Here is a 144,179-nt window from a genome sequence, read left to right on the forward strand (position 1 = left end):
CTCTTCAGCAGTGCGCATCCTCGATCCCGCTATCGGGATTCGAACCCAGGACCTTGACTGTAATAATTTATCATCATAAACAATGTTTCATGGACTACAGTCAGTAAGTTATTATATCATAACTATAAGGTCAATAACAGTTGATCATTGTTAAATTTATTATTTCGAATAATTCATATTCATTAAATCATTCATTTTATAGCTGATAAATCACCGGTAGTGTATTGTATCAATCAAATTTTAAAAACAAAATGAAACCAAGGAGAGAACACTTTCTGAGAATGTTCTTCTATTTAAAAATATTATTTGGAATTATAATTATTCAAATAAAATCTAAGCATATTAAATGATTAAATAAATAACCCTTAAGTAAGTGTAAATTACTAGAAACTTTAAACTAAACTTTAATCAAAGCCTGTAAGACATTCACTGATTGAATTTAATAAGTAGCAACCAGAGCTACGTTTATCTAGTATCAAGTGTTGATTCAATTCTATCGTTCAGGTTGAGTATATATTTACTGTTCTAAGGAACTTGACTTGTTGGAGTAAAATTCGATTGTTAAGAAAGTCTAGGTAAACTACAATACGATATCAGTATCTCATTCTTAAAAAGGGTCAGAAGTACCCTGAGTAACTCAATGATAATGTTTGTGATTGTGAAACTAGATGATGAGATTCGAACCCCAAAAGAGATTTCGGGTCAATCAATATTCTAGATATATCTTGTTGATGAGTGCTAGCTAACAGACAACCAATCCCGAACAGGGCTTCCTAGAGATTATCTAATATTACAAAATAGTCATGAAGATATATTTGTTTTTTGAACATAAATTGGTTGAATAATACACATTTCATCTTTATGAACACTGGTAAATAATCAGTCAATGATTCATTTACACATAAATTATTTTGATGAATCTCTTTGAACCCATTTGGCAAAATTTTATTGATTATTTTGCATGGATATTTCAGAGTGATCAAATACCCACGGGCAATGTTACATGATCAAATTACTCATAGCTCTTTTAGATCGGTTCACGATTTTAATTACATTTAAGGTATATCTAGAACAATTTATATCTATTATTATACTCGTCCAAACTTAATAATTCCTTCACGTGTAGTCGAATATGAATTCTGACGAGGTTTCTGAAGTCATACAAAACATAAAAATTCCTCTATCCACTATTTGATTCAGTGCGAAGGAAACATTGAACATTTACTAATATGTCCGCCAAGTTTTAATGATAATTTTTTTTCTCTGAAGCTTACTGATATTTTGAATTATCGAGATCAATAAGGAACCCGCTATCAATTCAGACGAGATGGTACAGTTGAGTACATATAAAAGTCGGATAAACCAATTATGACCATGGTGTATAATATTTACGCTAAGAAGTTGTGATGAATAATCACATATCCTCAGCTAGATTAGTTCACTAAAATACCTATATAACAAAGGTTTACTTACTTTTAAAAATCATTTTTGCTAAACTATTAAACAAACTGATTACAGTCTGCATAGCGGTCAATCAAAAAACTCCTACCATTTGTAATTTTAATCCTTAGAAGGTTTTCACATTACACAAACGTTCAGTAAATGGATTGTCTTGTTCTTTTAGCCACAGTTACTAACAATAAGAAAGTAGATGATGAGAATATAAGCTTCCATCATTTTTTGTTGTTGTGTTTCTTTTATTCAACAATATTTAAAACGCGATGTTTTTTTTCTCTCCTTTCTTATCTGTTTTTGAGATGTGTTTTTTTTCCAAATCTATACAAACTAAATTGTGTCAAGTTTCATTTTCTTTATATAATGTAAACAATCCGTCGCTATGACATTATGTACCTATATGATTATACACACTTAGTAAATAAACCAAATTTCATCTCCAATGTATAGAAAATAAAATTAGTGAAATATTTTTTTGATAATTAAAGAGAGATTTTGTTGAAACTTCGAAACATGCATAAAATTCTGGTAATTTTATGTGTATTTTAGGCATATACATCTCTCTATGTGTGTGTGTTTATTTTATTTGATACATTATTAGTAGTAGTAATAGTGATAATGAATTAAGTCAATCTAGTTTGTAATCAAGTAATGCCACCCTATTATACCACAGCATAACCAACAATCACTTCACTTAAGATACATAGAATACATCTGTTATCCATTTTATATGTGATCCATTAGAAATGGTAACCAATATTTTTTCCCAATTTTCTATAATTTTAATATAAACCATGTTAACAGTAATATGAATATATGTATGTATGTTTGCATGTATGTACGTCTGTATGTATGTGTATATGTATGTATGTGTGTATGTATGTATGACAACTCTTGATACCTGAAAACACTACAAAATACAAATGAACATACAACAAAAAACAAACAAACAAACAACCATTAAAGTAACAAGCTAAATACAAATAATTATTTAATAAAAGAAATTTATGATAAATTTTTCAGAGAATTTACTACTATTCATATAATTAAATCTATATAACGAGTATTTTATTTTATTTCATTGTTTTGTTCATAGAATAGATTTTAAATGTATTGATAGGAGGGTAGAAGAGTTAAAAGATTTAGATATTAAACAGTGACCAAAATTGTACCCATATCCACCTACTCACCCCCCACACACACATACAATAAATATGTACACTTTTTTTGTTTTACTATTTACATCTGTAGACATTTTTTTTTTCCTGTTTTCAAATTTATCTCACATTATTTTAAATAAGAATGATTCATCAATACAGATTATTAGGCTTTTAAGATAGAAATGCTTTATTTTATTATTTGCATTAGAATAATGAAATGAAATTGTTCATTTTTTATTTCTTCTTCTACTTCTTCTTCTTCTAGTTCGACAGATTCAAGTCATATTTACTGTGATATGGAAGACAAAAACACACAACTAGTTTAGAAAAAGAAAGAAAAGGAAAGAATGTTCCAATCTGAATAATTTTCTTTGCTTATATTGGGTATATATTGTAGAAATGTATAAATATTGATATATATATGTTAGTGTACATCTATGTTCTTTTAATCTCTATGTCAGTAATTATAATTATCTGTTCTAAATTTGTACATACTTAATCTTTTCCTATAGTGTTATATAGATGTATAAGGTTGAATAGAGAAAAACATAAACCTCTTTCTAAATTTGAATGAAATACTACTCATAATAACAATAATCATACTTCACTAACCTACTCCACTTATCACTATTAACCTTTGTAAATTAAAATAATAATAATAAATTCACTTTTAGTTAAAAATTAAAAAAATTAATAAAATGGAAAAAGAGAAAACTGTCATTTTATTTCATCAATAATACCATTGTGTTTTATTTTTTTTTGGGGGGGGGTTTCTCTTTATATTTTTTGTTCTTTTAGTAATTTTTTTTGAGATGTTAATCTATATTAGTGGTGGGTTTTACTATCTAATACTTTACCTCTTTTAGGTTTTTGGTCTTGAATGTACTTAGTTTCGATATGATTGTTGTTGTGTTGTACCTGACCTAGTTTCTTTTTCAACTTCTATACATATATAGTTATTATATATTTTGCATGAAATATATCACATTCACTGTTAATATTAATATACAGGTTATTTTATACTCTGTATGTTGTTGTATATAAATATGTGCGTGCTTCTGTTATAATTGCAAACCGATGATTTACATGTTTGTTTGCGTCGTTTAAGCTGATATTAATAATAATGATGATAATAATATGGGTGTGTCTATTTATATGTAAAAATCGTTTGGTCGAGTTAAAAAAAAAGAATCAACTGAATAGAAAATGAATTCCTCTATCTATTTGAGCCATAATAATGTGGCAGAAAGGAGAAAGAGAGAGAGAGAGAGAGAGAGCGATGGAGAAAGAATGAAATACGACAAAATAGGCAAAACATGGTAAAATTTATCATTACTATTACTATTATTATTATTAGTAGTAGTAGTAGTGGTAGTAATATTGATGGCAGTTGGATAAAATGAAAAATGATTCATCAATTGAATATAGAAACAATTTTCTCACCACACACTACAAACTAACTGTAAGGCAGAAGTTAACTTTCAAGTTTGTCTTATTTAACAATATTTCATTGTTGTTAATTTAATTCGACATCATGTGCATAGATGCACATCATATAATACACATGAAAGTATAAGAAAACAGTTTGCAATAATATACAACATTCATACGGAAATTGATATGTATATATGTATGTACATATAGGTATAAAACTTTGTTTATGTGTGTGTGTGTGTCTGAATATTCATGATCATACTATTCTAATGTCCTAATCCCAAATAGACAATAAAGAATAAATGATTTGTACTTAATTTGTTCGACTATATAGATCTCAGGCAACACAAGTTTTTATTATGTTGAAACATGTTCATATATACATAGATATATTATTTAAGTGTTTGTCTACAACTGATGGGGCCTTTCTATATACACATCGAAAACAAAACGATGTTTATTCATAGGAGTGTATGTATTTAAGAAATTAACAGTAAAAAGTTTATTTCTGCATGAATGCTTTTGATGATGTATATTAGTTATTTTTATGGGTACTTCAATTTCCTTATCTTTTTGTCAATAGTTAATGGGATTATCAAGATATATATAATGGTGAGAATGTTAGCTATGATAATATAAAAAACATCAGAAATGATAACAGTTTTGATATATTGAGTAAGGTGGAAAATTTTTTAATTGTACGATATGAGGAATTCAGATATATATAACACACTGAAACGAGTCATGCATAATATAACTAGATGACCATTCATTGGTCTAATTCAAAACCCAGTTTTTATCTACTGTATTTAGGAAACCGGAAGATTTAATTTAAAACGTTAAGTTTAGTTCGCGATAGTTATGATTTTTCCTTCTAAAAGGGAGAGGATCATCGTAATAACATTTAATCAGTATCACATACCAAACATGAATAGAATTGTAGTGAACAAGAAGAAGAGTGGGGACAATCGAATGTATTTAAGCACAAATTACAATCCATCCAGTAAACAGTTAATTTGCAAAATAACAATCAATGGTCTCAATCTTAATTGTTCCTTCTGCAAATATCACTCAGTCTTCTCTGATTTCATTGTTCATGCATTTTCATACCGATTGCGCTTCATTCCTGTTCTTTCCTTATTGATCTTCTGCCAAAATACATTCTCTTGTCTGACCATCACCATATACTACTTATGTGGATATAAGTAGCCCACACCACAGAATGATTACAATTCAATCCCACTATTAAATGGTTACATTCATATTTTAAATCAATACACAATTAACTTTCAAACTCAGTCCTAGAGTCCAATTGAATTCATCCTATACTTTCAGAATTTTTCTCTTACAAGCAAAAGAAACCTTAGGAATATGTATAAATAAACTTAATGCATGTTCATAAAATGTTTGTTCATTCATTTAATTTACTACTGAGATTCTACATAATTGCGCTTGCGTTTCTCAGACCTTTTCAAAATCTTGTTCAATTCTAATTGGGGGTCCTATTCTGTTTTCACAAATATCACTAAAAATTTTGTATAGTTGCTCAATTTCAAACTTTATTCGTACTTTTATTCTTATGTAACCAGTAACAATGAAAAAACCCAAAAAGTGCTTTGAATTTTCTTGAATTCGCACTATTAGGTACTGGTCGATAAAAGGAACCTGGAGTCTTGAGTGAACTTGTGGTCCTTGTCAGATTCAAAGCTGTATCACTCAGCTTTACAGTTAGGGACATTACCACTGAGCTTTTAGGGCCTCCTTTAAGAAAAAGATGTTTAAATTGGATGATCACTGAGTTTTAATCTCACAGGAAGAGCGATTTCTCTTAAGGTCACAGATACGCCCTGACGGTGTAGGTCATCTAGTAAGCAACATATTTCTATTAGTTTCCAACCAACCATAATAAATAATTTACTATCGAAAAGTCGTTTGCTGGAATTCGAGCCACTTGAACTGGCGGTCGAATTGAAGTCTGATTGACACAAATTAATCAACATCAAACATTAGACAAGCATGATATTGGTTTTTACTCAGTGATCGATCCACGTACACATACATTTCGTATAGTCAACATTTTGTAGAAATGATTTATGGGATAAATAAAGTGGTAAATTATCTTGTTCACATGTGACTCGCAGATGATGACAAAAGACGACCATCAACAATCTTCAGATCGCAGGAGGTCGATGAAATTGAGAATTTACCACTAACCTATTTCGTTATCAAGTAATCTGAATTGAAATATTAGGTTACTCAGTTTCCGTAGAATAAAATCAAATTGGCCTTATAATCTACAGTTTTTCATGGAATAATTACAATTAAGAACGAAGTTGATCTGAAAAATGTGACTTATTCGCGCCAAATATTTCTTAAAATTTGATCACATTTCACAGACCAATTTCGTCTTTTTGTTTTACCAATGGGATTAAGTGTCTTAAAATAACAATTGAGTTTTGAACAAGTTATAATCTATAATAATCTGCTATATTTTATATTCAGAATTTCCTAAATGTATCCAAATGTGCGAAAATGATAATAATTAGTGAGACCATTAAAATCTTTTCTGTATCTCCAATAATCTTCTACAAAAAGTGTTTGAAGTCGTAGTGATATGATTACCTAGTTGAGTAACTTTGTATACATAATTTTCTAAAATACATGATTTAACATAGGACCCTATAACTCATTCGAAATCTTACTCTACTAACTTGTAGTTTCGATTGCCACACTGTTATAAATTCACGCTTGTATTATTCCTAATTGTTGTCTGTTACCTTCATACATAAATTTAGGTGTATCCTAGGTGCTTACTGAGTTGTCCGGTCATCTTTTTCTCCTCTTATAAAAATTTCCTCACACATGCTAATTTACACACTCCCTTAGCACACAAAATATCTTCAGGGTAGATGTGAACGCATTTCGTCAGTTGATTTACTCATAGGGCAGTTCCATCCTCCTGATTGAGTTGCACATTACAGTCCCCTTTAGTATTCATAATGAATACGTTACCTAAAAACTGCTGAGTTGGAATTCAGTAATCCATAGTTCCAACATCGTTACATGATATGACAACAATCCATCCATAATAACAACGGTACTTTAAAGTAGGGAATAATGTTTCTGTTCTATCTAGATGCATATGTTTTAAAGATGAACTGACTGGAATACTTTTTTGGCTCACTACATAATTCGTCACTGACTTGTAGACATTCAAACAGCAATAGTTTAGGTTTTTTTATGAAAGTAAGTAGTAAAGTAAATAAGTAAGTAAGTAGATTATCAGTATCATATTGTTACATGATCTATAATTTTCAGTATAACTTCTGATTATATTATTTCGTAATAAAAGTCATTTTGTACTGGTAGTTCGACTCCTTCCTTTGTTGTCATAGTGTTCAACGGGTTAGTTTCTTTTGGCATCTAGGCACCCGATGCGGATTACTTGAATATTGCCATTAAGTCACAAGTATTTAATAAGCCGATTTGGATAATGTACATATGTATCAAGGACAATGCATATGTAGAATATTATTTCAATTAATTATGAAATAAAGTAAAATGTCCTACCTCATGTTTTAGTTATTCATTACAATTTTATTTAGTAACTCGTTACCATATTAACAAACCTCAACTAATTCACTTTATTATCACAATTATCTATCACTGACTTTATAGATTATGAAAATACACTTTAATGACTATATGAAGAATAAAAAATAAAACCAGTCATAATAATATTAATAACACAACAAATAATACACAATTAATCATAATATATTTTTTGAATCCGTATGATCTCTAATCGAATATGAATTTATTTGCATAGTGATGATATTTTTATAAGGATGTACTTGTGTTTCCGTGTGTGTGGGTGTGTGAGTGAGTGAGCGAAGTAAAACCAAAAATGAAAACATCTATCACTATAGTTACTGATATTGAATATCTACTAGATATGTATTCATATGTATGTGTGTATATGGCCAATTATAAAGTTAATATATATTTCATTTAATCTCCCTTCTTATAATAATTTGGATATCTTAGAATATAAACATAACTACAAATTATGTCTTTGTATAAGAGTATAGTTTTATCTATTTCATGGACAATATAGTTAAATGTACATAATTGTTTGTATGTATTACTGATTCTTAATTGTACTCTCATGAACAGTTTGGCTTTTTTTTAAAAAAAATTTGACATAAACTTCCTGTCTGTATTCGTTTATATGTATAAATATATACATATTACACATTCATGTCATTTTGACCAAACAAATGATCTAGAAAGCAAGGCAACAAAATAAAAAATTCTATCCATTATAATAATAATACGAAAAAAATTCTTATCTACATTATATATAACGATAGATAAACAATACACATTTGATGATTTGTTTTCTCTCTCTAAGCAAAACTAATGAACATAGTAGATAATTTGTAGGTCATTGAAAAATCAGCTCAGTTAGTTAAATGGGAGTATCAAGCACCTGTCGACATTCATATAAAGTAGTAATTCATTTAGATGATCAATTAAGACATATATACATAAAGACACGTGTATACATGTAGTCATACAAACAAACAATCTATGTGATCTTTCATAAAGTTAAAATAACACTATTTTACATTCATCTTCTTTGAATAAATAAAAAATATTGAAGGAGACGAATAAGTCTACTAGTGAAAAACAAAATACTGAAACCCTAGATTTTGACTCAATCACTTATAGACATAAAAAAGATGGTGATAGAATAATAATAATACATTAAATTAAAGGAATAAGTATAGAATACAATTTTGGATTGGTTCCCAACATTATTTGTTTTTAACATTATTTGTTTTTAAGTAAGTCCTAATTCTATCATGCCCACCACTAGTATGTCTATATATATAATACATGGTGGATACAAAAGACATTCATTAATTTCAAATCATTTTGAGAATGGTCTTTCGAATTGAAGGTAAGTTAAAATGATATTATTTAACATAAAGTAATTTGGTTACATAATAAACTAAACCACATTCTTAAGTGGGGATTATGATTCGTTGAATGATAGAATGAATAAATATATAGATTTGCAAATAAAAAGTAAAGTTATATTACGCTTGGCTTTAGATAGTAAGATCTATTCTTTGAACGAGAATTGGTTTCATATTTGTCATTGATTACTATCAATGTATATCTGTAACCAAGTAAGACCCTATGCCTTGTCTAAGATTCATCCGAAGGTCATTAATAGCTGTTTTTTGTAGAAGAAATACTAGTTTCTTCGTTAGGCAACACCGACTAAATAAACGAATAGTATATCAAATCGTTTACTTTAGTAGCCAGATTTTATAATTGCTCTACTAAATTGTAAAATTCCCATATTGTGATTTAGAACAACATATATAAGCGAACAATATTGTTTTCGATTAGATCCTCATCAGGCTTTACTCTAATATACAGTAATATTTATATGCATATACGAAATTATTAAACTTCTTATTACGTAATCTTACAATTTTATGAATGTTATTTCAGTGTCTATATTTTTCTAATCATTGACCTATTTCCTATTATGTAACATTGATTCAAGCCTTTAAATTCTTATCACAACTAGTACACCTGTCATTACACTACCAATTTGTACTTGTCTATTCCACTGTTATCATTGACTCATAAACTGCCTTGATTGGTTTAATAATTTCGTATATGCATATAAATATTACTGTATATTAGAGTAAAGCCTGATGAGGATCTAATCGAAAACAGTATTGTTCACTTATATATGTTGTTCTAAACCACTAAGTTGTATCAAAATCAAATAATTAATATGACATATTACGAAATCAAAATTGATTTTGTTAGAATAACGACTAAATCCCAATGATCCTGTTGAATATATGAGGAAAACAGAATTTAACAGCAGATTTCTGTTCATTACTTTATGAAAGTTTAGATTAAAAACTTTATGCCAAGAAATAGGCACTTTCCAACGGTTTATTTTATTAAGGACACGAAATTCAAGGGTGAATTTGTTGTTAAAAAGGAAAACTCTTAATTTGACGACGGAGTATATATATTTTCCCAGTTACAAATTACGAAAGAAACTTTCAATGACTAGTCATAATACATTTTAAAATTAGAATATTATCTGGAATTTTGAAAATGTTAAGTATTTTCATAAGGGGGTCAATTGAAGCTAGACAACCATGCAAAACCTGGAAGCACTGGACGGATGTTTCATCCTATTGTGGGACTCCTCAGCAGTGTGATCCACGATCCCGCCTCTCGAGATTCGAACCCAAGACCTATCAGTCTCGCGCGCGAGCGCTTAACCACTAGACCACTGAGTTGGCACCCGATGGTGTTAATGTCTAACTTCAACCAATCCACGAAGTTGAGCAATCATTTCACCAATGTCTTCAGTGAGTTGATATCTCCTAACAGACCTGGTTGAACTCCACTGGTTACTGCTTCTCACTAGAACTCCAGGAAATACCTCATGGAGCCAGTCACTAGTGAGCATATGATCATTATCGGAAGGGGGTTTTGTGGAGATTTTAGTAACGAAACGGCCGTCCAGTGATTCCAGGTTTTCTATGGTGGTCTAGCTTTAATTGACTCATGATCTCAACTACATAAAAATTCATTCTATCTGTACTTAATAAGAATAGTTTTTAGTTCGGATATGCTGTACATTCGCTGAGTGAAAAATAAGAAAAAAACAATAATATATTGATATATCTAAAAAATAAACAAAATGTTGATTATGTCATTTATTGTTTGTTTATATGATTCATAGAATCGAATAGTTGTACACAATATACCAATTGAATTCAATGATAATCTATTTACATTTGAAAATGATTTTAGTTTAGTATGTAAATCTAAGTAAACAAAACAGAATTAAATTATTAAGATTTAATGAGGACTACACATTGACAACAAGTAATGTAGGTATGTGAAATATGGAGATATTATTGAATACGGAAGAAAAGTGAATATTTTAGTAACATGTATTCCAGATTTGTAATGGATTAATACATATTCATTGTAATCAACATTGATTTGTGTTACAAACTCGTTGCATCTCGATGATTTCGTTCAGTTAGATTATGCCTTTCTCAGGAAATATCAAGATTTATTCATCATTAACCTATTTTGAAGGCAGCGTTGCTCGTACCTGTATCATAAAACTTGGATTGGTGAACGTTTATCATTTCTTTTGTATATTCAACAATTTCAGTTTATATTTTACAGCTTTGTCAACTAACCACCCTCCTTTTCCAGAACAATATTTTCAGTCTACTCTATGGTCACTAAATAATTTACCTAGGAAAGACTAGTTCATGTCTTTTTAAGTTCTTCAACTCCAGTAACACAAAGTAATCTGCTGTGTAACTTGATCATCATTAAACATAGTATCAGACTGGAATATAATTTAGCCTAGCTATTTGTAGTTCCCTGGTTGGAGTAAGATTTTATAGTAATTTATAGATAAATGGAATTTTGAATACATACGGATTACTGTATAAAATAATGGCCTAACATTTCATCAATTCAAAAGCAATTATTTTGAGCCGAATAGGCAACTTCACCCTGAAAGACTGAAATGTTAAAATTAGCAAATTCAGAACCATATCTGGAAAAATCAATTTGTATTCATCTTAAATTTAGATGCTGACTTTCTGGGATTTTGAAGCTTTTCTAGGGTTACTTCGGTTCGAAAAGCACGGACAACGGAGGAGGGTTATGCATAGGGTTAGCAACCCCATTCTGTAGAATAGAAAAACCTGATAAGAAACCCCTGACTAGAAATAATCACAAGGACTAATTAAACTGCCCTGGGAGTTGAAAAGTCTTCATATAGAATAGTTATGACACCTCATAGTATAAACGTGTATTCTTCAGAAGTCACGATACCGATTCCCCTTTTAACAATTAGACCAACAATTAATGTAGGTACATGGAGTATCCGGACAATGTGGCAGACCAAAGAGAACTGTTCAAATAATGATGGAAAAGTGAGAAAAAACCCTGGAAGTATCCTACTGAAAGCTATATGCCCAGGTTACATAAAGATTTTTGCCTATCATCAAAATAGATACCTATATTCTTTAGAAAATCGATTGTCTATCTTTGACAATGCACCAAAAAACACTTATTGGCACTAATGTAATCGTATTATGATTACACTCAGGGACTCAGTTTGAAGTCAGCTTTTATTTTAGTTTTGTTTTGCATGTATGATTCAGAGATTGATATTATAAAATATACTAAGTTTTTACAATTCAATAATGCTAAATATATCAAGAGTTGCTGTTTGGCCATTTGTCTAAGTGGTTTAAAATCACGTGAACTATATAACCTTAGACTATACACTTGACCGTTAGAATTAAGTTACCCTTAAGTACTAGGCGAAAATGACAACGGTTACTATTCAATGGTCAATAAACGAAATTATTTTATTACCATATCTAGTGATAAAGACGTTTCTTATATTTTGAAAATGAAGCTTATTAAAAAACAGATCAGTAAGTATTGAAAGGTCATTTCAACGTAATTTGCAACTCGTCGACATTGAAAATCCACCATTCTGTACGAAATCTAATCTTAGATCATCTTATTAAAACCATTCTTTTGATTAGTATTATATGTTCAATGCATTTTTTCATTAAAACGTTTCTAAAAATTAATTGAATAGAATAATTTATAACTATACAAACTTCAATTAAAACAATAAGATCCTTCTAGAAAAATGTCCTTTTAATTAGATTGATAATTCAACAGGAAAATAGATAAAACAGTTATCGAATTAAAAGTTTACTTTCATGAACTACAAATTATTACCACTAAAGTCTAAACATGTACTAACGTGAGCGGTAATGTGGGTGGTGGAGATCGGCCTAATCAACAACTCTACCTATAACTGCAAACAATTACGAATGCTACAAAGAGTCAAAGTCTAAACATTTACGAATAATCAATTGCTTTACCGAATTACCTTTTATTTTCTGAAGTGCTCTTTACAGTGAATCAGTCAGTAGAATGATAAAAAACATTACTCAGTTGAAAGAAAATTTACTTCATAGATATAATAGGAAAAAGTAACTTAATAAATCAGGAATAGATAGAGCTTTCAAATGCCATATGTGGTAAAAAAAAAGCCCACAATGACTTCACTGGTAATCATTTCATTCTAAACAACTAAACAAGTTCAGACTAGTACAATCACGAAAATGTGAGAAATTCCATTTTCAATAATACAAAATAGAATACTTTGTAAATCGTACCACATGATGATATCAACAGAACTTTTTATTACACCCAACATCGATTTCAATGTAATTAAATGATATATTTTATTCATTGAAGCTAATTACTCATTAATTATCTTAAATTAAGTTGATGTAAACAGTTTGCCTTTTAAGAAAAAACAAACAAATAAACAATGGGTTGATTGAAGTTAGACATTAACACCATTGGATGCCGGCCAGCTCAGTGGTCTAGTAGTTAAGCGCTCGCGCGCGAGACTGATAGGTCTTGGGTTCGAATCTCGAGAGGCGGAATCGTGGATACGCACTGCTGAGGAGTCCCACAATAGGATGAAACGGCCGTCCAGTACTTCCAGATTTCCTATGGTGGTCTAACTTCATTCGACTCATGATTGAAAAACACATTACTTTTTCATTTCTTTTAATTAATTTCAAATATCTACTAACTAACATATTTCATATTTTATTTCTAGTAAATCTTGGTAATGGATTCCTTTTATTAAAAACAATGAAACGTAAATTTGATCATATACAATCAGTTAATAAATTCAATATAAATATACCGAAACATATAAGACATTGTCAAAAATATTGTACATATTGTAGTCCTGAACGATATACTATATTAATACATAATGAACATTTAAATCAAATTCATTATACAATGTGTCCATATGATGAATTATTAATTATGGCTAAATCAATTTGCACAAATTTAATGCCAGATAATAATAATGATCATAACAATCAGAACGATAATAATAATAGTAGTATAACAATTTTAGTCTTATCGTAAGTTTCATATTTGTTTACTAATATGAAATTTATTTGTTTAAAGATCCCTATCATATTAAAAGATTATTATTTGAATGAAGAATATTCTTTCCGATAAATTCTCATCAGACTCTACAGTTATATATCTAAATTAATGATCCGAAAAATGGCCAGGTTAAAGGCAAAGTGCATCGTTTAAAGTTAGAGCATGTGGAATTAGGACTTTTAAACAGAATAGAATAAAAGCGAAGATGGATAGTGGCTAGCAGTGAAATCCAGGACGTGCGTTTCGTCCTATTTGGGACTCGTCAGCTGGATGCATCTGCATTCCAGAGTTGATGTTCACTCTGGGATGCGAACCCAGTACCAATTCGCTTCAAACGCCATCGCGTTATCGACTTAGCTACTGATTCCTGATAGCCACCTGCTTGTACAATAGGGTGAAGTTATGTTCACTTGGTGCTATTTACTTGTATCTTCCCATTGTTATTTAGGACTGCAATTGATCAGTCTCTTGTTGGCATATATGCATCCTGTGTGGACTGTCTCGATATTGCCTGAAGTTGCAAGCTTTGTTTGCAAAGATGGATCGTGGCTAGCAGTAGGATCCAGGACTCATATAGAATGTTAAGTTGAATAATCACATACGATAAGTGCAAATTTAAGATCGATGATCAGAATTAATATGGGTCAGATAGGGTTAGAGAAATAATAGTGCAATTACAATTCCATCAAACGTTCAATGAAAGATTACATTGTGTGAAAAATAAATAAGGTCTAACAGTGAGGGATGAATGCGAAGTGACTGAATCATGTATTGGGGAGATTAATAATGATGTTTAACCAATAGTAATAATAATAATGATAATAATAGTACAATGATTTGTGAATAAAGATAACAGAGACAATTATATTTGACTACGAAAGGTCGGATTATTAATTAGGATACATAATTGTAGAGCCTGAAGAGAATTCATCGAAAAGAATATTCTTCGTTCAAATATTAGTCTTGAAATTTATTTGTTATTTTTCAAATAAATCTACATCGTGTTGAATGCTTTGTTATCAAACTAAGCATTCCGAATATTGCAATTTCATGATGACACAGAATATTTTGACTAACCTGGCTAACTTTGTTGACCAACATGTCAAGATTTGAAGATCGTTGGGAGCTGACTAACCGATAGTCCCTTTTAAGTTGTTAATGAAGAGTTTGCTCAGTGTGTTTATTTACTTAAACGCTTGTCATGAGGTCTATTCATACTATTTCTGTCCATAGTTTTAAGGTTTGAAATCATTATGTGTGAAGAAATCGTTTAAAGTTTGATAATTTACTTGGAACGGTTTGAATGGGAAAAAAATAAAAACTAATTTTTGACGTTTCATCTGCAGTTAAAAGCAATCTATACCTCATTATTTAAATGATCTATACTTATTCCTACCGTATAGTGTATGTGAAGTCAGTGGGTATTTTCTGGACAGAAAATATATCCCTTATGGATTCTTAGAGCTCCGTCAGTCTTTCAGCATTAATATAGAAAATATTACATTTGATCTTTAATTTATTAACAAATCGGATATAACTATACAGACATTACACCTAAGAAGCACATGGTATACAAACGAAATTTATGATTTTTCCTGGGAAGACATATAACCATGTTCATAGTTTACCAGTTAAATAGAATTAAATGTTTTGTTGCGACAGTGATTTACCTGAGGATATATTTCGTGAATGGTATTAACAATGAAAAAATATACTTGTAGCATTGAATTATCTGTTTTTGAAATTTTAATTAGATGATAAGAGATTAGTTCGTTTGTGTACGAAGTTATAAATATTTCATTTATGAAAACAATAAGTTTAGACATTTTCAAAGTTTGCACAATAACAGTAATTCTGTTTCGATTCATTCGCAAGTGTTTGAATCTTCCCGTTGTTGGTTTGAAGGAGTGGAACTTATCAGTATTTTTTGGTAGATGTATATGTATAGCATATTGCTTCTATAATGCTACCAATCATTAGGATTGTTAAACAGAGATGGATATTGGCTAGCAGTGTTTGTGACTAATGGAAATATTGAGGCAATCCGTTCAGCATGCGCATGCTCCAGAAGAGACTGATCATTTTCGTTCTCAACACTCACAAAAGAGCAATTCAAACCCTCACAATAAGACCACAACCCGGTTTCAAAAACCTGTGACTAACTGTACTCAGTAGTTAAATAGGTAAAGTGTCTGCGTTTTAAGCAAAAGACTCTGGATTCAAGTCCCAAAGTGAATATTAGGACTGATACAGGTACCTCCAGTTGACGGGTCCCAAATGGAACGAAATATGAGCCCTGAGTTCCACCGCTAGTCAATATCCATTTCTGCTCAATAATCCTGTTTATTAATCAATTCAATTTGTTTTGCTGATTGTTAGATTATAATAAACTCCAACTATTAATCTATGGTCAAAGAAAAATGACAAAAAAGCATGGATCGTATGATTTCTGATGAAAAATTGTAACTAGTGAAGTTAGGAAAATATTAGGAGTGAAATAGAAATCTCCAATGATATTCCATAATAATCATACAATCTCTTGAATTAAATGAAGTTGGAAATATAAACCAATGGATTACAGATGATAAGTCTGCGATCTGTTGCGTTTGATATGAGGCCTGAATCTTCTAGAATTGATATAAAGGTAGATCATGAGTGCTGACTACTTAGAAATCTCAAACTGAAAGGAAATAACCATCCATTACTCTAGCTGATATCAGTCTTTGACTAAAGTTATCTCCAATAACTTATCGCCTGAAATCACTCAAAGAGTGTTACATTATAAACATATTCAGTAAACTTATGAAAAAACTTAGCATAGTACTTCAATTGTTTCTTTATTTTACAGGATAACTTGCGGAAAACTCTCCAATTTCACAAAACACAATCCTGTTCTTATCAATCGAAACATCAACACTAGTACCAATAACAACAAGAACAATACTACTACTCCTACTAATATAAGTAGTACAAATCATACAAAATCATCGAATCCCCTTAACACAACAATCTCTATAAATATTCAAACTATTAGTAAGACAATCCAACGAGCTAAACTGGAAAAAGTTAATTATAAGCAATCCAGGACAAAATCTAAATGGGGAATTATTAATTTATCCACGTGTAATAATATACATTCCGATATTTTAATTGATTTAAACACTTCAGCGAATAGTATGAACGATGGGAAAAAGAATCTTTGTTACACTTATGATAACCATTATCATTATTATTGTTGTTATTATTACTATTATTATTATTGTTATCATTATCATTATTATTCATATCAAAAATCACCTTTGTTTACATCATTATGGTCTGAAAATATCTTAAATAGTGGAATTAAAGATATCCAACTGGTAAGTAAAGAAATAAATTTTTTTGGTTTAAATTTAGTTAGACAGTTTGCAAAAAATTTTCTTATCCAGTTTCTGTCAAGATAGTTTTCATTGAAACTTATGTCAGCGCAAAATGACGAATAAAATCATTTAATGTTAGGAAAATTCAATTATATGGTAGAAAATTGTGAACTATCGGGAGTGAAAGAGAAAATCTAATTAACAAGCCTACAGTTCAATAAACAATTTAATCTCAGTCTGACTATTCAAAAGTTTCCTTCAGTATAACTTAAGGATCCGCTATAGGCTAAAACAACGGTTATTTTTTAAGTAAATTCATCATAATTTCGTGAGCAATTTGCTTTTCTTAAGTAACAAGCTTCTGTATAATTCCTGATTTCATTAATTCTAGACAGTGGTTCGAAGTCAATACAGATCAGATACACAAATAGTACGATATGAATTTAATTACAGTGTCTGTCTTCATTAAGGATCTTTTTTTAAACAATTCCTTCATACATTGTTGTACTGAATATTTATGTGAACAGACATGAGAGTTCAAACTACAGAGAATCTATTCCGTGACCTTGTTTAGATTAAAATGTTCCTTAAATCATCAGCAAGTTTTTAAAAAAATTTATGATATTGAATGTTACATAAAATTAATTTTTATAGATTAAAGAGCAAGTTTATACCGTTTCATTTATACAAAAGGAAAAGTCATGTAAATGAGAAGCGAATAATTCATTAGAGTATTTATATTACTCGCTGAATTTAAGTAGGCAAAAGGTTTATGTTAAACATAAAATTTTAAGAATGGGAAATAAGATAAAATCTATGCATTTTAGGACTTAACCAGTACCTAAAATAAAATCAAGCTGAAAAGATCAACGATACAAAGGTGGCGCAAAATTTGCATGTTTTATGGGTAGATATAAAAAACCAATCAAGTTGAGATAATAATTTGAAACGATAACTAAAGCAAACTGATGAAATATTTGAATTCAATCAAAATCTAATAATTTCATTTGAGTGCGAATCACTGTCAAAAAAATATGAAGGTAAAAAATGATACATTGCAGTTACTAACACTGAATAAAGCGGCTGAAACTTGTTATTCTTTCTCAGTCATCCAACAGGATATAAAAGTGTTATACTGTAGAAGAGCTTAAAAAGCAAATGGAGATTAGGTCAAAACAATTGGCTATTTATCTAAACTGTGTCAGGAAGTTATAACTTTCTGAATAAAGTCTCTACGATACCCATAATCTATGGCAGAAGGAATTAGTTGATGTAGCTCAAAAGCGATAGCAGTAGCAAAGATTTATTAATAACTTATCTCCTCTAAATTTAGAGTTTTAACCATTTTATACTTACATTTCTCTGCTTCATTCAGTACTTCTAAGTGCTTAAATTTTTATAACACTTGATGGTATTACATTTAATCTTTTTGTTCTTATGTCTGTAATTTTATCAATCTGTGATAATATGACGTGTGGCAAATTGAATCCATACATATTTATGTAAACTGTTTTATTGCTCATAGTTGTCAAACACTAATCTAAGCATAGACCTCTAGCGCACATAGAACTCCAAATTAAACTGAACTTTGGTAGTAATCATTTCATATAAATAAACTAGGACAAACTTGGAAAATATTATTTATTTATACACATAAATATTGGTACAAGAAAGCACCAGATAAATATGCGCCACACAAATCTCATTTGATTTGTGTGAGGGCTGTGATACTGCCCAGGTGCCAAAACTCAAGCAGGTGGTTTTCTTAGGGAGCCACACCCCGAGCCCTTGACCGAAAGATCTGATCCACAAGGCAGTGGAGCATCGTGAGGAGATGCAGTCTCATGGTAGCCGGTGATCAACGATTGATTCGTACGCCATTTATTCCCTCAGGATACTGGAGCCCATGTGCACCATTGGTTTGGAATCAGGGTTTTCCAACTCCCCTAGGTGGACTCGCCTTGTCCACCAACCCGGTTAAAGCGCCGGACATTCGCTTTTCGTCCTCTCAATTTCGTAAACAACAGTAATGCCACGAGAAGGCAGTGAGTAGGACTTCCCTGACAGAGGCTATATATTCGCTGGCCATGTGAGAGCATTTGGAGAGGGAGAGCGGACTCTCCCCACTCTCGGCCGTACCAGGGCATTTTGGGGGCAAATCATTTCATATAAATAAACTAGAACAAATTTGGAAAATATTACTCTGATATTATGATAGAGATATTACGAATATTTACTTTAAGTAGATTTTGACGTAAGTTTGCAATTTGATTGATAAAATCGATCAGTACTAATAAAAATATGACATATATAACATTTGGTCACTAACCAGTAATCAGTCAATTGTAAAACACCATGCTCGTTATTTATTAATGTTTATTAGATATAAGATTGCCATAGTGTTTATTTGTTAACATTCTATGTGATTGTTTGGGATCAATTAAGGATATTTCTACGTAATGCATCAATTAAACACTAAATTTGCAAATGCTCTAAAAACCGCTACAGTTAACGTCATTGTTTAGTTACTCTTGTTAAATGTCCTAACCACTTCCCCTGTCTCATGTGATCAACATACCTATATATAATGTAATGAAATAGTTTATATCACATTTCTGGGCATTTCACATTAGTGACTATAAATATTCATCATATGATATGTTAGTCATAGGTTACTAAAGAAATTACACGTAAATGCTTTGTTAATACACGAGATGTAATACAAGTTATACTTGGTATTTATAAATATAGGCCAAATGTAATTCTTATAACAATATCCAAATTAGTGTATTATAAATTATTGATGAATAATGCACCAGGTAATTCTGTTTTAATTTTCATATAAAGAGATTTTGAAATTAGTCAAGCAACAATCATCAATAGGCTTTTCATAAAGAGTGGCATCTACGGTATTGTATATGTGTACAAAAACCTAGACAACTGTAGTTTCAGAATACTATTGTTCTCAACAGTGTTTTCAATAAACATCACACTGACTGGTTCGATATTACTTTATTACTTCATTGTTAATTATGTTAATGAATAAGAGAAAAAGTATTTGAAATTTGGCATCATATTTCATTGAAATGAGAAATAGAAAAGAAAAACAAACAAACTATGCAGTTATTGACTTTTGATTTTACTATAAGCATATAGTAAAACTTTATTAAAACAAAATTTGTAGATAGATTTTGTTTATTATTTCTCTTAAAATAGTTTCAAGTTTAACAATACAATCTACCTGTATCTGGTTGGACTTATTCACCAAAGTATGTCAGTCAGTCAGTCAGCTACAACGTAGGACCAGGTACACATATGCATCGGTCCGAGTTGCCATACCTCGTTAGCACAACAAGATGAACACCGGATTCATAGAAATAGTTAATTTAGTGGTGGTAGTATATAAAAGATAGGTTGTATATAAGGAAAGGAGAAAAGAAGTTATGAAGCAATTTTAATCTCAAGGTTTAAGGGAAGATAAAGAGTGTATACACCTACGCCATTGTGATCGATTCTGAGCCATGTCACCTAGAGTCTCCAACCATTGGTTACGATAGTCAAGCGGACCCCAACCAGGTAGTCTGCATCTGCCAACATGGCTCAGACTAGAAGTTAGTGACTTCAAGCACTGATGCCACGTTTTGGTTTGGCTGCCCCTAACTCTCACCAAAGTATGACAGTTATGTAGATGAATTTTGCATTGATTTTTGAAAGATTTAAGGATCTTCATTTATGATTTTGTATAATTGTTAAGTTGAAGTAACTTTTATGTTATGAATCAATCTAAACTAACAATATTTGACTCTTACAAAGTTTATTTTACTAGTAGAAAAGAGACCAGTATTTAATGAAAATCTTGATTTGAATGGAATGCTATAAATGTCTGATAGTTAATTATTTATTGATTAAAATGATTACGTAGTTATAATTACTAAATGGAATCAAACTCCGAACAAATCTCAAAAAGAAACAACAGAGGAACTGATTGATTTTGACAGAACAATGAAAGAATGGATTTGATCTGAAAAAATTGATAAATTTCGAACAATCTGATCAAACATATGAATGTCAAGGCAAATTAATAAAGGTCAATTAAATGAAAGTTCAGGTAAATGAAGTGATAATTATTAATAAAGGAACAAGAAAATTAATATAGTATGGAAAGAATACGAAATTTTCACATTACTCTAGGCTATAAAATGGCTCAAAGATTACCAGGACAAAGTCATGGTTACGACAAACTATTTCTGTACAGAGAAATAGGGTTTGAATTTTCGGATAATCACTGCCATTATAAACCTAAGAACTCATCATTGGTATTTTCTATACAATGTTTTAGAGGCTGTATTGATATCAGTTCAATGTTCTATTTATATGAATATATATATGATGAGATTGTTTGAAATGTAAAGCGCAAATACATCACATTTCTAAGATCGAATCCGTTTTTTTTTCATTATTCTATCAAACTTTATAAATACGACTAATTGTTCTAAACTGATTGATTATTAAATTAATCTATCAATCACTAATACAAAATATTCAACTGACCAATATTATTTCTTTACAACAAATAAAAGTCGATAACATTTCATACATATAAACGGTGCATTTTTTAATTTGGATTAAGTCATCATTATAATTAACAGTATATTTATCTATAATAAGTTGATTAAATGATGAAGTAAACGTTACTGGATTGTTAAATAAATCAACATTTAGGAGTAGTAAATATTCATTCAGTCGTCATTTGGAATCGATGTAGAAAGTTACGACTTTCTATGTTAAACTTTGTGTTTACATATATATATACATATAAGCCCTCAAATGCCCTGGTACGGCCGAGAGTGGGGAGAGTCCGCTCTCCCTCTCCAAATGCTCTCACATGGCCAGCGAATATATAGCCTCTGTCAGGGAAGTTTTACTCACTGCCTTCTCGTGGCATTACTGTTGTTTACGAAATTGAGAGGACGAAAAGCGAATGTCCGGCGCTTTAACCGGGTTGGTGGACAAGGCGAGTCCACCTAGGGGAGTTGGAAAACCCTGATTCCAAACCAATGGTGCACATGGGCTCCAGTATCCTGAGGGAATAAATGGCGTACGAATCAATCGTTGATCACCGGCTACCATGGGACTGCATCTCCTCACGATGCTCCACTGCCTTGTGGATCAGATCTTTCGGTCAAGGGCTCGGGGTGTGGCTCCCTAAGAAAACCACCTGCTTGAGTTTTGGCACCTGGGCAGTATCACAGCCCTCAAGCAAATCGAATATGATTTGTGCGGCGCATATGTATTCGGTGCCCCTTGTACCGATATTTATGTGTTTAAATAAATAAATAATAAATGTTTACATATATGTTAGTACTTTTTCGTAAAGTAGATGGCTGATGAGAAAATTATCGCACTAACTTACGGAAAGTAGTAAGAGAGTATACTTATTGCATTTATCAATCCACCATCTTTAATTTTGAAACCACATATGGGTTTTCAATCATGGTCACTAAACCCTATGTATGTAGAGTAACATGTTAAAAACAAGCAATTATTAATCTACACAATTTAAAGAATAAAATAGGAATAGTTTCTCAATTGTGAGATAATTAAATGGTGTTAAGTAAACACACTATTAGATAATGTTGCTTCCAAAAAGAATTGACCTTACTGAATGCATCAGTTAATTAAGCGATGAAATTTCTACGCTTACTGATTACACCCAAAACACATGATAATAATAACTGAATAAGGTATTTAAAATACAGTGAAGAAATAACTCTCTGAAATCTTAAAAATGTAAGATCATGTGTAATGCAGATTATTGTGGAAAACAGTTCATTGAAGAGAGTTGGTTATTGAAAAGTTGATATATCCAGTAAGTCATTCCAAATATGAACTGATCAAACTATTTGCGTTTATTTTAAATATACATATGGTGAAAGCTTTCATAGACTTGAGCTGTATACTGGCTATCAATTATTGGCAGTTATTAATACATAAGAGAACCAGTTTACAACAATGAAGACATGATGTACTACTGATTCCATACATTAGTATAATACACAACAAAAAAATTGAATATAGTTTACATTAGAGACTAATTTTACTTAAACAGCTATCAAGAAATCGAAAGCACTGGATGTATATTCTGTTCTAGTGTGGGACTCCTCATATTTCTGCACTCATGAGCTTTCCAGGAATTGAATCATAAAATTTCAAACCACTGAGTTAGTACCCAAGTACTCATATCTCTAAATTCAGTAAGTGCTAGATATTGTGGGGCTACTATTCATTATTATTTGTAGTACTAAACTCAGTCCCAACAATACTTCTTACAAAAAATGTGGAAATTCATTTAGAAGTCACTAGTGAGTACATGATCATATGAGTGATTTGAAACAACAAATGACATGATAGGTTATTAATTTTTCGATTTTTTTCTTATTTTAGGGTTCAAAAATACCCAATATCAATTGTGACGCTTGTACTCAGAAAATTAATATCACTCAAAACTCCAATGAAAAGCACACTGGTAACATGGAGAAAATATTCATAGAAAACGAAACAGATATTGTAAGCTAGTGTTATTCTTGTGTTATAAAACAGTATCTAAGTGGTTAAGACATTTTTGACCATTATGTCCCATTTGATTGCCTATTTTTTTGAAAAAAAGTTGCTAGTATCACTAATTCTTAGGCACAACACGTAACTCAATTAGTATAGCTACACGCCTGTATGATTAATCGAAATCTCTGTAAACATTAGAATAATTCATCTTTTCAAAGGTCAGGTTAAATCATATAGGTGTGTAGCAATACTAATTGCTACAAAATAACGAAACATTAGGAACTTTATAAAGAACTCATAACAAGAATGAGAATATCCTTTATTAACCTGTCAACTCAATCATATACAATGAGTGTAAGGTCAAATTTATGAAGCTATGAGTAGCTGACTTGGTTAGTTCAGATTATTAAGTTATAAAAACTTAAATGATTATAATTGTAAAATTTATGTTATTCATTGAATTTAAAAGGAAACTTATCCGGCACCATGTATATGACCCGAAAATAAAATGATATAAACTAATAATCATAAATATCGAACGAAATAAACTGTAACGTATTGATTATTGAGTTTATTTTCTCATTAGAACAAAGTCCAATGTCAACCTACCTCTGAACTGACTTATCATCTTTTTTGGAACAAGAGTTTTCTATATGATAAGATAAAGTTAGGATTCCATAGTTATTTAATTATTCTCTTGCGAGATATGAAGGTCCTAGGTTCGACCTTCGGTGGGCTCGTTCATGTGCACTGTTGAGAAGTTCTATAATAGGACATAATAGTTCTTCAGGGCTTCCTGGTTTTTAATGTTTGTCGAAATTAGTTTGGTCTGTGACTTCAATAACGTTCATTAGTCTATACGAACCTCCGTACTGATGTCTAATCTAGTCTACAAGAAATGGCGAACTGCTATAAGACTCATAAAACAGGAAGACAAATTATGATACAACTCAAAATAGTTTTTAAAAATATATATCCACTTGATTTACACATTACCGATGTACTTTTACTCTTTTTGGTGATAATGAACAGATGATCGAAAAGTTAATCATGTCCAATCATTCCCTATTATTTACTGTATCAATCAATACAAATTAGTATACATTTAAAGTGTTCAATTTTTACTGTTATCACCTGACAAGGAATGAATGTAGAATCGTGATAGCATTATGCGGCTGATTTAAAATGTGAATACTTTTTAGAAAAAAATGATGTGACTAACTAATATTTGATAGGTGATATACAGTTTGGATAGAAGTAACATAACATTTTGACGTTTCCATCTAATTATTTAGATATAATCGGGTATTTTTATGTGTTATGAAAGATGTATAGTTACTAAGGTGTTCATAATTAGCGAATCAATTCGATGTAATTATTTTCCAAAATTGTGATGTGATTATCAGTCAGATTTTATACTACAACTTGCTTGAGCATTAGGCCGATAACACTAGTAGGAATCATGTTATGGTCACTTTATCTTTGCATTAACGTTCCTAGCGTCAGCACTAACTTGCCAACCAAGGTTATCTTATTTGAAGATATTAACCAGATTTATACCAAAAGGAAATACACTCTGTAATCTCATAATTGTAAATTCTTTCCTTTATTATACCATCATTAAATCTAGTAGTTGATAACGTTGATAATTTTAATTATCAGAAAGGGTTTTTTGTGGAGACTACAGTAATTGAATAGTTGAATTTATGAGTCAATTGACTCAATTTACTGCTCAATAATAGTCACTAGTTAATACGTAGGACGATTATATGTCGAGACTCCATATACTTATCAATGACTACATAATTTCCCTAAGATCAGATCATCTGGGATAACTATACATTTCTAATATATTTTTGATCTGAATTGGATTTTAAGTCAACTTTGCGTGGAGAACTTGATTTAATGTCGGATATCTCGAAGGAAATATTGTCAATGAGAATATTAATACATTGGTCACAAGTAGACTTAGAACAACCTGATTCCTTACTTAAAAACAATCAAATATTGTTTGTTCACTTAGAATTATAATCTTTCAGGATCTCGTATTAGAAAACTTAACGTAATTCTCTGAAACTTGAACTTTAAGCATCCAAACTCTATCACGAATGATATGGAGTTGATAGTTTGATGCTTAGAATGATTAGGCTAGATATCTAGTATAATCTTCCTCAATAACTTTCACCTACACACTTCTACGTGATAATTATCTTAGTTGAAATTAACGAATTTTAATTCTACATTCTTAAATTTGAATTGATATATATTGAGATAATTTTATATCCACAATTTGGTTTATGACTTAATCACCGTTGAACTACACATCTTATGTGAGTATATGCGGGACGGGGTTTGAACTTGGAACCCAGCGGCTAGAAGCTAAATACTTTAATCAGTAAGCTATTGCTCATTTAAATGAAAAGCACCATAAACTGGATAGTCTAAGAACACATAAAATCATACGAAAACTCTTAGAGTGAATTTTGTTGAGATCTTGGGAAAGTTTAATATATCTTATTCATATATTTATTGCGATAAAATGACATGAAAGTTTGTTTCTTTTTTAAATAATAGGAAGTAATGCGATATATGTCTCAGTTTGATTTGATCAAAAACTATGCTCAAATAAGATCCGAAAATCAAAATCCAAACAGACTGGTAAGTTCTAATGATTATATATATCTCTCACCTATCTGAGCTCAGTAGCTAAGTGGATAACGCGATGACGTTTGAAGGGAACGATACTGCTTTCGAGTCCTAGAGTAAACATCAACTCTGGGATGTAGATACATCCAGCTAACGAGTCCCAAATATGAAAAACCGTGAATTCTGGATTCCACTGCTAGCCACCATCTAACTCTGTTCATAATGCTTGTAACTTAAGGCAATATCGAGGCAATCCATACAGGATGCACATATGCCAAAATAAGACTGATCAACAACAGTTCTAAACGTCAATTAGAACATTCATATATATATATATATATATATATATATATATATATATATATATAAGAAATATTTGTTATTTATGATTTTAGAAAGATCTAAAATTATCAGTTAATTTACGTCCGCCAGAACCTGTTGGTTGTCAACTACTGCAAATGAATTCAGCACCTGGTAAGTTTAGTATTATTCATAACTTTATTAAAGGGATTCTAGATATAAAAATAAGAAATTATTGAGGGACCACATTCGAGATAGTTATCGTGAAATGACTTCACATAGCGGAGACTTGAAAATTAAGTATACCGGTCAGCTGTTTTGTTTGAGTCGGGATAGTGGAATAATTCGTTTCCTCGTTTTTCACTCAGTACAATATGGATTGAGAAAAAAAGAAAATTCAATGACGGGGGTTGGGGATATCACATGATTTTACTTGTTCAAGTTTAGAATAAATAATTAAACATAACTAAACTTATTATGCTCTTCATGATGTAGTCATTGTGAAACTATTAGATCTAGTAAGGCAGTATATATACAAACCACATAACTCAAAAAGTTCCAAAATGAGTTTCTGCAGTCGGCATTCGTTAGGAGTAGCTGCTAAAAGAATTTACAAAGAGGCAGGATTATGTATCATAAGATTAAAGATATAGTTTTCAATAAAGTGGTAACTGAATGGTGATTTACCATTTATCAAAAACTGACAGACCCTAAATGCCTTGGTATGGCTGAGGTCACGCGTATACAGCTGTAAGGGAAATCCGACTGACAGCCTTCTCATGATAGGGGTGTTGTTTACGGAACTGAGAGGACGAAAAGCGAATGTCCGGCTCTTTAAGCGGATTGGTGGGTATGGAAAGTCCACCTAAGAAAGTTGGAAAACTCTGATTCCAAACTAATGGTGCACATGAGCTCCAGGATCCTGAGGGAACAAAAGGCGTATGAACCCATTGTTGGTTACCACCCACCATGGGACTGCATCTCCTTACGTTGCTCCACTGAGTGCGGATCGGACCTTTAAGTGGATGGAGTGAACCCCTGAGAAAACAACCTGCTTCGGTCTGGTAGCCCGGGCAGTATCCCAGACCCCACACAAATCGAATGATTTGTGTAGCGCATATATATTTGATGCCTCCTTGTACCAATGTTTACGTGTGACTGATAAGATCTGGTTTACGATACCAAACCTACTTGGGAAATAGACAAAAACAAATGGTATCAAGAGTTACTCAACTCTCGTTTGTTGTCCTCTAAAACCAATGACAAGTACATCACCGAAACAAGTTTTATCTATCCAACTGCTATGATTACAAGAATCCACCTTCTTAGCCGAAAATAATGATCATAAAGTATACCGCTAATAGATTGTCTTCGCCTTGCACTATCAATCTAGTAGAATAACCTAATGGGATGTATTTATAATTTTACAATTTGGACTAGATTATCTACCTATAGTCCTTATTTACAAATATAAAACTGAATATAAAATTATAGACCCTAGTAAATAAACTCAGTAAATGTGTACCTTTCATGAAGTATGGGGGACTAGTTGTCGGCAAACTTTCCACACACTTCGTGACACAGTTATTTGACATAGTGTATTGTAAATTCGGCAACAGACCAGTGCTTACTTACGCTGTTTACTACTCTTGGAGAAGAATAGGCCTCTCACCAGCATTCTCCATATAACTCTGTCCTCAACAATCCTTTACAGATCCTGTTCATCCTTTTGACGTCTGCTTCTAATTCTCAGCGCAGTGTGTTCTTTATTCGTTCTCTCTTCAGATCCCCTTCAGGATTCTAAGTCAGGACTTGCCTCGTGATTTCCGAAATGTATGTTCTATCCACTTCTAATGTCTTTACCTAATTTCCTCTCCAACTGGAAGTTGGTTTGTTCTCTCCCATAGTAGGTTGTTGCTGATGGTATCCGGTCGATGAACGTTGAGTATCTTGTGTACAAAATCGTTTATAAATACTTGTACTTTTATGATGATGGTTGTAGTAGTTCTCCAAGTTTCAGTTCCGTACAGTAGAACTAACTGTTTTGACGCTCAAATTAAAGAATCTGACTTTGATATTGGTTGACACTTGTTTTGAGTTCCATATGTTCTTCAACTGCAGCAGTGCGTTTCTTATTTTGCCAATTCTTGCCTTTACGTGTGCATCGAATCCTCCCTACTCATCGACGATGCTAATGTCCAAGTACTTGAACGTTTCCACATCTTCCAGAGTTTCTCCATCAAGTGTGGTTGGGTTGGTGTTTTCCGTGTTGTATATGAGGATCTTGCTTTTTCCCTTGTGTATATTGAAGTCTACTGATGGAGAGACTGCTGCTACAGTGGCTGTATTCACCTGCATTTGTTCGCGTGTGTGGGGTAGAAGGGTCAGGTCATCTGCGAAGTCCAAATCGTCTAGCTCCATCCTGTCTATTGTATTCCGTGCTTCCCCTCAGAAGTGGGGGTTTTCATAACTCACTAAACCATCAGAAAAAAGAGGAAGGGGCAGAGTAAGCAGCCTTGTCTGACACCAGTCCTCACTTTGAACGCATCTGCCAGCTGGCCTCCAAGCGTCACTTTGCAGCGTAGTTTGTCGTATGAATTCCGGATAATGTTGACGATTTGCACAAGTACACTATGGTGTCGGAGAAGGTTCCATAAGGTTCTATCCACACTGTTAAACGCTTTCTCATAATCAACGAAGTTGATGTATAGTGATGAGTCCCATTCAATTGACTGTTCAACGATGATCATCCGCGGTATCGCGATTTGGTCCGTGCACAACTGATCCTTACAGAATCCAGCTTTTTGATCTCGAAATTGGTCGTCTACCGAGTCTTTCATCCGGTTCAGCAACACTCTGTCGAAAATTTTTCCTGGTACCGATAGTAGTGTGATTTTTCTGTAGTTCTCACATTTGCTCAGATCCCCTTTCTTTGGTATCTCGATGAGACATCCTTCTTTCCAATCTATCGGTACTTGTTCCTCCTCCCAAATCTTCCTCAATATAACGTGGAGCATCCTTGCAGTTGCTTCTGTGTCTAACTTTAGTGCTTCGGCTGGTATATTGTCAGCCCCTTCTGCTTTCCCATTGTTGATCTGTCTGATGGCCATCCTGATTCCTTCGATCGTTGGTGAAGTGACAGCTATGGAAAGGTCATTGTCGCATGGTTCACTTGCTGCCTTCCCATTCTTCGTTTGCCTGATGAACATCCTCATTTCTTCCATTGCTGATGAAGTGAAAACTATAGGAAAGTCTCTGTACTGCTTCGATGTCCGGTGGGTTTATTGGTGCTGGTCTATTCAAGACTTCTTAAAGGTGTTCTACCCACCTGTTCCTCTGTTCTCGACTCTCAGTAATTGGCTTGTCCTTGACTGGTCTCTCTGGTTTATTACATTTCCCTGCTAGTTTCTTCATTGTATCATATAGTTGTTTCATAATTCTTTCCCTTGTAGTTTTTTCCGATGTCGTTGCTAGGTCTTCCAGATATTTCTGCTTGTCAGCTCTAATGCACCTCTTCACTTGCTTGTGCCTTGACTTTCTCTTCACTTGTTCGACTGTTCTTAATTGCTATCTTTTTGCTTCTTTTTCGAATCTTATCCAGGGTTTCGATGGAAATCCACTCCTTATGATGCTTCTTGTAGCCCAGAACCTCCTGACACATTGAAATTAGTGCTTATTAGATCTTTTTCCAGCTGTCCTCCATAGTAGTTTCTTTTTCCTCCAATAGATCTTCTAGGGTTTGGAACTTGTTGTTGAGAGCTATCTTGGATTTGACAAGTTTGTCATTATCTCGAATGAGGGCTGTATCAAACCTTTGTAATGTCTTTTTCTAATTGTTCAGTGCTTCTTTAACTTCAGTTTCATCTTGGCAATCACCAGGTAGTTATTTGAAACTATGTCAGCACCTCTCTTGGTTCTCACATCTTCCATTGACCCTTTAAATTTCTTAGTGATGCAAAAATGACCAATCTGGTTCTGTGTAATATGACCCGGTGAGAACCATGTAGCTTTGTGTAAGTGTTTGTGTGAAAATATAGCGCCGCCTATAAACATTTTGTTGAATGCACATAAATTTGTAAATCTCTTACCATTTTCGTTCCTTTCTCCCAGTCACTCGATGTCTTCTCATGATATCTTCATACCCGGTGTTGTTTCCGACTTTGGTGTCTAGGTCTCTCATCAGGATGGTCAGGTCCTTTCCTGGGCATTTCGATATGATCGATTGCAGCATCTCGTAAAACTGATTTTTATCGTCCTCACTGTTATCAACGGTAGATACATAACATTGGATAACGCTCATTGTGATCCCCTCCTTTTCTGTTTTCAAGGATGCTTTGGTGATCCTGGGTCCATCAGATTCCCATTCTATAAGTGCTCTCCGTGCCTTTTTGTACAGCGTCAGAGAAACTTCCTGAGTGTGTGGAACGTCTCCTTCTTCGTGATCAGAGTACAGAAGTATCTCTCCCGAATCTAGCCTTTGCTGTCCAGCTTGGGTTTCACTGATTCCGAGCACCGCTAAGTTGTATCTCCTTATTTCCGTAACTATTTTACTGGTCCTCCTAGTCTTCCACATTGTCCGGACATCCCATCCACGTATATAATTACTTTTGTTCTGGTTGTTAGAAGGGGCATCGACCTCGTGAATTCCGAAGAATCGCGGGTTTTATCATGAGGCGTCATAATTCTTCCTTGAACTCAGAGGACAGAGTTTAAATGGTTTGATCTGTCTAATCTGGTTAGCATTTCTTAGCAAAATTGTTTTCTACGGGATGGGTTAGCTGATCTCATGCCCAACCCTCCTTCTTTACCCGGGCTTGGGACTGGCAGAAACCCTAGAAAAGCTACAGGCGGAAACAGACTAGTGGACAAACTTTAAATATGCCACTGTTAAATCTATAGACGAGAAAGTCATGGCCACAATACATGTGAATTCAGTCAACGAATTAGTGAGTTGATTCATGTTACTGACACTTGAAACTTAGTTACGTCTAAAGTTTATGAATATCATTTTTGTCTGTTGTGAAATTTTAGTTACGAAAGGATTGTGAACACTAAATACATGAAGCTATGGTGGAACCTAATTTTATATGTACGAAAAAACATACAAAGGAGTTAGGCCACAAGGGAATTTCATCAATGGGAAGGAAAAGTATTCTCCGACTTCTTATTATTCAAGATGTATAGTTCAGTTATTATGCATTGTATCATAAGAAAACCAGATGCAAAAACTAGTTTATTTTCATTTTTGTTAGACTCCTTTTACACCGTTTCACTGACCGAGTCTCAAACAATCCTTCTATATCTGTATTGTGTATTTATCGCCAATTAGTCCATCATAACAGATACACACCTCCCTAAATCAGTAAAAAGGTCTGTGTGCCTTGTCATTCCACTAATTGTTCTTAAATAATGTCAGTACAGATCAGTCCTGAACTATCATTTTAAATTTGGCGAGTGTAAAACGAGTAGCACCGAATGTAGTCCTTGCCTCACAGAGTTCAGAAAGTTGTGCATCATGTCAGTGACGTTGCCTGACAGAACTATGAACATAGGTTTGAGTAGGAATTTAATCTCAGAAAAGAACAATATAAACTATGATATCGACGAACTCAAAAATTTAGGGTGTGGCTAAGCATCCTTAAGATTTACCACTCGTTGTCTCCGTCTAAGATGACAACTTTCCAGATCTTTACCTGGTTGGGTGGCATAGAATTGAACCCTTCAAGGAGAACCAGTTCCCTGAAGATTATAGGTACATCTTTGTGACGAGTTACGAATACCGCGAAACCCAAGTTCATAGTTTCCTGTCGAAAAACTAACATAAAGAACTGAATGTTTTTTGTCATAACGTAATAACTGAGGGATTATTAAGTCCCGAAACAACACTTTCTACCAGTCGATTATGGAAGTAGATGCAAGATACTGTCCATAGGATCTGGATTTATATCGCAATTAGTAAGGCTATGACTTACATAATTTTACACTTAAACTGCACTGCAGTAGCAACAAAAAACGACTCAGTTAAGTGACATTAAAGCAAAAAATGTATCTGTATAGTTTATAAGAAGGGTTTATTTCTTTCTAAACGAGTTGATAGATAACAATGAATTGTTCTGTGGATTAGCTTTTAATAAACTAAAATTATTTCGAACACTCTGATTGAAGATTAAAGATGACTTTTAATTTTTAACCAACACACTGAATTGTATAAGAAATTATGTGATTTCCATAGATGAGAACTTTTTTCTATTTACGAAACAAGAAATCACGACATACTTGGACACATTAGAAAATGATATACTAAACCCTTTAGAGTTCTGTGTTTTAAGAGTAGAAGTGGAAACAGTATTGTTACTATCCTATAAAAAAGCGGTCATAATGTACAAGAGAGGGAAAAGTTAGGAACACGTGAAAGGCAGCTAAAAATTTAATTTAAAGAATAACTACATATTCGTCAATTCCGGAAAAAAGACGTGCTACTCGTTGAGAGCGTTTAACTATGGTGTCGGTAATAGATGTGACGTCACGAGAAAGTGTCTCCAATGTTGATTCCAGGGGGTCGTTTTTGGACTGAATAACAAAATCTTTAGAAAACTGTGGACTGGGAGGAATATGTCTAGGAATGTCGGCAAAAAATGGTGAATTGGAAGACTTCTGATATGATGATGACAGAGCAGGTGAGGTTAAAGTAACAAGTCCGGATGTCTGGAAGGGTGAATCCACAGTTTGAACAGTTGGGTTTGAGAAGGAAGGCACATGACTCGATAATAGTGTATCAAGTTGTTCAGGAGCATTGGTACCAGTGAGGTCACTAAATTGATCACTGTGAGATGAACGGATTACTGGAAGACGATAATCAATAACCCAGTTCAAAGCCTTACGACCCTAAGTCAAAAATAAAACAAGTTATTATCAATCCAAAAGAATCAAATTGTAATATATATCATTTATATGAAAGCGAAGTTGATGTAAATATTTGATAGTCATATCAATAACAATTTAAAGACAGAACAACTGAGATAAGACCAAATTAAAAAACAGACTATATACTAATAGACAAACGAAAATAATTTAGGGTTAAACTCTACAACCCATTTATTGGCAATTCTTCTATGTGATGCTTCATACAGTAGATACTTACACAATATCACAATATATACTAAGTTTTTCAATAATGCTAGCGGAACGGTCAGAGTTAACAGTTAAATGTCGAAATTCAACCAGATAGATGAATATTTCAGTTTGTAACTAAATAACTTGATTTGGTTTCCTAAATTATTGAATAATAACTTAAGCAAAGAGTAATACAGGATTCATGAGATCTGTTGTCTAATATCGATGATGTATTTTTTGTTCCGCAGAATTCATCAAAAATTGGCCAGACAAAATACATACAAATGATGGTGTTTTTAGGATAGAAGTTAACTGTATTTGCAATAACATCACTTTTTTGTTTAATGTTCATAAATTCATTCTGCTATAGTTTACAAAGGTAAAAAGTACAGAATGGAATGACGAAACGATGACCGAAGTACTTATTTTACTTGTCTTGTAATTTAAATGTGACATATCTCAGTACGATACAGAAATCGAACAAACAATGTCAAAACTTTAGGACGTACCTGATGTGCATTTTGTTTACTCATACTCACAGCTGACATTGCAATAAGTGAGAACGCTTTGACTGAAATTGAATGCTCTAGAACAGTCCTGTAAAACAAATAAAGCTGATAGTTATGGTCAAAGATGCAGATTTGGTAGTGGTCTACTAAATCATTTTAATAGTCATACGAGTAGAGTGTAACATAAATCAAAATCACGTGAAGCAAAAGAGAGTATCGCAAATGGGTTTTGTTTATCAGTATGCTGGATGTCAGACTTGATTACACATAAACATACTGCAGGAGCAAATTTAGAGAAATCAAATGGTGTTTACCAGTAACACCAGGTGAGAAACATCTGTTGAGGTTAAGTTCATATAATCTTAGAAAATATCGAAAGTACCGATTACCGTTCCAATCCACCAAAACAACTACGGAATGACTTTTGGTGCATTTTAGGCAGAAACTATAGGTGAGTTAATTTCATTCAATTTAGCAGTATAAATCATTTGCTTGAAATTGAGTTACGCAACTAAAATAATAGTGTGTGAACAACGTAACGATGTGGTTACAACGGAGAAATGTAGTTTATTTAAGCGAATGTGAAATCAATTCTCTGAATTAATATGAATTTTTATCGGCTGTTGACTACTCATTTAGACTGAACTGATGAGGCGACTCCGTCACAAGATAGTAAAACTAGTCAACAAAATGTTTTCTCTTGTAAAACGACAGAGTTATGTAGAAAGTAAACAAAAAATTAAAACAGTAAAATTCGTTTAAAAAGGTTAGATACAAGTTTTATAAGTCACTTAGCAATCAAACTATGGCCTAACTACCATGTTGACGCTTGCCCACCCCCATATCAGATGTATCATCAAAATCACTAAGTTGCTTTTAACAAAAACCATTTTTTAAAGAATAAAATTCAGTACTTCGGAACATGAGGTAGTTCAACTTCCATTTAATTGAAACGAAACCTTAATGTTCAGCTTTGAACTATGCATATAATTAAAAGCAAGAGGGTCTAGTTGACGTATACTACAGCAGACGGAAAAGAGTTCGACGGATCACGCTGCAGCGTCATTAAAAGAGAAGTCACTAAAATGAAAGGATTATAAATAGGTGTCCTAATAAACAGAAACTCGTCTATCTGGAATTTATTAATCCTACTATATTATTTTGTGGCAACCACCAGTAAAATATGCAACTTCCAATCATTTTATCTTGCTTTATTCTTTCATATCTAACAAAAATTAGGTTTGAAAACAACGAATTTCTTTTGTCACCTTCAATCACCATGTTTCAAGTCCCCTGCTAAGACTCGTGAACTGTAAACACGAGAAAATCAGGCTGGCTTCAGACCTGGTCGTGGCTGTATCGACCACATATTCACCATTCGTCAAGTTTTAGAGCACAGACACGTTTATCGGCGTCCGACAATGATAGTTTTTCTTGACTTGAAAGCAGCATTTGACTCTGTAGACCGAGAGGTTCTGTGGCAGTGTCTGTCATTGAAAGGTGTACCTGAGAAGTACATAAACCTTGTGAAGGCTCTTTACTCGAACACTATCAGTCGAGTGAGAGCTTATGGCGAACTGTCATATGATTTTACAACCTCAAGTGGTGTACGTCAAGGCTGTCCACTATCCCCATTTTTGTTTAACTTCATTATAGACCTGTTGCTGGAAATAACACTCTCGTCGACTGAATTTACAGGAATTGATCTCCTACCAGGGGGACCACTAAGCGACTTAGAATACGCAGATGACATAGTCCTGTTTGGTGAAGACGCTGACAAAATGCAGAGTCTTCTGTTGGAACTCAGTAATAATGCCAGGATGTTTGGGATGCGTTTCTCCCCATCCAAATGTAAATTGTTACTCCAGGACTGGCCTGCGTCAACACCCGAACTAAGGATAGGGAGTGAAGTAGTCGAACGCGTGGACAACTTCACTTATCTTGGAAGTCTGAACAGCCCTAATGGGTTGGTGTCTGACGAAATCTCAGCACGGATTCAAAAAGCTCGTTTGGCTTTTGCCAACTTACGTCACCTATGGCGAAGACGAGATATCCGTCTATCAATTAAGGGACGAGTATACTGCGCAGCAGTTCGCTCTGTTCTACTTTACGGCTGTGAAACATGGCCATTAAGAGTAGAAGATACTCGTAGGTTACTAGTATTTGACCACAGATGCCTTAGAAATATTGGTCGCATCTGCTGGGATAACCGGGTAAGTAATAGTGAGGTTAGACACAGGGTATTAGGGAATGATGGTAAATCAGTTGATGGAGTTGTGAATCTTCATCGATTGAGATGGTTGGGCCACGTGTTATATACGCCTGAACACCGATTACCACAACTCGCAATGTTGACTAGTGTAGGGGATGGTTGGAAGAGAGTTAGGGGCGGCCAAACCAAAACATGGCATCAGTGCTTGAAGTCACTAACTTGTGGTCTGAGCCATGTTGGTAGATGCAGACTACCTGGTTGGGGTCCGCTTGACTATCGTAACCAATGGTTGGAGACTCTGTGTGACATGACTCAGAATCGATCACAATGGCGTAGGTGTATACACTCTTTATCTTCCCTTAAACCTTAAGATTACAATTGCTTCATATCTCCCTTCCTGTACTATATCCTTATATACAACCTTTCCTTATATACTACCACCACTAAATTAATTACTTCTATGAATCCGGTGTTCATCTTGTTGTGCTAACGAGGTATGGCAACTTGGACCGATGCATATATGTGCCTGGTCCTACGTTGTAGCTGACTGACTGACTGACAAGTCCCCTGGGTAAAACAAAACAGAGCGTTGAGTAGTAAGTCCGTGAATGGTCAGATGTTTTATGGGAGGGAAATAGAGAAAAACGCTTAAAAAGCCTTTATTAAACATGCCATTAGCCCACTTTAGCAGACTGAATCACAAAACTTTCCAACATACTAATGGTCTTAGGAACCCCATGTGTGCTACAAATCATTATAAACGAGTATCGAGCAACATGAAATGACCATGTTTACAAATAACTTTTGTTATAGTACCCTTTAATTTTAATCCGCAGTACTCTGGCATGGATTATTGCCAAGTTTATGTATAAAATATTGCAACTAAGTTGGTTATTAGGGTTTAACTTCCACATCAGGGTCAGAAGTATGTGCGAAATATCTGCGACACATAATTGATGAAATCAGTGTTACTGGCGTTAAGAAAAGGGCGGAATTTGTCAACGAAAACAATGGATTTTGAGACCTAAGTAGTTGAGTGTGAATGACGCTCCAACGTCAAACGTTTGCTTATACCAACACTGTGCTAACAAGCGAGGACTCTATCATCAGTATGCACTCTGAGAAAGAACTTCCGGTTATTGTACAACCGTAATAGGTTCTTTGCTAGTCACATCCATTTGTCCATGCTCCTTAAACTAGTTCTGTATTAAGGTGGTTTGTATAAGTTGAAATTAACCCAATGTGCAGTAAAAAAAGATATCCTGTCTGGATTTGGAGGATAATTTTCGCTTATGATGGACAATCAAGACGTATATAATGTGTCCATAATCAACCTAAACAGGGTGTTATTGTCAACAATTTGGAACAGGTAAAATAAAGTGAGATCTGGGTGGTACAAATATTGATGAGATTGTGGAAATTTGTACCCAAGGTGGATGATCTTGATGGGGTTTTGTCCTCAGAGCTGGGTGATTAGATCGTTCTTCTGAACGACATCAGCGCAAACTTCAAGTAGGAGTGAAGTGTTCGAATTTCTCGAGGTCTACAGGACAAGCTGTGAGCTATATGCGGAGAAACCTGAACACTTCACTTCTACCTGGAGGTTTTGCTGGTGATGTCACTCAGAAGAACGATGAAAGCTCCACGACCAAACCATCCAGCTCAGAGAACAAAACTCCATCAAAATGTTGAACTCACCAATCTGCGTTTTCGGGGTGAACAGTATACTCCATATGTTCCGTACCATTGAGCACACCTTGGAAGTCGATATTTACTGTGTCAGAGACCATTCGTTTGTTCTGAACTTGAATACAACTATATTCCACTGCCTTCAGTTGACCCATGTGAAACATGGGCCATGAAGAGTTAATCAGTTTGCAACTGTGCATAGCACCACCGGTAAGATCGACCTGACGATTGACAACATCTATGTTTAGTACGTTTGGATTGTATGGGTTGGGATATTTAAATTGTACAGAACTGACAACATCATGCCAAGGATGTCTAAGAAAAGTTAAATATAGTTTAAAGCGAAGTGTACTTGATAACGAACTTCTCCGACCAACGACGAGTGTCTGACAGCATCACTATTTGCAGGAAATCGTGTTTTCACGAGTTTCTAATTGTGAAAACACTAGAGATAAAAAAAGATGACACAATTCAGTAGAGATGCTTAAAACTACGATGATATTGTGGAGCTAGGAGGAACAGGATAAGAAAAATTGGTGGGAAACTAAATAAGCCAGACGTAGATGTACTGCTTAAGGAATCATATTCATTAACGGTCTAACATGTCAATGAATGTTAATAAAACATTAAGGTCATACCTGTAAATCCCAGAATCATAATGAAGAGATAAAAAGGTCACGACGTTTTTTTTAATTGAAAGTTGATCATGGATGGATTTTTGGTCTCTTTTAAGACTCCATTGGTCTCGAAGAAATAGAAAAACCCTTTATGAATATTTAGAAATAAATATGCAGTTTTACTATATCATGCTTATCTATGTTACTCGAATTCACCTTCAAATGATTCAAATGGTTGAGGACGGAATAGAAGAAGCTTTCGCTTAACGGGCTTCCGTGTCTAGTAGCAATGGATCACCAATACCTCCAGGCAAGAACCTAGGTATATGAACGATAATAGAGGAAAAAAAGAATTTGGTAAATAAAAATAATATGTTATCCTTAGTACTTAAGAATAAGTCAAGTTTCCTCTTAAAGGATTCCTGGGAAGTCGCTTGGACTAGCTCAGTCGGCAGCGAATTCCAGCATTTGACAACTCTCAAGGAGTAGAAGTTGCGTCTGTAGTCTTTTCTGCTATGTTGAGTCTCCAGTTTTTAGGTGTTACCTCTTAGGTTAATGTTGTGACTAAGCTTAAGTAGATGTTTAAGGGGATGACCAGAAGTGTTAAGGACACTGTAAGTCATAAGAAGACCACCTCTAAGACGCCTGTACTCTAACGAGTAAAGGTTAAGTGATTGGAGGCGCTCATCATAAGGTTTGAATATGAGTCCCCGAACTGATTTCGTGGCTCGACGTTGGATACGTTCCAGAGTGTCCTTATCCCTTTGGAGGTAGGGAGGAAATACTATGTTCCCGTACTCTGGATGGGGATGAATAAAGCTGTTGAAGATTATACGGAAGGTTCTACCGTCAAACTGGCCAAAAATGCGCTCTAATGTTACCAGTGCAAGGTTTGCTTGGAATGCGTTTTTGTCACAGTTAGCGTACAACTTCAGGTCGTAGGGTACCAACACTCCTAAATTATTTTCGACTTGGGAAACTTCTAGAGAGGAGTTTCCTAAGTTGTAACTATAGTCTGCAACATGTCTCAGATGGACTACTTTGCACTTTGAGGTGTTAAAAGTAAGTCCGTTTTCATCTGCCCAACTTTGAAGTCGAGTCAGATCCTCCTTAAGTGCCAGTTTATCCTTTTGATTACGAATCTCTCTCCAAAGTTTCAAATCATCAGCAAAAAGCCATTAGTCAGATGTAACTTGTTGAGGAAGATCGTTAATGTAAATCAAGAAGAGAAGAGGTCCTAGTATTGAGCCCTGGGGGACCCCACTAGGACATTCCATACCCTGAGAGAAATTGAAGTTAGCCGTGACCTTAAAATGTCGGTTTTCTAGATATGAAGTGAGCCAGTCAATCAGAGGGGGTTTGATACACAATCGTCTAAGCTTATTGATAAGACATATGTGATTGACCCTATCAAAAGCTTTTGAGAAATCAAGGCAAATAATGTCCACCTTCCCCTTGCGATCAAGGATGGTTGTTCATCTATCCACCTCAGTCAGCAGGTTGGTCATACAAGAATGACCCTTTCTGAAACCGTGTTGTTGGGGTGAGAAGAACTTTAGGGATAATAAGTATTCGTCTATACCATCGTATATTAGAGACTCCATAATTTTAGAAGGTATAGAGAGAAAGGCCACTAGTCGGTAGCTTGAGGGTTCACTACGTCGACCTCCTTTGAAAATTGGTGTGATGTGAGCCAGCTTCCCAATTTCCGGCAGTTTGCCTCTGCTTAGCGAGTCTGAAAACATCACGCTAAGTGGTAATGCCAGGATTGATGCTGCTTCCCTCAATATAGCAGAATGAACCATATCCGGACCGGGAGAAGTGTCTTTTCTTAGGTGCTGCAGTTTACGGAGCACCAGGTCAGAGCTCAGGTCCACGTCGGAAAGTCCTGTGCAGATGCAGGTAAAGCTTTCGTCAGTATAGTTGATGTGGGTCAGCTGGAATGTGTGAGAGTATTGTTCAGCCAAAAGCTTAGCGTCATCACCGTCGTTATTGGTCGGACCATTAGGACCTAGCAGTTAAGAAACTCCAGTTTTGCCTTGTCGAAGAGAAGCTGTGCAACGGAATAAGCTTTTCGGATTGGAGACAAATTTACCGATAAGCTTGGTCTGGTACTAAAGCCTGTCTTCTCTTATTGCCTTTGTGCATATGTCCCTTATATATTTGTATTGCCTGTACACGCCGTTATTGTCAGTTCGTTTATATTCGGCCAAACAGTGCCTTTTGCGGCTTAGCAAACGACAAGTGTGGTTCTTGATGATTGTAGGTTGTTTGTAGCTTTTTGAGACTATTTTAGGAACTGAATGCTCAGTAGCAAATAAGATCATATGTAGTAAGAAATCCCAATGAGCATCCACTTCAAGTTGAGGTTGAACATCCCAATCAACCTGTTATAGATAGTCATGTATAGCTAACACATCCAACCGTTTGAATTTCCAGCGCCTGTTGTTAGTGGGATATCTTAGCTCAGTTTTGCTGACAAAACTGGAGGATAGGACTGTATGACCACTTCACCCCAGGGGAGCCAGGATTCGGAGGTCGTCGACTAGGAGTTCTTCATTTATGAATACCCAGTCTAAGCACGACGGCGTCTGACTGTTTCTCCAACGAGTTGCCGACTTCACATTTTCGAATAACCCCAGATCATCGATGAGGTTGAAGAACCGAGCTTCAGTAGAGTTGTCACCTCGGAGACGCGTAGAGCGAGTTAATCCTTCCAGGAAACGATTGTCGTACTCGATGTCAGCAGTGGGCTTCCTGTAGATGACCCCAACTAGACACCTCGAGGTGGTAGACTATTTTACTGAGCACCATACTGATTCATGAAGATTGAAAATCTCTTGGTTGTGAAGTCGGTGCGCCTCCAGGCATGGTCGTATGTATAATTCTACCCCGCCCCCATGCCAATTTTCCTGTCGTTGCGAAATAAAGACATTCCAGGTATTGCTAACTCCTGGTCCTCAAACTGAGACGATATCCAAGTTTCGGATATTCCTAGCGTTGCTGAGTTCACGTACCTCATCCATTTTTCTTGCCAAACTCGCAGCGTTCATATATAAGCAATTTATGCTTTCAATTTGGAAAGCGTTAGCTTCTTCCTGTGTGTCTATATGAGCCTTGCGTGAGTTGACAGGTAGCCTACCTATAAACTGTTTACGGAGTTGGTAGTCCCTGTCCTTTACACGTTTTTTTATGATCAAGACAGTCCACAAGCGGAATTGTCAGCTCCAGCTTGCGTTTGTGCTTGATCCTGGCGTCATGTGGCCTATCCGGATACATATGGATGCCAGTTAGCAACCGACGTCTGTTGGCACGAAATGCTTCCAGAGTTGCAGCCGCCATGTGGGAGGAGGGAAAGTTTATCTTCAACAGCCGGGGTCTAGAGTCTCCGTTTTTCTTGACCAGTCGCGTCACCTGTTGGGTCAATATGTTTTTGAGTTTCAAGGAATGCTTGATGAATTTCCATTCCCGAATATCAGAGTTTTCTTGAGCTGGGTCCATATTTTCCGGTACACCTTGTACAATGATATTTCTTCCACAGAAAATTGCCTCACGAGATTCTTTATGGATGTTCCGGATGAGACTTCGTTCAGAATACGGTATGTCGGGCAGTATTATTACGTTCCCATCGGATTTCAGTAAGTGACTCGCTAACAGGACGTCCTCTACGTCGGAAGCATTCTTAAGTGTAACACGAAGCAGACTCAGGTGGTTTTGGTGGTTAGAGTCCTTCCCCCAAGTGAGCCGTGTGACCGTCAAAGGCTCTATTCTAGGGATTTCAAGCCTCTTGATCAATGCTCCCCGGAGCATCCTATCATTTTTGTCCTGCATACTGAGAGGAAGGTCAGGGTTGTCAATAAGGTTCATGATTATGACAGAGTCGTCACGAACCGTAATTGATTTCCCAGGGCGTCTAGGTACGGTACCTTGTTGTTTGGATGTTGAAGCGCGTTTTCGATTCCTAGGCTCGGTGATGACCGGGCGGACAGTCTTGAGGGTAGACTGTGCTGCCAAGTCACCAGTTGATTTCCGCGCAGTACTTGGGATGTTCAGCTTCGGCAGTGACGCTTGGTCCTTTTTACCCCTGTTAACGTGGGTCCAACCACCTACAGGGTTTTTGGGAACCACTGTTTCATTCAACTTTTCCCTGGGGGACCCAAGTTCACTGAGGGAGTCGATCACCGTCGATGTTAATATGGTGCTGAGTTTCAGCATATCATTTACGTGCACCGTCGATAGTCGACCTGTCGATATCCCTATTCTTGTTTGCACTTCCTCTTTTGTTGCCCATCGGGATACCGTCATTTACCAAGTTTTTAGACAACTTATTCCTCAGACCTGTTAGTAGGGTTATGATGGTACCCAGCATAACTATAGTATCAGGATTGCACGTAACGCATACCCACATACGATCAGACTTGCTGAGTATGCTATAGGCTGTTGCTGTTAGATCTGCACACGCTTCGTGGAACCAACCTTTGAAGTTGTCACATTGCATGCCAGATGTAACAGCGAAACGGCAAACAGGTCTTTTGCATGAATTTCTCATGGCTAATGATTAAGACTGTCTTATAAATACAAGCAGTAAGTCGAAGGACCGTTAAAAGAAACACAGTATACAAAAACTGGCAAAAATGGATAAAAATGGTTTACAATAAGCTAAAAACTAGCCTTTACGTGAAAACTAAAAAACGATAGTGAGCTGAGGCAAAACCACAGTTAACTATTAAGTTGAGTGAAACTCGAAAAAAGTAATCTGCCGAACGTTTAGCTCTGAATAGATTCTTTAGGTCGGAAATGATACTTTTGTTGAGTAAGAACACAGTAAAAGTTTGGGAAATGCAAATCACGTTAGGACTAAACTTCTCGTTCGAAAGGCCTTGTATTCACCTGATGTGGTTCAAATGGTTGTGGACTGAATAGTAGGAGTTATTGCTTAACGAGCTTCCTTGTCTAGTAGCAATGGATCAACAATACTTCCAGGCAGGAACCTAGGTATATTATCGATAAGAGAGGAAAAAGAAACTGGTAGATCGTAGTAAGATACTATCCTTAGTCTTTAAGAATATGTCAAGTTCTCTCTTAAATGTCTCCTGGAAAGTCGCTTCGACCAGCTCATCCGGCAGCGAATTCCAGCATTCGACTACTCTTAGGGGGCAGAAGTTGTGTCTACAGTTCGTTATGTTGAGTTGTGTCTCTTTTTTCTGGATGTTACTCCTCAGGTTTGTGTTGGAGCTAAACTTCAGTAGGTGTTTAAGAGGACGTCCAGAAGTGATAAAGATACCGTAAGTCATTACAAGGTTATCTCTAAGACCCCTGTACTCTGATTGGTAAAGGTATAGTGGTTGCAGGCGCTTTTCATAAGGCTTGAATTTGAGTCGTCGAACTGATTTCGTGGCTCTCCGTTGGATACATTCCAGTGTCCTTATCCTTTTGGAATGAATGAGAAAAACTATGTTTCCATACTCTAAGTGGTGTCGAATGGAACTGTTGAAGATTATGTGGAGAGTTCTTCTGTCTAACTGGCTAAAAATGCACTTCAGCGTTACCAGTGCAAGGTTTGCTCAAAAGGAGTTTTTGTCGTAGCATAAAAGTTCAAATCTTAGGGTACCGACACTCCTAGATCTTTTTCGACTTATGGAACCTCTAAAGGGCATTATTATTACTATTATTATTCACAGACATCTTATGGGTACATAAGTGCTGTGAAGAAACCATTTCGGGTTTCTTCAAAAATACAATAATACACAATTTTCAATAATGTTAGCATTACATTTGCCATGTTTGAGAAAGGAAGGAAAAATAAAATATTAATAATAGGATAGCAATAATAAATCAGGTTCTGCGTAATTGGCAGGAATTTTGAATTGATTTTGAAGGAGGAAAGGAAGAAACTAAGGAAATAGAAATAAAGGAGTCGCAGAATACGTAAATATCTTAACGCGGAACAAGAATAAACAACTATGTATGTATAGCAAAAACGAGTGATAAAATAAAACAGAATAAATTAATAAGTAAATAACTTATTATTGCGGTAAGATATGACGTTAGAATAAGTGTTTGTGCGAGCACAGTCATAGTTTTGGGTGATGCTATGAAAGTTTCAATTAAGTGCAAAAGATAATCAATGTGTATGAGGTGTATATACATAGTGAAGATAAAACGAGTCTGATAAGTTGAATTCAGCGTAACACAAATTATTGCCTTAATCCAAAGCTTCGTAATCTTAAGAATAATATTTATTTAGGAGGAAAAAAAAGAGAGAAAAGAAATGAACACATAGTGAAAGGGTCCAACCATGATCATAATAGTGTAATGGATATAGACTTTTGAGATAAACGAATAATTTAAAAATAATAATAATAACAATAATAGTAACAATAATTATAAACCTTTACTGCACTCCGATAAATACGTGTAGATTTATGTAACAGTATACAGAGTGAAACCGGGTATTAGTATAAACATTAGTGCAATAATAATAATTTAGAATGATGCTATGATAGTCACAATTAATTGCAAAGGATAATTTAAATATAAATTTCTATATTTTATATATATGTGTGATGAAGATAAGATGAATCTGAAAAGCTTATTTGTAACATCGAGTTTTTTGTTTGTTTTTAGTTATAAACTTTGGATGTTTGGGAATAAAATATGTTTAGAAGGACAAGAAGAGATGAAGAGAATATCTAATGTGTCGAGAGACCAATAATGATAATAATAACAGTAATAATTATAAATACGAACATAAGCAGACTTCATATATTGAGATGATTAAAATTGAAATAGAATAGACATGAAAAGTTTCAAAGGTTTCACTTTGCTTTTCAGTCAGTTAGATAGATGACGGACCTTGCTGTTAGGGTGAAAAGAAGCTTAAAGATAATAAATAGTCATGTATACCATCGCATATCAGGGACTCCATAATTTTTGAAGGTATAGAGAAAAGTGTTACATGTCGGTAGCTTGAAGGTTGGTTGCATCGAATTCCTTTGAAGATTCGTGTGATGTGAACCAGCTTCCAATTTTCGCAAAATGTGCCTCGGCCTAGTGAATGTGTGAGCATCATGCTAAGCAGTGTTGCCAGGACTGAAGCTGCTTCCCTCAGTATAGCAGAATGGACCATATACGAACCAGGAGACGTGACTTTTCTTAGGTGCTGAAGTTTCCAGTACACCAAGTCAGTGCTCAAGTTCACCTCGGAAAGTCCTATGCGCTTGCAGATGAAGCTTTCATCAATGTAGTCAGTATGGGCCGGTTAGAATATTCGTGAGTATTGTTCAGCCAGAAGTCTAGTGGCGAATTAAATAAATACCTTAGCCATGAATTTGTTTTGACAGGATGTTCTGGGCTAACTCATAATCACCATACTTAGGCTGTTACACCTCTTGGTGTTGGGAGTTTAAAGCCATGAAAGCCTGGTCACTCCCTGGATTTCTCATTAAAATGTTGGGACTCTTACATTCCCACGATTTGAATGATTCAGTGCTATAACTCTCCAGTGGAAGTTATGAGGTGGTGCGTTGTGTCAAATTCTTCAAAAGGCACAACTATTAATTAACTTCCGTAGGTGAGAAGGGAGTTACTTCATGTGTTGATTCTTGATCACTTCTGGTGTGCCTTCTATCCTCAGTTTCCAGAAGGGATTTATCCGGAGAGTTTCGAGGTGTTCCTCGAAAACTTCCACAGAGGCACAGAAAACTCTCGGAAACACTATCAAATCAGCGTTGAACAGAAGCTTCTCAGGAACATCTAGAAAGTGAAGAGTCACGTGTCACGTTTCTGATTGGATAATAACCTATCACGCTGCTATACGTAGCATGGTTCCAGAAATTTCCTGAAGCCCGAGACCGTGTTCAACCCCATAAATACCCCCGTAAATTATTAGATTGAATTCATACTATCCCTAGTTGCTAGAGTGAAATGTGATCAGGGGCTCCAGATGAGAGAATGCAGTAATAAAGAACAATGAGTTGTGATATTTATCAAGGTGGAGTAGGTTCAAATGAAGGAAGGGAAGTCGGGGTTGGAATAAGGAAGGCTGTTTATTAGCACAGAGAGTGCATATAGAGAGTAAAGTGTAAAGTAAACTAACAACCATATCCTTTATAGTCTGCTTTTTTTCATCATCCGATGCCTGCAACACAGTTTGAATGTAAAAGTCCCAGTTAGCATGCTATAGGTTGCCTTAGTAGAACAGTTAATCCAGTATAAAAATTAGAAACATGTGTCTGAATGGCGAGCGGAGGAAAACAACCTCAATATCACAGATTGATTGACTTGTTCTCATCCATAAAGAGCCTGATACAAACAGAATGTTCACCCCCACAAACACGGGTGGATGGAAGTCATATCCCTCACCATCAATGCTTGCTGATCAGTAACTCTGTAACAGCTCAGGTTGGTTGGTTAAGAGTTGACCCCAAACAACCAAGCATATGCTAAAACAGTATTGTTCAAGTATTCATTCACTTCCTTACCTTTTGTAAGCGTTATATTCCCTACTATCTTATATGGAATGTTGAGAGCCTTTGTTTGTCTGAACAGATAATCCCACGCTCCACTGTGACTGCGCGAAGATCGATATAAAGACCTATTCACTACTTCTCTGGTTTCTTCTATCAATAGCACGAGGGTTACCTAGAGGCACGAAAGTGGACCTTCCCTCCTTTTGTGATGTTAGGCTCATTTAAGCCTTTTTTGGATAAATACCTTACCTCAAAAATGCTCTGTTTCACATCCTGTTGGAAAACACTGTATGATCCATTTTGAAGGTTTCGTGTGTTAAAAGCCCTCCAAGCATACATTTGCAACTTGTTCTTAATGGTTTCTTTAGTAGTACATTTTTGTTAATCTTTTTGATGTCATTTGAGATTGTAATGTTTCATTTCATAACAGTTTTAGCATTTTCTCTTTCGCTTTCAATGAGTTTTTATGCTTCTTTCTGAACTGTATCTATGTTGTTTTAGTCGATATTCAATCTTGGTGGCAATCATATTGATTGTTCCCTCTTTGATTGTGTTGCTTGATTTGACTGGGATCGTGCATTTTGGTTATGATTTGAAGCACTTTCCCAGAATTGGAAACACTGTGTGTTATAAAACAACAAACTATTATCTCTTGAACAGATTTTTACTTAATCTATTCAGAAAGGATAGAATAATGCTTTTTTTGGTGCGTTCGGTAATTTTTCATATTTCTCATCCATTTGTCAATTTATTATAATTTAGATCGACTATTGCGAGAATAATTATTGGTTGAATAACTGAGTGGTAATATTTGTTTAGGTAAAATTGTACATTTGTATTTATTAAAAAATTTAGAACCGTTGTTTCCCCAATCACCTTGTTCTGATTTCGATTGGGATCCACGAGCCTCCTCTCATCCAGACAGTTATTCTTCAGCCAAACCTTAGTTTGGATTATACAAACACTGTTTCTGTAAGTAACGTTTTACAAGCTTATCAGACAGTTACAAATTATGAACTGTGGGTCAGGCTTCCGTGCAATGCTTTAATTGATTATAGTATGAAGTATAGGTTGTCAATCAGAGTATAGGCATTAAGAAGGGTATAATGTAGGATAGTTACTCACCAAGGTAGGCGGAAAAGTGTGGAAATATAATAGTTACGGATAAGGCAGAATAATGAGTGGTGAAATAATATTAATGGCAAGGCAAAATAGTGTACAGAAGAGTAAAAGGCTGGTAAAGAATAGACAAGAAGGAACTCGCACTAAATTCGTGCTGATGTTATTTTGTTCTATCCTAACCAGTTGATAGGTAACTGGTTCCATAAACACAAGACCACTGGTAGTAGGCAGTTGATTGTGCGTCTCTTTTGACTTTTCAGGGTATTTGTGAGCGTCTCTTGGCGACCGAGTATTAATAGATCCAGTGAATTGCCTGTCTACTTCAATTAAAAAAATCAGGGAGAGGAAAGTATCTAATACAACTACAAAGTAGGGAGATAAGGCAATTTAGTCTATATATGTAGAGAGCCGGAGGTTCCAAACAGATTTAACTCTAGCAACAGCAGCCTGACTGAGTTTTATCTACTAGTTTCCCATACCTTTGTCTGTTTCGCTACAAATTGCTAGGCATTGTTTAGGATTTATATCCAAGTAAAGTGCTTCTCCTTTGTTTCCCTTCAGCATCAGGCTCTCAATACATAGTTATGGATCTTCTCATGCCTGGAAAAAAACATGACATACAGCACAAACCAAAAACCATTTGTATTTACTTTACGACAAGTAAAAACTTCCCAAATAGTTGTATTGCATAAATACTTAGCAGGACGGGATTTCCAACACAATAATGTCGAGTTTGGACCTCGTACTCGTTTCCCATGGTCGCAGTGTGGACGCGATGGCACTTTTGAGACATTATAGAGACTGCACTCATAGTGAAGCACTAAAACATAAACCTAACCATCACCTCTCTGGAACATCACTCATGCACTGCCTTTTGTTGATTTCATCTATTTAGCAACCCTACTTAGGAAGCATCTTATGTGCAAACCAATGTTTCAAATTATAGATCATGTCTGTAAAAAATGGCTTGTACCTGATGTGGTAGGAAGGAGCTAAACATAAAGAAGGATGTATGTCATTGCTGATTAGCTAACATGATGGTGGGAAAATAACCCGATCCACCCATGTTCGTAGGGTGCTACATTTCGACTTCATTGGGTTTCCAAGGATCCGGTTGAAAACAAATAATCAGGGAAGCTGATATTGTTTCCCTAAGTGAACCGCAACTCTAATTAGTGTTTGTGCCCATAAACTGACTTCAGTCCCCACTAAGAATGTTTATTACAAACTGAACTAGACGATCTGAAATCAATACGTGCTTTGATGACCCTGTGCGGATAATGATTAACGTGACAGAATATAAGCCAAAATGTTACCTGTTTATCCTAACACTGTATTCTTGCTTTAAATTTTAGAAAAATATTTAGTCGTAAACCAGGTCCCTTCTCTTAAATCTCCTCTGCTAGCACGGTCTTATATAGATTTCTTTCCAAAGTACTGTCCCGTTTCCTACAACTAGTCTACACACTTGCCCAACAATTTATCTGATGAAAGGACGTTTAATTCATTGTGCCTCAATTGTTCTATCACAAATGGTTCAATTTCACTAGACACATATAACATCTACTTTATCGCTTATTCTTTTCTCCTTCCTCATCTCGTTTTCAGCAGCAGACCTATACACGTGTATTAAGTATGTGACAGCGTCCTACGCTTTACTTGACACTTTTCATGCAACAGAAAAACCATAGTTCTTCCGTTAGAAGCCTGTTAAAGCAGTTACCTGGAAACTACTAGCAAGAATTACCAAGCGATATTGTAAAACTTGCGTTTGTATTTGAACAGTTATGGATTTACCATAATGTTTCGCATTGTAGAAGTTCTGGACCTCATCCACGTCTTTTCACGACCATTACTTACTCATTTCAACTCAGCACCATTAGACAAGCCGAATTTCGCATTGTGCATTCCAGTTTTACTACCACTGATCACATTCTTACACACTAAAAGCTATTCTCCATGTCTGACGTATGTATCTGTTATACAACATGCCAACCTAATTTAGTAGCTTATTATAGTAAATCTTGTGGTCTCTGTTACAATCTGATCAAACATGTACACTAGTACTTCCCATGTTACCTGTGAATAAGTTATTACAATTGTCAAAACGTCCTTGGATTCTTCGACCGTGTGATAAGGGTAGATGGCTCATTATCTCGCATCTTATGATAGTGTACGGTTGTGATATTACTTACTTACTTGCGCCTGTTACTCCCGATGGAGCATGTGAGGGCTTCTCTTATGACGCGATTGGGTGGTTTCCTCAAAGTACGCTCTATCCACTTCCAGAGCCTCTTCCTGATTTCTCCCTCCGCTGCAAACTGGTTTGTTGTCTCCCACAGTAACCTGTTGCTGATAGTGTCTGGCCATCGGATCCGAAGTATCTTGCGTAGACAGCTGTTAATAAACACTTGTATCTTCTGGATGATGGCTTTCGTACTCCTCCACGTCTCCGCCCCATACAGTAGAACTGTCTTGACATTAGTATTAAAAATTCTAACCTTAGTGTTGGTTGACAATTGTTTTGAGCTCCAGATGTTCTTCAGTTGTAGATATGCTGCTCTTGCTTTGCCGATCCTTGCCCTCACATCTGCATCAGATCCACCGTGTTCATCAACGATGCTGCCCAGATATGTAAAGGTTTCCACATCCTCCAAAGCTTCTCCGTCAAGTGTAATTTGATTGGTGCATATCGTATTGTATCGGAGAGTCTTGCTTTTCCCTTCGTTTATATTGAGACCTACTGCTGCTGAGGCTGCTGCCACACTGGTCGTTTTCTCCTGCATTTGTTGTTGCGTTTGTGATAGAAGAGCCAGATCATCCGCGAAGTCTAAATCGTCAAGCTGCATCCTACCTGTCCATTGTATCCCGTGCTTTCCTCCAGATGTTGGGTTGTGATATTGCGGGACTCAAAATCAAATAATGGACTACTTTTGTAACCTAAGGAAGAGGTGTATGAGACGAAACTCGGTACTGTATTCCCTCAGATTTAGTGTTGTGCCCCAGAAAGTAGTGCTTTCACCGCAACTCAGAGTCACTACAATTGAAGTCCAAGGTTCAACACTTCGTAGTCACAACAATATTTGATTCTACGTGTGAAAAGTTATGCTCATTTACTTGATCATCACTCTGCATTAGGTTTGAGACTTTATGGTATACGACGAAAATCTCATCAAAATATGAACGAGAAAAAATAATGGTTCATACTATTATCAAGACCAAGATTGACTTTACCAATGTTTCTGACCATACAAAAACATTTTTGCCTGATAAAAGATTGGCCAAATGTTAAACCCATATTTATCCTTCGTTTGGTGATGAAGCTAGAAGTTTTGAATATCGTGGCTGTATGTTATGTAAAATGACGACTATTTGGGGCTTGGTATCACTATTTCAAACGCTAATATTTCATCATTCAGCGGGAGAAATAGGAAATGTAATGTCTACATAAAATGAGGGACTAAATAGTTAACCACTAGCAACAATATTTTTGTCCTAACAGTAGGTTATTGATTGACTTTCAACCTCTCACCTTCTGCTGCTACACTAGAATAGTATTATAGCCGATAAACAAAGAAACGCACATGTGACAACCACAGTGGAAAACTGTGAAAGGGAGGGAATTATAAAATAATTTGGTACAACCAAGAAGCCTTCAGAGAAATATAGTAAATTGAAGCAACCTATCGAGTGGAAAGGAGGCAAATCAACAAATAAAGATGATAAACAATCAAACGGGTTCGTATAACACTTTATATAACACTTTAAAAGGCTAATAACCCTGTTACTAAACTCTAAAGAACTTCACCAACTATTCCTTGAACTCCCGCCTACCAATGAGGCACTTTATTATGGACCGCCCAATATCTAGACGGAACAAGAATATAACGAACTCCATTGTCGTTAGTATAAATATAGCAAAACTAAAGAAAAACATGCTTTATCCTTCCCCACTATTTATTGATTATTAACCATGGCCTTCCGCTCCTAACCCTCATTTTCAGTTTTCGAATCTCTCTAATAGATAAATCCAAATTATTCTTCCTAAGTGTCATGTCCTTTTATTTTTCTTATTACAAGTAGACAGATAACTCACTAATCTTATGGATGCTGACCAACTAAGGCCGATCAAAAGAAGCTCATATGTCCTAAATTCTTGTGAGTTGTTCAATGTTTTATTTTTTCTTACCCTGAAAATTTTACAATATTTACTTTCATATCCTCTGGTTTGCTATTAGCCCTTACCATCTCTTAACCACATATAATCTGACTTGTCTCTTCTAACCTTTACCATTAGTTATCTTCATTGCAGTACGATATATTAAATGGATATCTAACCCATAATACAAATGTTATTACCATCTGATTTGCTTGTAACATGGAACTTGTAGAGACAGTGTATTCCAAATATGGTCCTTGATAAAAGCAATATTCATACCGACCACAAACGTAAGAGAGCCTAACATCATAAAAGGAGGGAGGGTGGCGTTACTGACCAGCAAACATGTTGGTTGGGAGATAACTTCAATCCACCCGTGTCTGTGGGGCAGAACATATTAATTACGGCTCCTTATGTCTAGTGGGATGTCACGAACCAACGGTATTGATGCAAAATTATTCATGCAAAATACCACTTTGAATCATGTTATAAAAAAAAGCTGAATTGGTTCCACTTCCTACCAAGTAGTCCTAATACAAGCAAACTGGACAATTGGCTAAAAACGAAGCCCACTCTATACCCTATAAAATCTGAAAACAAAAAAAAAGAGAGTTTAAACAGCTTCTAAAGTAAAGAGAGACAGTCATTTGTATCGGAATACTGTTTTCAGCACTTTATTTTATAATTACACAATTCCATACTTCCTTCTGAACTACCTTCATTTATACAGTTCCTTATCCACTCATACCTTGCCCACACTTATTTTTCTTTAACACATTAGTATGTTCTTACCTAATAAATACTTCAGTAACAGACAAATAGACCAAATGGTTATACCTTAACTATTCCTCCATGAATATTGTGTGCTCTGCTTTTCGTCCTTCCTTTTTCTTACACCTTTTTCAGCCTCCTGCAGATACTCCACCGAAAACAGATATGGCACGGGTGACTTCGTCCTACACCGTTATTAAAGCTTCCGATATTCTGGAGGGATATAAGTTCGAAACTTCTAAAAGCCCCCAACTTCGCATGTATCTATTCTCGAACATCAGTTGTATGTTGCAACGCTACCTCCATAAAGTGCGCCAAGTGTGATATTGATATTGACATGTTTCTTATGAAATCCATTTACATTCATATCTTATGAAATATCAACCCAACTGAGTAATTTTCAACAGTGAAAATTGTAACTTCTTTAACAATTTGATCTTGCCTGTAAACCGGCATGCCTCATGTAACAATCCGTTATTTGAGAATAAACTGTTATTATTATTATTATTATTATTATACATTTCATGAATAGACCAGCATCAGCTGTGACTGTGGTCTAAATCTTCAACACCAACATACGGGACTAGAACCTTAAAGACGACCATCACCATTGCCAAAGAAAATAGAGATATTTTAGAACAGCTGTCTGCGCAAGATACTCCAGATTCATTGTTCAGTGACCCATAGCAATAACATTCCATGGCAGAGAGCAAGGCAGCCTCTCGTTGGGTTGGAAATTTGGGCAAGACACTGAAGGTAGATAGAGCACAGTTTACGAAAACCATCAAACTGCACCACAAGCGAACCTGAAACTTAAGATCTCGATTGAAAAATGAAAGGAAACGGAATGCGGAATACATGGTGCTAGGATATACGCCCAGATATCAAGATGATGACTACCGCACCAATTGAGTGAAAAAGCCCAGGATATGGTCGGCATTGTATTCTTAATGCATGGCCTATTCCCCATGGATGTGGTAGGTTCAGTTGAGCTCATCTTAAATAGCGGTAAACTGACTGCTTTCGTTATTCATTCCTTCTAAACGGTCTGCTTATGACTCTAGTAAGTCACCTTAGTACCCTCTATAAAGTCTGTACTTCAAGCGAATGATGTGGATGACAACGAGTAACAGAATTAGTTCACTATAATCTGTCTGACCCTAACGTAAGTAGTTCACATTAGGACGAATTCTAAGGCAAATCAAATGTATTTGTCTAAAAATAGATCCAAACAGAATAAATATAACAAAAACGGTGTTACATTCACAGTTAGACGAATAAAACTCGAAGTTAAGTACGGAAAGGTTTTTATCATATCTGAAACTTTTGCTTGTTTTCACTGTTCGCAAGCATCCCCACCAATCTTCGAAGACCAATATTTTTCTCAAGACCGAGCAGTGGTTGTAGCACCAACTGAATCAAATATAACTAAAGACTCAGGGTAATCGATGGTATCAGTAGAAGATGAACTTGGAGACCATCTGTCCTCTAAAAATAAACATATAGTCCTGATTCTCATACTATCCATACCCTCACTGATTCATGGGAACATGTTTGCACAATTTAGCTTCCATGCACTAATGAAAATGAGAATCAATCCTATTAAGATTTAGCTACAGTAAGGGATATAGATAATGATGTTCAATTAAATGTCAATAATGCGGGACCGCATCCCTAGTTGTCTGAGTAAGCCATCTGGGTTGGTCACGTTCGCCAAGATTTAACGTCACTCTGATAATCTGTGGTAACACAGAAAAGCTCAGGAAAGCGTGTTAACGTAATGGGGGAGACTATTCAAAATTAGTCTAGGCTTCGAGCGACGTACGCAAAAGACACATTATTTGTCACAGTAAATGTAAGATACTTTCCATGTTTTTATGTCTCCCTGCATATCTTTGAGAATCGCTCTACGCAGACGTATTTTGCAACAATAAGTTTTTGTCACATTCTGTAAAATGAAATTATTATCCTGGATACCTTAGTTCGTGTGTTCTGTTTATTGTTGGCCTCAAATGAGATTGTCAATATTTGCTATGTTTTTTCGTTTTCTTCAAAAGTTTCCATTTCGTTTATGTGCTTTTCATGCACAGTGTCAATTTTGTTTTCACTGACCTCCGAAATTCGTGACGGCGATATTGCTTCTTTGGATTCTCATTCCAGCTGTTGAATCGTTTGAAATAAGCTAACCCGCGGTGGATGAACTGTCGGATTGGGAATAATGATTAGTGTTGTTTAAGTTATTTACGCTACCAGACCGGTTGACATAGTAAACCATAGTTATAATAATAATTAATAATAATAATTTATTCCCAACTAACAGTCTGTTACATGAGGCATACCATTTTACAAGCAAGATCAAATTTTTATAGAGGATACAGTCTTCACTATAATACGTTACTCAGTTAGACTGATATTTTATAAGCTAGAATTATGGGGAATAGCACTTCTCACATATGAACGTAAATAATATTGGTAAGACTCGTATTGTCAATATGATAACTGGAGCGCTTTATGGAGATTACGTTGCGACGTGCAACAAATGGTCTGAGAATAAATCCATGTAAAGTTGAGGGCTTCCCGAAATCACAACCTTATATCCTTCTGCAACATCTTAAGCAATAATAATGGCTCAGGAAGAAGTTACCCGTTTCGTGTGTGTTTCCGATGACGTATCTCGAGAGGGCTGACAGGGAGGGTAAGAAAAAAAGGACGAGAAGCGGAGGAGACAATGTTCATGACTATTGAAGTTGACTCATTTGTCGTGAAACAGTAAAGATATAGCTACTTATTCTAGTTCTCTTTCATTAAGGTACTTTTGAAGCGAGAGCATTGTAATAGGTTAAAGTATATGAGCGTAAATATGGTGTAGCTGAACGAAGAACTGTATAAACGGAGGTGGTTCGAAAAGAAGCTGAAAGTAAAGGAATATGCATGGTTTTAAAATATAGCACCAAAAACAGTATTCCGACATACAAATTTCTATCTCCCTTTCTTGTCAAAGCTATTTCAGCTCATTCTTTATTTTTCGGGGTCATGAGCAGGCCCCGGCTTCAGCGAATAGTCCAGTTTTGCATGTAATAGGATTGCTCAGTAGGAATTAAGAACAATTCAGTGTTACGAAACGACATAAAGAAGTATTTCGCACAATAAATTAGCATCAACACCGTTGGTTCATGAAATTCCATTTGACCATAAGAAGCCTTAATTTAACAACATGTTCTGTCCTACAGACACGGGTGGATTGAAGTTATCTCCCCACCATCATGTTTGCTGGTCAGTAACGCCACCCTTCCTCGTTTTGTGATATCAGCTCCCTTACGTTTGTGGTGTGTATGAATACTGTCGGAATACACTGGCTCTACTGGTTTCTAGTTACAAACAAATCAGGTGGTTAAATTTTCGATATTGAGGGCTAGACATCTATTTGTTATATCACACTGCTATGACGATAACCAATGGTATAAGTTATGAGATACTGGTCAGATTATATGCGGTTTAGAGATGGTAAGGAGAGATAGCAAATAAAGGAATATGAGGGAGTATATGATTATGGATTTTCAGAGTAAGAAAATAAAACATTGAGCAACTCACTAGAACTTAGGTCATTATGAGCTTCCTATGATCGGCCATAGTCGATGAGCATCCACAAGGTGAATGAGTTATCTGTCTACTTGTAATAGAAAAAAGACATGATACTTGGGAAGAATAATGCAACTTTAAACATTGGGGGGGTTCGGAACCCGAAAGTGAGGAGTAGGGGCATAAGAGCATGACTAATAATCAATGAACAATAAGGAGGGTAAACCATGTACTCTATCACTAAATTATGTTCATATTAATGACAATGTGGTCCGTTATATTCATTACCAGTCTCGATATTAGGTGGTCAACAATAAAGTGCCTCATTGGTAGGCATAAGTTTATGGAATAGTTGATGAAGCTCTTCAGAGTCAATTAACAAAGTTATTAGTTTTTGAAATTGGTGATGGTATCAAAGTTATGGATAGGTATTGGCAACCTGTTACATAGCAAACTATGTCGTACTGCAAAAAAATTACAACTAATTTGTTTTCGCTGTTTTACTATAAATAGCGTACATGCATAGTCTCAGTCTGTAGACCGGGTTATAGATCATGGTTGGGGTAGGAAGGGTTAGAAATGTGAGTCTATATATCGCTTTGTAGAGAAATATTAGACTGTTCCCTGGCCGACGACACCATTAAGGTTCCAAGGAGAAGTCCCTACATTTATGGGTGTATTTTGGGAGTGGAGTCAGTCACCTCATAGCAGTCGGCATGTGAAGTGTATCTATACATCTTCTGCTCTTATCTTGTCTGTAGTATTCATGTTTGAGGAAATAAAAGAGCAATGTTCAAGGAAGAGTCGTATACATATTTCGTAAAGGGTAAACTTAGTTTTACTGTGAAGAAATCTTTGATTATGAAACCAATAAAGGAGGCATATTCTTAAAATTTTGGGTTTCTTGTGCAATTGGTACCTAGATCATGCACTGATTTCAGTGTCTGAACTCTACTTTTATTCAAGTAAAGTTTTAGTTCATAGGGATGTTTTCCAAAACGCATGGTCCCTCATTTGTTGAGGTTAAATGGTAATTGCCATCTTTTGCTCTGGATAGTTCGATTACTGGGGTCACTTTGAATCTGGGATACACTTTCACATAGAGCTTCAAGCTTCAAGCTGTATAATATTTTGGGACCATCAGCGTCTAAGTATGGTCTCCCCAATTTCATGTTGTTGCACATATTGTTTATATACATAAGAAACAAGAGTGGACCTAATACACTCCCCTGGATGACTCCACTAGTTATCGGTCTCGGTGATGAGAGTCATTGTACTTTACGATTTGTTGACATTCTGTTAAGAGTGAAGCAAACGATGAATGTAGTGGATTGTTGATTCGGAAGGACTTTAGTTTGACGAGAACCCTTTTGTGTGTGACCTTATCTAAAGCTTTCTTTAAGTCTAAAAATAGGACCGATACAAGGAGTCCGTTATTTCGTCTCAGAAATATGTCATTCAGATAGCCTCCGCGTTTTAGCATGCTAGCCGGAATACCATCTGATCCATCAGTGTAGGAGTGTTCCAATGTACCAGTTGCCTTAGAGATATCTCGTACATTGAAGTCTACACTGATAATTTCATAGGGAGGTGCTGGGATTAGTTCTGAATCATTTAGTGGTTTTTCATCAGTTATTGGGGAACGAAAGTGTTCACTAAATAGTTCCGTAACAAGTTTAGAATCTTTGTATACCTGTTTGTCCCTGATAAATACGTTCCTTCGTTTCGATATAGTACGTTTAAGTTTATTTTGGAGAAGTATGATAAATGCGTAGTTGACGTCGAGGCGCGGTTGACTATGATCGCCACCACAGGAAGACTATGTGACAGATATTAAGTTGTATCCCTCCGTAGACCAAAAACCAGAAGGCTGTTGACGGTTGCAATAAGATATATTTGTTGGCAATCTTGTGGTATCGAAAAAATACCGAGATCATGTTAAGTTTGCAAGCGGAACTACCGAGCGTACACGAGTTCGTGTAGGGTCACAGGCAACGGAAGAATGTGTTTTTTGTACACTTAAACAAACAGGTACAGTAAAACAATCACTAGTGCAATTGGTTATAATAATAGTTGTTTCCATTATATCTATCGCGTTCTCGTCATAAAAGTAGGTCACTACAAGTGCGGAGGAGTTATTATTAAACTGCATAGCACATTTTTCCTGCGCGAGTGTTTTTTGTGTACGTATTGCCTCTGTCTGGACTAATATTTCTGTTTTCGTAACCAAAGAGGAAAATTCACTAAGGTTGTTGAATCGAGTACAATGTCTTTGAGGACGCCTTTGTGTACCGACCGGTATATACAGATTTTTGGAAAACTTAGGTTTCCGAGATTCTAAAGGTGCGATTTTGTTAGATATTAACGGTGCTGTAATAGAATAGTGTGTCAGTATGGTTTACAGTAAAGAAGGTTCGCCAAGTTGGTACTTCCTAGGCAATTTCGGGAGTTTTTCCAATCGACCTTGTGATAGTTTCTATGAATTGTTACAGTTTTACGTCTACCGTTTGTGGTTTTTATATTGGCGAGGTTGTGTTAGAACTCAGGGGGTACTCCTTATTAAGAATACTGAGAAGATGAATACTATCCTAAAAGTAAAATAATATATTTAATATGAAGACAGGAGAGATAATTTCAAAATAATCATGTCTACATAGCCGGGCCATGTGTCCTCGATAATCATTACCTGATTGATTCCCATTACTTTTCACTGTCTATCTAACGTTCTGTGTCCTGTGGAGTAAAATAACGAAGGTCGGGCCTTGTGGCTGATTTGTGGAGATAATTTAGTGCTATTGCAGTCACTACAGACTTAAGTTACTGGAATAAGTGCGGTGTCTTATTCACTTGTTAAGTGACTGTCTTCAAAGATTTAAGCATTTGATATTTGACAGCTTGATTATAAAGGATGAGAATCCGAGTCATTTCCAAGTATTTTCTTGTTCATTTAGTGGACGGGTGGTGCGTATAAAAGCATAATTTCCATCCAGGATTTAGGTTCAGTCACCTAAAACTTTTCGTGCCTTAAGGTAACCCTCGTGCTATTGATAGAAGAAACCAGAGAAGTAGTGAATAGGTCTTTATATCGATCTTCGCGCAGTCACAGTGGAGCGTGGGATTATCTGTTCAGACAAACGAAGGCCCTCAACATTCAATATAAGATAATAGGGAATATAACGCTTACAAAAGGTAAGGAAGTGAATGAATACTTGAACAATACTGTTCTAGCATATGCTTGGTTGTTTGGGGTCAACTCTTAACCAACCAACCTGAGCTGTTACAAACTAACTACACACATCTACTTACAAGCCGCTGTAACACACCTCAGCTTGCAGGATGAGAAAGTAAACTAAGTAAATGTTAGAGCTTTAAATAAAACATTTTTGAAAGTTATGAACTAATATATAGCGTAATGAGACATACGCTTACATCTCACGATGTAGCATGTAAGATGTTCAGCTGTTGGTGGAATGATTTGTTAAACAATGTTTGAAGGAAGAAGAGCGCGAGGCCACTAACCCAGACAAAAATTTCACTATTCAGTACGGAAAGATAGAAAATGTAATGTTTACACAAAATAAGGAAGCAAACAACTTTTTGTCTGTGGTGTTTTAATCCTAATAGAAGGTATATGACTTGCTATTGACCACTTGATGTAGGCTGCTACAACACTCACCCACAAGATGGACGGAAAAAAGTCAGAAAATGCTTGATGCCAAATATATGATAGACAATGAAATACAGATTTGCTAAAAGTTGACGGAGATGTATGGTAAAGCAACTTGTGTCTCCTCCTACCTCGAGGATCAAACTATCAGCCAGAAAAAATCACTTTTGATCGTAAGACTGTTTCAATATCCGTTAGGACATGGAACTCCGTTTTCACGGTGAAGGCCTATGTTTTGCTACTACCTACAGAGTCATTAAATGTTTTCGGAAACAAACTATGGCCTTTAAAAGTTTACAGAAGTAGCACATTTAGAAACGCGTAACAGCACATCAAGAAAGGCGACAATTCACCGTGTCTGTTTCATGACAATCATCAATATAATGGCATCTTTACTACCAGATATTCTCACTAAATTATTTCTCCACAGGTATTCTGACACTGCTCACAGGTCCAAACATATTCTTTGGACACCCAGACGCATTTCCATCAGTGATGGTAAGCCATATCTTGAACTTTAAGACTTGTGATGGTTTCGAAGTTCTTTCCCGAGAAATATTTACGTAGGTTTTTCGACAAACTAGGAGGTAAAGTATCCCCCTTGATGAGTTCTCTAATAATCTTGCTCGTAGAAAATAGACTTTCCAAAGACAAAGACTACTGACACATCTTTCTGCTGCAAAACCTTGGAGGTATAAAATAGAAGTGACTTCAGTGGTAACTAAAGAGTTTGCTCTATCTAAGTAAAGTTAACGAAATAGTTCACTTGGAAGGAAGTCCAGAAAACTTCGCAAACGAGATACTCGTCCAGTACCGTGTATTAATTATTTGGTTGTTAACAAATGAAATGGACACTTGGGATAACTAGAAATAACAGGTTAAAAGCTAAAGAAGTGTTGCATATAACCCTGAAAAAGTAATTCATCTAGGTTTTTGGGAGATTGTGGGTCTTCAAGTCGAACTAAATGTCTCTCATTTTGACTTAAAATAATTACTAAAAAAGAATATCTATATAATTCGAAAATCTATGTTTCCAGGGACATTATTCACAGATGGAGGACATGCAACAGGAATTTCTTTGAATAATTTCACCGCATCATTATTCTAGCATTGAATCATTCAGCATCATGTGATGTGCAAAAAATGTCACTAAAGAAAAAAATGTATTAAAATTTCCATACATAACAAGAATCATCATCTTCTGAGATATTATTTGATGCCAAGTTTGTGATTGGTTGTTTGAATCAGTTCTGTATGGTTGCTTCTGGCTGTCAGTTTCGAAATGTCAAGAGTGTACGTTGGCCGTATACCTCCGCGGTGTACCGAGAGAGATATTGAGCGGTTCTTTAAGGGTTATGGACGATTAAGGGACATCGTTCTTAAGAATGGATATGGCTTCGTGGAGTTTGATAATGAAAAAGATGCGGACGACGCCGTATATGACCTCCATGGAAGAGACTTACGAGGTGAACGGTTGATCGTTGAGCATGCTCGCCTTCCTCCTGGCACTCGAGGCGGCAGCAGAAGAGCCGGTGGAGGTGGTGGCGGAGGTGGTGGTGGCAGTGGTCGCGATCGGTAAGCTTCATTACTAATCTTTCATCTGTTACAGCAGGTACGGTCCGCCAACTAGGACGGAGTATCGTGTTATTGTTGAGAATCTCTCGTCGCGTGTGAGCTGGCAGGTAAGGGATTGTTGTTTGATTGTTTGTAAGAACTGCAAGAAGTAACTAACTGCTTGTTATCTCGAATTCAGTTACCGCTCGTTGACGTTCGGTCGTTTCGGGTGGCGTAGGACGCGTAGGATTGGTCGTTTTCCATGCCATGGTCAGTCGCCCAGGGTTGTTTCTGGTCGCGCCGTTCAACGGTCGTCCGGCCGAGCATGTGGTAACGTGGTCTCGTACTGTGGTCAGATCAAAACGCGAGGTAAATTACTCGCGCGTTTTTAAGTACTAGGCTAGCTTAACCCAAATTAGTAGTATATATTAGCTTATTATACAGGGCACGGTTTTTCAGTTGTTTATTCTTTTTTACAGGATCTCAAAGATTTGATGCGTAAGGCTGGAGAAGTTACTTATGCGGACGCACACAAGTCAGCTAAGAACGACGGGTAAGTTGTGCAGTTTTCCGTAACTTCCATTCTAGCATTGTTGAGTTTGCTGCCTACGCTGATATGAAGGAAGCAATCGAGAAATTTGATGGCTACGAGCTTTATGGACGCAGGCTACGTGTTTACGAAGACCGACCAGGCCAGAGGTCACGATCTGGCTCTTACAGATCGCGATCTGATAGTCGTCATTCTCATCGTTCACGAAGTCGAGACTCTCATCGCAGGCAAAAGTCTAGAAGTCCTCGGCATCGACATGATAGGTCACTTTCAAGTGATAGACAAAGATCTGAATCCGGCAACGATTCGCACAGGCGCTCCAAAGAAAATTCTAATGACCCACGGTCTAGAAGTCCATCACGCCGTTCCGGGACAAACCGTTCCAATGCAAGATCCAATTCTCATCTCAGCAACAAGCGCTCTTTGGTAAGTCTTGCTCTTTCATTCGACCTTTATTACTGTTTAGGATGCCGGTTCCCGTTCCCCGAGCTGCAATGGTAGGGAGAATAGCATAAAAAATGATCTGGATCGGCGTTCGAGGTCACGTTCTATCTCACATTCTAGGTCTGGAAGTAGGTCACGTTCAGTGGAATCGAGGTCTCCTGGTCGGTCGCATACACATTCTCGGTCCGCATCACGATCGCGTTCAATGTCGCATCGTAGTGAGTCTGGGACGCCTAGACGTTCTGACGAGGAAATGGACGGAAGGAGCAACGGTGCCCATGAGATTCGAGGAGGTGATTATGATGAGTAATCGCATTTAATGTAGACTTCAAGTCATTGTTATTTTACACGCATACTAACTATTCTGCATAAAGCAGCTTTTTCATATTCAGCTGTTGAGTCTTGTTAAATTGTGGAGGAGGGGCTGGTCGGTGTATTATAATGTGATTTAAGAATCCATGTTTTTCGCGGCGTCACCAGATTTTTACTGCAATAGCTAGCTTGCATATTTTTCATCGCGCTAAGTTATGTACTCTCATTCTGCTGCTGTCAGAATGTCACATAAGTCACCCATGAAATCCACTTCACCATTTCGAGTTGCTAGGCGACTATTGTCATGCCAAGTTATTCCTTTATATGGTGCTTGAAATCGCGTTTCTGGCGCGAGGCAATTGTTACTTAGAATACCATTGGTCCTAGCGATAATTAGGTTAGTCTACAACGCCAAATCTCATGCAGTATGGCAGTAGGCTTGTGTGAACTAAAGGGTAGACTGTCCCACCAACCATTAAGATAGACTGTGTCCACACAGGCGTTTGTTCAGACGGTTGGGGAGTTTACGGACTGTTTTTTAAACCTCAAACCCATTTCGGGTGAAGTCGCTCATCGAAGTTAACATGTCAGACGTGCATTACAGTCGTCCCACAAGGTTCCTCTTCACTATGTGTAGGTGCCTAGTGGCAGTCGTCCGTGTCTTTCAGACGAGTACACATGTGTGGCCGTCAGAGATGGGTGTTTATAAACTTGATCTAACGCGTTGTAAGACAACTAAATCTTTTGCTGTTATGAAGTGATTGGCCATGCACTGAATCAAGTATTCTCAACAAAATGAGGAGTTGATTTGTTTCGTATCAAAAGATGAATAGTTTTAGATGTGTTGTATGAACTGTCTTGGATGAGGCATGCTTACGAGCTATAATCGTTTCATGTTGAATCCATATTAATAAATCGGAGGTTTTGAATGCTTATTAGTCTGCATAAACGTTAATAAGGTTGTTGTGTTCCTTAAGGACCATTCTTGAATTACGGTTATACCCATTTGGTCACGTGTAACCTTATCGATGCTCCTCAAGTTAGTACCTTAGATGTGGACGCATCATAGCGATTATCTACTTGGGATTGTAACATCAAAAAGATGCTTCTACAACTAATAATATCTGATTTAAGCTTGAGTGGGAGTCATCGGTGTCAAGAGGCAGCTTCACATCTCGATAAAGAATGAGTGTTATGTGTCGGAGGGTTGACCTCAGTATCGTCCAGCAGCAAAAACCTCCGGCTGGTGAGATGTATTATCCACCAGATCGACAGCCTAGACGCTCACGAACCACACGAGACTTCTCACGTGCACAGCATTGATGTTGGGTAACCTCCCAAGGAATATTAATGAGGTTAAGTTCGGAAGTGTGTTTTGTCAGTGTAATAGTATACTGTTATGAAGGTTCCTAATGCCTTTACAGCTACCAAGTCTTATAGTAATTAGGTTGGTGTTGCTTACCAACCAAGATTCACTTTCTGTAATACTAAAGATAGAAACTTGGTCCCGTTACCGGTAATTATGTAGTGTATGGATTTTTTCACTAGATCAGTGTCTGACCCTGAGTATTTTCTTAGCAAGGTATGTAGAATTACCGGATAAGCATGATACTCGTTCAGGATAAATAAATTGGTTCAAGTTAGATCCAGTTAGCGTGCTGTACATATGCAGAATTCATAGGTCTGCCACTAACTTCGGCTTACGGTAAAGGTTATCTGGTCTCTAAGCCTCAGTACAACATAACTTACACATACGATAATTTATGCGACAAAGACTACTTTCACATTAGTCTTAATAATTAGTAGAAATGTTGTTGTTAGTAGCAAGTCGGATGTTCTTATTTATCGACTGAAGTAGCCATCCGCGGTTGTAGAATTTCTATTTATAGTTCGCGTTCTTGTCCAAATCGACGGCTTAAGGTATTGGATAACTGCTCGAAATCGTTTGCAGTGGCATGTGAACGTTTATTTATAATATACCTTCACATCGTTTTATCAAGCCGTATTTAATGTTTAGTCTTTTAAAGATAATGTCATTGACATCACTAGATTTACTCAATTGTTAGTCATTTTGCTAAAACCTCGTCGGTTCGCAGATGTCATGGGATGCCTTGGGATGTATGAACATTCCCTTTCTAATCGTACATTGTTTCTAACTTATTATTATACTAGTATTCACTCGAATAGTTGGTCCATTATGAGTAAATCGGTATTTCGGTTATCACCTGTTTCCTTTTTCATGAAGACCTAAACAAATTTAGATGGGATTAACATTTGAGAAAAAGATGAAAAACAAACTAGAAATCTAAAACGGATCTAGAACATTCATTGCTTATATTATTATCATACATTAGGATAATTATGTAATATTTTCTAAATAGTGCTTTCTTTTCAAAAAAAAAGTTATGAAAACTACAAAATGCTAAGAAATCTCGAAGTCAGACAAATTTCGCTGGCTTGTACAGCATCATGAACCAAACTGACCACATTCTGTTTTCTTTTATCCCCATTTATCTGAAAAATGGAAATATATGAGACTTGTAATTACAAAAGATGAAGGGAATGGCAGCAGTAATATTTTGGTGAGACAAACACCAGAATAAGTAAAATCTTGTTGACTTTTCACAATTAAACCATGCTCAATAAATACTAGGATAAATGGGATACACATATAATCTTGAGAGTAATTAACTTAATAAGCTTTATTGTATAAGTGATAATAAGACAACATAAAATCAACTTACTAGATAAAACCATGTATTTAACTTCATTGCCATATGCTTGCTTGAACAACTCACTGCAAGTAAATGTAGAAAACCACCAATAATAACTGGTATTTGTTGAAGCGAGACATTACATCCAACTGTTTCCTTTGAAAACATGGGAATAACTGATTTACTCAGTTCAGAGAAAATAGCTTCAATCTCCGTATCTGGGAATGGCCATGAAATTAGGAAGCAAGCTAATTTACTAAGAAAGTTTTCCATCTTCCTTGAAACAGACTGTTTAGGACTTAATAACTTCAATGATATCCGATCAACAAGAGAAGACAGAACACAGTGAAGCATGCAGCCTTGTTTGACAGGGTTTGAAAAAAACCATTTCATACTTTCATTTACGTTACCAGATGATTGAATGAAGATGAGTAAAAATAAGGCATAATCAAGAGACTCATTTTCACTATGATAGTTAATAAATTCAAACAGTTGTGTCAAAATAGGAGGAGACAAAATTTCATAATCAAGAACCAAACGAGAAGCGAGGTGAATAGTCTGTAAGGAGTTTGAAGAAGAAACTATGAGTTGTTTAATACTATTTATAAGACGTGCACAACAAAGTGAATCAAAGGTGTCACCTCGCGAAGAGGTGCATGAGAAAGATGCGTCAAATACTAACTGTTGAGATGCAGGAGTGGGACAAGAAGCCAGTGTGGACAGACGTAGTAACGTAGAGCGCAGTTCACTAAGTGATAGTTTAGGTCGTAGTATAAGACCACACTGACAACGTAAGATACAACGAGCCGCACGCCATCTTGCAGAAACATACTGGTCTGGAGTGCCATTGAAGACAAAGAATTCGAGAACAGGGAGCAATTCCTGTTTTAATTCTATCTGCTGAAGAAGAAGCTCCACTAACATGAAATCTTCCTGTTTAGGTTCTGACTGGTTAGATTCTTGATTTTCGAGTATTTTGACATTGTTGAATTGTGGCTGACACATGGTAGCATTAAAGCTGATATCGTTTGGAGAAAATTCACCACACTCGGTAGTCATATCTAATAATAAGCTTCGATTTGTTATGGAACTTTCGTTTAGATCCCCGTTCATAAATATACAAGACGGAAGTTTTAATCGATTGACCATGATATGTTTGGCTACATCCAAAAGATTTATATGAGCTAAGTCTGCGATATGGGTCAAAGCTTTTATTACTCGTCGTCTTAGAAATAATTCGGATATAGGTAGTCTTGATCTACAGTTCCAAGTCACTGATGGTTGTAGTTCCGATGCCGCTTTATGCAGTAAATTCAATATCAGCTCAAATGGACTGAAGCAAAAAAAAACAGTTCAAGTTTATATTAGGTAAAGATTGAACTTAAAAATGGGATATTTTCAAAAATTAGTTTGAAGAAAATAGATAAGAAGTGAAAACATAAGACTTACTGAATGGAATGCTAGTGAATTATTTGTTAATAGAAGCAGAAACAGAGTTGAAATCACAAGGAGATGTTTATAAAAAAGAATTAGTTCAGTTTTCCAAGTTATATAAAGTGTTGATCATTACAATCTAAATTATTCTAGATAGTATTACCATAACTTGGGATCAGTTTTCTTGTCTCATTATTAAAAGTCTAAAATAACAATATACCAAGTGAATTGTAGTTGTCAAAGGTACATTTGTAATGATGAAATAGTTAGTGCGATGCATTAAAAAACTTCCTACTATTTTCAGTCAATAAACTAAGATCACGGTCAATTCTTAATTTTCCGGTGGGTTGAATTTTACAAAATATCTAAATGAGCGATTTATGCTTATAATGGTCAAAAAAATATCTAGAAAATACAATAAATACGAATGTTATTAATGTACTAGATACTAATTTAAGCCATGATTTGTATTCAATAGGGAATTTATCTTTCAGTAAAGAAATTTAACCAATTTTGAAGAGCAATATATTCACTAATCTATTATTCAATTAGTTTGATAATCCGCTTGGACTTTTTAAATTCAGTATCATGTGAATTAGATGTTATGGGAAAAAACAAAAACAGAAGATAAGAGTTTGGTGACTTTCCTGGATAAAAAGTTCAGTTGACCTATTCACCAAAATAAAAGCTAATATTTCATCACTCTAGTCTACATGTAATGCACTAAGTAATCTAACTAAATAGATATTTAGTGTAACGTCAGCGAAAAAATATTTAAAGAACTTCATTTGTGAAGGTTAGTCACCTATTGAAATGCTTGTTTACTTCCTCCCAATCGGCTAGATGGTGCTCATAAAGGCAACCTTCAATTGCGAATTGTTTATGACTTGTCTCAGCTTTTTCCAAAGCAAGTCGAGCCAATCGAATATTTTCTTTCAGTTCCTTTGGATCTTCATTTGAATCAAAGTCCAGTGACTCATCGTTAGAGCATGTTTTAAGATCTGAACACGACAATTTATTTTGAGCGTACGCAAAACGTGCTTCATTGTCAGCTCTAAACAGGTAGGTTTTTGCTAGATCCCGAGCTAATTTTAATATTAATAATCGATGTGGCCCATAAATAACTCGACGTGCAAGACCTGAAAATATAAGCATATTTTATAAATAATACAAGTACATATAATAAATGGAGTACAGATTTCACGTTACTCTGTTTATCAAATCATTACTAGAATAACGATGAATTATTTAACAGGAATATTGAATGACATTAAAGTTGAATAATAATAATAATAATAATAATGATAATAATAATAATATAACAATAATATACCAGCTAATAATGAGTAGACGTTAAGTGTTGATTTCACAGATTCTAAAAGACTATTAAGTTGATTAAAAAGAGGTTCAATGAGAATTTGACAAGGTAATGCTCTATCCCAGCCAACCGATCGTGGAACTGACAACTCTTCAGTTGCGTAATTTGAAGTAGCCATAGGCAAAAGTCCAACAGCAGTGTATTGATTGGCTAAATTTTGTGCAGCAGTAATTTTGATCAAATCTGATGAGTTCCACTAAATGAATATTCAGAAAAAAGTATTGAAAATAGTCGGTTGTCCAAACGATTATTATATATCAATAAATGAACATCAGAATACCGTTCAGGATAAATTAATCTGCATAGATAATTTAATCAGGTAAGTCAGTAATAATTAAGAAGGAAATGAACGTGAAAAATAATTCTCTCAAAAAACGATACACACAATAAGATGTTTACAGAATTACAATAGAAATTAGCAACTTACTTCTTTTCTTAGAAACAAAAGATATTTTGACACTTGTTATCAGTTGAATAACAATTCTAAATCCCCCAACATCTATCTACGCCCTCGAAATGCCGTGGTACGGCTGAGCGTGGGGACAGTCAGATCTTTCTTTCTCTCTCGAGATGCTCTCACATGGCCACGTGCATACAACCACTGCCAGGGAAGTCCTACTCACTACCTTCTCGCGGCGGGGGTGTTGATTACGAAATTAGGAGGACGAAAAGCGAATATCTGGTGCTCTAACCGGGTTGGTGGATATTGAGGATCCACCTAGGGAAGTTGGAAAATACTCATTCCAAACCAATGATGTACATGGGCTCCAGGATCCTGAGGGGACAAACGACGTACGAACTAATTGTTGGTCACCGGCTACCATGGGACTACATCTCCCAACGTTGCTCCACTGCCTTATGGATCAGACATTTAAGTCAAAGGCTCGGTGTGTGGCCTCCTAAGAAAACCACCTGCTTCGGTTTAGGCAACTGGGCAGTATCCCAGCCCTCACGCAAATCGAATGATTTATGTGGTGTATATATATTTGGTGTCTCCTTGTACCAATGTTTATGCGTTTAAATAAATAATAAATAAACACTTATCTGTCTAACAACTTACAAGGCAGATATAGTTAACTGTTGACAAAAATTTAAACCAAGGGTGATAAATGGTACTTCATCTTATTGTGAGTACGAATAATACAATAAACAGACATTCATGAGAGACAGATGAAATACTTTGGAATTGTTAATAGGAATATTATTATTATTTTAAAACAGCACTAATGTTTACAAATCAAGACATTTCGACATGTAACACGATATAAACCACATTAATTGTTGAACAATTTTAAAGCTGGACAGTATAATGATATTCATATGCAACTCTCTATTATAAAATCTACTACTCGCAGATTGAACAATTTGACGTAGTCATGCATTCATAAATCGAACAAAAAAAAACGTTGTTAGTAAATGATATTATAAAGACTATATGCAGTGATTAGTTAATTAAAAAAAAAGGATTACACATACCTCCATACTCTGATTTACACGAAGCCAAAAGTTTACATTAGACACAGTAATTTCTGGTCCTAATAAACAATAATAAATCGAAATATAAAATCAGATAAATATAAAAGTATCAACTAGTCGAATGTAAATATTGTAAAGATGATCTAGTTTATTGTGACATTTTGGTGTCTTAAGATAATTTGACTTAAATAAAAAAAAATATTATTGATATTAAGCAGTAATATCCTTTGATAAAATGAAATAAACCTAAAAAATTGGAAGACAAACGATAGAAAAGAAGATATAATGATTTAAAATATTTACTAAATAAGTGATAAGTATGATAAAAAAAATGTTTATAATCGTTTAAGAAAATATGTATAGTTAATTCTACAGTAGAAAAGCAAATACCACAAGGTGATGAGTTACAATTATACATCAGAAGGAGTTTTTGTGGATATTTCAATATTTTCATAGTTGAAACAATGAGTCAATTGAAGCTAGACCACCATAGAAAACCTGGAAGCACTGGACGGCCGTCTCGTCCCATTATGGGACTCCTCAGCAGTTGTAGAGATATCAACTCATTGAAGACAATTGGATGCGCACTGCTGAGGAGTTACAATTAGTCAAGTAAACAATCATGTGAATATGAAATGCGATATATACTTGTGATGTAAAAAGAAGCATTACGTGAAGTTACAAATTTCATAGATCTTGATGATACTTCATAAGAACAGAAAGGGTAAGAAGATTTAAAAATAAAATATTACGGAAAAGCGTTTCGTATACGAAGTTAGTATAACCCGTATAATTAGAGGATTAGGATAATCAAACTGCAGATCAGAGAGTACAAAGGTTGAATGTAAATTTTTAGACCGACAGAAGATTCCGTAAGTTAATATGTATGACTTTCATTATGTACAGGAGGTGCAAATACATACTGTTCGGTGTAATAGTCATAATCGAAAGGGGATCTACTATTCTTCATTTTTTAAAACAAGAAACTTTACTTCTTCATGTATTAAAGATTATGTGGATGAAGATTTATTAAACAAATGAAGAAATATATAATATTGGCTGCATATAAATTAACGCTCAATATTTGTATTAGACTAATTTAGTTGGTTATATGTGTTGTAACCATAATAAACTTTATTATGATCTTAACAAAAGTACAAATATTACCAAATAGTATTGAGTGTAAGTTGATTACATAGAAATATTAATAAATTTATGATGATTCATTTCTATTAATTGGTAATATACCTTTAAGGAAAAATTACCAGAAACTAATGCTCAATATACTTCTTTATATATATATATATATATATATATATATATATATATATATATATATATATATATATATATAGTGGTAAGATATTGGATTTCTTCGAATCATTTCATATTAGAAAAGAAACATTATTCCGAAATAAAGTGAATTACTGCTGGGGGGGGGAAGGAGGGGAAAGTGTAAGTTAGCATCAATGATACTTTCGACTTTCTCTTAAGAAAGTAAGAAAGAAAAAGTTGAAGGGAAGAAAATAGGAAAAATAAAGTAGTGGATTTGGCAAATATAAAGTGGTGAATACTACGATGATTAGACTTAGAAAAAAGATAACCCATTGTATCATTGAAGAAGATATGAAGATAACTCATTAAAGTAAAGATTTATTTTTAATGATATCATTTTACTGAAGCTAGAGAATTACATTGATACTGATTTTGCAGATATAATCTATGGACGAATATAAAATAAATTGCGTCATGAAGGAGCATCTGGAAACTTTAAGTGTCAAAAGGGTGTTTAATGATGATCTGGAGGTTAAAAAAAACATAAAATAAAAACTAAATTCATGAGAATTAATTGTCCACTTGATTAGCATGCAGAAGTTAAAGAAGAGGTCGGAAATGTGAAGATAATGACAACAACAAATAATTAATACAATCGAAAAATTAGTATAGAGTGTTTAACAATTGGTTTAAGGAGTATGAAGGAATTTGCAAATTTATGGGCAATAAAATAGTACGAAATCTTGTATTTGTTAAAGACAAAAAGTGAATTCATGGGCGACACTGTTGGTGAATATAAGAAACATCACTTGAAGTTTATAACTACTAATACAGTGCAAATACGCACTAATAATTGATAAGGATGGTGGAAACAAGAAAATTTGCAGTGACAGGCAACATAGAACCTGAAATAAGTGTTTATATTGGGAACGTTAAATCCCCAGAACTCACTTGGAAAAAGTCTTAATTTTGTAATTTTATTCTGAAACTTTGAATTTTATGTTTTCGAGCCAAGAAAACGCTTAGTTTAACTACAGCTTACATATCCATCTTGGAATTCCTTGGCTGTTATTGGTTGACGGATTTTTTAGTACGCTCTCCCAAGGGCGTTTCTATCATTGTATAAATAGGCTTGACTTGTGTGCTTAGTGACCTCGTACTTTCTGGGTGCTTGTTGAATGCATTCTTCTACGCCTCATCAAGACTTCTTGATCTAGTTAGCAGGGACGGGGACAACAGATTAGAATAGCCTATAGTGTCAATGTGTCATTGATATTCGTTCCGTTTACCGAGTAAGGTCAACTCGTAGTAGCATCAAGCATATCAGCTTACAACCCTTGATCACGACTATTGAGCGGACCCTAAACAGTGTGTACTTCATTAACAAGGTTTAATGTAACAGCCAATGGTTTTGTGGATAGATCCCACATCTTGATTCGGAGAAAGTAAAATGATTATTATGCTTTAAAAAATAGGCTGTGGTAGAATATTCACATGGGATAAGTAATATTTTACAATCCAAATCGAAATGTGTTTAATCATAATATTATTTGTTGTCCAGCAAATTGACACGTATATAAATGTTAATTATACTTAAGGAGTACACTTACCTATAATTTTAATTGGTAATGAATCACTCAACAATTGATGATATGGCATTCTTATATTGCTTAAGTGATGATGTCCTTCACTTTTAGAAAAAACAATTGTCTGAAGGTAGCAAGAAAAACAAGTAAACATTTCATACGTAAAGATATATATTATGTCCAAGTTGATAAAGAATTGTGTGCGAGCACTTTTAAGATATTTGTAGCTTCATATTAAGCCTGTTTTCAATAAGCACCTCAAATATATACATATCTAAACTGAAAGCTGTGGAGATTATTTAAAGTTAGTTGGTATTAAAAAAATAATGACAACTAGAAACCAGTTGAAAATAGGCAATTGATTTCGATTCGTCTTTACATGTTTACGATCAAAACAACAATTATATATTACTAGAGACTAGCTTCAAGATGAATTCTTGAAATTCAAGAGGAAAAAGGTGATTAATGTTGACTCTGAAACATGTTATTGGTAGTAAACGATAATAGTCACTACGAGAGCTACCATACTATAACCATATCTTAATATAATTTGGCATTTGCTTTGAATCATCCAAGCAACCTACTTGACACATGACCTTGAGCGACAAATGTTACTTTTAAAACAGTTTGGCTAAGAGGTCATGATAGGCGCAAGTTCCTTAAAGTAGATGATGCAGTAGATTATATGTATCAGTCGAAATATAGTAAAAGAACTTATTAAGATGATAAAAGAATTGATATCAATTTAATTTGAAGTCAAGTGCTATGAAATATAAAAACTTAATCAGGATTTACTTCATTTCCGATAGTAGCAGAAACACGTTCTAGTTCAAAATCTCTAGGAGGATGTGATCGTTTGTAAGTACGTAGAAAGTTGAGTAATTGAAGTTGCTATAAAGAGTAAAAGAAAATAGAAATAAAACATATTAATTAATACTTTCAAAAATGATCATAAGCAAGGAGCAACCTCATGATGTAGAAAGTAAAGTATCAAATCTTTCACTAACTGAATATTGTAGCAACCATGTTTGATTAGTAATCAATGGCATTTTTGTTGACACTAATTTATTTGTAACACTTATATAACATGTATTTGATTATCAAGCATTAACTGTATAAGAAAAAGTTTTCACTTTTACTTTGAGGGTGCAAGATATAGTTGCTGATCATAGCGATGATGAGAACACTGGAGTTATACGATGATCATTGATTTCGTAAGTTCTGTATGATACTTTTAAGTAAAAGGTTAAGCACACAGTCGCACGTAGAGATGAATAATTGTCGACTTATCTTTCGTAAATAAAATGTGTATACATCAGTAAGTAGTGGAATTGAAAATCAGTGTTATTGATAACTTTTAATTTGGCATAAATAAATGTCATAGAAAATTAGTCACAAACTGACTTTATTTGTAATCACCCTTGAGCAACAAGTACGAATCCATGAGAATAAAAAGCTCAAACGCTCGTAATCATAAGGTGATGTGCTGGCATAAAACGATTGGAGTAAAGTAGCCAATTCATTCAATGAATGTTGTGGATTATCAGATTGTTTACCTGATCTGAATAATAATTTAAGTATTGTATGGGCGCGAGATAAGCAGATTTTCTGATAACGTCTTTTAAGAAGAAATAGACAGAGAAGAAAAAACAGTCGTCATAATTTGTGCACAAACAAAAATATTGAGAATGTCTCATAACAAAATAAAGTACTATGACTAGTAATAATATCTTGATAAATGAACATTGATTGATAGTATGTTTTGATGAATACAGCATGATAAGGAGAAGAGGGCTTTAACAGGTAAAATATTTGTTCAATCATACGCTATTCAAATATTCTATTTTTAAAATGTTTTTGCAATGTCATAAGCATATCTTGCTTTGTCTCTGTTCAAACTAGCATTGGCTCATTTGACTGCAACTCTTCAGACTAATGGAAGAAACAGGAATTAAGAAGTCAAGTGTAAGCGAAACAATCTCGGAAAAAGACAAAACCCTTATCTGCACTCAGCCCAGACGTTTAGAACGATAGGCGGAACACTTTAAGGAGCATTTCAGCTGGCCTTCACCTACTCTACAACTACCCACCATTCCCAAACAGTCTGAATGGAACATTGAAGTAGGTAACCCGACTCTACTTGAAGTTCAAAAGGCTATAACTAATCTGAAACGAGGAAAAGCAGCTGGTCCAGATAGATTGGCTCCAGAGGTCTTTAAATGTGGTGGTCCAATTTCAGCGATTAGGTTGACTGATATTTTGGCTAAAATCTGGGAGTTGGACGTAATCCCATTTGACTGGTCACAATCACTTATTGTCCCAATATATAAGAAGGGGTCAAAATCATCCTGTGATAACCATAGAGGGGTTAGTTTGACTAATATAGCATCTAAAATACTAGCCTCAATAATTATCGAACGCTTAACAAAAACTCGTGAACTTCAAACACGAGAAAATCAGGCTGGCTTCAGACCTGGTTGTGGTTGCATCAACCACATATTCACTATTCGTCAGACTTCAGAACACAAGCATACTTATCGGCGTCCGACAATGATAGTTTTTATTTATTTGAAAGTAGCATTTGACTCTGTAAATCGAGAGGTTCTGTGGCAGTGTCTGTCATTGAAAGGTGTACCTCAGAAGTACAGAAACCTTGTGAGGGCTCTTTACTCGAACACTACTAGTCGAGTCAGAGGTTATGGTTATGCAGAACTGTCGTCTGATTTTACAACCTCAAATGGTGTCCGACAAGATTGTCCACTATCTCTATTTTTGTTCAATCTCATCATAGACCTACTGCTGTAAATAACACTCTCTTCGACTGAATTTTCAGGAATTGATCTCCTACCACGAGGTCCACTTATTGACTTAGAATACGCAGATGAGATTATCCTGTTCGGTGAAGACGCTGATAAAATGTAGTGTTTTAGTAGTACTGAGTACCAGTGTCAGGATGTTTGGAATGCGTTTCTCTCCCTCTAAATGTAAACTGTCATTCCAGGACTGGCCTGCGTCAACACCTGAACTAAGGATAGGGAGTGAAGTAGTCGAACGCGTCGACAACTTCACTTGTCTTGGAAGTCTGATCAGCCCAAATGGGTTGGTGTCTGACGAAATCTCAGCACGGATTCGAAAAGCTCGTTTGGCTTTTGCCAACTTACGTCACCTATGGCGAAGGCGAGATACCTGTCCATCAATTAACAGATGAGTATACTACGCAGCAGTTCGCTCTGTTCTACTTTACAGCTGTGAGACGTGGACATTAATAGAAGATACGCGTAAGTAACTAGTATTTGATCACAGATGCCTTAGAAATATTGCCAGCATCTGCTGGGATCACCGGGTAATAGTGAGGTTAGACGCAGTATGGTAAATCAGTTGATGAAGTTGTGAATCTTCATCGATTGAGATGGTTGGGCCACATGTTACGTACGTCTGAACACCGATTACCACGACGCGCTATGCTGACTAGTATTGGAGATGGTTGAAAGAAAGTTAGGGGCGGTCAAACCAAAACGTGACACCAGTCCATAAAGTCACTAACTTGTGGTCTGAGCCATGTTGGTAGATGCAGACTACTTGGTGGGGGCCCACGTGACTATTGTAACCAATGGTTGGAGACTCTGTGTGACATGGCTCAGAATCGATCACAATGGCGTAGATGTATTGTTAGGTCGGCTTACAATAAACTCTAGAGAGGCTCATAAAGAGCCCAACCAATCAGCGATTAGTTAGAAGCTATGCTACTAAAATAACAAGGTCCTGATTGGCTGTTAACATACTGCTACTATGGAATCTCAAGGTCTTTTAATTACTATAAAACCCCTGTTTTTCTGTACATAATTGAACCTTGTAGTAAAGTGCTTCTCTGATACTCGTGTCTTCTCTCTGGTCTTTCAAGTCGCTGAGTAGTGCTAGCCTGGGGTTATCCGAATAGCTAGGATCCGAATAAAGCGTTTCAACTTACACGTCATATCATGTATACACTCTTTATCTTCCCTTAAACGGTGAGATTAAAATTGCTTCATACCTGTCTTTCTTCCTGTACTATATATATATATATATATATATATATAACCTTTCTTTTATATATTACCACCACTAAATTAACTACTTCTATGAATTCGGTGTTCATCGTTTTGTGCTATACTTCTATGAATTCGGTGTTCATCGTTTTGTGCTAATGAAGTGTAGCAACTTGGACCGATGGATATATTTGCCTGGTCCTACGTTGTAGTTGACTGACCGACTGAAATTCTTTATGTTCCAAGTGGATAACATAATGCTATTACAAGTTTATTACACAACTGCACAAATCTTTTCTTCATACTTTATTACCTTCATTTAGTTATGTACGTTAAACTACTGACCTAGTATTATGACTCTCAGAAATTATTCTGACCATAATTAAGTTTGTTCATTGATTATCTCATGATCTGTCTATAATACTAAGTAATATTGATGCAAACTTATGAAATACAAATCTAGAAGTAAGTGCACTGAAGGTAATTTCTAAGTAAAGTAACAAAAATGAAGTTATTATTATCATTGAAATACAGTAAGGAATAAACTTCAAAATAGTAAGATAGAATAACATACATGAAACAATTCACTTCAGATCCGTTGATTACATTTGGAGATATTGGTAAAAACATATTGTCGTTATTACTAAGTCCTGTGAATGAGAAATCCCCCTCTTCGCCTAAAGCAGAATCGGCACAACTATTATGTGGTTTAAATAAAAAATTTAAATGTTTAATTAAATAAGGTCTTAGTGGTATATTGAAATCTTTGGAAAATCTGGCAATCAATCTAATTGACGGTAAAGATCGTTCAGTCGTGTCCAATCTTTTTGACATGGATTCACTACTTCGAAGGTCACTGGGTACAAGGTAGACACTTTGTTCTTTGAGCGATGGTACCATTCGGCATAACTTGTCAAGTATATGTTGTAATGATGAGTGATCCATTCCATGTGTAATTATACGACTAAAGTTTAGCTTGATTTAAAAAGAAATAAATAATTAAATAATGATTTTCAACACAATGTAAAAAGAAGTCTCAATTATCATATACAAAGTGAAATAGTACAGAATAAGTCAGACTATCTGCAACATTACTGACTCATAATAACAAATTACATAAGAACGAATATCATTAACCACAATGAGAGGATCAACAGTTAACGGGAACAAATTAGGTTCTCCTGATCGGCTCCAAACAACATGAAACATACGTTTCAATATTGGAAACTATCATACAGAATTCATCGTCGACAAATGTGAAGTTACAGTCTGTAAGGAAATATGAGTTCACTGTACATTTGATATTGCTTAAAAGTATAATAAATATATGTTTCTGTAACAACCTAACACGCATGATTTGTAAATACATATTAGCAAATGCCAGATTTATTTTCATTTATTAAAGTTATATAAACAACAGAATAACTACAGATTTCAAAATCACCTAAACTGAAGGGAGAAAAATAATACTTGTCTACAGGAAAACGATACAAGATGACCTATTGGAAAAAAGATAAAAATTGGAAGAACAAAACAGTACTGTTGATTAGTTAACAGTTAATTTTAAAAGATGAAAGGTTTCATTAAATGTGGTTATTACACCAAGACGTTAATAATAAACATATTTTCTTGTAAGAGATTTTAAGATAGTTAAATGTTACTGTTTTTATTAAGTTAGTATTTATCAGTTATTAACAATACAAGCTAATCCAAGTATGGAAAGGTTCTACAAGAATTGTGACTGATAGTTAATCAACATCCATATTACCGAACACAGCTAAAAATAATGTTAAGTAATAAAAACAACCACAAACAGTTAAATCAAACAACTTATGTACACACTTTATACGGTTTCAAGACAATATGCCAACTCCACATTTTACCCATTGTTTGACTCAATTCCAATAGGTTTATATCACGTTTACACGTTATTTGAGAGAACATAAAGATAATGTTCGCTACAGCCTAATAATAGAAACAAGAAAATAGAGGAAACGGCAATTAACCATTGAAACATAACAAGCTATAGATATATAACAATATTCCATTACACCAACGTCGAAATGACGAAAATATTAGACAGATCAAGGCATTAGAGAATATCATGGTGGTATTATCAATTATGTATAAACTGAGAAAAAGAAGATACAAGCAGTAATACCAAACAACATAGCATAATGCAACATAAAGCCAGTTAGCTTATATGGAGGGATATATAAAAAGTTTCAAACTGAACACATATTTTTTGGATTGGAATGAGATAAAACAACGTATTTATTCAATAATTTATAGGCTATATGAAAACTAAGAAGGGAAACATCGTGTGGAATCACATGTCACCTGAGATGAAAAAAAGTACGTTAAAATATGTAAATAATAAATAAGAGGTAGTGTGGTGTGGTCTACTTATATCCATATAAGTAGTATATGGTGTGGGTCAGACATAGAATGTATTTTGGCAGAAGACCGATGAGGAAAGAACTGAAATGAAACGCAAACGTCTGGAAAATGCATGAGCAATGGAATAAGAGAAGAAACAGTGAAGATTGAAACAATTGGTTGTTAATTTGCAAATTGACTGTTCATTGTTTGGTAATCAGAATTTATTGAGATAGTCTGTAATCTTTGCTTAAATACATTCGATTGTCCCCAACCAGTGTTTTGTTCACTACATTTGGTGTCGCTGCCAACCAGGAGGAGGAAGGGTGCTGTTCTGCGGACGCCACTGCGGGTCTGGAGTTGAGGTGCTAGTTGGGGCAGTATGGTGTGGAGAGTTGGCGTCGAGTGGAGTGTTCTGGCGGGGCGGCGTTGGCTGTAGCGGGTGCTGTCGACGGAGAGAAGCAGTGGGACGTGCGGCTGCTGGGCGGACATCGGATGTAGATGGCTCAGCAGGCCGGTGGAGTACGGGTGTTGAACGTCCCGGGTGCCGGGTGGATGCGGATGTTGGTGCCCCGGCAGGTCGACGGAGCTATGGAGGTCAGCGCGCCGCAGACTCGACATTCTGACGGAGAGTTTGGCACAGACTGCAGTGAAAGAAGATAGTGGCATGGCGAGCAGAACCACCGCATGTACGAATGCTTTAAAGGGGGGACGAGTGTGGTGTGGTCTACTTATATCCATATAAGTAGTATATGGTGTGGGTCAGACATAGAATGTATTTTGGCAGAAGACCGATGAGGAAAGAACTGAAATGAAACGCAAACGTCTGGAAAATGCATGAGCAATGGAATAAGAGAAGAAACAGTGAAGATTGAAACAATTGGTTGTTAATTTGCAAATTGACTGTTCATTGTTTGGTAATCAGAATTTATTGAGATAGTCTGTAATCTTTGCTTAAATACATTCGATTGTCCCCAGTCGTGTTCTGTTCACTACAGTAGGTGAGAGAAATCTATTTCAACCGATGGATTAATACGCAGTGATAGACTTTATAAGAGAATGACCACCAAAGAAAAGGAAGAGATTTGACTGAAATAGAAGAAGAGGTGATAAAGTGGTTGACTTAAATAGACGATATGACATTAGACAGAAGGACATAATCATCATACGGCATAGCACAGATGTTCGTTAATTAGAGTTGTCGTAGCACATTGGCACGAGACCAGATTAACAAGATTAATTCTGATGGAGATCGAAATAATTTAGTAGCAGTGATAGGGAGAAAGGTTAGTCAACGAAAATATGGTCTGAAGGGGCATAGTGAAAAAGAATGTATGACGGAATACTAAAGCTCGAAATCCAGAGAAAGATAATGAGTAAATACATCTGTGCCATTTTGATCGATTTCGAAAGATGTCATATAACGTCTCTAACCATTGATTGCGGTTATAAAACACACCAAAAAAGCATAAAGTCTTCATTTACCAATATGGACTGATGCTCGATTATGGTTTGGCTGCCCCCAGCTTCCTTCCACTCTATTTCTGCACGAGCAAACATCATCCGTCAAGTAGAAAAATTGTATTTCTGACGTTTTATGACTCTTTGGGATGTAACAAAAACATATTTATTATTAACTCTCTATCCAATGCTCAATTTATTTGAAACTATCAACCTATTATCCGTTGAAGTAGAGAACATCTACGATCAAGATCCTGAAGCCTAGGTATGTCTTTCCGTTTGACGACCATAGACCGAATCAATCAATCAGAGCGCACTGCTGAGCAATATATAAGCCATTTGATTGAAAGGCGAACAACACCCCACAAGTGACGCAAATTAGAAAATACCAACCGGGCTTTCTGAATCTGTGCAGAGATTTTATTAGATACCAACCCTTCAGGGAATATATAAAAACAGCATCAGTTCAATCACTTAAGTGTTTCTTGAAAAGTCAGTGTGTAAATAAAAACAATAAAAACAACGTAAAAAATTTAAGCATGGTTTTTTATGATAAACACTCCATTTAAAATGAATGATAAACATGCACATAATATCTTCAAGATGACTACAAATCTCAGAGTTAGGTGATAATTGTGGACTGAGGAATATTGATTTCAATTTTTAAATAAGTATTGAATTATCTAGATATTTACTTCTTACAAACCAACTTCCCTCGTGTTTTATGGAAATATAATATTTCAAAAACATCATTCTGTGTACGAAATTATCATTATACTTGATTTTTCGGACATTAAAGCAAAGATTATTTATAAGGATTTGTCTTTTCTCATTTGTTAATGTCAATAACTGTAGCTGATCAGTTGTTGGCACATGAGCATCTTTAGCTATGTGCCTCAATACCATAATTCATTCACTTTAAAAGATGAATATTTGAACGAAGAATACTCTTTTCGATAAATTCTCTTCAGGTTCTACAATTATGTATCTAATAATCCGAAAAAAATAGCCAGGTTAAGGGCAAAGTTTGATATTTCAAGATAGCATTTCAAACACAACGATTTGATTGACATCTTAAAATGTGAACGCAACATATGATCGTATGGAATCACTGTGGACAATAAACAAAGTAATTAAATTATTCATTAAATGTATTCTTTAGAGGAAAAACAAAAATTAAACTGAAAAATTCTTGCCATAATTTTTTTCGGTGCATGCTTGTTGTGCGCGACAAAATTACGAACTACATTTGTCGCTTCTTCAATAGGCAAAGCAAGAGCTAATGATAAGGCTAATGGTTGATCCAAATACTTTCCCTCTGATGGATTTAATATTGAATTCAAGCTGGAAGATAAGCACTTATTACATAGATTGAAACAATTGTTAACTGCATCATTATTGAGTTCTTGAATTTCTAAATCCTGTGAAAGATTTGGAAAACAATAACTTTTAACTGATGAATCGTTGGAGAAAAACAAGCGGATTAACGAAATGAAATTAATACACCCAAACTAATAAATTAAGAAGACGTGTTACATATCAGAATTGCTTTTTTCCCTTATTTCTAATTGTACATACACAGTGTTGAGTCTTATAATCCAAATGATTTGATTCTATCGATAACGAAATTATCAAAGAAATAATAATTTTGATGGAGTTTTGTTCTCTGAGCTGGATGGTTTGGTCGTGGAGCTTTCATCGTCCTTCTGAACGACATCATCAGCACAAACTTCGGGTAGAAGTGAAGTGTTCTCCACCATCTCAAAATGATAATTTGTTACTTACACTTTTTAAATACTTTTTTAGATGAAACTCCATTTTTTTGATTGTTCAATCAAAAGTCATATATTCAATAGAGTTACACGTGTATATAAAAGATATTGTTCAACTGTTTATTTTCGAATGAGAATTGAAATGATATCATAACATGATATTGGAATGGATTCGGGTTGGGAAAAATTGTATTTATATATATTTGTAAAGGAAATAAGAGATCTACTCCAAAACTAAATAGTTACTTGATTTTTAAAAATAGTAAATTGCATTTCGAGAGTATTTCAAGTTTTATACATGTCTACTAAGACCTAGAATTATATTAAATCTATCTTGGATTTCGAATTATTATCATCGATGACATCGACAAGTGTGTCATTTCAAACAATTGAAGTATACCGACTTTTTTTTGCCTTACTTTGGACGTGAGTCATTACAGTGAATTTTAGTAAATCAAAAATTAAAGTAAACACGATTCATTTACTTTCTAGATCAACTTAATTTAAAAAGCTTAAATGAAACAGGTAAACCACAATCGCAATCTTCTCTGATCACCAATTACTTTCAATAATCAATTATCATTTTATCCTAACAGTATGATGAGAAATAATTTACAAATATACACATTACTAATGCCAAAACTGTTGTAATTATATGACCTGAAAGCCAATTAACGATTTCGTTTCGATCTCCTGAAACGAAAGTCAAAATAATTAATCTTCAAAAATATAAATGAATTAAATTAGTCTTTATGATAAGTTTAAATAAGACAGAGAGATCCGATAGTTTATCAGAAATTACGTGATATGTAAAACTACTGATTGTTAATATAGACTAGACGGAATGTGGCTAGCAGTGGACGCGCATTTCATCCCACTTGGGATTCATCAACTAGATGTACCTGGATTTCAGAGTTGATGTTTATTCCGTAACTAGAACCCAGTGTCGTACTCTTCTTTAAACGTTATCGCATTATCCACCTAGCTACTGAGTCCAGATAGACACTCATTTGAGCAACGGGTATGAGATTTAGCTCAATTTGAAATGGCTTAGATAATTGTTGTTTGTCTTTTTCACTGAAATATGATCAGTCCAGGTTGCTATATGGGCAGTATGTGAGGATTTCCTCGATAAAGCCATCACTACACAAGTTGATACCGAATATTTAGCAGTAATCTGCACAAGATGACCGTATGTCAAACAAGACTGATATTTCAGTCAAAAATACCAACATAGGGATAGCCGAAACCATTTCAAAACGAACTACTGATTGTTAGTTCATGTTTAATAAAACACGAAGTTAAGTGAAAGAATCTTTAACCGAATTTACTATCAAGCTGTACAACAGTAAATGTGTAAAAATTTAAATATTATTCATGTGAGGAAATATGAACAATCAATAAATATGGTGTAATAGAACTAATACTTAGAATTTCGTATATGTACAACTGTAGAACTTGATAATCAATTTTTGGAAAACAGATACCTTTGATAAACTTTGTGTTCCTAAATTTAAATGGGAATTATATATATGAACTGTAATATTAATATGAAAGAACAATAGAAGTAGCTAAAATATTATCAGTAAATATAACACAAATTTAAGTAAAACAACAAATTAAAATAATATTGTTAGAATAATATTATTAACAACATATACACATACGAAAATAAAAGAATCGGACCAAATGTTTCGAGTTACACTCGATCTAATCAAATTCACGATACCAATTAGAAGGGTATGTGATCCAATTAGGCGTAAGCCGAATTCTGAAGACCAACTTGAAGCAATTTTCATACCTTCTTCTAAAATTCGATGAAGAATATCTGTGTTATTAGTTCCTGTAGCTTTTTGTTTTTCTTTGTTCCCAGTAATGTCATCTACAAGGTGAAGACAGAAATTCTGATTTTATGATGGAAATTTGGCAAAAAGACGGATTATTTAACCCTACATAAGAACTGCTTAAAGTCAACCAATGTGATATCTCCCTCTTTACGATCAATCATACTGTTACTGATAGCATTATATAAATAAATCATGATGTTAACAAAAAGATAGCAAGCTAGGTTTCCCATCGTCCATCTTACTTGAAATGAAAAATAAGATACAGATTTCCAGAAAGAAAACATAACAATAAGAATAACATGTTTGTTTAGTAAGATCTAAAGAATAACAAGACAGGATATACAATGCATTTTATAGTTTTGGAATACTCTGAATAGTATGAAGAGATAAAAACAATCTAGAAAATTTCATGAAAGAAGTCGATTCAAGTATAAATGAATGTGATAAAAATCATTTTTGAGAAACATTTTACTTATCTACGATAAGTTTGGATATTTAGCTGGTGGTTATGTAATTGCTCGGATCACCTAGTAAGTAATAGTGAGATTAGGCGCAGGCTATTAGGGAATGATGGTAAATCAGTTGATGGAGTTGTGAATCTTCATCGATTGAGATGGTTGGGCCACGTGTTATGTACGTCTGAACACCGATTACCACGACGCGCTATGCTGACTAGTATTGGAGATGGTTGAAAGAAAGTTAGGGGCGGTCAAACCAAAACGTGACACCAGTCCATAAAGTCACTAACTTATGGTCTGAGCCATGTTGGTAGATGCAGACTACTTGGTGGGGGCCCACGTGACTATTGTAACCAATGGTTGGAGACTCTGTGTGACATGGCTCAGAATCGATCACAATGGCGTAGATGTATACACTCTTTATCTTCCCTTAAACGATGAGATCAAAATTACTTTATATCTTTTGTTGTATCCCGTGGAGTTTTATGGATGGTAACTTTGTAAACTATTTATGGACCAATGTGATATGTATATTTCCTATTGTATAATTGTTAAGTAACTAAACTATTCATATTCGTGTCCCCTTTATTATAAGCTTTATTTTGACCTATAGACTATTATTATACGATTTACCATCCTTGAGTTATCCCCAGTCCATTAATTACCGTTCCCCCTATTCACAGCCACATTTAGTCAAATCATGTACAAATGTTATTTCCTATTTTATGGTACGATTTGGTCTGTCTGTTTGATATATAAACCCACTATGTTTTTGAATAATGATTCATATTGCAGAGGCTGTTATTGGTGTTCTCGACTTAACTGGCTGGGCTAGACAGATGGCAGGACTGACAAGTACTCAAGACTGCTCATACGATTTTGTGTATCATAGGGCGATCGATAAATCACTGCTCTCTAATTGGGCGTTCATATACTAAACAGGGCACGCAATCAATCGATATAACAACTGGCGGTATTATTCACTTCATATATCAAACAGTGCACGCACACACTCTCACGTTATAACACCTTTATTTCTATGAACTAATTCATTCTCCCTTTTTTATACCCTTATACACAAACTTTCTTTTATGTATTACTACCATTGAAGTAACTACTTCTATGAATTTGGTGTTCGGCTTGTTGTGCTAATGAAGTGTGGCAACTTGGACCAATGGATATATGTGCCTGGTCCTACATTGTAGCTTACTTACTGACTACGTAACTGCAATGTAATAGGTTTTGGCTTTCAATACAAACATTATCATCCCAACAGTTTGGACTATGTGATATATCATTCAACTAACATTATTTGATTTGACATTACATCCATAATATTCATAGATTATTTTTAAAGTAAATCAAAATGAATTCAATTTTTTTATACAATCACTGAGATACACAAATCAAAAATTTATAAAATCACACGACTACATGTTATGATTACTTAAATAGAGAAACTGGTTATTGGAAAATGATTTCTGTACTAAGAATCTGTCTAGAAAAATAGATTACATTTTTGGAATTTTTAAACCACGAGCGAAAACTCAGATTCAAATAGATAGAATCTAATTACTAGTGGTTGACAGGTAAGGCCAATTAAAATAATTGAATAAAAATCTATACAACTTTTATTTGCAATAATCATCAATGAAGGAGTTACTAAACTCATTTAATGTTTGTAGGTATAATTACCAAGGTTTGGCTTGATAATTTTGAATAAATTGAGTATTGGGTAGATCGTTATAAATAATAATAATAATATATTTGTAATAGCCTAATGAGTAGAAGTGGCTCACACTGAGTTACGAAACGTCAGAAAATCTAATTTCTCTACTCATTGGGATATTACAAATATATTATTGTATTTATCATTCACTGTGTGCTTTAACATTTATTTATTAGTGGCAGTAATAGAATTGGGAAAGTTCTGTTCTACATGTGCATCGTCTTGTCCTTAAACCTGTTCTTCTAAGCGAACTAAAGGTAATAAGGGTGAAAACAAGGTCATATCTGAAATAATGCCGTTAAGTCCAGCATTCTATATTTTACGAGTCAATAAAATTATACCAATTTGATCCAAATAACATTATAAATAGAAATGTATTAAATTTACTTTCAGATTCAAAAATATTTTAATGTCTGATTATTGATATAACAAGATAGAACAGTCGCAAGAAACAGGTTAATGATATATATATATATATATATATATATATATATATATACACGTTGAAGAATATATAGCTTACCACTTTTGTTATTGTCATCATGTGAATAATGATGTGTAAACCATTCCAATAAGTTTGTAAGGTATTGCAAAGAATCAGTAAAGTGACTCGATTGTAATTTCGAATGAACTATGTCCGTGGTAGTTTGCTCATGATACAAAGAAGTATAAAATACGCATTCTAGAAGATCATTGTCATACACTTTTGATGGCTATTTATTCATTTTTGTTTTTAAAAAGAAGAAGAAACAATGGAACGATTAGTTGTGAAAGAAAATCGTAATCTATCTATCTATCTATCTATCTATCTATCTATCTATCTATCTATCTATCTATCTATCTATCTATCTATCTATCTATCTATCTATCTATCTATCTATCTATCTATCTATCTATCTATCTATCTATCTATCTATCTATCTATCTATCTATCTATCTATCTATCTATCTATCTATCTATCTATCTATCTATCTATCTATCTATCTATCTATCTATCTATCTATCTATCTATCTATCTATCTATCTATCTATCTATCTATCTATCTATCTATCTATATCTATATCTAAATATATATATATATATATATATATATATATATATATATATATATATGAGCTGCGTGACTTTTATTGTTATTCCGGACAACGTGTAGCGTTATGGGATTCAGATCAATTAGAAATTAACAGGCACAACGACATAGACCTAACCTATGAATCCATAGGGAATTGGTCGTTCAGTCACAAAGTTAATTGGTAAAAGTAATCGACATAGATACAAGGACAAATGAAGACAATAAAGTGTAGAGAGATAGCCAATTACAAATAAGGTTATCAGAACGAACTGACTTAATACTCAAGGAATAATTGAAAAGTACACTTCTACATAGAGTAAGAAGTTGGAGATGTCATCATGAAAGACAACGAATCTCTGCAATTAAGCCATCTGGCTCAGAGAACACAAACCTCAATTTATATATACTGTACTAAGATTACTATGAATAATACACACAATTAACTTCTCAAATGTCAAGTATTACCGGCAGCCATAAAAATGAACAAATATGACACAAAGCAGATGTCCAAGATACTCTCTTTAAACCAGTCAGTAGAACAGGAAGATAAGGCGCATATTTTAGATAAAATTGGTCTACTGATCATTGCAAACACAAAAGAGTACATTTGAAGGAAAAACTGAGACTTCAAATTATTTTGTCAAATTATGTCGGGAGTGATATTGTTCTAAAACGAATGGCATCAGATGACAGACTCGTAATTTTATGAATAGAATAAATTAGGAATATAAACTACTGGATCACAATCGGTTAAATATACTACACTTTTCAACAAACCTGAAGTTGTATTCACTTGGTGTTGTTTACTTATATTTTCCTATTGTTATTTTGGGACTGCAATTGATCAGTCTCTTGTTGGCATATGTGTATCCTGTGAGGATTGCCTCGATATTGCCTTAAGGCACAATCACTATAAGCAAAGATGTTTCGGAGTGAACATCAGCTCTAGTACTCAGGTACATCCAGCTGACGAGTCCCAAATAGGATGAAACGCACATCCTGGATTCCGATGCTAGCCACTATCCATTTTTGCTTATAAAGCTTAAGACTTCAGGTAATATCGAAACAGTTCGCACAGGATGTGCATATGCCAATTAGAGACTGATCAATTGCAGTCCTAAATAACAATGGGAAGATATAAGTAAACAACATCAAGTGAATTTAACTTCACCCCAGTACACAAGCAGGTGGTTATTAGGACTCAGTAGCTGAGTGGATAACGCGATCGCGTTTGAAGCGAACGGTACTGGGTTCGAGTCCCAGAGTGAACATCAACATTGAGATGCAGGTACATCCAACTGACGAGTCCCAGTAAACGGAACGCGCGTCCTGGATTTCACCGCTAGCCACTATCCATCTTTGCTTATAAAAGTTGGAGTTGGTCCTGAATTCTATCCTGAATTACAGTTCTTGAATGAATATACACTTCTAAATAATCCAAAACTAAGATCAAACAGATGCACAAAGCTACTTTATTTTCAATATTTCTCCTGGGCTGATAGCAGCCAGCAGAAAGCTTTATATTCACGTTGAAATGATCTACATAAACTATGAAAATATATACACACATCAGTCAGTCAGCCAGCTACATACATATTGATATCAATACACGTTATTCAAGTAACGGCGTTATTAATTGTAGAAAAGTCATATAAACAATTTTGTCTGTCAATATATAATATTTACTGGAAAAATATATAGTTTGAAATCAAAAAGATTAGTTCTCATCACATCATTAATTATCACTAAATTTGATGTATTATAACTTAAAGAAAACATATTTACAGACTGCATGAAAATCTATCTTACTTGATATGCACGATTAATTTGGTTGAAAACATTAGTGAATGCATAAACAACTAGACGAAGCGCTTGAAATTCATTTGTTAAAGCTAATGTAACGAAAATAAATTTACATCCATGATAAATAACTCATATGATAATTTTTATCGCATGAAATAATTAGACAAGTAAAAAGATATACGAACAAATATAAATATAATTTAGTAATCAGCGGCCGGTAATTCATTAAAAATGGTTTGAAAAATATTTTTCGTGTGAAGACTAAAAATTTACAAAGTGCGGTAAAGCGGGATCCAAAACTGAAACACAATAATTCAAAATTGAGCGTTTCAAGCGTTAGACTGCTTGCTCAAAAAATTTACTGTTCTCTTGAAATCACAAGGGGGTTTTGTGGAGATTTTAGTAATTTTATATAGTTGAGATCATGAGTCAATTGAAGCTAGACCACCATGGAAAACCTGGATGCACTGGACGGCCGTTTCGTCCTACTGTGGGACTCCTCAGCAGTGCGCATCCACGATCCCGCCTCGCGAGATTCGAAGGTTGACTACTTTTATCTTATTCATGTTTATTGTTAGAGTATACTTGACCAACTCTGGAAAGAACTGGGACAAATACGATAAATTTGTTTGAAAAGCTGAAGAAGATTATAACAAAGAGACAATGGTTAGCTGACTATAGATAGTAATTAATTTCTATACAATGTAGATGAACAACTACTTTTCATTACATTAATAATAAGAGGAGTGTATAGCATTCACTGCTTCATATCAATTTTATGTAAAAGTTGATGTGTGACAAACTATACGAAAACCATTTGCAGAGCATTCTAAAGCTATAGACACAAACCAGAGAGGCAATAGTTTTTGCTTTTAAGTGATTATTGAGAGAAGTATATGCAACATTGAGGAAGTTGAAAACATCTATAAACACGACAGAGAAATATGCATGTTTAAATTTCCGAATTTAAACGTCAACCTCTTTAGGGTAGCTATAATTTGAAAAGTACGGGGGGTGGTACAGAGTTTTTGGGTAGACTTTCATTCACAGTCCAACATAATACAAAAAATATCATGATGTCAACTCATTAAGTGTAAGGACAACATTAAAAACGTGATTTAAATAAAGCGATCATTACTATAGATAAATATATGTGATAAAGCTACACTGTCACAATTAATTAAACTGACCTTATTTCACTTTAAGATAAGAAAGTCAAGAGAGTAAATATGTTCAGATTGTTTGAAATGCTTGGCATAAATATATTAATAGATTATTTCAATTAGGCTTCGTCATTTTATTATGCCACCCGAATTTAGAAAATAGATTAAACATTTCCAGTGATAGATTAGAGTGGAACAAGGAGATTTTATACGACAAGAAGTAATGCAGTAACATTACATTAGCAACACAAAACTCAATGATTTCAACTAATTCACTACTGACAATCGTAATTTACAACTGGATACAAATAAACCATACTTGAAATACATTAATCTTATCTCAACTACAACAATCAAATCGTATATCGATAGATCATTTACAAATGCCGATACAACGGCATTTTGTTTTAGTCTCCTGAAAAGTCGACTCAACTTCACAACGAATTTTCAGTTAACCAGAATCTTAGGCGCCTGTGTTTGTTTCATGGATTACAAGTTTATGAGAAGATAAATTATTTTTTCAAGGTCTATAAAGTATTTAATTAGTGAGTATATTGATAAATAAAACAAAGAACAATTATGTGGCCAAACATGGGAGATAATCAAATGTTGTATAAAGTCTAACATAACAACAACAATACACTAAACAAATTACTAAAAAAATTGATATCAAATGTGACATACCAAACATACGACAAATACACTTTTGTTCAACCACAGGACTTGAATGATCTTGTCCACCAGCCCATAATAGTAAGGATGAAAAAGTAGATAAAATTGAAGGAATAATGTTAACAATTGCTTTATGAATGCTTGTTTCATCAAGTTGTATTGATTTTACAACTCTCATTAAAAATGGAAATACATGCAACACATAGAGTTCAATGATACAACCTAAACGTGCAAGTGGTCGATTCCAAATACAACGACAATAACAGCAAATTGGCACTAAATAACCATATGTTGAGGAAATTTTGACTAATTCATTTTTCATTTTCCTGATAGGATTGTGCAAACGTGTTTGATGAACTGTAAAAAAAAGAAACAGGACGTATATGGTATATCATTTTTTACAGTAATATAAATAAAAGTAGAAAACTAACTTATTCAAATACAACAAACTTACTATTCATCAATATTTCTGTCATTTTAACTAACAACGATTGAATCTGGAATGCTTTTGTAATGAATAAACTATGATCATTTGTTAAATTTGATTGCGAACATGATTCATATGAAGAACAAATAGAAGAACATAATGTTGAAAACCATTGCCAAGTTATAAATTCTTCTCGTATTCCATGAGGAAGATCTGGTAGTAAAAAATGATAGCTAGAACGTAATTTTACAGGGATATCAAATAATTTATCAATTTCCATAGATTCATTAGAAGAATACACCTGTTCTATGTAGAGTTTTGTTAGACGCCTTATTATACATAATCGATCAGTTAATAAACCAAATACACATTTCTCATTAGAAAAAAGTTCTAGAAGAATTGACATTTCTGGTTTAGTCGAGTTATTTTCATCTGAAGGTGAAGTTATATACAATTTGGTAAACTGCATTAGATGACGCCAACTCATTTGTGTACAATTCTTGACATTTTCATTAGAGTTTAAAGTAGTTTTCATGCTAGCCAACGATAACCCGAGATCAACAATCAAGGAACGCTAGAAGAGACAAAAAACAATTGATAAGAAATTATATTGAATGTGTTTATAGATGAAATTCGGTGTGTTACGAAAATCTCTACGTTTAAATATCCATAGGTGGTAATGTTGTAGCAATGTAGTAGTCGTAACATTATCAATGGTAGCAGAAAAGATTAGGTATAGAAAAAAAAAGATTTCGGGACTCAACTTCTAAAGGAAGACGAATGAATGCACTTGGACGATTGTGAGCCATAAAGCCCCAAGTTTATACAAACAACTGGTTACGGTAACCACTCAGACTCTAACCAGATATTCTACACCTATTAACATGGCTCAGTTCGATTCCCGATGACTTTTGAAGACTACTGTACTTATATAAAGGGAATATGAAGAGCCTATAAAAACACAAGCTAAAGAAACGTATGCATATTTACTTAAAAGGTGGTTTATTTAGTAGTGTTAGTAAGCGATAAGCTATAAATATGGCATTGTTCAGATATATATAATCTGTATTCATTCGATAATTTGGTTACGATATCTTTATATTCTCCTAATTGTAAGCTTCTTTTTACCTCACTAGCCATCGACAGAATGGTGGTAATTACCATAAGCATGTTTTTCATATTTGTACCACAAATGCAGTTTACATAGTGATTTTATTATTTATAGCACGTCAGGATGTACTTTATGCTTATATAGTCACGTGAGTTCTAAAGACTGAAAAATAATGGTGAGTAATGTGTACGTGCCTTGTCTGCCTGGAATTTTGATTGGTAGATTGGGGAAAAGATTAGAATGTCGTGTGAGCTATTGATCATTTTGGTACACACATTAACGGCGTTAATGGACCCATAATTAATGATGATATAGAGAAAAGTAGATCATTTAAACCAGTACAAGCTACTTATAATAACTGAATCTGTTTTATTCATTTTTATTGCTTATAAATTCCATTTTGGTTTTTAATTTCAAGTGTTTAAGTATTTCACTATAACAAACACTTTTGCATTTAATAACCAAAATTGTTAAAAAACTTTTTTAGCACTTATTCGTGTCAAGTGACTTTCAGCAAAGTGTTGTATTATCATAGTAAACATCAATTCATAATGTGACTTCCAAGCATTTATTCTGTTAAGAAGTAGTCTTTACGTTGAGGTCATATATAACTGCATCACCAATAATTTAGTTCTATGTTCAAAGACTTATGAAACCTAATTTTATACACATATCTGCAACATGTTATGATTATATTTTTAAGAAATAAATGTAATAATATTTTGCAAGCTATTAAATTACCTGAAATGGAATAAGAACATCTCCATGTTGAAATAGCTGTTTCATCGAACGAAAAGTTAAACGAATCAACCAATCTTTTATAAATGTAAACTGTAATGTATGTGTTTCTTCTAGTTTACCAAATCGGTTGAAAAATTCATATAATGTTTCATTTGCAATGAAATTCAAATGAATAATGAAAAACGAAATACGACTATCATAATCATCTGGAAAACTAGTGATCTCTAATTCTTTTGATTGGATAACTTTGAAAAGTGCTAATTCCGTGTATAATTGTGCAAATAACAGAGGCCATTGTAACTGATCAAGTAATTTTTGAGCTACAATTGTAGCATCACGATACACGGGATCACTTCGAGTTAGTTGTGGAGTAATAAAAGGTGTATTTGTCCCGAAAGGACCTTCATTAGATCGTAAAATACGAGAAATAGCTTGATCAGCAAGCCATAAGGAATTATTGTAACCAACATCACTGAGACTGAACTCTTTTAGTTCATACCTGAAAAAAAACCGGATGAGGATAGGTATAATGTAATTTCGCTATGATTGGTCACTTTTATGGGAAATCATTAAAATATGGTATTCAGTATAGACGACTGATAAATTACATACAAAATATTCCAATCATAAAAAATCACCTAGTAAATATTTCATGAAGGCGGGCAATATTGCAAAGACGCTCCAACTTGTTCATTTTGTGAGTTAATCCATCAACATATTGTGAACAGGAACCTGGAATGCGAGCCTGACCAAGAATACTCTCAATTAGTGCAATTAGATCATCAGACCACGGTAGGGGAGCAACTGAAGCCAAATCAAATACTATTTTCATTCGACATGAAGGTACTGTTATCCAGCTAGCGACCAAACAAGCTCGTTGAGCAAGAACATGAGGATCTTGGTTTAGGTTAGTGTTCTTGTGTGATTGTTTACATTTAGAAGATTTAAGCCACTCTGTAGGACAATCATCATCTAAAATAGATGAATGGATAGCCGTTCGAATTCGACTGATTAGATCACACGAGTAACCTTGGAAGAATGTTTGGCAATCAATGTTACGATCCTGAAATCCGTAATATAAAAAGTTATAACACAAGATTTATATGGTATACATTTATAATTGTAATTGATTAATCTGAAACGATGAAGTTAGATTAAGCTTGTGTAAATAATATCTAATAAACACATCTAGAATATGTAATATTGTAGTGCTTCTAAAACACTTGTAATGCATCTATATTCTTACATATTACCGGCTGTTTTAATTATTAAACAAGGAAATGTTGTGTTACGTAAACTATCAATCTGTTTAAATACTGTACTTCTCACTCCCACATCCATATGTTAACTTTGTCAGCCAAAATTACAAACGCATGTAAACAGCAGTAAAAAGAAATGTACACATAGAGATGAAGTAAACGTAACAACGAATGTACATTGAAAATTGTTTACTGTTGATCTAATTAAACAAGAAATGTGAAGTTGGTTACAGGAAAAGAACAGTCTGAAATCTTACAATGTAATTCAAATATTGTGACTATAACAGTTTAAGATAGTGGAGAGAGATAATTAACGATGAGAAAAAAATAGTGAAATTAATCAACAGCACTAGAGTAAATAAGAATATGAATATTTAATTTTTTGGAATTAAAACTAAAGGGTGAAGCTTCATAAATGTGACCAATTTTCGAGTTTAGCCAAATATCTATCACTGCTAGCATTTTACAGACTCAATTCAAGAAGCTTATGTGACTCTGTATTACTTAAATTAGCAATCAAAATTTTCGTAGTATAGTTTCTACTATCGCATGACCACTGGTATACGATTATAATTAATCCATGTTTGCAACTGTTAGAGCACATTCGGCATGGCTAGAATTGCAGAAGTGCCTGAGAATCCTAAGAAACTTGGAAATTAAGGCAGTCTAAAATCGACAGATAAATCGGTAAAGGGCAGACTTATCATTCTATGTGGAAAGGGTTAATCAATCACATAGTTTGGGTCAAATGAACGAAAGAGTCAACAAGGATATAAATATACATATATATAAATATAAAAGCTATGAAGGAAACCAGTCAGAAACTAGATCGTCAGAAAGAATCAACTTAATATTTGTGAAATAATCAAAGATCTCACTCCCGTTTGAAGTACGCACAGACGACGTTATCTCGAAAAACAATGAAAGCTTCATGATTACACCACTTAGTTAAGAAAATGAGACACTACTGAAAACATAAAGTATTAGTAAAGTCTGTAACTTCTCATTGTTGATATTTAGGATTCCAGTCGATTAGTATATGTCGGTGTATGCCCATCTTGAGAGAATTCTCCGATATGGCTTTAAGTCACAGACCACAGGAAGTGGAAAAAAGAACGCAGGTTTTATCTGATTTGGAATTCATCAGCTGGATGTATCTGCATCTCGGTGTTGATGTCCACATTAAGACTCGAACAAATTACCTTTTACTTCAAACTCCGACATGTTATCTACTGAGCTACTGAGTGCTGATGGCTAGAATAAAAATTAAGATATTTTAGCATGATATTTACCTGATTAACGTCTATGAGGAGAAAATGTAATAATGGTAAAATAGTTTACCGTAGGTGTGTTCCAACTGAATTATTGAGATTTAGTGATACAAAAAGTCAAATCGAAAATAATTAGACTACGCAATTTCCAATCAACTATTACTTAATTGAAACAAAAAATTAGAAAATGGTCAACAATCATAGAAGGTACAAATGTACAACACAATACCCTTCAAAATCATAATGATAACACTTAAATACTAGATCAAGTTTACAAATTATTTACATTTTACGCCTCCACCTTTTAAAAGAAAGTGAAGTATTCACTTTTGAGTACCTAAATGTCCACCTATTTGAAGAGGAAACGTAAGTTTATTAAAATTAACAATAAGTGTTATTAAAATCTAAAATAGATTGTATATAGTCATTTACCTTCAAATATCGTGCTGTTAGTTTATCTACACCATTGTCAAAACGTGTACCGAGATTAAATGCAACATCGAGGATACGATAAGCAATAGACAATTCGGTTTCCCCTTCACAACAGTCTATGGACAATTGACAATTGTAACTTGGAAATAAAGAAAGAAATTACAGTACAATAAGGTGATAAAAAATTTTATTAACATAAACTAAAGTTGAAATTTGGCAATATTCAGTAATATTTAAATCGTAATTCAAAATTAAACACATATAGTCTATTTAATAAATAAATCTATGGATTGCGGTATTAATTTGTTGATGAAAACATCCAAAATGTGAGGTTCCATTTCAAGACTGCAAGTTCCCTGGGATGAAAACAAACATGGAGCAACTGCACTATAGGAAACATTTTAAAAAGATATAAAATTAATTCAGTGCAAATTTTGTATAACCCCAGTGAGCGTATTCATTGGAGAGATTACGTATGCATTAACCTGTGTACTCGAAGTAATCTAATTAAAACAGTAACAAGATACATAATATAAAGATTTTTAACAGCCAACAATGAAAATAGGAAGATATGATCAATATTTTTTTGGAGAAAAACCAGTGATCGCTATTTGTAACCACTTGTCTTTCTTACCAGATATTAATACTGGAATAGAAAATAAAAGATTTTAAATTTACACACTATAATGAACAAACCAATGCATGGTAAATTTTCACTTAGAATAGATGGATTGTAGCTGGAAACGGAATCCAGACACTAGATCCGAGTTCCAATGTAAAACTCAACACTAGGATATAAGTACCATTCAGTACCAAATTAGACAAAACGAACATCCTTAATTTTACTGCTGGCCACAAGCCATTTGTTTTACAAAATTGTGACAAAATATCTTTATTAAAGTAACCCACTCAGAATGAATGTAAAGCAACAAAAGTGACTTAAATTTAGTCTTCAATATCTGCAGTGAGATAATTCAAGAACTTACTAAAAGTGACATTTCCCTTTGGTTATTAATTTCAGTATTGCAAATATGCACTCAGTGTTTCACTTTTTTGGATTCATAAGCCGCGTAATTGAATATGTTTGTATTAGGAGATTTACCGAGATAGGCTTATGAGTAGTTCATGAAAAAAAGCCAGCAGAAAACTGAAGTTAATTTTCATCAAAGTAATTGGTGAAAGTTCTGAGAACGGTTAGATTTTTATCAGACACTATGTTTTAAGGAAGGCGAAATTTTAAGATGAAGCACAGAAAATCTCAGGTAATGAAAAGCTCAAATACTAGTAATTAACAAATTAGTCTAAGTGGATAATCTGTTGCAAGGCAATCGATCAGTCGTGTAAAAACACAAGCACCGATTGAATTTGACAAACAAAAAATCAACATATTGATGTGACCTCACCTCGGTGCAACAATAAAAACTTTTCAAAAGTGAGAGGTGATAGGTAGGGTAGTTTCATACACATCATATATATATGATTTATGTATATATTCACCCAACGTTTGGTTTCAAGCTCTCTACGCATTCCTAACCTTCTCACTTTGTTGGTTGAATTAACAGTTAGAAAACATGTGTACTGTGATTGAATTAAACTGGGTGATCATAACGCATGTCTTGGTTTCGATGTTTCTCGCCTTCTCATTTACATCAATGATGAGCAGGGTACTAGGTCCTGTAGTTGATGGGATGCGTAAAACATGTAACATGTAAAACATGTAATCACCTTAGATCATGTTTCAAAGTTAAAGAATATGTTGTCTGTGCCACAAATGACATGTGGAAGATAACTATATGGCGGCCGGTATTTTCCCAGCCATTCAGTAAAGAAGGTTGACGAAACTTTCACGATATGCAAATTAGTCTTCCATAAACCCACTAATAAATAATAATGAATAGGCGAAGAGAACATTTATAAAATATAGAATAATAAATACTAAGGTAAAAAAGATTGGTTTGCAGTCGGACAAACGTAAAGCCTCGGTATGTAAGAATGACAGATAATGCCTATTTGAACATTGAAAACACGATGTTCAGTGAAGGGATGTCTTTTTAACGAATTTATTATCAAGCTGTACATTAGTATATATATGAAAATCAGCTTTACTTAAGATCAAATCCTTATTTATTTTCAGGAGTATTAGCTGATCCAAATGGTTCTTAGTTAATACGTTATTCTTACTACATTTTATATTAATGTATCCATAACCATAGTCCAGTAATGTGGATTTAAAATGCTGAAGATCTTGTGGAGATGCTGGCACAAGATCATACGTATGAAATCTACTGGTTTCGAAGGTGCTGTTACAGAACTTGGGACCCAATGATAAGGCCTGCATTTGGATTGACGAAAGTTTAGTAGAAGAATGATTAAATACATACTTTCCAGGATGTTCTGGAAACTTTCTGATTACGTCTACGTGTTGCAATGTTTCTAAGTGTTTACGTTTAGTTTTATTGAATTTTCCAATATATACCAAAATAAATTTGGAAAAGGAAAATATTAGAAGAGTACTTACACGTCTCGCAAAAGTTTAATAGTATCCAACTGTTTTGCTAATTTTCTCAATTCAAAAAATGGATCAACATCAGGATTACGACTAGCTATACCAGAAAGGTATAAATCAGCTACACTGCCAATATTAAGATAATATTCTTCATTGTTTGATTCTGAAATATTTACAGATTCTAAAAATTTATTAATCCATGAAATCGCTGTAGAAGGCCACGAAAAAGGACATTTAATTTTGTTCTCTTGTATATGAACATTAGAATTTGAAGTGAATGAACAAGCTTCCAGTTCTTTAACGCGTTGAATTAAATATTTAGCTAAGATGGGCTAGTTTAAAAAAATATAAATCGTTGATGAAGTCTGTGTTTTAATTAGAAAATCAAACCTGAATAAGTCACATAGCACTTATTATTACCATTAATGGCTTTATTCATGGTTATATTTTTGGCATATTATAGAATTTTCAGCACAAGGTATTTCAACTAGTCTTTTGCAAAAAAAACAAAAAAAGTTGGAAGAAACTGGTAACTGCATACATATATACATGAGTTAAGTAGATAAACTACTTGGAATTAAATTAAATGTTTTTTTTAGAAGATTTGAATCTGTACAAATTTTTCAATCAGAAACATGTTTAGGAATACAAGTTATTGACTACGTCAACTTTAACAACCTGTTCAGCACATATATATATTTGCTAGATAAGGTATTGTAGAGCTTTTATACTTTTTATTTTATGCATTTTTTATTTATTTATTTATTTAAACACATAAATATTGGTACAAGGAAGCACCAGATAAATATGCGCCTCACAAATCTCATTCGATTTGTGTGAGGGCTGTGATACTGCCCAGGTGCCCAGACTGAAGCAGGTGGTTTTCTTAGGGGCCCACACCCCGAGCCTTTGACCTAAAGGTCTAGTCCACAAGGCAGTGGAGCATCGTAAGGAGATACAGTCCCATGGTAGCCGGTGACCAACAGTTGGTTCATACGCCATTCGTTCCTTCAGGATACTGGAGCCCATGTGCACCATTGGTTTGGAATCAGGGTTTTCCAACTGCCCTAGGTGGACTCGCCTTGTCCGCCAACCCGGTTAAAGCGCCGGACATTCGCTTTTCGTCCTCTCAATTTCGTAAACAACAGTAATGCCACGAGAAGGCAGTGAGTAGGACTTCCCTGGCAGAGGCTACATTTTATGCATAAATTCATATGTATTGACGTCTCGTTCTACCAGAAGATATAAAAAGAGAAAGATATGAATGAAGTGGATGGTTAGTATCTGATAACATCTGCCAGGAGTTTGCAAGACTTTAGATGTCTATCCATAATGAAATTGGAATAGTGAATTGTAGCTTGATATCAGATAATTTTCTAACATATCATTTGAATGAACTATACAGAATGTACAATAGCATTGAAAGTAGAAATGGAAATATATTACTAGAACAATTTTCTAAATGAAAAATAGCTAACCATTGTAGATACTTATTAGAATTTTTAGATACAGCAAAAGTTAGAAACAAAATAAAATTAAACGGTCACATATTGTAAATATACTTAATAGACTTTATATATCACATATGAATATCTTTCTACCCAACACGGTAAACTGATTAAGCTATCTCTACTGGTTAAAAAATGACACGATACAGAGGTTTACAGAGTTGGCTTTAAACAAACGGATTATCGGTTAAAATGAACATAGTTATGTGTTACAAAAATAAACATACTAAAGTTTCTGGTAATTGTCTGATAACAACAGGAAGTAATTCATTACGTATCCACTTTTGAATAGCCTCTTCAGACTCCAAAAGTTCTAATTCGTTTGATCGACACGGTAAACCCACGTTATCATCATAAGAGTATTCAGATACAATACAGGTTAGAGGTCGTTTGGATAGCAAGTTAAACAAAAGCTCTAGGGCATCCCATGTTAAAAACTGTGATAATTCACCCTACAAATGGAAAAATTGTTTTTTTTATATAAAAAATATCTGTAACTGCTCAGTTTACTAACATATTCAAAAACTCTTATTATGTGATGATAATAAAGTGCTGAATATTTCATTGCATTTTTTAAAAGTCAATCATTTCAAACCATTTGATATTGTGTACACACTTGGAGTTTTTGTTGCACATCCCCTTTCTATTTCTCTCTCTGACACAAGAGATGGGCGGACCAGAACGAAGCCAAAGCCATTTCCAAAAAGGTTTTACCTGGACTCACGCATCCGAAAAGACACTGTTGTCATTATTGCTTTGCACCGATGGCCCCAGTTTCCGACGTGTAGTTGCGCAACATTTTGTGCTTACAACTATGAGTTTATTTTCTTCATTGTTTTTTTGAGCTACACACATTTTATTTTTATAAGTAATCCTTTATGTAATTGTTATGATGCAACTTTAAATATTAATTTTTTACGAACTTGTCTCCATATGCCTTTGAAATTTTAACGCATAGAATTTCCATGCTATTTAACACACATAATTGATAATTTGAAAATCCCAGATAAATATTTCACATCTATTGTCATTTAATTGTTATCAATCGATTAGAACGTTACTGATATTATGATATAAAGTTTTGACACTATTTGATTTTAAGAATTAACACCATTAATTCTAGCTGGTAAGCAGCTGAAGAGAAACCATGGAATAAATGAATTCATGTTATTCTGTTAAGTTTGTTATTTTCGCTTTGGTCAAACAAAACTTATTGTTGATCCTCGAGCGCCAGTTATCTTTGATGTCTAAGGTTTATATAGTACGGGAGTATAGCTATATGATTTAGTCTACGAAATCAATTAAGAATTTCCATATTCACACCCTGTCTCATCTACGTCGGACTAGGAAGGAACTATTTCTATCGCAACAGGTTCAGCTTGAAGTTAAAAATTAGCGAAAAGTGGTCGTATTGCACTAAGTGGGTTAGTGCAATGTATAAAAGATACGCATTATACGTTTAAAAAAGTTTGTGGAGATTGTTGAACATTTTAGTTTGCACCACGGACTGACTGTAGCTAGACAACCAATGAAAGCCAGGAAGCACTGAACAGTTGTTTCATCCTAGTATGGTAATAGTATGATAATCCAACTTCAGAGGAATATGTTGGATATTTAGAAAAGCATTTTCTTAAAAAGTACCCAAAATAGATAAACCATAGGAAGATTGTTATAAACTTCGAAAATTATCTGATTGTAACACTTTGTAACGTAATGAAAAAACCTTTATTACTTGGTTTCTTTCGATAATTCTTGGGCAATTTCGGAGATGGTCTAATTTAACATGTTACAACGCTTTAATAGTAATTATCAGTTATATGTTAAGAATGTTAAGAATACAATAATTGTTACTGAGTACAATTCACAATGCATTAATTAATACAGCGTAGATACATTAAATATACAATAACGAACTTCATACTAAATAACTTATTGGATGCAAGAATACACTGAAAGCCAATGAATGAGGTTTACTTTGAATTAATTTGTGAATTCCAAAATCGATTTCTTCATCAAATATTATTTGTAAACTGTTATAAATAGCTATCTGCATAATTTATATATTAAAGTTATCAATGAAAAAATACCTCGTTTCTTTTTAAAGTGTAATAAGTAAAACCATTTTTCGGTATTCTTTAAACTTATATGTTTAATACTATCGAACAATCTGATAACCCATTAGTCAGTCATATGAAACGTACAACCTGGTGAATATGTGCTGCGATCCAAATCACCAAAATACATAAGCACAGCGATATCCCGATATAGTATAGATAGTGATTATACTAGTTGATATAACATAGTAACTGGTCAGAACATTTTCACCAAAATGAAAAAAGCTGTGTGTTCAGTAGAAATTTGGAAGTAGGAACTTGAAGAATAAGTTGCTTTCGCTCCACCCTAGGTAAATACAGTTTACAAATTTGTGCATGTTATACCATTAAATAGTAATAAATAGCTCGAGTTATGTCTTCATTATGTTAATACTTGAGAATTTTTTTAATATATCGGATAAATACATCACCTACTGAGGATAAACTGATACAGTGAACCAATTAGACATAGGCTAAATGACAAGTGCATATGAGTGACGAGGAAATGGAGCTGTTTTAGGAATATTTACTATGACTGTTGGGTTAAGACATTTATATATATGCTCTGTTCACTAAATAAGGCGGGATATAGACTAATAAATTCTAGCTCACATTACTCAGATTCTTTTAAGCATGAAACAGATTCAACAATAGAGTAACTGACTTTATACAGAATCCAAAATAAAAATGCTTGACTTGGATCAGATGCTTTATCTTCAGAAGATGGTGAATTAGAAAGAAAGAGACGAGCAAATATAGAATAAACATTTGCATCGCGAAATTCAATCCAATTTTCTGGGCTAAACAAAAAAAAACAGGAGATTTATGCTGAAGGTAAGTCAAGAAAATCAAGCGGGTATAATAAACTTGAATGCATTAAATAAAGCACGATTTTTACATAAAATTTTTCACGGTAGTAAGCCTTTTGTAAGGGGTACCAGTAGAAACTAATAAAACTTATGATCAAAATAAATTTTTGGGGGAAAATTTCGTCGCACATTTTCCGACATTTCGAATAACAAATACCTTGAGAAGTATTTTTCAGAAGAGTTGACTCGTTGAATACTATACATACTTCGGCAAGTAAATATATTAATGACAGATTAAGCAACCTATTTGACAGCAAACAGTACAATTTATTCAGAGGTAAATGGAGATACCGATTGAGTGCAGCATTTTGACAATGACATAAGGCGCTTGATATACTAAGAATACTCTATCTCTTTAGGCATCTTAAAAAACAAAACTGACTCGCGATCTTGATAATGGGCGTAATACACTAATGAATAGTATATATTGATTATGCTATTGGTGATACACCTCACATGAAGAATCTGAAACTACCAATGTACGTTATACTCTAGGTACAAAAAGGGCCAATACAACGGACAACGGTATCCCAAGTTTCGACTATTTATATACATTTAATTTATTACTGACTCTTGATTCCATTACCAGTTTGCAATTCTCGTTAGCATTTATCTGACTTGAATATTAAAAAAAACTTATCATTCAGACTCTCCAACTAAGTCTTCATTCACTTGGTATCTAATAATCATTCCTTCCTTTAAAAACTGCAGCGTAACACGCAGTCATTAAAGCACAAGGAAGAATAAGGAATTCCTTTTGATAAATTGAAGACGACTTGTGGATACGATCCAAATGTATTACAGAAGCGGTGGGAATGTGATATAGATAGATGATAGATGGTAACAACGTAGAACTTCATACGTACGTACATCAGTTCAAGTTGCCATACCACATTAGCACAGAGATCCAGTTGTCGATTCAAATCCCACAGTGGTAGAGGTAGTAAAAGTATAGGCAGTAATCGGAAAGATTAGGGTTTGGAGTATAATCCAGTGACATAAATTTAGAGAGAGAGAAAAATGGACATGGAAAATTCAGATTAGAATTTGGGAGAACACAAAGAGTGGATGCACCTTCGCCATCGCAAACGATTTTGAGCCACGTCATTCAAGGTCTTTAACCATCGGTTGCTATCGTCTCGCGGATCCCAACTAGGTAGTCTACGCCTACCAACATGGCTCAGTCCACTTGTCAGTGACTTCATGGATTTGTTCCATGTTTTTGATTATATTGTATCCTCGATTCGCCTAGAGCATTCCTCGTCTATTTTCACAAATGTACTCTTGTTAATTGTTCACTTTTAACTCTTAACAATTTTTATTTGTGCTCACCTTATATATGTCTATCACCTATACTCAATTGGTAGTCTATAATCCATACGTTATTCACTTTATATAAAGACTAAGTCACTCGTTACTCGTGGAGCAGCTTTTTTAAAGTTACTCGTGTCTGAACCCAATCAGTTTCTATATTCACTTGTTCATTTTGCCTGCTCACACGAAATTCTAAAATATGAATATCCTAAATACGATTCGTATCAGACTTTTTATTTTTATGTCGTTTTAATGCGAATAATCAGCAGGTTTACGAAGTCAAATAGGCTATACATTTCACTAGCACCTTCGTTCAGTCATACCAGAGTCAGACACGGGGACAAAAATAGTATGACTTGCTTACTTATATATTTTAGTTCACATAATACGGTAATGTAGGTAAATAATGGTTGCTATTATTACTATTAAAAGCATTCTATCGATGGTGTTTATTTAAAACTCTAATTAAGTCAACGATTATCAAAACTATACAGATAAAACTAGTGACTTAGTAGCTTTCAACATGAAATCCGTTCCTTCGATAGGCACTCGACAAATCAATAACGAGAACCTTAGTGAGATAACACTTGTTCACACACTCATCTTAAAATTTAAATGACATAAAAAACTGATTTCCTTCTCAAGGGTGAAACCGATAACTTATTACTTTCAGACGGTACCGTTGATCAGTTATATCTTAGGTCTGAGCACCTACGAAATAGTAGGAATTACCAAACACTATCAACCTATAGTGTCAAACTCCATTTAGGAGCTAACATTTACAATATTTGGAAACCTAAAGAATATCTCCTGGCATTTACTAGCCTGAAAATAGTTTCACAACTTGAAGACTTGATTGATACACAATGGATTAAATTCTATTTCATAATAATTCTATTGGTCACTACCTTGTTTTATAACTATCGTTATCACTATTACGGCAAGTGTTAAAATAAGAATCAGCTTTTTATTTAAATTTGATAACCAATTAAGCAAGCTAAAGGAATTGTATAAGTTTAAATAAAAGTGCTAATATGAGCTAATAAGTAATGAACTAATCTAACCGGGAAAAATTAAACCTAATAGTTAGGGAGTAATTCTAATAGAGAGTGATTGACTTATATTTGTCATTATCTCTTAAAATGTTCATTTGTTAAATGACTTTTAAAAACGTTCATTCTTGTACCAAATATTCCGTTTATAAGTGTCGTATTTTATTAGAAGACAAATCTATTCTAATAAACGTTTGTTTTGTCTTCTGAAATCAATACGATTACAGGCTCACACTGGTAATCCAGTTTTGTAGGCAGTAATCACTCAGATAGTTTGCATTAACCGATAAGTATATTTCACTTATTAATTTAACAATCCTTAAATGTCTTTTCATTGCAAATTACAGTCCTATAATTCATAACACGAAAATTCATTGACTCAATTCATTTTCGAATTTGAACTATTTGCTAATTTTCTAATAATGGAAATAAAATACATCAACCTTAGCTTAGTTATGTAGGATTAGAAGATTAAAGCTAGATGTACAGTCAAATAACTGGAAGAAATTTAATGAGAATGAGAACATATAAACTCTGAGATTTGTTGCGGAGTGGTGTTAGTACCCAATATCACATGGCTTTTCTAATTTAACCACTGCATTAATTATATAAATAACGAAGTTAATTATAAACACTTCTTAGAAAATTAGGAAGAACATTAATAATTGAAAACGATTGATCAGTTTTACAATGAAAAACTTGGCTCATTTGACAATTTTTTTCAAAAACTTACGTATAACTATCAGAACCATAAATCATTAAAAATGCCTTTAAACGTTTCAGTAAAGTAAGTACCTAAAAGCATATTCAAATAAACATAGACAGTATATCGTATCAAATAAAATGAAACAAAATTGAATTCGAGCTAAATACAAGTTTAAAATGAAAACCAGTGTGTGTAACAGTCATTGAATCAAGTAAATCCATTACTAAATACTGCTACACTTGGTTTTATATGAACGGCCGTTAGCATCACATTGAGAAAAACGAACCTGTGATTGACTGATCAGTTTAAATTAAATTACTTTATATTTTAATAACAGGCACTGAGATAACTAAAATGTGTCACATTTTTCCTTAGACTTTAAGATATCATCAAAAAGATATTCTGATGAATCATAAAACAAAGAGATTTACTAATAAGTAGTACAGACAATCAATACCTAAAGACAATTATTTGTCGACAGAGTTTAACTTGATTTTTTATAAACATTGTCTGCATAAGGAAGAGATATACCGTTGCGACACAAATTTGCACACATTTTCAAATGTTACCAATAAAGGAAAACTCCGCCTGTAGCTCTTCTAGAGTTGCTGCCAGTCCCAAGCTCGGGTAAGGGAGGAGGGTTGGGCATAGGGTCAGCAAACCCATCCCGTAGAAGAAAATCTTGCTAAAAAAACGCCAGCCAGGTTAAACAAATTGAATCATTTTAACTGTCCTGGGAGTTGAGGGAAGAATTATAACGCCTAAGGATGAAGGCCGAGATTCTTTGGAAGTCACGAGACCGATGCCCCTTCTAACAACCACAACAACAATTTTTATAGGTACATAGAACGTCCGGACAACGTTTGAGGCCGAGAAGATTAGTCAAATAGCAACGGAAAGGAAGAGATACAATTTGGCAGTTCTCGGAATCAGGGAAACCCATTGGACCCAAGCTGGACAGCAAAGTCTAGATTCGAGAGAGACGCCTCTGAAACTATTGAGCTTATTAGGTTAATGGACTGAGGGATAATAGTGGTGATAACTATCAATGCCGGATGAGAAAGTAACGAAAAAATGCGCATTTATTTATATCATTTTTTAATGATCGTATCATCAGTTCAACATGAAACGGGTTAGATGATTTTAAAAAACTGATTATTTTTATACATTCAACTATTTTTATCAATTAAATGCAAATCAGAGGGATTTTAAAAACAAACGACAAACTAACGTTCTAACAAGAGACAAAAGGGGTGTCAAATAACCAACAAAAAAATTGTCAAAAAATATCAAAACATACTTTCGTTCCCATGTCCTCATGAGCAGTAGAAATATCTTCAGGATTATCCATGATTAGCTGAATTAACCGTATGAGAAAGGAAAAAATTTAGCACGTACCATGACCCACGCTAAACTGATGACAAAATATTGCTTAAATGACGTTTCTACCTACTAATGAGTAGTAGCATAATATTTTTCCAAAACATTTTAACTTGCAGATTATTTTTTAACGTATATACTAACAAACAGCTATCGTTACGTTGGCAGAGCTCTGAGCTAAGGGAGATCAGACCTATTTTCGGGAAAATCCTTTCGATTAAGTTCAGCTGAAAAATATGTGGTCATTAAGCTCAATAATATCTGACTAAAACAGTATCACAGAAGAAACACTAACATTGCAAATTAAGAAACAATCAATAAATGAATTTTTAAAAATGGAGAATTCTTTTGAAGTACCGCATGAAATTTCCAAGAAATATGAAACCTGAAATTTAGTTATTAACTCATTTGAACTATTTCAGGAGCGCTGATTTACATATGTGACGTGTCAGATAAGGTCAAGCCGTGATTGGTTGATGGTTCGGGAAAAACAACTACTCTGTAATTCGAAATATTAACGACTACTTTTACATTGTAACTCTGATTCACTCGGGGTTTCTGTATGTGCGGACTCCTTGTAATTGTGTTATTAAAACTAATGCCCAGCCTATAATCTGGTACTTAATCGTTGGTTGGCATTGTGAATCCGTGTATCATCTGACCTAGTATCGTGATATAGTGTTCTCAGCCGCATTAACCAACCTAGTGAATAGTGTTTTTATTTTATTACCTATCGGTATTATTATCCTGTGACACCATTGTGGTATCATCATTTTAATTTATCTGTTACATCAACATACAAGTCAATTAGTGCAGTATTTCCCCCGATATTTTTCATTCGATTTTTATTAGCAGTCAACACTGGGGTTTTGTACGTACTATAGAATGGATAATTTTACAGAGATTAGAAACCAAGGATAGAATAGCATGGATCATTTCGATACTATATCTAATTAAAATGAACAAGTAGAAATTGTAATGAAACTAACCTTTTCTTTGATAATTAAAAGTAATTTTAACTGATCATCTGAATTTATCATAGTGATTTGCAAAATCGACGCAACGACCTCTAAATTTTTCCATAACTTCTAATTAAAAAACAAATTTAAAAAACACTGTGTGGTAAAAAATCTAACTCATAATACTAAAGGTCAAAACATACAAATGTTAGCTTTCTTTGAACAGTATTCTTTTCGTTTGGATGTGTTTACAGAAGGCAACACATATTAACCAAGATTAGATAACGGCAATCTACGCTAAAGTTGCTCACATAAACTCTTAAAATAACAGCTTTATTCCAGTAGCTCTTGAATTAATCTAGACAAATGAATATCTGCTAATTGGAAGTCATATAAATGAAAAAAATTGTCTGACCAGTTAGTTATATTACCTGTTATTCCTAACTACACAGAAGCTAGAGAACTTTTACAAATATCAAGTCACTAGTAACATATTACAATAAATGATCGTCTACAGCTACAATCCGCATAATCTCCCCCACGATTTTCAAAATTAAAAAAAATTCTGGACTTGTTTTCGATCACGGGATTTTTTAAAAAAGTTGAACGAGAATTATGTTTGACAACAAACGAACTTCAGAGTAAACACTCCATGACCAATCACTTACCTTAGTTTGTTGCAAACATGTAAGAAGTCTGGGATAAAGGAGATTGTTATCTTGATCTTGCCTATGAATGGCGTCCACTAGAAATTCCAATTCGGTTATTAATATCAACTGAAAATCCTTCATAAGACAAAACGGAAAATTGATGAGTTTTAAGACACTAGAAAATCGCACAAACTGTTATGATAAACGTTATGTTTGAAATTGTACTAGGGGTGAACTATAGACTAAAATCAAAAGTTTTAATTATCGAGAGTCGACATCTGAGCACGACAAAAGTGTAATAACATTTACCACTCGAGTTATAAATATTTAGCGTCACATCATAAACGAGTATTATTGTTTTGACACCGTATAATAACCGAAATTTTATTAGAACTAACACGTGAATGGTTAAAAGAAGTCCAGAAACACTGCTGAGCAACCGAAATTATTATTAGGGAGTTAAAGTTACCGCATATTAACAAAATAACTTAATTATGTATCCTTATCAATCTTCATACAACAGGATGCATAGAGCCGAGTAGGTAGTACTCTACATGAATATTGAGTTGCTTTTTAAAACAGAAATTCATTTCTTTATGACGACGAGGTGAATTATAGGATACATAATTCCTATTCAAATAGTCGGCTTTTTGAAAATTGCCAAGCAAACAACTCACCGTATACTTACGCTTTTATAGGTTTACGTGGTATAGTATAACATAAGTTGTCATCTTTAAATAATGAAATGAAGTTGACGAATAACCACATCCAATTTTCGATAAATTGAATACTTCATTCGAAGTATCCAACGAAAACCCAACAGTTATCATTCTATTAAAGTATATGTGTATAATTCTATGCCAAATCGTAATGAATAATTAAGTTATACTTTCCTATTATCAGGATTATCGCTTTGCAAATGAAGGAACTTTAAATGGCATAAAAATGAACATATTCAAAAGCAAATAAATAAAAGTTTATTTTGCATTACCTGGTTATCAAATACTTTAGTATGATCGGTGTTGCATGGACAACATATATTTTATTCCTCACATTAGTTAGTCAATTACAACGTAAAAGCTAGTACATATATACATCGGTTCAGGTTTCCATACCCCATTAACACAGAGAGATGGAATTATCAGGGCGAATCCCAGAACAATAGAGAGAGTAAGTGTCAGTGGTGGTTGAAAAGATTAGAAATCGAAGATACGATTCAAGAAAAAAATAAGTGAAATAGAAGCACAAAAAAGTTGTGGGCAGTTAAACTCAAGATTAGGGGGAAAACAAAGAATGGATGCACCTACGCCATTACAAACGATTCAGTTGTATCACTTAATATACATATTGAGGATATTTCCAGAAGTACAAAGAGTGACAACAAGAATCTTGTAATTCAACTGGACTGGGTTGTAAGACTGAAGAAATAAATGATACGCGCAGTCATACTGTTTTTTGTCAGTTATCATAGTAAAACCCTTGATTGCCTAATTATTTCGCATACTGACAAACTGTAACAGCAACCAACAAACAGCTGCAATATAAAATCTTGATACAAACAATCTATGTTGAAATACAATTATTCCTACGAAACACAGTAAACAAGCACCACTCAGTTGGCCTTCAGGCCTATGGATTTTTAAAAACAGCAGGAAAAAATGTTTTATATTCTTCGATATAAGTGTTAAGTATAAATATACCTGAAGAAATAAACAAACTATTAGAGTTCGAGTAAATAAAGCATTACTTGACACAAAATAAAAACAAAAGAACTAGATTAGATTTAGTTGACGTTTATATATATATATATATATATATATATATATATATATATATATATATATATATATATATATATATATAACAATCATAAACTTTGTTTTGATTCAAAACTAACTTACTTCAGAGTCAAGATTGAACGTTTTAACAAGTAACCTTGCTTCTTCAAAATTTTTAGATTTTAAAAGACGCGATAATCTTTAAAACAGAATGAGAAACAGTGTTTACACATCAATAAAACTTATTATCACTTAGTATTTCTAAACAGTACATGAGTCAGCAAAAGGTTTGCTGTGGTGATTGCACTCAGTCAGTCAGTCAGTCAGCGACAACGTCGGACCAGGCACATATATGCATCGGTCCAAGTTGCCATACCTCGTTAGCACAACAAGATGAACATCGGATTCATAGAAGTAATTAATTTAGTGGTGGTAGTATATAAAGAAAGGTTGTATATAAGGATATAGTATAGGAAGGAAAAAAGTTATGAAGCAATTTTAATCTCAAGGTTTAAGGGAGGATAAAGAGTGTATACACCTACACCATTGTGATCGATTCTGAGTCATGTCACACAGAGTCTCCAACCATTGGTTACGATAGTCAAGCGGACCCCAACCAGGTAGTCTGCATCTACCAACATGGCTCAGACCACAAGTTAGTGACTTCAAGCACTGATGCCATGTTTTGGTTTGGCCGCCCCTAACTCTCTTCCAACCATCCCCTACACTAGTCAACATTGCGAGTTGTGGTAATCGGTGTTCAGGCGTATATAACACGTGGCCCAACCATCTCAATCGATGAAGATTCACAACTCCATCAACTGATTTACCATCATTCCCTAATACCCTGTGTCTAACCTCACTATTACTTACCCGGTTATCCCAGCAGATGCGACCAATATTTCTAAGGCATCTGTGGTCAAATACTAGTAACCTACGAGTATCTTCTACTCTTAATGGCCATGTTTCACAGCCGTAAAGTAGAACAGAGCGAACTGCTGCGCAGTATACTCGTCCCTTAATTGATAGACGGATATCTCGTCTTCGCCATAGGTGACGTAAGTTAGCAAAAGCCAAACGAGCTTTTTGAATCCGTGCCGAGATTTCGTCAGACACCAACCCATTAGGGCTGTTCAGACTTCCAAGATAAGTGAAGTTGTCGACGCGTTCGACTACTTCACTCCCTATCCTTAGTTCAGGTGTTGACGCAGGCCAGTCCTGGAGTAAACATTTACATTTGGATGGGGAGAAACGCATCCCAAACATCCTGGCATTATTACTCAGTTCTAACAGAAGACTGCATTTTGTCAGCGTCTTCACCAAACAGGACTATGTCATCTGCGTATTCTAAGTCGATAAGTGAACCTCCTGGTAGAAGATCAATTCCTGAAAATTCAGTCGACGAGAGTGTTATTTCCAGCAACAGGTCTATAATGAAGTTAAACAAAAATGGGGATAGTGGACAGCCTTGACGGACATCACTCGAGGTTGTAAAATCATATGACAGTTCGCCATAAGCTCTCACTCGACTGGTAGTGTTCGAGTAAAGAACCTTCACAAGGTTTATGTACTTCTCAGGTACACCTTTCAATGATAGACACTGCCACAGAACCTCTCGGTCTACAGAGTCAAATGCTGCTTTCAAGTCAAGAAAAACTATCATTGTCGGACGCCGATAAGCATGTCTGTGCTCTAAAACTTGACGAATGGTGAGTGTGTGGTCGATACAGCCACGACCAGGTCTGAAGCCAGCCTGATTTTCTCGTGTTTGCAGTTCACGAGTCTTAGTTAGGCGCCCGATAATTATTGAGTCTAGTATTTTAGATGCTTTGATAGTCAGACTAATCCCTCTACGGTTATCATAGGATGATTTTGGCCCCTTCTTATATATTGGGACAATCAGAGATTGTGACCAGTCGGATGGAATTACGTCCGTCTCCCAGATTTTAGCTAGAATATTAGTCAACCTAATCGCTAAAATTGGACCACCATATTTAAAGACCTCTGGAGCCAATCCATCTGCACCAGCTGCTCTTCCTCGTTTCAGATTACTTATAGCCTATTGAACTTCAAGTAGGGTCGGGGGCCTACTTCAATGTTCCATTCAGACTGTCTGGGAATAGTGGGTAGTTGTGCAGTAGCTGAAGGCCAGCTAAACTGATCCTTAAAGTGTCCCGCCCATCGTTCTAAACGTTTGGGTTGAGAGCAGATAGGGGTTCCGTCTTTTTCCGAGATTGTCTCACTTACACTTGACTTATTAATTCCGGTTTCTTTTATTAGTCTGAAGAGTTGTCTCGTGTTGCCTACAGCCGCTGCCTTTTCCATCTCTTTTGCTTTCGTTGCCCACCACTGCTCACGATCGTTCCTTAGACTTTTAGTTAACCTAGATCTAATTTGTTTACGCTCTTCGTCGTGTTCAGAGCCTGATGGGATGAGTTTACGCGAATCCATCATTGAAATAGACTTAGAAGAAATCCACTGGTTTTTTGGAGCCCTATGGTTTAAATAACGAATAGATGTTACTGCTGTTCCCATAGCTGTTCGTGTGTCTTTCCAAGCAGCATCTGGGTCAGTCTCGTTTACAGAACTGCCTAGATGTGAACTCAGTTGTTTCTGGAATTCGCATTTGGCTTTCTCGTCCTCCAGTTCAATCCTAATGGGTCTTCTTAGTGTACTTTTCCTGCGTCCATTGAGGCGCAGACAAATGTGTGCTCGTATTAAAGCGTGATCAGAGTCTAAACAAGTATTCCAATACGAGCGACAATCTTCTATTGAGCCTCTCCAACGATGACTGATAGCAATATGGTCTATTTGAGTCCATCGTTGGTTTGGTGCAGGTGGTCGCCATGTTAGACGATGTCTCTCCTTATGCTTAAAATTAGTGTTTGCTAAAAATAAACGATTGTCTGAGCATAGTTGCAACAGACGATCACCATTATCGGTTCGTTGAGCCGGAATACTAAAACACCCACCTAAATGTCTTTCTGTTTGATTTAAGCTGCCTACCTGGGCATTTAAGTCACCCGCTACGACTACTATGTCTGAGCGCTTAGCTTTCTGAAGAAGCTCAGAGAGTTTTCTGTAAAAGTTATCTTTCACTTCATCATGGCTGCAGTCAGTGGGAGCGTAGGCAGAAACGACGAAAAGGCAACGACGTGTGTCCCTATCCTTCCGAGCTCTTACGGAGCCATTTAACCGGACAGCACACAGGCGACAGTTAACGGGGATCCATTCTAGTAGTGCCTGTTCTGCCCTCGTACTCAGTGCTATGCCTACACCTGCAAGTCCACGAGAACTAGCCAACGGGTCGCCAGATACACGGAGGGTGTATTTCGTTGGCTGTCCATTTTGGCGAGGTGAGGTCAAGTGAATGACCACACTGGGATCCTGTATGCGTGTTTCGGAGACACAGCATACATCAATGGTACGAGATTCTAGGGTTTTAGCTAAGGAGGCCTGTTGACCGATTCGACTTAAAGTACGTACGTTGAAGGCTCCAATGTGTAGTTTGGAGCGAGGTTTTAGTAGACCTGGGACAGCGTTTCGCGCACTAGAATCGTTGGCTATGGTGACACTTGAGGAGGAAACCGGAAGAGGAAGTTCAGTGTTGAAAGTCAAGGTAGAAGGAATAGTAGGAATTGAAGAAGGAGATTGATTATGAATACAGTGGTCTTGAGTGCTGTTAGAGGTATGAGGGCAGTTATCACTTCCCGGTTGCCCACACCGTGGAAGAGTTCTTCTAAGGGTACCTGAAAAGGAAATTGGGTTAGAAGTGGCCTCAATGACCTGGGAGCGTGACCGCAGTGCCCAAGGGACAACTGCTTGAGGTCGGTCACACACGACCTTTTTGTGGGTAGTTTTTGTGTTAGCTCCGTTCTTCAAAGGACCTTACCGCCGGAGACAGATATCCGTGGGATAAGGCGAGGTGTGCATTTTTAGGGTCGACCTTTTCTAACCCCACCCCTCCTTGTGGGAAGGCAGCATCGCTGTCATGCTGGTTGTCTGAAGGAAACACCTTACTGCTGTCACACCTCTGTACAGTCAGCAGTACGACTTCGCCTCCGGACCTTGGGTTTGCTGCTTTTAGTCTCACCGCTCTTCAACCGACCTGCTTGGCATGGTAGGACCTTGAGGGACGATTGTTCCAGCCAGTATAGATCGATTGGATCGTCACGATAGGCAAGCCCGACCACCACGTCAAGGTAGCAGCAACGGTCAGGAAAAGCCGCTGCGCCCAGGGAGGATTGCATGTTATTGCATGCATATAAGTAAAAAACGACTAGCTGGAAACCTTTTGATAATTAATTTAACCAGGTATTGTAACTGTGTGCGAACCATTAGACGTTCATATTGCCACAATGGCTAGTTCTGAACATGGATCACTGATTATAATTAAAATTCGGACCAAATAAATCAATAAACCTCGAAAAATGTGTGTTTAAGAAAAGCAGATTGTGAAATGGGACGAAATACATTGTATGGTCACATCCTAAGAACAGTGAAAACATCATGAAGTTATTTTATTAGAAACAACAGTTAATTTACGTTCATGTCATTACACATGATGAAACTTCCAACGTTAACTTGCTATATTAGGTTTCTATATTTTAAACGTATTTGAAAGGTTCAACATGATTAACAATCTCAGTTCCAACAAAAATAGTTTCGATTACTGGTATCCAAACACATAAACTTAAGTAATCGAAACTTATACCCAACAGGTCATTCATTAAGTCACCTAGTAACAGCCACAGATGAAATAAACCTACACAGTTTTTGAGTCTATTCATATTTAATTAAACTACCAAAAAAGGTGACAAAAATATTGGAACAGGTATATACTACGCACCCATATTATAAAGCCTACTTATAATTTTGACAAGAGAATCAACGAGACAATATTACTAGCTAAAGTTTAACCAATATTAGAATCGAGTTAATAACAACAAGCTTAAACAGTACACACTTACCTCTCTTTAGGATTAGTTGCCCTTAATGCCTTGATAGACAGAAAGTTTTCAGTCACCTCATTGGGACTTTTAGATAACAACTCCGCATACAGTACTTGAGGATCAGAAGAAATGGCTTTATAGTTGCCTACATCATAATCAGAAAGTAGCCATGAATCATTGCTGATGTGCATTTGGTATATAACTTGATAGCTAGAATATGGTAGACAAAAAGTATTCGGTGAGAAAGTTTCCACTTATGTTTCTAAAGATGGATGAGTAATTAATTCGTTGTTTTGTTAAACACACGAAATGATAAACAGAATCGGTTTTAAAACGATAAAATAAGCCTACTATTTATAAATTTAGAGATTCCCAAAGTAGCTTCCTACAATATATATCGGAAATACATTTATTTTTAGTTTATCTAAACATCAGGACTTATCGCAGATAAAATGAAAGCCATTTGGTGAATGATAACTGGTTATTTTTAACAAAATTTGGTAAAAAAAAATTTTACAGACGATGGAGATGATAGGATGGAAACAAATAACATGGTGAAATACCATAAATAATTCAGTCGCACCTAAATGCTTTATAATTTGTTTACAAAAACCTTAACCAAGCACGAAAATGACCTGATAATTGTAAGAAACAGACTACTTTCAGTACTCATGTTGATTACTGAAGGCAACCAACTTCTGTGTTTTATTGGCACAAAACACTTTTCAAGGCATTTACCAAATACTTAATGGATGCAGCTAATTACGTATACACCTATCTCGTAAGTTAAGGAGAACGATATAATAGTTCAATAGAGAAACTATCAATTGTAGATGCGGTATGAGATACAAGACAGAAATAAGTATTGACCGACAATAACACACTTCTTGACTGCATTGTCCGGTAAAAGTAGAAAACAACGAATAAGAAGATAAAATGAACAAGATGACGTCTACATTTAGAAGAGGCGATTAAACGACACAATATCACCGCAACCTTTTCGCACTTGTAAGACTAAAGACTGTTGATCAGGTACATTTACTCCACTTTGCACTACAAATTTTCACCATACGTGAACAGTTTTTCAGAGATACAATTGATTAAACACCGTGTATTTGAGCTGAATTTTTTATTTAATAAACACTCCATCAACTTTTTGAGTAACAAGACTATCTTGATAGCTTTATAAGTTACCTTTGCATCCATATATATACGAAAATAAACATTTTATATAGTACTTGTCACAAAAGTCAGTTTTATTTTCTACCAATATTTAAATCATTTTGATGTACGTAAGTCAATAAATCAACGAAAAATGGAATAGCACAATGATCAAATAAACCAGACCGTAATATTACGTACATTTCGTTCTTTACAACTACGAAATTAAAATGATGTATTTAAAGAAAGCGAAGTAAAGGCTGTAGAAATACCCCATAATTGCCATAATTATAAGAGATGGGGAAGTGTAGGTTAATTATAATCAATACAAACATCGAGTTAAGTGAATGTTAATAAACGGTTGCGCAAGATCATGGATCGATCGAAGTTAAACATCAAAACCGCTGAATGCCGATTCAGTGGTCTAAAGGTTGAACGTTCGCACGCGTAACCGAAGGTCTTGGGTTCGAGTCCGCATGAGGGATCGTGGATGTGCATTGCTGGAGCCCCATACTAGAACGAAACGCCCTCCAGTGCTTCCGCGTTTTCAATGGTGGTCTAGCTTAGATAGGACTCATGAATCCAACTATTAAAGTTACTAAAATCTCCATAAATCCCCATTCTGACAATGTTAATATTGTTTAATAATTACTGATAAGCATTGGTGACTTATTGATTAACGCGCTCCATTTCAAATCACTAGATCACAGGTTTAAACTTCTCCGCATAGTTTAATTTGAGTACTTGAATAGAAACACTAGTCTTTACAAAAAGTATGGCTCAAAGCCCAATACATGAAATCGCACCTGATAAGCGAAATACAGTAAGCACACAAGTATTTTACTAATTTTATCAGTTTAGATTTCTATGAAACTCAGTTTTTAGTTATGGTGAAAACACCTAAAATCAACTATTATTTTGAAAAGTAAGCTGGCGTTAATACAATCATATTATTTAGTGTGATATATCGTTCTAACTTACCGTCTTTTTCAATTAGGTGCTCAAAAAGATTATTCAAACGTACTATGTCAAATATGACTCGAATATTTACGAATGGATTGTCCTGTGAATCATCATGATCTTTAAATATTTTTTAATATTTCAGAAGTAACATATAGTAGCTATGCTGCAGTGACTATCCTAAACGTTAAAATAATCATACTGAATTGAAGATAATATACTATGATCAAATCCATGAGGTCTGCGGCCTAACTAGTCTTATTGCTGCTTTTAACAACATACCTTTTAGAAAATCAAGATTTATTGGTAATCAGGTTTGTTTTTAGTTTCTTTAAGCCGGACAGATTGGCTTACGTGTAAACATCATAGATATAAAAATTTAGCAACACTGGAAGACATGGAAAATCACTAACCTGGGGAACAAGATAAGTTCAAGCAGTTTGGTGAGACCAGAAGGCGAGGGTCGATCATTTTCCTCGAGATCTCTTAAAATAGCAATCGTTATTTCATGAAAGCCCGGGCATTCATCAGTTGCAACGGATGTACTTTCATTGATTGTTGGACAAATATAAAAGTCATGAACTTTGGGAAACTGATTGAGGCAACCTAAGCATACACTCGCGAATATATTAAACAAGAGTAATTGACCCTGTGAAATAAAAAGTGGCATACTTTATGACTTTCAACAAGAAATCAGGAAATCATTTTGAGGAATGATTATATACGAATTGACTGATCAATAAAACACTCCTAATCAAATGCCTTTTTCAGTCAGTCAGTTACAACGTAGAACTTCGTACGTACGTACATCAGTTCGAGTTGCCATACCACATAAGCACAGAGATGAAGTTGCCTTTTTAAACACATATATACATCACATGGAGCAAATTAAGTTGACAAACACTGGGTATACGTATGGATTTCAAGCTTGTGACGATTCTGAAAATAATAACTACTCGAGGATTATGTCACAATTAGTTTTTGGATCTGATTTAATTATAAATGTCGATAAGGAATTTATATGCGATGAGAATACTCAATTTTTAATTTTTGATACCCAATAAGCGCCCATGCCAACTATTTCTCTGGGGTAATATAACAGCGAGATTACCATGACCATCTATTCTAAGGATTAACAAACCATGAAATAGAAATAAATAAGCACGATCTGTATACTTTCAAGTATTAGGTGTGAAGAATGAGATCATATGCATTAGACGCTTCAAAGGAATATGAATATTTTACCTAGTTATGTATTCATATGCATTCATTAGAAGCATTCAGAATTGGTGTATCAGTGTTCGGCAAACCAAACTGAAACGTTCCTTGATACAAACGACAAGGCAATACAGTCGATATTTGAGGATAACAAGTGTCTTGTAATCCCACACACTTCAAAAATAAGTTATACGTTTTAGTGTTGACCCGTAGAAGCTGCAAACTACCTAACGCAACCAAATTAATGGCAAATACCCTAAGCTATCCGGTCTACACAACTCTTGAAGAAAAATTAGCTGCATAAACACACATGCATACTTTGTTAGCTTTCATCAAAAATCCGATGTACTAAATAAAATTCTCTCGTTAAGAAATTACTAAGAAACAATCGAATGTAATGTACGAACTAAGAATGGTTTTAATATCATTAGAGACCTACCGAGTAGGAAAGTGCCAAACAATAAATTGTGTCACAAATTAATGAAACTTTTTGAAAAGATACACCTTCATCAATGGCTGAGAATGGATCGAAGAGATTTTGAACAATGAATTGACCAGAGTCCTTTACGCAGGTTGTAACAAAGCCCGGAGTTTTCTTGGGGTAGAGAAATAATCAGAGTAACCTACCAGTTGAAGATTCCAAACTACTGTAGGATCGAGATGGCAACAAAAGAACATTTTTCCTGTTACAACTACACTTTCAGTGTTTTTGAAACGGGCTTTAAGTCCCTCAAAGTTCCGTTCAACAAGTTCTGAAGTGAAGAAAAATAATGGAGTTAGCAGATTATTTATTGCTTTTGATGTATCTAACCTGAATGCAGTTGTACAGAGTTAATATCTCTCCATAACAACAACGAATCCTCGGATCTAAGAAAAAGATCAAAACTAACTAAGAAAGTCAATATCAGTGAAATGCTACCTGATGATGTTGCCACCAGTTGCAAGTCATAAACTTTTCCTAAGTGAGTCTGAAAAAATATTTTCTTATTCAATGTTTACCAAGGAGAATGCAAGTTCGTGTCTTTCAGGAAGATAAACGTTTAATAAACCTTGCTCATCTAGAAAGAAAAGGAACACAACATTGGCCGGCGAACACACCTTCAAAATGTTGCAATCTAAAGAGTAATTTATAGCACGTCTGAATTACCATGTTCGTACGAATCGGTCAGTTTGAAATCACAGTCAAAAAGGAAAAGCGTCTTGCATATGACCACAACTTTCTTATCATACCGCTCAATGAACCCAACACTACAAGATGCTAACTATAAGTAACTTGAAATGAGGAAACTAAGGTTAAAGTACGTCTTTGTTTGCAGTGAGCACTACTTCCTCAGCTACATCGAAAATATCACACATCGCAATAAATTTAAAAAGCCAACACAAGCTGACTTAAATCATATTTGATGTGATTAAAGCGCTTCAAATTTTGCTGTGCAGGAACGACAACTTGTTTACTCTCCGGAAATTCGTCATAGAATAGTAGTGAAGTTATAAATCTTCTGATGGTCTTTCAGTCTTCAGTAATAAAGATAGTAGGTTGATGGACCTGTGTTAATCTTTACAGTTTGTTTTCCAGAGAAGATCTAGCTTCTCTTTCAAATGTTCAATGACGGGGCTGATATCACTTGTTCAGATAAGGCGTTTCAGACATTTACTACTCGACGAGAAAAACAGAACCGCATATTAAGTTTATTGGGTAGCAGTTTTTGAACCTTCTTGAGTACTGTATCCAAGCGACTGACCTATGTCTGATTGAGGATACTAACTCACTTGAGCGTGTTCAGCGTGTAGGGACAAAATTAGTGAAGGGTCTTTCTGAACTCCCTTACGATGAGCGCTTACAACGCTTAAACCTTTTCTCCTTATCGTATCGTAGGATGCGAGGTGACCTTATATTAGCATTTCGTAACTTTGATTACGATTCGGGTGTCAATTTGTCTTAACTTTTCGAACACTCCTGCCCTAATAATCTCCAAGGTCATAGCGAGGAAGTTCACAGACCACGATAGACTGAACTTAAATTTGAGTCCCATTTTTCTCATCGAGTGGTCAATGACTGGGACGTCATACCCGAACATGTGGTATCAGCTCCATCAGTGAACATTTTCAAGCAGGAGCTGGACCTTTACTGGAAGGCAAAACTGTTAAGATTAACACAGGCCCCCCAAGTTACTATCTTTATTACAAAAGACTGAAGACTGATATACCTCGAAGACTATTGGTGCTGGAGGCAGTAAAAAGATAAAACATATTAACAACAGACTCGTAAATAAGAATAAGGAATGCCAGTCTTGGGTGTAACCCAACAGAAGCGCGATATCTTGTCAGGTCGGAGGTTACTGATCAATAGAAGAAGTTTCATTAGTCACATGTACGGGTTCTATAGCCGGTATTTTGGTAATATGGTTATGACATTGATTGTTAGCAATACCAGTAGAATAGACTTCTCTGGAATAGTTTGATAAGGTCTCAGCTCTGGTCAGATCTGATTCGGATAGTATATCTGAATTTTCATGCAACAATATGGAGGAATACCACTGCTACTCTTCGTTATTCGTTTAATGTACGAAAACAGTCGTTTCGGGCAGGTACGGCCATCATATGCCAACTGTGTTTCGTAAATAATACGGCATCTAGCTATGGTCTTCTTACAAATATTCTGGATTTTTAGGTATTCACACTTAGACGATTCGTAGCCTGTTGACAAGAATAAGTCCCAGAAGTTCTTGGGTTCCAGCAGCCTTTGAGTTTCTTGTTAATCCATAGAGGGCAATATGATAGCCTACGTGTTGACCATGGGATGTACGGCGATGTTACAGACTCAAATAGGGCTTTAAACTTATTCCATTCGTCTTCAATCGATCCATCCGCATAGACCGACCATTCTGTCGTGATAGCATAGTCTCTGATTGCCGGAATATTTTCTCCCCAGATATTGGGACGGGATGGAGCAGATGCGAATTGCAGACCATGTGTCCGAAACCTAGAGTAAAGTACAACGCGATTAATATTTACTGATAGATAATGGTGCTAAATGTCGGTGACGTCGTCACGATGGTGTATAAAGAAAAGGTCCGGTAATGATGACTTATGTTCGAAGTCAACAAATGTCGGTTTTACGTTACATTACACAAGTGCACACCGAATAATGACTGATAGTAGACTGCTACCAAAACATGCACCAGGAGTTGTAAGCCCTATCCAGGTGATATGGAGCTCATTGGAAGACGACATTTGGCCATACTCCAAGAACAGAAATGACTTAAGATAGTCGTCAGAAAGACAACGTGAATTACGCTATATTCCTCCTATCGTCACTAACTGGAGTCTAGACCTAATCGTACAACAAACTATCTCATATGCACCACGATCATGTGCCTCTAATGTGAACGGCTGGATACGAAAGTGTTCTCTAACACATAGTATTATGCCTTCTCCACCACGACATATAACTCTCTCACTTGAATTTCATTGATGAGGGAACAGTCTATATCTGCGGTGAACCGAGTTTCTGTGACAAAAATTATATTTAGATACAATTCATCTACCATCCAACTTAACTCGGATGCATTATTTCTGAGACTACGATCGTTCGTTTAGCGCGCAAATAAGGCGTTTTGAGGATCGCTCATGGTAGCCATACAGGTCTTGGAAGTATTGACTTCCAGGATCTGACCATCCGAAAATCCCGAATTCTAAGCTTTTTTAGCCACTTAGCTGTAAAGTTTTCAACTTCGTTAGAGTATTCTTCCACTTGCTTTGATCCTCAAGTGGCCAGTCTGGTTGGATAGGAATATTTGAATCACGAGTTTTATGTGATGTCTCTTTCTTCCTTATTTCCGGGTACTAATTTTAAGATCCTTCGTGAATGGGTCTCGTCTCCAAACCATTAACTGAGTCTTATTAATTTCTTAATATGTACTGCTGAAACCTCTGGCAGATTCAACCAAACCCAAATCATGTGCATGTCTTCTAGCAGCCATTATCTTTTGACTCCTCCAGATTCGAAATGATTTGACTTCTTTGAAAGTCGTGTTCACGGCTTTTGATCTTGATGTTATATTCTATTTGTTCATACCGGAAGCTTATCTTTGATTGTTATTGAAACAGAGTAGTGTAAGTCAGACGTATTACTAACAATAATATTCAATGAGACAACTTTTTCCAACATTAGGGTTAAATATTGTCTTACTTTGTTACTTTGGCTGAGTAATCTACTCCGCAGAGTGTGAGCCAGCCAAACACCTGTCAAATAAATAGGCGCGGTTTGGAGCTATTTTTCCTTTTCTCTGTTTCTTTACTGTCCACCACTTACCATCAGCCGGAGCATCTATATCTGGACTTCTCAGGACGGTAACGGTTTTATATGGGTCATTAGTTGCTGCTACAGAAACATGACCATCAATATGCGGGGGTATTTCACTCCTTAATTTTCTCAAAAGAGATTTCTCTATTTCATGTTGCGTGGTCGAAAATCTGGCACGTCCCGTAACACTACTTACGATATCATCACATTCTTTGCTATCGGTACCAATGTTACCAGTCCAGCCATCACCAAACGTTTTGCTGGCCAAAGCCAGAAGCTAAATTGCTTATTGGGTGATTAATGTCCGGCTCGAACAACAAAAAATACAAAGCCAATAAGAGTTAGTCTTTGAACACCTTTGGTATGTGGTGGGATTTAAACGTGTGCACATCCTATGAAACCACTTATCGCACTCATCGCATCGCATTCCTTCCTCTACAGGGAATAACTAATTTTGCTGTCCACGTTCGTCAGTAAAACAGATCATTTTAAAAATCAACTAGAAAGAGTGATACCAGCGTGGAGCTAAAGAACAGTTCCAAACCTTAACAGGAATTATCGCCACCACACTCGACCAAATGAGCTTCAAAGCAATAAATACACAAAAACTTTGTTTCACAACAAGAAAGAAGTCACTAACCTTTTTAGGACATCTCTAATGAAACCCTAAACAGACCGGAATAGTGGAAATTAAAAACTCATCAATTTGGACGGCAACTCAAAAGTACTAGCCATATAATACGCCATATGGGACTTTCACTACTCAGAGGAAGGTCTGGAATTCACTCTATCGCTTTGTGGAGGAATCGGTTTTAACCACATGGTCTTTGAAGCCAAGCATATAATTGCTGGGAAAATTCACATACAACATTTTAACAAGAAGAGTAGGTCAGTAATGGTGACTGTATGAACAATTGTTCGGTATTACATGGCTAGGCTTTGCAGACATGGTCGTTCAGTGTAACCAGTACTCCTCTACATTAAACCAGTTAGATTATCCTTAGCCAAAATGTGTTCTTCAGAAGTGCTAAACATCATGCTGCTGATTTTACGATGGGATGAGACAGTATATACAGTGTTGTGACTTCCACGTAAGATTTTATAGATTAGGTAGTCGCATCATGACAGATCTGCAACTTTAGGATTAGGTCCATGATTACAGTAACAAAGATAAATGTACTAATACCGAATTAGTTCGTAATCCCACATTGGTAAGACTGACAAAAGAAACGCAGCTCAATATTAATTGACAACCCTAAATGTAAAATCGGAATGCGAAAAACAGAACTTTTATAAATCTTGTTTGTCGAGTCACACATTCCCAAATCACCTATGTAAGAATTTACGTTCAAGTAAATTGCCACCGAATATTTCAAATCTCGTCCGACTGTCGGAATCATATATAGATAATTGCCAAGATAAATTGATCAATTTGATGAAATTACACAATCAAGAATTGCCTATATTAACATAAATATCCATGGACTGCCATATTAAATTCATCAACTTTTGTAGTCTGGTCATTTGGAAAACAAAGGAAAGGATCGGAAAGAAGTTCGAAAAGTCTTGCATTAATCCTAGTCATGTTAATTTATTCCCAATTAATCCTGATAAGTATGTCACTAATTTATCTTCGATTGTATTATCTGCTAATAAAAAGAAAGCACTTTCTCTTGGTTTTAATTTCTCGGTCCCTATAACGCAAATGTCTGAATTAGAGATAAATGCCCAATTTGAAAACCTATATGATCCACTGGGTACGTTCCATATACCGCCTGGTTTGGTTCGAGCTTGCTCACGCACTGCTTGTTCGCTTGTACTCTTTGGCACGTCTCGGTATTATTTCGATACCACGAGATCGCCAATAAATATACTTGATCTGGACTAGTAAAGCCTTCTGGTTTACGGGCTATCAAGGGAACCAAGTCATATTTGTACGCGTAATCGAATAGTAGTGGTGATCATAGTCCGTCCACGACTCGACATCCACTACAGTATTATCTGCTAATAAAAAGAAAGCACTTTCTCTTGGTTTTAATTTCTCGGTCCCTATAACGCAAATGTCTGAATTAGAGATAAATGCCCAATTTGAAAACCTATATGATCCACTGGGTACGTTAAACCCTACATATTAAAATAATCAAGGCTTGTGTAAAGCTAAACTTATGCATATGGCACACTAATCTCATAATGTTGAACCAAAACAGAGAAGCATATTAACTGCTCACTATTTTAAATCATTAAAATAACTACAAACAAACCCTGATATTGTCTTGTTGAGGCCTAATAAAGGATCAGGCGTGATTATGAACGAATGTGAATATAAAAGTAAGATGGCACTTTTGGAAAGTTCAAAAACCGAGATCGAATCCTCTATGCCAGTTTCGTCCCAAATTCCGCGGTAAATTACTTGAACTTCCTACCAGAACATGTAATGCAAGAATCCTCAAGGGGAAGCACACTGCAAGTATTGACAGAAGTCCTATCCTTGAAACAAAATACTGAACATGAAGAAGTGTGGTAAACAATCCAATTAAGGCGCCAATATGAACTAGTTTGTAGCTTACGTATGCATTATTGGAGTCTGAAGGAATTCGCGGCTAAATTATTTCCTGAATGTCTTTAGATGTCGAGGATATAAGTCTACAGTGTACTACATTCTTGAAGTAAGGATCAATGTCTGTCTGATATTGAGTATTTCATTCGCATACTTAATGACTGGTTACAAGAGAGCCAAACTCGGTCAACTGAATAGATTGGTCACCTTGAAAAACAAAGTTACTACACACAAACGCAATATTTGTGATGCTGCATTCAAGCACATAAGTGATATACACTTTGCAAAGAAGCTAGAAAGTTTGCTGGGACAGGCTACATGTACTTCGTATCCAGATCATCAGATAAAGTCGATTCTTTGCTCTCTTGATGTGATAAAGAACAATTACTTGCACAATGGACGTCTTTGCAAGGAAGCATGTGAGGCTTCGGACGCCGTAATTCATCCTTATGTACTGAAGGGTCGCCAACCACTCTCCGATCTATCTGGGCTTTCAGAACATTATGATGTCTCTATTCATTTACCTTTACTAGAGAAGTACGAACCTTCCACTTCTTTTAAAAACAATGAAAATAACCTTAGTCTTGTAGAATATGATCTTTCAGATGATGATATTTAAGAATCTATTGTCTGAAACTCAAAACATAGTTTGTCCAAATACAAAATATTTCTTAATTTCGACTTTTTGAACTTGTATGGAATTTAGCTGACTTTGAGTCGTTTGTAGATTTTTATCGTTACCGCTACAGCCTTCGTATTTGCTGCTTGCCTGTTATTAAATTGGCGAAACAACAATCGTGTTAGTAAAAAGTCATTTCATGGCTTCAATGTCTTAATTACTGGTGGGTCAAGCGGGATCGGTCTATCTCTCGCTAAGCTGTTCTACCGAGCCGGTGCTGATGTAACAATCGTCGCTCGAGACCTGAAGAAACTTCAGTCTGCACGGGAAACTATAAAATGTGGAACAGATAGAAATAACAACGTCTTCATTCTATCAGTTGATTTGACTTCAGAGTATAGTGTTTTGAATGAAATCCTCAGTAAATATGTGGCTACTCTTGGTAAGACAATGTAGTACATTTTAAACTGTTACTTCGACCTTGCGGACTTTTATTTCTGATAAGGACGAGTACCACAACCTTTTATGCTAGTATATAATTCGCTGATTTTTCTTCCCGTTTTCACTGTTAGTTTAGATGAAAACATTACCCAACATCTCTGACTGTTTTCGCAACCCGGGCTTTCAGTACTAACTAATACCAAGCAACATCTATATGTATTTGCTAGCATACATAGAGAAATGATGAGGATCAGAATGAGTACTAAAGTTTTGTGGATCCGTGATGACTTAGTTGTGACATTGAAAGTTTGTTAATCGTGGTCGTTGAGTTATATAACTATTCATTTGGCTTTCTTCTTAAAACGTATAATTGAGACCAAGCTTGTCATACACATTTAGGATTGGGGGATATATTTTTTCTTTTATTTAGTTACTTAATTACAACGATATTCTGATAACCTCGGAGCTCTGAACTTAGTTTAGCTACGTTTTTGCTCACTTCACTTAAGCACAGTAATTAGCAGACTACTAACACTATTTGCTCCGCAGGATCTTTCATTTACAACTGACTTTGCTTAGACCTAGTTTACTGACGCATGATTGTCTAGGGTTAGTTGAGTAGATTTGTGTAGTGTCGTTACCATCCTCAGTATATTCTACCCAGGGTTAGAATATTGCTTCTCAAGAGTATAGTTATAGATTCAGTAATTATCAGTAAGGCTTTTATTTATTTTGTCGTCATTTAATTGTGAACATGTGAGAAACCGTTTCAACTCATATGCTTATCAATTATGAGGTTAGTGTCTAGTTATTTTCCTATTTCTGTCTTAGCATTTTCGTTGATGTCTGTTGAGATTGTCCGTTTTTTTTTCGTATGCGATATGGTTAGCGGTTAAAGAAAAATAATTTGGGTATATCTGTTTTCGAATACTAGGACAGTAGTAAAAAAAGGATAATGAAATCACCGAAATTGTAAGCACGTATTACACTAATGACGTAAATACTCATTGAGAATAGATGCGTTCTGGAACTTTCGCGTTAATTCCTACAAGGCCGTAAGATTTGATTTACTCTGTAGTACTAAAAGCATTTATTCTGTTGTGTGGAACTAGATTCAGTGAGATATGCCTTTCTATTTTTTGTATTCTATATCAGGCTAGTAGGATACGACATAACTTTTTACTGACCACTATAATATTAATAAATAGAAAGTATTTTGTTGAACCGAAACTTTTTTATTGGTTTTACGTTCTGGGGCCAGAAGGTTAATGTCTTTTGTAAAGTCATGGAATGTTAAGTTATATTGAAGACTATTAATGTTGATACAGTATCAGCCAAGTCCTTTTGTTCATGGGTTAAAGTTTTTGCAAATATTTAGTTGTAACATCCAAACTATAACTTTTTCTGAGGATCAGTTAGGATCTGTCATATTTCCTTTCAGATTTTATGTTTTCAACGCTAGACAGATGAGAGTGGTATTGGTTCTAATTTTCTAATTATGGAACTAATATCATCCATAGTGACTTCATGTTTCTATGTATTACAGGATCTGTTGATATTTTAGTGAATTGTGCTGGCTATGCTGTTGCGCGCAAGTTCTTGGATACTCCTACTGATGATATCCAGGGAATGTTACATCTGAATTACTTATCTGCTGTTCATGTGACAAAAATTTTGTTACCTTACATGTTGGACCAGAAAGTCCATCAGACTGAGGAGCGACGGATCGCCTTTATTTGTAGTCTGGCCAGTCAAGTGGGTGTGTATGGTTATGCAGCGTACACGGGAAGTAAATATGCTTTACGTGGTTTCGCGGAGACATTGGATATGGAGTTAGGACATAAAGGCCCATTTGTAACAATAGCTTTCCCACCAGATACAGATACTCCGGGATACATTGTAAGTCTAACACTCATCTCTGTGTAAATCAATAATCGTGTCAGTCAGTCAGTCATGACGTAGAACCTGGTACGTATATACACCGTATTATGATACTTAATCATCATGCGAATAACTATTACAATGAATATAACTAACATTCTACTGTCGATGCCAGGATTTCTTCCAATCACTTAACATCAAGATATTGTGAACGTGGTGTTGAGTCACTTTAAACTAGTCGCTATGTTGAAACCTGATAGGTAGAGTCCGACCAACATTAAAGACTATACAACCATAATATTGGTTATTCCTTATTCACCAGTTAATGTGCTAAGTTTTTGTCAATCATCACCTGTCTTTCGTTAGTAATAATAATTTGATCTAAAATAATCCCCAAGAAGCTTTCTAGGCTTCTATCTGTGTTGATAAAACATGTAAACTTTTTGTTTTGTATGTGGAAACTTCGTAATGATAAAAGTCATTGATTATTGTGTAACATAAGTTTAAGTGGTAAGCAATTCCAAATGTCTTTGAAGTTGCGGAAAACTTTGGCTCTAGTTTCTTTAATTGGTGCTATGATATAATTAGTCCACACAAGATTATCTCTGCTAATTTGGTTATATAAGAATTTGATAAAGTTAGTTGTCATATTCTTCAAACTTCCAAGTTCCAACCTGTAGTTTTGAAGTATCATCGTCTGAACTCATGATATTGTTTATCAAAAATGGACGTTAAAATGGTTTTTATTCCATTCCTTGTAGATATATTCTTAAAATGTTCATGTTTTCTCAGAACTGGTTATATTGAGAATACAAGTGCTAGTTTATGTTTAGTGTGTATCTTCCTCAGACAGGCATTGGGACTAGTTGAATTTTCTTACTATTTAATACATTTATTTGCTGATTTTCAGCTAATATCCAATGTAATTTACATATATTATCATGATTCTTTGACTGAGATAGTTTGGACATGTATTACATACATACAACTATTTAACTCGATACGCAGTGTTAAATGACGTTAATTAGGTTGGAAGAAAGCTAGGAGCAGTAAAACCAAAACGCCCCATCCATGAACTTACTGACTGTTCATCTAAACCATATCGTTTGAAGTATACCTACATGGTTGGAGTCCGTACGATTATCATGTTCAGTGGTTGGAGACATTGAGTGATATGATTCAGAATTAATCATAATGATGGAGCTACATTCACTGCATATTCATCTCCAGATTCTGAGTTTCATTATTGTTGTATAACCTTTATCACGCGAATTCTCTGCTTTTTCATGGTTAGTCTTATTTACTACCACTGATACGTCCGTTTTTACTACTTGTCGATGCGTAGAACTTATTGTCAACTAATAACCGGGTGTGGTAAAATATTTCATTCGAAATTTTTAAAAACAAAATCCACGTTTTTTTTTAGCATGAAAATGTTGGTAAACCAGTTGCAACTAAGGCGATATCTGCTACTGCAGGGCTAGCGTCACCTGATGATGTGGCAAAGTCTGTTTATCTGGATATAACAAATGGAAAATTGATTAGTACGTGTGGACTAGAGGGAGTATTTCTTTCTTGGATAACTGCTGGGATATTTCTTCCTGTAAGTGTACGATGCCGTTATCTTTCTGATTTTATTCCGGGTATTATATTTGCTTGTGTGGAGATTTTAGCTGCAACACCACTTCGTGCTGTTGGAATTGTTTATGCTTTTTGGATGCGATATATTTCATTTAAATACAATGAATAACACTTGCCGACATTTTTTATATGTGAAAACGTTTTGTGATCATACAATGTTATTTTATTAGTTTTATTCAGTACTTTGTGTTCTTATGAACTGTATACTCAGGTTTCCTTTTTTTTATAACTGTCCACATTTTTATCGTCATTGTAATTTTTACTTACTGTTACACTTATAAACTGAACAAAAGTTCATCATTTTATCAAAAGAACTTGTTTTATTAAGAGAAAATTAACTGGTTACATTGTAGTTCATTGATTGTGAAATGTAATAATTAATGTACGTTATATTTCATCTTTTAATAAATACTATATTACTGTCTAGTTTGTGACAAAAATATTTCAATTATTTCTCTTATTTTTTTCCGAATGTTTATTTAATTTCTTGTCTGACAGTTTGCCGAATGTTATCCTTACTATTTTCCGGCCATCAGTCAAACTTACTTTCCTAAGTGACTGATGTTTCTTTCTTCAGGCTAATAATTTGTAAGAGCGTTTACTATCTTTTTAAATGTTACTATGTATTCTCTGTATAATTAGTTTTCATAAAATATATTTTATGTATTTTAAATTGGAATACTTGATAAGTTTCCTTTACATTGTAACCAACTTTGGGGAAAGAAATAATCGTAGATTATAGATGGAATAGAGACCAGTATTCACTTTTTTTTCCTTAGCTTCTTTCAAGTTAAGGAGGATATTCAGTCAAAAAAAACTCGTTAATATACATAGTGTATCCTATGGTAACAATGAAAATCACAAACGTAAAAGTAGCTTGGTCATATTTTACAATTACCAAGTTCTCTCCTACCCCACAGTGGGATAGTAATTGAATTGCAATTAATTTTAAAAATTAAGAGTTGTTGAGCTGGAATATAGCACCAGTATTTGAATTTACTAGCTTAAGTCATATAGAAAGATATTGACTTCTCAAATGAGGCACTGGTTGATAGAAATCATTCGTGACATTTTCGAATGTCACAATAGCGTACCCTCTAAATCCTGATCATCCCTCTACTCTTCAATCGTTTCCTCTTCTCAAAATGTATCATTCTTTTTCATTTTGATATCTTTGTTGAGAAATGCAACAACCTTTTGTGAGATCGTACTCTAATATGTATGTCTGCAAGAGTGAAACAAGTCAGTCTACAAACTTCTTAGTTTTTTATGTCTTCGTCAAAATATAATGTTTCAAACTTGAATTCAGATATATTGTTCGGAAATTGTCCTTTTAAATGAATTATAAGAGTTATTTCTGACAAGGTATTTATTTGAAAATGTACTATTAAAATAATAAATTCACTTGACATTGTTGACTTGGATCTTCTCATTGATGTCAAGGACTGCAAATGATCAGTCTCTTATTGGCAATATGTACATCTTGTACGGATTAACTTGATATTGCCTCAAGTCACAAGCATTATAAGTAAAGATGGATGGTGGTTAGCAGTGGAATCTAGGATGTGCGTTTCGTTCTATTTGGGACCCGTCATCTGGATTCAGTAGCTAAGTGGATAACGCGATGGCGTTTGAAGCGAATGGTACTGGGTTCGAGTCCCAGAGTGAATATCAACTCTGGGATGCAGATACACCCGGCTGACGAGTCCCGAATAGGACGAAACGCGCGTTGTGGATCCCACTGTTGGCCATCATCCATATTTGCTTATAATGTAATAATGTTTAGATGTATTAATGATATTTTTCGGAGTAATATTTGTGACAAATTGGTGACTTTGCCTCAGAAATGAAAGGCTAATTATCATGATTCCACTAAGTTTATCTTCAGTGTTTCCAAACTGTTTCTCGACCTGTTAGTATGGCATCTTGAGTTAATTTATTATGACTAACGTAGTTTAATCGGTAACAGATGAGTTACTTTTAACACAATTCATCGTATACGTATTTAGTTTTTTTTTCATAATCAGGTTCCTAATATTTTGTAGGGCTGAATCTTTCCGATCTATTATTTCACTTCTTGCGTTACTTATTGTACCGGAGCTCCTTTATAATCAAACCGCTTTTCTGTTAATATAACACACGCTTAACGTTTTTTGTCAATGGAATTAAATTTGTTATGAGTTTTAGACAGATCAGTCTGTGGTTTATGAAGGGTTGTAAAATTTACTACTGTCCAGTAACCGATGTAGTGTCCATAACACTGTTTGGTAAGTATCCTCCTAGTTAATCAAATAGAATAGGAAGCTTGCACAAAATTAGTCACCATTTCTCATCTTGCGTACTGCATTGTTCGACTTGTAATTACGCTAAAGTTTTACGAATATGTGAACATTTTATTGTTACATAGACCTAGTCCTTATGTATATCAGGGTGATAATATTGACGTCACTCAATGGTCTAAAGGTCAAGCACTTGCTGTGAAGCCCTACAGTTCTGTATTCAAACCCTACGCGGTTGTGGACACTGATTGCTAAGAGGTCCTATATGTGGACAAAACATATGTCCAGTACTGCTCGGTTCTCTCTAGTTGTCTAACTTAAGTCAGTTCGTGATGTAAAACTGCGAATCTCCGTACTGAAAGATATATTTTGTATTCTCACAACTATGTTCATAGCTGAAGTTTGATCACCTGTAAACTATTTATCTTTTATGTTGTTTGGATAGTTACATATCCAGGTGTTGTAAGTGATTCATCGGAATCCTACTTACTCTCTGGGACTACTCAAAAAAAAATACTTGTATTCTTTCAATCTCATTTTTATACGCTTCAAATTGCAAACTACAACCTCTTCAAGGTCACATCGTTTTTAATTTTCTTCCTAAACATTCGTGATTATTTAATTTCTTTTCTTTCAATTTACATTAAAGTGCGTGTTATATATAATCAAAACAAGCATAAGGTTTCATGAAATATCTGTGGAATTTATTTTTCCTTTAACAGTAATTGGAGAAAACGATAAAATATATGAATAAAATAATAAAGACTTTAACTGTTTGCTAAAAGAATTTCATTTAACTATATACTATTAATTTGATTCACTTTATCCTTTTTAGGAATGAATGTAATTCATGATGTATAAGATTTGATGATTTCTTTTTTTTTCATTGCCTCTTAATAAGATTCAACATTTCCTTCTAAAAATCTTTTAAAGTGATAAACAATTATGAATCAGCTGAATTCGGATGTATTTTGAGAATAAGGGAATTAGTTTAGCAACTCATTCGAATTTCCATATTACACAACTAGTGGAGAAATTCATCTCGTAAATTTATTATTTTTCTAGGTTCATTCAACTAAATCTCCATCATTATCCGTTCGAAAAATTACAGGCCAGATTATCGTATAATTTATTTATTTGAAATACTTGAGGTAGTACTTATTGTATTCAATGTCTATACTTTTCATCTTTCAGACTATGAAACCAATCTTTTAATGATAGATAGAATTCGGTCGATATTAGATGTTTGAAACATTTATTGAGGATCCATTAGTTCAGTTTGAAGGTTATTACTAGCTACTTCAGTGTCAAAAGATGTTGAGTCAGTCAAGGAATCAGACTGTATTCCAAACGTTGTGAAATCTCCAAAAATTGTCAAAACTCTTTCTTGATCTCTGAAACCTGGCGATTATAGAATTGTCTTACTAAAAAGGATTTAACACAGGCAAGGATGATCGGTTTAATGCACTATACATTACTCTTTAAGATTTTAATATAAAGTGCCAGATTGCCTCAAATTGATTTCGAATCATCCCACTTTTTTTATCTCATTGATGAATTAAACTGCGTCAACAACAACAAACATAGCAGAATAAAATGAATTCATTTATTTCGTCGTCCCTCCGCAGCTGCTTCTAACCTAAAAACGATTATTCATTGTTTATTACTTACGTCTGTTACTCCCAATGGAGCATAGGCCGCCGACCAGCATTCTCCACACCACTCTGTCCTGGGCCTTCCTTTCTAGTTCTATCCAACTTTTGTTCATTTTTCTCATGTCTGTCTCTATTTCTCGGCATAATGTGTTCTTTGGTATTCCTCTTTTCCTTTGGCCTTCAGGATTCCATGTGAGAACTTACCTTGTGATGCAGTTGGATGCTTTCCTAAATGTATGTCCCATCCACGTCCAGCGCTTCTTCCCGATTTCCTCTTCCTCTGGGATCTGGTTTGTTCTCTCTCACAGTAGGTCTTTGCTGATAGTTTCTGGCCAACGGATCCGAAGTATTTTGCGTAGACAACTGTTAATAAACACTTGTATCTTCTGGATGATGGCTTTCGTAGTTCTCCAGGTTTCCGCCCCATACAGTAAAACTGTCTTGACATTTGTATTGAAAATTCTGACTTTGATTTTGGTTGATAGTTGTTTTGAGTTCCAAATGTTCTTCAGTTGTAGATATGCTACTCTTGCTTTGCCGATCCGCGCCTTCACATCTGCATCAGATCCACTGTGTTCACCAATGATGCTGCCCAGATATGTAAAGGCTTTTACATCCCCCAAAGCTTCTCCGTCAAGTGTGATTCGATTGGTGCGTGCTGTATTGTATCAGAGAGTCTTGCTTTCCCCTTTGTGTATGTTGAGACCTACTGCTGCTGAGGCTGCTGCTACACTGGTCGTTTTCTCCTGCATTTGTTATTGCGTGTGTGATAGAAGAGCCAGATTATTTGCGAAGTCTAAATCATCCAGCTGCATCCTAGCTGTCTACTGTATCCCGTGATTTCCTCCAGATGTTGACGTCTTCATGATCCAATCGGTCACCAAGAGAAAGAGATGTGCGAGTAAGCAACCATGCATGTCATCATTATTTACCTAAAACTAGTCTGTCAACTGTCCTTCATGCACTATTTTGCAGTTTAATCCATCATAGGAATTCCGTATGATGTTGACTGTCTTCTCAGGTACGCCGTAGTGCGAAGAAGCCTCCATAGTGTTGCCCTGTCCATGCTATCAAATGCTTTCTCGCAGTCAATGAAGTTGATGTAGAGTGATGAATTCCATTCGATTGATTGTTCCACAATGATCCGTAGAGTTGAGATTTGGTCTGTACACGATCGATCCTTACGGAATCCAGTCTGTTGATCTCGAAGTTGGGTGTCGACGGAGTCTCTCATTCTGTTTAACAACACCATGTTGAAGACTTTTCCTGGTATTGAGAGAAGAGTGATGCCCCTGTAGTTATCACACTTGCTGAGATCGCCTTTCTTTGGTATCTTGATCAGAAGTTCTTCTTTCCAGTCTGTCGGTACTTGTTCTTCATCCCAAATCTTGTTGAAGAGAATGTGGAGTATCTCTGCAGTTACTGCCACATCTGCCTTCAGTGCCTCTGCTGGAATGTTGTCTGGTCTTGCTGCTTTGGCACTCTTGATTTATCTGATGGCCCTGCTGATCTCTTCAATTGTTGGTGGGCCGACATTGATTGGGAGATCCGTGGGTGCTGCTTCGATGTTGGATGGATGCAGTGGGGCTGGTCAATCCAAGAGTACCTTAAAGTGCTCTACCCACCTGTTTCGCTGTTTTTCAATGTTGGTGATTACTTTGCCTTCCTTGCTATTCACTGGTCTTTCTGGTTTATGGTAATTTCCAGCGAGTTTCTTTGTTGCGTCAAACAATTGTTTCATGTTTCCTTCTCTTGCAGCCTTTTCCACCGTCATTGCTTAATCTTCTATATATTTACGTTTGTCGATTCTGATGCTCCTCTTCACTTGTTTGTTTGCTTCTGCGTATTCAGTTTGTACCTTGGGTTTTTCTGCTCTTGTTCGACTGGTATTGATTGCTGCCTTCTTGTTCCTCCTTTCTTGAATCTTACCCACTGTATCACCATGGGATTTGAATCGACAACTGCATCTCTGTGTTAATGTGGTATGGCAACTCGAACTGATGTACGTACGTACGAAGTTCTACGTTGTGACTGGCTGACTTACAGTGACCCATTCCTTGTAGTGGTGATTTTTGTGGCCCAGAACCTCGTGACATGTTGAAGTGATTGCCTCTTTTATCCCTTTCCAGTTGCTCTCCATGGTAGTTCCCTATCCAGTGAGTAGATCGTGAAAGGCCTAGAACCTGTTGCTGAGGGCTATCTTGAACTCATTGAGTCTGTCAGTATCCCGAAGAACGGGTGTATTAAACGTTTGTGATGTAGTCCGCCCCGTTGTACAGTGATTCTTGAGTTTCAGTTTCATCATGATGATATGAGGCTATATCACCCCTCTCTTGGTTCTCACATCTATCGTCCTCCTGAACTTTTTATTGATGCAGATGTGGTCGATTTGGTTCTGTGTAGTGTGATGCGGTGAAACCTGTGTGACTTTGTATGCGTTTATATGGGAATATGATGCTTCCTATGACCAGTTTTTTGAAGACACATAGGTTTGCGAATCTCACCATTTTAGTTCCTTTCTCCCAGTCCATATCATCCTATGATGTCTTCATATCCGGTGTTATCCATTCCAACCTTAGCATTTAGGTCTCCCATCAGAATGGTAAAGTCCTTTGTTGGGCATTTCTCGACAATTGACTGCAGCCTATCGTGGAATTGATCTTTAACGTCTTTATTGTAATCGTTGGTAGGCGCATAGTATTGGATGACGTTCATTGTAACGCCCTCTTTCTTTGTTTTGAAGGAGGCTTTGATTATCATTGACCCATAAGATCCCCATCCTGTAAGTGCATTTTGTGCTTTTCTGGACAGCATCAATGCCACTCCTTGTGTATGTAAGGCATTTTCTTCTTCATGATTGGAGTATAATAGAAGCTCCCCTGAAGATAGTCGTTGTTGTCCAACCTGCGTCCAATATGTTTCACTGATTCCAAGCACCTCCAGATTGTATTTCCTCATTTCTGCAGCAATTTGGAAGACTCTTCCTGTCTTCCACATTGTCCAGACATTCCATGTACCTATAAAAATTGTTGCTCTGGTTGTTAGAAGGTGCATCGTCCTCATGACTTCCGAAGGAACTCGACTTTCATCATGAGGCGTCATAAATATTCCTTCAACTCCCAAGGCAGAGTTTAAATGGTTTGAATAATTTTTTCTGGTTGGCGTTTTTTAGCGAGTTGGTTTTCTGTGAGATGGAGTCGCTAACCCCATACCCAACCCTCCTCCTTTATCCGGGCATGGGACCGGCATTAGTCCCAGAGGTGCTCTAGGCTGAGTTATTCATTATTTATTAACATTAAATTATTTAGTTCAGTAGTTACATTACAAAAATCTGATCGATGCATGTCACCAATCGCTGAGGACTGTACTACGTGGCAAATTTTACTCTATTTGTTGATTTGTATTAATATTATGACTCAATAGACTTCTAGATAACAAGTCGTATAGTTTTCGATTGAATTAGTGGATTCCGCTAATTCAAATATTTGGAAGTCCATCAATTTCGTTGAGGTTGTACATACGTTTAGTAGGTCAGTACTGATATAGTCATCAGGGGCTTATTGTCGATTTTCACAATTTTTCAGAATTGATTTATAGCAGTAAATGTTGTTGCGTCTTGGACTGCTTAGCCTAATTCGTGATTTTTACTGACGATTCTTAAAGAAATAAGGTTTTCAACTAAACACTATGTTTAAACTTGTCAAAAGCAATTAGTAAACTCGCTCAATAATTCTGACACCAATTATCTTTCAAATAGATTTTTTTTAAATAACAGAAAGTTAACTGTTGATCGCTATTTTAAAATATCCGCGATATATGCGTTGTAGGTGTCGAATATACCTGTTGTACATTAGTTTTACAACATTTATGTTCCTAGTAAGAAAGCAATGAATGAGTGTTATTTATGCGTGAGTTGTTTAATTAATTTGTCGAGAGTGTGTACTTTTTATCATTCGTAATATTTCTCTTTAGAAGTAAGGTTGCTATAAAGAAACGAAAAAACTGGAGACTACGTACCTACCACCGTTTATATTAGAAATATCAAGTAGTCATATTTTTCAAAATCTGCTCTACTGAAAATCATATCACAACAGCTCCATAAAGGTTTCTTTACTGGCCTATGATTAGCACCGATCAAATTAATGTTGATGATGATATCTAGCCATCTCAAACTTCATAAAAGAAGTTGAATTTTATGAAGTATCCCTTTGATTAAGAACCGAATCAGCTAACTTCAGAGTAACTGGTTGTCAAAATGTACATCTATTCTTTCTATGTCACTAACCATCTATTCTCAAAACAAGTAAACTCATTTTTGAAACTTTTATGTTTTAAATAAATAAATAATAAAGTAGAAAAATCCATTCTTATTAAAGTCTTTGTTCTTGACTTAACATCCAGACAGAATATTTAATATCACCCTTAGTTAGTATATAAGTAGTATGGTGCAGTTTATCATCATAGTGATCTCTTTAATTCATTTTCAAGTAATAATTTATTCAGGTTAAACACAACTAGTATGAATTTTTGTAATTCTAAACTTTCCGGCTGACGCACATCTCTTTACCTGCTTCGGTTTGGGCACCTGGACAGCATTCCAGCCTTCATATATATCGAATGATTTATGTGGCGATTAAGTGTTTACTGCCTTCTTGTATAATGTTTATGTGTTTGAATAAATCAATACGAACAAAAAGTTAACTGATTTTCATCGTGTTTCGAAGACTTTAATATTGCTTTAGATTATAACTTCCCAGTTTGAAAGAACAAAATATATAAATAAGTTCCATTGATGAATATTCGTAGATGCATATTATTAAAACGATGCATGCAATAAATTAAGGATAAGAGCGAGAGAGAGAAGAGAAGGTTCCATAGGCATAACTGGGTTTAATTTATATTAGGATTTTATATTTGATTATACTTGTTAATTCCTTCATTATTTAATGAGATCTGTAAAAGCAACTTCCCATGGGGATATATTTCTCGTCAATCTAAGCAAAGTATCCTGATAAATATTAGTTGGTCATAAGTTATTGGTTCATTGTATACTTTAAAAACAGCATAATTTTATATTGGCATGACCAGGTGTTAAACTTATGGTAAGTGGGATGAAAACTAGAAAGTATATTTACATTATGACAAAGCTAATTAGTGAAGTATGCTACTTCATATATATATATATATATATATATATATATATATAATCGTTTTTTAGATCATGTCTCTAGGGAAATACTACTAGCCTCGAGGTTATAAACCAAATATAGGTTCCGGATAAAGATATGCCCATATATATGTATGTCTATATATTAGCTATAGCAATGAAAACAAAGGAACACTAAAGATACATTTTGCTCTAGTTTGAAACTTTTTCTAGTGTTTGCTCAATCTACACCCAAAGTATAGGTCGAAACCATTAAGTTCCGCGATATTACTTGAGTTTTATTAACTCTTAACTGCTCGGTATGTTGTGGTTAATTTAGGTTATTTTTTATTTTTCTGCCAAAAATTTTGATTAGTTTTGGTTGAGGTTATGCAGATAATCATACAATGTAATCATATATTTCTAACTAGAAATGTTTATCTTCAGTAGAATTATTGAACAACTTATCACTGATGCATTCAACTTTTGAATATCGGACTTAATGATTGTAGACAATTATGAAGTATTTTCAAATTATTTGGATCAGAAAACATATTTTGTGGGGTAATTAGAGAAGATATTAATTTGAATATAAGTCAATTAACAGTTATCGGGAATACATTTTCATCACATATAGGTTAATCAGAACAGATTGCACAGAAATGATGAAATTCAACTGGTAACCTCTTTATCCAAGGTTTATGAACAAATAATTGGACTTTTTCTCAATCCACTCTGTTTATATACCATATAGCATTAGTCCGACAGCAACTAATTTGAATGTCCTAACATCTAAACTATTTTTGTGATGATCTTCATTTTACTTGCATTTCCATGTTTTAAAACATTTTAAAGTTGGTATTATTATTTCTAATGAGTGAATTGATCAACATGTCATTAGTAATAGACAGAGGCTCAATTTATCCACCAAATATTGATTATCAGTAACGTAATGCTACACATACTCATTCATTCTTTTCACCTCGTAAAGTTTCCACATGATTCACATCTTACTGACTCATTATCCTACTTAGAGAAGTCAACATATTTATATGACCGGATAAGCTTTTAGTGTAGATTTGATTATTAAACGATATATATTATTTGATAATTTTGATTTTAATTATTATCCTGAAAAAGTTCGGACAAGATTAGTTGAGGAAACGTTGAAGTTATTCAAATTTCAATTGGTGAGATTATTTGAAATGTAATTTTTACCAACAATATTTTCATCATTGCTCTAAAATAACTTCAGCTGTTGATATAACTGATTTACAGAATCTGTATTCATATGATTATTAGTTCTCGGATGATCATTTATTTATGAATCATATTTTCACTTGTATATTTACTGATAATTAGTTCGCTAAGCATTTTATTAGAGTTATTGATCTCGCTAATACAATAAATGATAGCTCTACTACTGTGTTCTACTTTTATTAACTGCAAACAGTGAAACAGTTACATCAAACATGTATACATAAGCTAGAATGTACTACTGACAAATACTACATTACTGACCAATAACATCATCATACTATTACCTATGCACTACAAAATATAATAAAATGAAATTTTATCACAATTGATTGATTACCAGCCAGTGATCAATCAACTGTGATTATATCTCAGTCTTACAGGAGATCGGTCGCGGCCCGGATACCTCAGTGGTAACATCTCTGACTATGAAGCTGGGTGACAGGGGATCGAATCCGTCAGGGAGCACCAGTTCCCTCAAGATAACGGGTAAACCTCGCTAACGAGTGCCAAGAAGCATGAAACCGGGGTCCAGGGTTTCCTGTTGACCACCTCCAACCACCATCTTATCTCAAAATAAAATGTTCTATAACTGATGGTGGTTATTATCATTTTTCGCTCAGTTATAAATAAAATGTATGTTCACTATTTAATTGCATATCAAACTACTGAGTTTCTTAAACCAAAAAAATAAAATTTCATTAGCTATAAGGATTACAAATGTAAAGCATTAGTAACAATCATAATATTATTATTATCATCAATGATTTTCTCTAAGTTAACCATAACCTCTATAAATATATGAATAAATTTAATAGCCTTCTTGTCTGAACTATGTTAATTCAGGATAACAATTCCCTAGAGATGTGACATCATTGAAAGTTTTGATTTTTCTAGACTTTATCTAGATTATTCTCTTTTCTCTATCTTTCTCTTTATGTCTCTATTTCTTACTGTAGATAGCTGTTTTTTTTTTATTTGTACACAGATTTTAATGAAGAATTTTTTTCTGAGATTTTTTTATTTTTGGAAAAAAAGATTTTCATTTTTAACTCTCTCCAAAAAAAAGAAAATCTTAAGTGCGCAGATGGAAAAATTTATACATATACAAAAAAAAACGAGAAAATAATAAATACAAATTTTCGGATTCATTTATAAACCAAAAAAATGATAAGAGATAAAGTTTAAATATGTCAGTAAAATAAATTAAAGTTTATGTGTTATCGTTAAATTGATTTTTATTAATCAATTAATTGTTCAAGGTCAAATAATTCAAAAATTCAAATGAACTATATGACGTATAATTAGTTAATTAATGAAGTAATTGAATATAATTATTAAATTATTAATTTCAAATGAAATATTTATTGTATAATAGAATTTCATATAGTTGAGATCATGAGTCAATTGAAGTTAGATCATCATGGAAAACCTGGATGCACTGGACGGCCGTTTTGTCCTATTATGAAACTCCTCAGCAGTGCGCATCCACGATCCCGTATAATACAATTGTTGTGATGTATTATCACTTATATTGATTTGAATAAGTGAAAAATTCCTTTTTTCATATTTCTAAAACTATCGAAATGAATAATTAACGTATAATGTTTTGATTGATATCATAATAAACCATAGTAAGATGAAACATATATCCAGTATTTCTAGGTTATCAGTGGTAGTCTAACATTGATGAATCCATAATCTTAAACAAAATTCAACAATCTCTACAACCCTATTCTAGTAGGTATGACGTTTTATTATATTAATAACTTTTTTTTCACTATTAAATTTGATAGTTTCAATTTTAACACTTGTAAGGATGGCTCGTTGACAAACTCAAGAAGCCCAGAAAGAGCCGAAAACATTCCATCCAATCACCGCAAGAGGAAAATTCTAGAATGTCGACATGTAGCTCCCCTATTGGATGAATAAGAAGACCCCTCTATGTGCCTATTGGCTGTCCGAAATGATGATTTACCTTCAGCCATGAACTATAAATACATGAATTCATTTAGTATTGTTTGTTTGAATCTT

At 34.8% G+C, this 144,179-nt stretch overlaps 6 protein-coding genes and 1 non-coding gene across 11 annotated transcripts; 4 read left to right on the forward strand and 3 right to left on the reverse strand.

Moving 5' to 3' along the window:
• Positions 1-16,716: 16,716 nt before the first annotated feature.
• Smp_141690 (hypothetical protein) lies at positions 16,717-27,240 on the forward strand (the record flags this gene model as incomplete). Its single annotated transcript, XM_018794197.1, has 5 exons — positions 16,717-16,779; positions 23,939-24,061; positions 26,630-26,713; positions 27,097-27,175; positions 27,209-27,240. The coding sequence occupies 5 exons, from the start codon at positions 16,717-16,719 to the stop codon at positions 27,238-27,240; spliced, it is 381 nt and encodes a 126-aa protein (XP_018648634.1).
• Positions 27,241-33,314: 6,074 nt separating this feature from the next.
• On the reverse strand, positions 33,315-39,179 carry Smp_036250.1 (msf1/px19 related). The gene is made up of 5 exons (XM_018794199.1): positions 39,163-39,179; positions 38,877-39,121; positions 38,534-38,839; positions 34,624-34,711; positions 33,315-33,886 (listed from the first exon to the last, which is right to left on the reverse strand). The coding sequence occupies exons 2-5, from the start codon at positions 38,918-38,920 to the stop codon at positions 33,434-33,436; spliced, it is 891 nt and encodes a 296-aa protein (XP_018648635.1). The 5' UTR covers positions 38,921-39,121; positions 39,163-39,179; the 3' UTR covers positions 33,315-33,433.
• Positions 39,180-62,183: 23,004 nt separating this feature from the next.
• Positions 62,184-63,849, forward strand: Smp_036270.1 (putative arginine/serine-rich splicing factor; the record flags this gene model as incomplete). 5 transcript variants are annotated; one of them, XM_018794202.1, is made up of 5 exons in its annotated part: positions 62,184-62,485; positions 62,520-62,833; positions 62,944-63,017; positions 63,053-63,440; positions 63,481-63,768. In XM_018794202.1, the coding sequence occupies 4 exons, from the start codon at positions 62,732-62,734 to the stop codon at positions 63,766-63,768; spliced, it is 852 nt and encodes a 283-aa protein (XP_018648638.1). The 5 variants fall into 5 exon arrangements, with proteins under 5 accessions (XP_018648638.1, XP_018648637.1, XP_018648640.1 ...); XM_018794200.1 differs by having other exon boundaries at positions 62,520-62,592; XM_018794201.1 differs by having other exon boundaries at positions 62,193-62,485; positions 62,523-62,592.
• A 2,096-nt stretch (positions 63,850-65,945) lies between these two features.
• On the reverse strand, positions 65,946-73,706 carry Smp_141700 (hypothetical protein; the record flags this gene model as incomplete). The annotated part of the gene is made up of 6 exons (XM_018794205.1): positions 65,946-66,017; positions 66,515-67,817; positions 68,724-69,057; positions 69,303-69,492; positions 70,773-70,831; positions 73,658-73,706. The coding sequence occupies 6 exons, from the start codon at positions 73,704-73,706 to the stop codon at positions 65,946-65,948; spliced, it is 2,007 nt and encodes a 668-aa protein (XP_018648641.1).
• Positions 73,707-74,413: 707 nt separating this feature from the next.
• On the reverse strand, positions 74,414-119,961 carry Smp_141710 (putative hypothetical protein; the record flags this gene model as incomplete). The annotated part of the gene is made up of 21 exons (XM_018794206.1): positions 119,559-119,961; positions 117,043-117,234; positions 112,196-112,271; positions 110,313-110,429; positions 109,675-109,773; positions 108,606-108,662; positions 107,333-107,394; positions 104,029-104,164; positions 101,499-101,723; positions 99,776-100,095; positions 97,258-97,396; positions 94,934-95,358; positions 94,296-94,794; positions 92,471-93,017; positions 92,029-92,373; positions 90,188-90,270; positions 84,974-85,174; positions 82,746-82,919; positions 79,501-79,623; positions 75,038-75,241; positions 74,414-74,524 (listed from the first exon to the last, which is right to left on the reverse strand). Exons 1-21 carry the CDS (start codon positions 119,813-119,815, stop codon positions 74,414-74,416), a joined length of 4,392 nt encoding a protein of 1,463 aa, XP_018648642.1. The 5' UTR covers positions 119,816-119,961.
• Smp_tRNA_00974_Gln_TTG.1.1 lies at positions 89,581-89,647 on the forward strand. Its single transcript has one exon. It is a non-coding gene (tRNA).
• A 7,422-nt stretch (positions 119,962-127,383) lies between the features above and the next one.
• On the forward strand, positions 127,384-132,478 carry Smp_141720 (3-keto-dihydrosphingosine reductase; the record flags this gene model as incomplete). The annotated part of the gene is made up of 4 exons (XM_018794207.1): positions 127,384-127,812; positions 127,954-128,287; positions 129,833-130,185; positions 131,594-132,478. 4 exons carry the CDS (start codon positions 127,384-127,386, stop codon positions 131,915-131,917), a joined length of 1,440 nt encoding a protein of 479 aa, XP_018648643.1. The 3' UTR covers positions 131,918-132,478.
• Positions 132,479-144,179: the final 11,701 nt, after the last annotated feature.

The sequence above is a fragment of the Schistosoma mansoni genome, chromosome 1 (genome assembly GCF_000237925.1).
Source record: "Schistosoma mansoni strain Puerto Rico chromosome 1, complete genome".
NCBI lineage: Eukaryota > Metazoa > Platyhelminthes > Trematoda > Strigeidida > Schistosomatidae > Schistosoma > Schistosoma mansoni.

What these genes read in the sequence shown, in the direction of transcription:
- Smp_036250.1 (XM_018794199.1), bottom strand. Translation starts at nt 38,920, where the DNA reads ATGCTGTCAGACACTCGTCGTTGGTCGGAGAAGTTCGTTATCAA. An exon ending in TCGGAGAAGTTCGTTATCAA is followed by an intron (nt 38,840 to 38,876) that starts GTACACTTCGCT and finishes AACTTTTCTTAG; the next exon opens with ACATCCTTGGCATGATGTTG. An exon ending in GTAAACAAAATGCACATCAG is followed by an intron (nt 33,887 to 34,623) that starts GTACGTCCTAAA and finishes TTTTTGACTTAG; the next exon opens with GGTCGTAAGGCTTTGAACTG.